Here is a 144179-nt window from a genome sequence, read left to right as displayed (position 1 = left end):
CCATGATCCAACGAATTAACAGCTTGTATCACTTACATGCGACCTATTTATGGAGATATATAGTACTTATCATCTAACATAGATATAAGTGATAGTACAGGTTCTTTTCACAAACAGAAATCTAAAATGAGTTTGTATCTTCCACTCAGCACAAGGAATGTGCAAGCAATGTACTATGCAAATAACATATTGATGCATGCACCCAAAGCCATCAATGACTTGCATTTTCATTCAAATCCCCTAGTGTAGACCATGAATCTTCCCTCCCACATAAGGACCATCAATTGGAAATCATTCATTAAATGATGTGCCATCGAGTCATCAAGACCATGGTTTTCACAGCTCACAAATGTGCCAATAGCTCCTAGAAATCCGTCATGGCGCAAAAACATTGTTTGGGCCTGATCTTTAGACCTAAAAGTAAATGAAACATCGAGTTGAAGTTCGTCGACAGAAAAAATTGTAGTGATGAAAAGAAACTGAAACAAAGAACCCTAAGGACTCCAACTAACATCGGCATTCCTCAAAATGTAATGTCGAATGCTACAGTGGCATGCGTGGTTCATTGAGTTACATGAAGTGCACAACAAAACATCTCTTTTGCAAGCGGCGCTTCTCTATGGTGATCAAAACCATTGATTTAGTAGGCCACCATGCATACAGATTCTCTCCCAAAAGCAAGGTAATTGGATAATGGTAGACACCCAACCAATGCCTAGAAAATGGACTCTTAACTCAAGAAATGGCAAACATCTGCACTTAATGGGCACAACCCACACAGTTGGATGATCAGAACTGTCCCATGGCACATGCCATGTGAATGGTGAGGATAGCACTACAAAAATTCTATGAAAGCTCGACATAATAGCATTCTCAAATGTTAATAAAACGATAAGGATATTTCAAAAAACAAACTTAAACAAACCCTCTTAGCCCACCGACAGTACCGAAATGAGGAAATTTTAAATGAGAACGACTAGTTTTCAGAGATATAATGTCGAACTATGACATTTTGGAGTGTCCCTTGATATACAGTGATATGCCATCCTCTAACTGCTCCACCTTTTAGATTAAGTGGTGATTTATATGGTATCAAAGTGGAAGGTAATTCGGCAAATATGCCTCAGTTAGTATATTCTCACACGGGGACAAGCCCGGCTTGTTTATGGTGTGAATGCCCCTCCACCCTTGCCCAATCTATTCCAGTGTGGAGTTGCACCCTGCATGTGTCCTTTGATATACATTGATACGCCATCCTCTGACAGCTCAAGCTTTTCGATTGAGTGGTAATTTACATGACATAAATCTCAACTTTCATTGCGTCACTATCAACTTTCATGTGCGGGGGAGTATTGGAGTGTCCTTTGATATACATTGATACACCATCCTCTAACTGCTCCAGCTTTTAGATTAAGTGGTGATTTATATGGTATCAAAGTGGAAGGTAAGTTGGCAAATATGCCTCAGTTAATATATTCTCGCATAGGGACAAGCGCGGCCTGTTTATGGCGTGAGTGCCCCTCCACCCTTGCCCAATCTATTCCCGTGTGGAGTTCCACCCTGCATGTGCAGGGGAGTATTGGAGTGTCCTTCGATATACATTGATACGCCATCCTCTAACGGTTCAAGCTTTTCGATTGAGTGGTAATTTACATGACATAATTCATTGCGTCACTATCGACATTATCCGATCATCGTGAGTTGTAATAGGTTCTAAAGTCAAATTTTTGTTGGTTTCACTATCTTGATCAGCTTCAACAAGTAAACCACAACAAGTATAGCTTAACCAGACGATCAGACCTCTCATTCACCCATCCATATAGATGTGATGAGCAGGAATGATGGCAGGCAGCCCAGAGCATGACATTTACAAAAAATGAGTGGAGAAGGAAATGGTGTCCATGTATGAAGAATCCTCCAAAAAAGATCCGCTTGAGGCCATAGCAAAGTAGCGCTTTATGGTATTGGATCTAGCACGTGGAAATACAATTAGAAAAATGCAATAATTAAAACATAAATAATGTTATTCAAGTTAATTTCAGTTAGTTTACTTTCCTAGTATAGATTAAATATCTAAAAAAAAAAAAAAGGAAAAAAATCGTCATTGCATGTTAGCTTAATTAATTTAGAAAATTAAGATGTAATAACCATCTAATGAGTAGATACTGCCATGAAAATTAAAATAACAAAAGATCAAATACAAAACCTGAATTAAATACCAAAGACATTAAGGATTACAACACACTAAAAGATCTAATATTCCGATAAATTCATTATTTTATTTATTGATTTTGTTTTTTCTTGGATGGGGCCTTAAAATAAAATATGAAGAAAACAAAATTTTCATTTAACAATTTTGCTAGAAAATAAGGATCAATATAGAGACATCAGTTGCATCCCGTTTAAAGAAAACACAAAGGGAATTGACATCTACAACCATAATGATTGATAGAAACATCATTTTGCCTTGCTTTTGGTAACACAATAGTGTAACTTTGTACTTTTGTATTTACCAAAAGCAGAAAGAAAGGGTGCCACTGTCAATAACAGCAGGAATATATAAATTGGACCCTAAACACAAATTATTTTAAGTATGTTCATTTTTTATTTAAAAGATTTTTCGAGATTATTCAATAACGGTAACGGTGGCTGCAACTGCTGTCAGAGTCCTATAATGGTCAAAATTCTTTTAAAGGGAAAAAAAAATGTATCAGCCCTATATCAGACTGTTATGCCCTATAACGGCCTGTTATGACCCCGTATCGGGCTGTTATGGGCCCGTAACGGCCATTACAGTTGTTGCAAGTGTATGGATTGAACTGTAGATAGGCTTCGCTGGCGGCTTTTGGGCCTGGTCGGCTTCCGGATGAGCTTGGGCCAAAATATTAAGCCTGTGGCCCGGGATGGGCCGGAGCTTAAATCATGTTCGTTGATTGGGCTGGGTCTAAGATCCGGCACACTCAACTAAGCCAATTTAGTGTTTTGAGGGTGTTTTTTCGTGGATCATGCATGGTGGGGCACACAAAATGAACGCACAGATCTCACACAAAAAGTGGGTGGCAAGGCCTGGGCTTGAATTGTGTATAATTGTTATTGGAAGGGCTTGGATGTCTCTCTTTTGGCTCATCACAGGCCCAGGCTAGGCTCAGGCCTACGTTTTACTCCTGAGACCGGCCCATGCCCTGCCAGTTAATAGCCATAATGGGCCCTCATGGTTAGTGGGCCCTACTTGCTTTGACCTATTTGAAGTGGATATGCAAGCGATATTGAATCTGGCCACTGTTTGGATGGAATATATATATCACAGTACTGGCCCAGGAAGGTTTCCACGATGGGCATTTCCATCCCTCCCATTCCCATGATGTGATCCACTTGAGTTTTGGTTTAGCCTCATTTTGGTTTCAACATTTAGATAGGTCTCAAAACTTAATCCTGGCTTGGATGAGTTCCATCAGCCGACAGGTTCGGCCTGAGGTTGGCTTGGGCCTGGATTTTTAACTGGTCGGGCTGGCCCTATTCAAAATTTTGATTTTGCTTGTATCCTTGAGGAAGACGGTGATCGTCCTCATCACGTTCATCCCTGCGTCACCAATGATACTATGGCCATCCCAACCCATTACAACCCTAAAAACAAATCCAATTGAAAGGCCCATAAAGGAATTTCACGCCCATTCAACATTAAAATGCGATGAAAAGTGACCTTACCACTTCAAATAGGCGAAAGCAAGTGGGGCTCACTAACCATGAGGGCCCATTACTTGGGCGTGTAAATAATGTTGAACGATCCGGACCAAAGACTCTGCTACTAAGCATTTCTCGTCTTTCAATCGGGCCGGAATTGAGCCCACCAAGCAAGTTGATGGCTCTAGTGTTTGATGATTAAGACATCTAATACCAGCAAAAAGCAAACAGTAATCGCTAGATTCACATTGAATTGTAGCAGTATATCATACATGTGTTTTCATGTGTGATTGTTTATGTGGGTTGGGGTTTGGCTATAACAAATCCACTGAAAGGCCATCATGGCCTTTGATTCATAGAAGGATTTTTCATTAGGCTGGGAGCCCAATTGTTAGTGTGGCCCACCTATAACTGGCTGTATTTGGGCCTAAACCCACAGCCTATGGGCTCAAAAATTCCCAGTTCTAGAGGTCCACAGAGAAATGGGCCTGCCTTTAATAGCTAATGTCAGGTTATGTAAGGGAACAAGCAATATAACTTTCGATGGCTATAACTCTGCGACCAGATACAAAATCGTAGGTATGATGTGTCTTTGGAAAGCTATCAAAGAGATCTACAACCTACTATTACACGTTACCGTCTCTAGAAAGATCCGACAAAATCAATCTTTTCAGGGTCAAAATTAAGTTTAAGGTTAAAATTTATTATTTTTCTACTAAATTATGACTATTCCTATTTCGGGGTTGCCCTAGAGTTTAGAGGGCCGGTCTATAATAGCTTAAAGTCATCTTTGTGAGTAATTTGGAAGAGTTTCAGTTAGTTTTAAATGTCCTTTATTATTTTTAGTTAATGTGTTATTTTTGAGAAGTTTATTATTTTGGAAAGTTACAAACTCTTTAAAAAAATAAATAAATTTACACACACTCACACCACATGGGAGCTTGATCCCATGATCTCAGTGTTGAAATAGATTTTAGCTATATTAAGCCATGAAGCTAACCTTAACTTAAGATTAAGTATATTATAAACATTCATTTACTTTCATTCACACGTATTCTTAACAACATGAACTTAAGCTTGCTCTTATGGATTTGCCCAGTTAAAAGAATGAAGAGAGAAAAACCTATAAAAAAAAAATAGAGAAGAGTAATAAGGATAGATTTATTTATTTATTTATTTATTTTAATTGGAATAAAAGAATGAGAAGCCTTTATAAAGAAAATAATTGTATCCGCTGGGCTCAAGGTGCATGCAGGCAGCCAGCAATCACATGTCGGTGTATGTTGGCTCATTTATTGTTGTGTTAGTGCTGCTGGCTCTCTACCTATGCAAACACATATGAGATATCATTAATGTAGAAAAAACAAAAAACAAAATAAGACAACTTAAAGACACCACATCACACCGCACTGTAGCCTGTGCATGCATGCAAGTGGGTTACTTATACCCTTTGTTCCCAATATAAATAATAGTTAAAAATTCTAATATAAATGTTTAATTTTCTCATCTTTTAAAATATAAGACTAAACCTAATATAAAAATCACAAGACAAAAACAAGTTTTTTCTTATTTTTAAATCTAATTTTTTAAACATATTTTATTTTATTTTATTTTACAACATTTCCACAGCTGCGTTGTGGCAATCATGTAACTTATCCAGCAGCCAAACCCATATACAGCTAGCCTCAATTGATCAAACCAGCTCTACAACTCACCCAAGAATGGTTCATGTGCCAAATATGCTTTAACTGACCTCGCCCACACCAAACATTGTTTTCTTCTCTTCTTTTATGAAAAATCAACATCAACTATTATATGGATTTCAGTAAACTTTCGTGGTTTTCATAGCCTAATTAATCTTGAATTTTGATAAAACAATCTAAAAAGTAGTTTTAATTTTTGAAAGACAACAAGGGTTACTATTCAAAAATTGCAGCCCAACACTGAGGTGTGTGGGCCACGGTCGATTTCTTTAAAAGTTCAAAAAAAAAAACGCCATTTATCTGTTATGATGATGGATATAAGCGAGATGATATTGTTTGATCAACCCAGCAATGATACCAGTGTGGTAATTCAAGCCATTCATATGGTGGGCCCTCCCCTACAGTTGATCCCAGCCATCCAATCAGTGGCTTGCAAAAGACGGTTACATCCAATGTCAACATTTGATAGGGATATCATTCGACTGAAAAATACTTCAATGACATGGAAACCCAAAAAATCTTTCACATCATTAGCGTTACATGTCGCGTATTTGGTGGGCCACCAAGGCCGGATCCTACGGTCTCCATTGAAATCCTATAATATTTCCCAGAATATCAAAATCATCGAAGGAAACCGTCCAATGGGATTAAAAAAAGAGATGATGCAACCCCATCCATGCTACACGGGACGCATGGATTTTTTTTGCACGCCTCATGGTTCAAAAAATCTCAGTAATAGAACAATTAGCTGGAATTTTAAATGGGCCGCGCCCAGGATTTCCTGACACTTGATGACCAGGGCTCAAGCCCAGCCCAAGACCCTCCATTTGTACGGTGGAATGTTACTCTTTAAACTATCAGTTCCAAGTGCCGTGACTCACGATAGAGCGTGCATCGCCAACTACTTGGAGCCCACATGATGAGATGGTCTGATGATTTGAAACGTCCATGTTCTCCTTATTTCAATAGATAATTGATTTTCCCACTACAACCCTTCAGTGATGAATCTAAACTTTTGATTTTTAGAGTTGAATGTGAGCCATTGAAAGATTTCTTTTTATTGTTCCAAATTCACCTACACACATTGACGGTCAAAATCATCCATTCACGCTAAGTTTTGTCCCAGTGGCTCTTATGGCATAAAATCGACAATGTGGACGGTTCTGATCAGGGACAACTCAATATGTGGCCCCCAGTGTACAGCGACACACGCCGGATCCTCATTCAGGACAACAAAATGATCTCCGGGCTAAAAAATCTCACTAACAGGACAATCCCAACCGTCAATTTCTCATCGTTTCCCCTTTGAATGCGGGTATTTCTATCATGAGCTCGTTTTGTCTTAAGTTGGGCTAAGGATCACCATCATGTGTTGCCATCAAGGCCCACATGTTCCAATGATCTGAACCATCCAAGTTCTGGTAACCATCCTAAACGGACCAAAGCAAGAAACCCACTCTGAACTCATCATCCTAACCGTTGATATCTACATCCGAATGTTAATTTCTGAAAGAAAATTGCCCCCTTTTTTGGGGCAGGAATTAAACCACATGCCCTTCCACAATATGCCAAGAACATGTACGGTTCAGATCATAAGAAAAGTCTCTACAGGTGGGCCCAAACAGATGGATGCAAGTGGGCCCACTGCTACATGGCCAACTATACTCTTCTATCGTACCAACGTGCCATATAGCTTCCTTGCCGACTCTTCTCATGCCTCTCTCTCTCTTTTCTTCACGTGTGCAAAATGTCCCTCCTTTCTTTTTGTACTTAAAAGGCCCTTTCATTCCTCCTTGCCATAAAAGCTTTGATCTTTTGATACTCTGGCAGACTGTCATGGATGATACTCAGGCACTTATAAAACACTTAGCAAGTGAATAACTAGCATACAAGTAATTCAAATTAAACAGTCTAAATTATGAATCCCTGATTAGTTGTATCATGAACCAAAAGCTAAGATTACTCAATTGTCCAGCTGTCCGATTGATGGGCATTCAATGGACGGTTGAAGATGAAAGATATCAAATGGTCTTATTTCAACGAAAAAGTGTCCACGAATCAGAGCTTATTGATTATGGGTCCTACAGTTTAGTTGGTTTAAGTTGAGTTGTGGGTGCCTGTGCATTAAGTATGATCATGCGCTGCAAGAGTAACAAAGAAGATCACGTTTCATGAGTTTCCGTCGTGTGATTTTGGCATCCACAGGTGCAAGTGACCAAAGGCGTTTTTTTTCCATATAAGGCATACAAATCCAAAGAGAACATGAAAAACCAACGTGTGTTATTCACCCATTTATGCGTGTGGTGGCCCACCTTGTCCTGAATATGTGGGAGGTGACTAACGACCCTTTAATGCATTTAACACGTTTTTCTCTCAGGAGGCATTATTGGGTCCTGAAGAGATTAGGCCGGGATAGTGTCCTAGTGGCCCAGTTCGTTTAGGTGGGGTCCACCGGTCGATGATCCGAATTGTTTGATCTGATGAGCCCCACCATAGATGAAGGGTTGTCCAAAATTCATCCAAATTGAATCATTCATGTAAAATACAATAATCTAGAAAACGATACAAGATAGATCGTATAGGATTTTAGGGTCTAGATGATTTTGTTGGAATGTGTCATCCATCCGACGTGGGGTCCACCGGATCAACATCTGGATCACTAAGTCCGTGGACCCCACTTGGGCGATCATCAGGAAATATTTCACATCTGATTCTGTGGGACTCCTCTATCTTAAACTGAGACAATGCTTTTCACGTGGAAGGTTTTTGCTGAAATACATCCATAACGTATTGACATGGATTGGTAGGGACTAGCCTTTGGATTTAGAGTCATCTTTCAATGATCCATACTGTTTATATGGTGGACCTCACCTTTGATGAGGGATAGTCAAAAGATCACAACCCTTAAATTGGATAATATAACCCTCTAATCATTCAACTTTTGAAAATAATCGATTTACCTAACCTTCGACTATCGAAGGGATGAACCATTTCAACGTGGGAATTTTATTGGGTTACTCCTACAACGTGAGACCCACAATATGAAAGGTTTGGATCTTTGAAAAAGACTCCTATCCAATGGCTAAGGTCCCAACAACTCGTGATGTAGTCATGCAAACCTTTTACTTGGGTTTTGCTCAACTCCCACGGCCAACCCGAACACCATGCATGCAAACCTAGTCCACGTCAATGGCCTAACTTCTCTACGAACGAGAGATAACCACGTGGCAATATGATCCAAATGTAGTTTTAATGCAACCATGTCGAAAGACAAACATGTGCTGGGATTCGTGCCCATAACCCTTTTGCTTGGGGCAGAAGAAAAAGATCACAAAAGGCTACCATGTGATCACATGTTATTTTCAGTGTCTATTTGGACCCTCTTCCACTAGTATATGTGTGTTAGGATCATGTCAATATCTAAGTGACACGTCCATCTACATAAAAAGAATGCAATGGAAAGAAGGGCTATTCATTACCAGAAAGATCATTTTAATTGGCACATGTCCATTTGTCTGGACCTTTTGGTTGGCTGTGAGACATGCATGAGTGCGTGCATGTGCTTGTGTGTGGCGCAGATGCATGCCTGTGGGCTAATCTCTTTAGCCATGGTCATGCTCATATATGTATGGAAGGCTGGCATTGAATCTCATTGCTGAAAAGGATATTGCATTGATCTTTGATTGGATTTGATGCTAGAAACGGTTGAATTTTAAATCAACTACTAACCGTTAAGGAACCCATCGTTGCTTAATTATATGATTTTTTTTTTTTTTTTTTGGGTTAGCTTGTTAGTACACACACTCCATGTTAGCCACCCCCGCTAGGGATCGATGCCAAGACCTCAAGTGTTGAAACGAGGTATCTCCACTCAGTCTGCCAGTTGGGCTATGGATCTGGGTGTTGCTTATTTATGATTCGATTATGTAAATCAGGTAAGCCTAGCTACAACAATTGGAGAGAAACGTTTAAGACTAACAAACCTTTAATTGTTATATTACATCCAATACCATGTGCATATCCAAAGGGGTCCAATCAAAGCTCTTGTTCATTTCATATATATGCATGTAAACATGCATGCATGTGCATGTAAGTTTTCTATGTCTACACTATTATACGTAAGAAAAACCGTGCAATCAATTGGTTGGATGATAAGATCACCGGATGTATTGTTAATGTATTATTATTATTATTACTACTACGATTATTATTATAACATGATTTTGCTGGAAATGAATAGGTACTGCGAGAAAACCTCTTGCATGTACGTACGTATGCATGTTTAATGATATCTGTACCTATATATACTGATTAATCCGTGTACACACCCACATTGCATTTTGGCTTCCCTAGATCGAGAATGGATTTGTATGCAAATCAATGATGGTGGTTGTAGATAATGGGTATATCTGTTGTAGATATAGGTATGTATGCATGTATGTATGTACGGATATATGTATGTATGTGATTGGAAGCACTTGGTCTAGCAGCATGGTGCAACCGTGGTTCTGTATTCTTCATGAACATGTGGCATACTTATCGAGATTTAGGCCGTGGATTTGCTAGATGGGTCCTTTAGTGAATGGACCACAAACAAGTCATCACATTCTAGGGACAAACCCAAGCCTTTATCATGTGGCCCACAAATGATCACTAGGAGACAAAAGTAAAGCCATGACTCATATGTAATGAGAAAAGTTTAATTTATTTTATGGTTAGGATTTTCTCATCAAGATGATTCTTAGCTCTAGGCCAAGCCATGGAGGAGCTATGGACATGGTGTTCAAAACAGCTACAACCGCAGGCATGATATATAGCTAGTGTGTAACCCCATCTTTCCCACCAAAGAATCACATGCATGTGCAAGCCCATACAAAAGGTGCGTCCCACAATGATGATTGCATGCCCAGTGCTAAAATCAGGTTAGTCCACTCATCAGGTGGCCACACCATCAAGATCGATGGACTGCAAATGATCTCACTCAAATCATAGGTTTGACATGTACCACCTCAAGACATGATTATTCTACCACCAAACCATGAATTGATAAAAAATTCCTTTAATGTACAATCATTTAAGCTATTTTATATGAAGCTAATGACACTCCATAGACATGAGATTAAGTACAAATAATTCTACTTATATTTATGGCATAGTTTTGTGATAAAGCAAAAGAGCGCTGACACCATTCTTTCACTTGAAAGTGTCCACCATCACATCATGATCATTGAATAACATGCTTGAATCATAGAAGCACAATGTACTTAATTAAGTAAAAATCATCGGCTTTATATGACGTATCACTAGGACTAGATTCGGGTTTTACCTAAATTAGTTGTTCGTCTGTGACTGAGGATTTGAAGTATCGATTTCCAATCTTTTCAAATAGCTTGCAATCGCACTCATATGTGGTTTCTCTGAGCAATATTAAGGTGGAATGTAAATAAGTAAAACATCTTCATTTATAACAAATCTATACTTAATTAAGCGTTCTTCTGTAGTACCACACACCACAATTACTAGGTTATACAGCTAAAATCATTATGGAGAACAATCCCACGAGAATAGAAAAGCCAATTTTATTTAATCTCCATTAAACAGCTGGGGGAACCAGAGATCCTCCATGCTCCAGAAGCAATCGTTGGATTCAGTGGGCAAAGGAGTTGCAAACGGCTCAGGATTGCTCATAGCGTATGCTGGCGAATATGGATCGACTTCGTCTTTGGCACCACAAGCATGACTTGTGCTTGCATCGTGCGCGAGCGTGCAATTCTGGTTGGCGAAAGGTTCGGCCTGCTTAATTTGCTTCTGGATCCTTGTTCTCCAGTAATTCTTTATTTCATTATCGGTTCTTCCCGGAAGATGCCTCGCAATTTTCGACCATCTAAAAAAATCAAACGAGTGTAAGCACAAAGCAAACACTAAGTTAATAAATATATGCTTATTCATATTATTAAGAAATGTAACTACTAATTATCTGTGGACGATAAAATAAAAAATTTTCTATAGAGTGCAACATAATTAGTAGGAATAAGTGAAGGGTTGAAGTTCTAGTTAAAATTGATGGGTTGGAGACTTTAAACTATGCATTTTATTACCTTGGCTTCATAATTCAGAAGAAGTAGAAATTGATGGTGATGTTTCAGATAGAATTAGAGTTAGGTGGAGGAAGTAGAGATAATCCTTTTTTAGGTTTGCTAAGATTTTTGGAAGTTTTAGTTATCTTGGTAGGAATCTGATATTCTTATTCCTTTGCAATAAATCATTTTTTTAATATCCCTTTGCAATAAATCATTTTTTTCCTTTCCCAAGGGAGTATGATGTCTTTTCATGGATTGCTAAGTCTGGTCATTAGTTTCGCATTTATGGTACACAATTTCATTGAATGTAGGTAGTGGTTATGATCTTTTGGATAGAAAAGAAAGAATAGTAAGTACTTTTTATTGGAAATTTTCTGAAATAAATCATCACATCTTCCTTTGCTTCCTTAGAAGAGGCATAACTTATGAAGTACTTTAGGATTGTTGTATTCTAATAAAATTAGTAGAATATCTAACCAGCAATTCTAAATGGAGAAGAAGATTGGTCAAGTAAGAAGTGACCCATGTAGATAATTAATATTGTAGGAATGAGGATGTTGAGATGGATGTAAAAGATTAGAAAGGATATAACCAAGAAAGAGATCATTCAAAGCTGATTACAATTAATCCAAAATAAAGATAAATTGATGGACTTTAATAATTAGTTTTGAAGGATATGAAAGGAGAATGAGAGGAAGGTCCTAAAAGTTCACAAATTAGTTGTCCATCAAATGTTTCATTATTATTTAATTTACAAATCCACTCCTTAAAGTACTCATGATTGTTGAAGTGAAATGATAATTATATCATTTATAATTACATATAGTGAAAATGATAATGTTGGTCATTTTGTTAAAACTGTCCCTTAAAAAAAAAAAAAACCATTGATTTGAAGGGTTAGCATCATCTGAACAAAGTGGGGCCTGTTGATGTTGGCAATCTTGCCAAAGCTCCTAAATGATACATTTATGATCAGCAATCTGCATCGTCCATTCATCCCATACTACTTGGTGCCATTATGCAAGAATCACACTGATGGGATGATCCTAACAAAGTGGGTACATTGCTAATGTTCATTTCCACTCATCATGTGGGCCATACCAGAAAAATCAGTGGTCATCTGTTGATGTACTCTAAAGTATGAGTGTGGCCTTAATGAGTGCATCAGGCTGCTGATTTTTGTACCAGATGTCTTTATGGTGGGGCCAACCTTTTTGATCGGTTAGATGTCATATAAACATCACACGTTTGTTTGATGTCATGCAAACATACACGTTTGTATGTATCCACCAGCCGGTTGGTAACTTAGCTGTCCAACTAATTAGTATCAGAGGCTTTTTTTTTCTCCCCTTTAAAGATAGATAGAGGTTTAAATTCTGCATGAATGATAATGATAGAATTTTTTTTAAAAAAAAGATAAAGGAGTTAATAAATGTTACCTGTAATGTATATGTTCTATCAGTTCCATGTAACCTATCTGGACCGTCCATTAGGTCTGGTCCATGCTTCTTCCATTATTGTGCAAAAATGACAGCAATCAGATGGTCCTAAACATCTGTGACTGGATCCATCTTCTACGAATCATATATCCTGTCCATCCATTTTTGCATGCCACTGACTGGACAGTTTACCCGATCAGTATGATATTTATTCAAAAAAGGTATCCCATGAAGAGTTGGTCGGGCCAAATGGACGGTCCCGATTGGTGACATGGATTGTACATATGTCCAAATGCAACTAGGTGCATGGGAAGGAAAACATGATGAAAGAAAAACATGCTTGAAAGCGGCTATTGATATAAATTATCTATTATTTTATCTATAATTATACTTAGAGAACAACCATTTGCATGATCTACACCCACAGTGATTCGTGGTGGGCACCTTTTTCTTTGCACTTCTGGTTCTATGGTTGGATAATCTGGATCGTCCAACTCGTGGGTCCTATCTTGGAAGGCACGTGGTGCAAAAATCACATTGAACACATAATCCTAGCTGTCCGATTTGTGGCATATGGATGGATGGTGAAAAAAAAAAAGAAAAAAAAAGCACCTTCATAGGTAAAATTTCTGAGAACCGAATGGCTGAGATTCCTCAGTTGGATTGCTTTCTGTACAGCGGCTCGCCATTGATGGGCCCCACCACCAATTGGATAACCATGTGTGCCTTGGACTCCAATACCGGGGAGGAGGAACTGTACAACTCTCCACGAAAGCCACATATGGTATTCAGGTTTCTATTTGTACAAATAGGCCGACAGTCCAGTGATCTAGACCAATGGTTCTGTTGAGCCCCACCTTGGATCGAACACAAACCAAAATTCTATGAGATGACTCTTTGATCAGGCCTCAAAATGAACGGCCATGAAGAAGATACAGCAACTCCACGTTCAACTGGAAGAAGGGTCAATATTAGTGGCTGGGGGCATGGGCCATCTTGGCGGATCTCATTAGACCAACGATCTAGATGACTGGAACGTGGGCCCAGTTACATGTACAAACTGAAAACCCGAGGATACTGTGTATTGCGACCAATCATGCATTCCATGCACGCAAGGCTAGTAACTAACCTTGCATGGAGGTCACGTGGCTTTCAACTAAAACGTAGAGCTTTGCTGCTTCCACACGCTTGGACAAGGCAGTTCATCTACACGCTACCACTTGTGCCTGCATGGCATATAGTTATATGATCCAGCCCGTCCATCAAGATTGTGCTTCCTTATAGATGAATTGGCCGAAGAATCAGGTGGTTTCACTAAGTAGATGGGCCACAGTTTGCAAAAGATACACGGCTGAAGAAAACTTAGCCGAATTTTTGTACGCTGTTGGCTTTCTTAAACATCATGGCCCGAGCGGACTAAACATCTTTGAGATCCTATCACCAGATGGACGGCTTGGATATTGCACCTATTTGCAAAGCTGTCACATATGTGGCGTGTAGATGGTATGCCTGTATGTACATATATACCTCCTAATATACATTGGGATTTTATCGCGAAATTTATAATTTTTTAAAGTTCCATAAATAAAAAAGAAATAAAAATAAATGCTTTGAAGGGAAGAAAAATATATTAAATTGGAAAAAATGAAGTGAAATATTTTTAAAATGAAAAAAAATTAAAAAGATAGGGAAAAAGAAGAAAATGAAATGAAACAAAACAGGTACAGGAAATGGACGCGTACCGAACTCAAACAACAAGGGCCAAGTCTGAAATCCAAAGGTTGAAATATTTAAGAGTGGAAAATGCGTACACGTGTGCCAATCAGTCACGTGGTCTGAGGCTGGCCTAACCACATGTAAACACTACATGTGATATATTTCTATAAGAATATGCACTGTCCAAATTGTGGACACCAATGAGGATGGAGCATACATGGAAACTAACATCGGTTAGGATGATCTTAGCCATTGATCTTGTCTGTTGAATTGGGACCACCAGATATTTTATTTTAACCGTGATACGTACATGGTTAGAGTCATTCCAACAGTGCACTTTGGTCTATCCAAGATCTGGACGGCCAGGGTTAATGTCCAAGTATGCCACCTGTAAGCTGGATGAGTCACCACCATCTAGAATATGGTGGTGCAACTATCAGAGTAGTCATGTGCACGTGTAACTATCAAGAAGAAGAGAAATTCTAATGTGTTATACAGGAGAATGGTTTCAGAAATAGGGATAAACCATCTCAAACACGTTTCTTATCTACGAGATCTGGACCGTCCATCAGGTAGGCCCAACAAGAACATCCACTCATCAGCTAGGCCACACGCATGCGCATGCATTAGATAAGGATCATCAGACAATTTTCTAACCATCCATATTTCACACATGCATGTGGTGATGAGTGGACGGCCTAATTTTTTGGGTCACCGTATCTTAGCCATGGGCCTCACCTGAAAACAGCCCAGATCTCACAAACGTGTGCAACGCTGGCACACGTGCCGTAAGCTCTCCCTTCCAATCCACGCTAGCAAGCACAGGTAACATTCCTCAAGCATGTAGGAAATGAGAATCTCTTCAGATAGAGAAGCTTCTTCTATAAAAAGTGCAAGAGAGAGAAAGAAAAGTACGAAAATTAAGGTCACAGGCTCAAGACATGTAGATCAAGTGGCCTGCAGATATAGAGATGCACCCATGTACATTTTATGCCAGTCAGTTTGAGATGCATGGGAATTCAATGGCATGGCTCAATGCAATTTCTTTCCACATAGGCTTGAATTTGATGCACCATCTACCCAACAAGCAGCATACATGTAGATGAATCTAGACCGTCCAGATTGTGGGCCTCATCATGGACGGAGCACCACCCAAAATTCATGCTGATATGGTGATCTTAGCGTCTGATTGTGCCTGCTGATTTTGGATGGTGGATAATTTTCTTTTTAACGGCTGATTTGATGGTGACCAATTGGATGGTTAAGATCATCCCATCAGAGTGATTGCCGATGCTTTCCAATAGGTCCCACAACACAGATTGCCTGGATTAACCTACACGCACGCACGCACGTATATAGCCAATGAGTTGCTACAATTTAACAAAATTGCAACCAACTCACACTGTAAGTGTTATTTCTTAACAAAATACAAACACGCTTCACAGAGGTTTGCTAAAATACATCCAGATGTATTTCTATTATAGACTCGTTGGAAGTTTAGCCTCTGAATCTGGGATCATCTTTCAATGATCCAATCCGTTTATTTGATGGGCCTCATCATAGATGGGGATGACTAAACAAAAAAAAAATCTAAAGTTGTGAACTTTTTCCTTTTGAATATGACCGTTGGACATACTCTCCAATAATAAGAAGGCTAAAATATTTCAATTCGAATATATATATATATATATATATATATATTTCTTTTTCTTATCTACCATCAATGGTGAGAGCCAAATCCGACCCATTTGTAAGAAGGGTCTCACCTGTTTCCCCACCTAGCATGAAGCTCCATGATCAAGAGCTGTTCTTCTGGTGTGATGTTCCCCCGCCTGACGTCAGGCCTAAGGTAGTTGAGCCAACGGAGCCGGCAGCTCTTCCCGGTGCGTTTAAGGCCTATGAAAGAACAAAGAAATAAAAAAAGAAAAAAAGAAAAAGAAAATTATGTTCAGATCAGTAACTAAATGATCTTCCAACGATGAAGAGAATCGCCATGAAGAAGTCACCTGCAGATCGAGCCAGTGAGTTCCAGACGCCTTCACCATGGTTAGCTATGTAGTTTATCAGTATCAGATCTTCTTCCATTGTCCATGGCCCTTTCCTCACCTCAACTTCTTGGGTGTTGCTGGTATTCTTATCCATGAACGTTTGTGTGAGAGATAGATATATGAAGAAAAAGAGCAAGAGCTGTCGGATTTATAGAGAGAGACTCCCATCTCAATCTAGTTTCGATGGTAGTATACATACACACGTGAGACATATACACGTACTATTGATAGTTACGTGAAACTCACGTGACAATTAAGGCTTATAGATAGGATTAAGGTCACGAATTTTAGATTTTTGGAAATTAAAAAATTCTAAATAATTAGGAGTTACTTTAGTTTTGCATGTGGCCTGCAGATCTTGTATGTGTCGCGGCTTAGTTGGGCCCACATGCTGATATTTCCGATTATCAGAACTGTCCATGCTGATAATGGTGGGTATTTAATCATCCCTATTTCTTATGGTATGGTCCACTTAAGATTTTTATCTGCTTAATGCCCTAAAATGATATCGCAAAATTAATGGATGGACAATGGATATAAAACGTACAAATTATGGTGGGCCCACAGTCATGGATCCAACAGCCTGGAAACTTGCAACTGAATGCATGGTTATATGAAGGGGACTAGGTCCAACAGGAGTTCTTCAGATTTGTTTAATTTACTTTGTCTATTCATTTTGATAAATCATTTTTGAAAGGATACGAGTTGTTTATTTATTTATTTATTATTATTATATTTTTTTAAAAGGATATGAGCTAAAAACTGAAGTAAATACAAGGCGCTTAAAAATGAGGCAGATCCAATGTTCAAGTGGACCACACCAAATGGTGCAAAGCATTAAATGCAAGTTACAGGTTACATTTAATGCAGCAGTCATTTTTGGTGTGGTCCACTTGACCGTTAGATCTTCCCCATGTTTTTGCACATATCTTAAAATTACGTGAGAGAAGGGATGGAGGGTAGTATGCAATCCGCGTCCGTTGGATGAGGAGGCGGATTCATGCGTGCCACAATGAGCCATCGGATGAGGGCTCCTGTGGGGTCACCTTGATATATTTATTTATCCACGCCATCCATCAATTTTCTCATATTATTTTAAGACATGAGCACAAAAATGAGGTAGATCCAATACTCAAGTGGACCACACCAGAGATAATTCTTGCATTTAATGTAACTTGCATTTAATGCTTAGTCCATTTAATGCAATCCAACCTCACTATTTGTTGTGGTCCACTCTACCATTGGATCTGCGTCATTTTTAGCTCATGTCTCAAAATGATTTGAGAAAAATAAATGCATGGCATGGATAAACGGATACATCACAGTGGTCCACACAAGGGCCCGAGTTTGACTGCTCATTGTCTGAGCAGGGGTCAAACGTAATCCTGCTTCCATGGATGAGGCTAGGAAAACATTAAGTTAGGCCTTGATGTGGTAGACTCTAGCTCATTGTGATGTCGGTCCAGTAACCCTTTTCAACTTTGTTTCGCGGATTAGGTGGTGGTACCAACACCATTCCTACCGGTGGTGTGTTGAGGTGTTGGCATTGCCAGGTCCAACGTAATGTATGTGTTTTATGTTCAGGTGGTCCATTTGTTTTTCCAGCCCATTATACATCATAAACTCAAAAATGAAGTAGATCCAAAACTCAAGTAAACCACTACAAGAAATAGTTCAAAACCTTTTTAATTAGAGCTCACTCTGATATTGATTTGTCATAGTCATTCCGACCCAACAGAAGGAAAAACACAAACATTATGTTAAGCCAAAACTTTTATGTCCCCATAAAGTTTTTAATGATGACTGTCTAATCACCTGTGTCTCTTATGATGTGGTCCACTTGAGTTTTGAATATAATCTTTCAATTTTATTATCATGCCTAAAATGAGCTGGGAAAATGGATAGAGGGTGTGGTTGCAAAACACATCGTTTTAGCCCCATACAGCCTCTGATCCACCTTCATGTGTCTGCGTGGTTCAAGTCCAATTTCTAACAGCAGCACATGCATAATCAAATCATAAATGCTTCCACGGTTGCTGATTTTCAGCTACCGACATAAAAGTTAATAAAATCGGTGGTGGATTAGGTGAGTCGTGGATCCACCACGTTGGGTGGGAACCTTGAATGTGGGGCTCACAGTGATGTATATGACTTAAATCCATACTCTCTAACCATTCTGAAATCTCGTTTTAGGGTTGAAACCAAAAAAATGAAGCTGACTTAAATCTTAGGTGGACCACACCACAAGAAATAGTCAGAATCGAACCTCCACCATTAAAAACTCAATGGATTCCATCGGAATGTTTATTTGACATCAAACCTGTTGATAAGGTGACAAACACCTGGATGAAGAGAACACACAAATATCATTTTGATCCAAAGCTTTTGTGGCCCAAAAAAGCTTTTAATGATCAATTACCATTGTTTCATGTAGTATCGGTCCATCTGGGATTTGGAACTGCTTAATTTTTTAGATCCTCCCCTAAAATGAGGTTTGAATACAGTGTGCCCTAAAGCATTCATGAGGATAATCTGGCACAAGAATTATCTGCTCCGCTAATCCGGTAGGCCACGCATCTGCCTTCAATCTTGACCGTTGGCAAGTTATTTTGAACTGTCCATTGTTTAATAGGGGTGGCTTCCCTGACGAGTGGACATGCTATTTTTATTGCCACGTCATCTTAACAGCGGGACCCATCTCATGCACATCCCAGGTGATGCAGCTTGTGCCAGGTTGGCACATCTGCCACGTGCAGTGGTGCATTTGGGGGACCCGAGTTGCCTTGCGACCCTGCTAGAAGCTGTCTTTGTGGGGCCCACCGACATGTCGGTTAGAATCAATCCTGTCCATCGGTTTCTCCAGCTCATGTTAAGGACATGATTCCAGAAAATGAGCTGGATACAAAAGTTAAGTGGACCACACTACAAGAAGGCTATGGAAATGTCGCCGTTGAAACCGCCCTTGAGCCAACATGATGTTTACGTGTCAGTTTATAGGATCATTTTAATAGGGATGAGCTGAAAACGCAAATATTTGCTTGATTCGTAACTTCTGGATTTTCCATAAGGGCGTGTTTGGGCGGTGGGATTTGGTGGGATAGGATTCCGAAAACATAATTATTACCCGTGGCAGGGATTGTCCCCTGTTGTCATGAGATAAGATTAATGCCTTGCTTTGTTGGTAATACAGTGGTATATTGAATGGATATACCCACCATCATTTAAAGTTACTGAGAATAACACACGTGTTATATCTAAACGATTCATTTGTTTGTATCTAAACGATTCATTTGTTTTGTAATATCATTTTATGGCATGGGCCTAAAAATGAGGTTGATTCAAAACTTATGTGGCCCCAAAGAAGTTTTCAACAATAAGTATTTAATACACATTGCTTTCTATGGTGGGGTCCACTTGAGCTTTAGATTTACCTGATTTTTTGGCCCATGCTCTAAAATAATCTTGAAAAATGGGTGGACGGTGTGGATATAGCCCACACATCATAATGAGACTTACACAACTTGCTAACATTGAGTAAAATTGGCATGGGAACCAATGCAAATCCATCTAATCTAATTCCAAGCTTTTCCATTCTTCCCAAACATGGAGGGGAATTGGCACAAGACTTGATGAATCCCATCCCACCTAATCCCTTCTAATCCCACGGCCCTTGGACCGATCCCCATAGGGTTAGGAGGGATGGGATCAGTTTTAAGGTAATGATGGTGGTGTCAGTGGACGGTTGAACATCCCATGGGATCCTTATATCCTGGACCGATGACGTCCGCTTGTTTAGATACTGAATTGCATCCTGGACGAGTAAAGTGAACCTATTTGGATGCACGCAGGATTGGACTAAACCCATTCACGTACTCCACCCTGTGCTCACCATGATGTACGTGTTTCATCCATTCCATTCATCCATTTTTAAAGATCATTTTAGGGCTTGATACAAAAAATGATAGGGATATAAGTCTTAGGTGGGCCACACCATAGGACAAAAATAATGAAAGGATATTCACCATTAAAATCCTCCTAAGGCCCACTGTATTGTTTATTTGACATCCAATCTGTTGATTTGGTCATAAAGACCTAGATGAAGGGAAAATTCAAATATCAGCTTGATCCAAAACTTTTATGGCCCCCAAAACATTCTTGGTGGTCAAAATTCATTTAACACCGTTTCCTCCTGTAATGTGGTATACTTGAGATTGAGATTTACTTCATTTTTTTTCCCATAACATAAAATGATCGAAAACAATAGATGGACGGCATGGATGAAACACATACATCATGGTGAGGCTCATAGAGCACCGGCCATAGCCAATCCGTTTCCCGAGTCATCCCATGCGGAACCACCTTTGTCAGTGGACTGTACGGATTTGACTGGTCCAAAATGTGTTTGGCTATCCCTCTCAAATCAGCCCCCCTAACTGGGATGAGATAACCCTTCATTTCCAAACAGGCGATGAGATGGGTCCTCCTTCCGTAGCTGACCTAATACACCTACTCTCATCCAGCGTGACTCTCCAAACACGCCCTAAAGGTTTTGATGGTGGGCGTTCCATCCTCAGTATTTCCATCATGTAATCCACTTGAATTTTCGATTTACTTAATTTTGGGATTATTTGATCTGAACTGAAGAAACTGACGGACGGAATGGATTTCTCATAGATATTTTGATGACCTTACGTAGCTCCCAATGAGGTTGGAGGCAATTGTCCCATACAAACTTAGGCAAATGTGACTATGGCATGATTTGATTGAGTTATGTGTCACTATTAGAAATAAAGCACACACATTACATTTTTAAAACGGACGCTGATTTAGTGGATCCACTAGTTCTCTTATTATGAGAGGATTTGATTTTGGCCTTGTGTCGTGACTTGAGATGATTCCGTGGATCCCCGTGGTACTTTTACCTGATGGATTTAATTTAGCCACGTGCTATAGGCTGAGATGGCAGATTGAGTGGATCCTAGTAGTTCTCTTACTTGAGGGATTTGATTTGGTCAAGTGCCATGGTCCAGAAGGTATCAATAAGGCATGATTGAAAGTATTCATATATGGGTCAGTTGGTTTATCTTTAAGAGTGGCACATGGTCCAATTAATTCTCACTATGTTTCACTCAATTTGTATCTATTTGAAAATTGTTTGGTTGTAGCACTCCATCAACCCCAATTAAATGCTGCCACATACGGGCACCAAAATATACTCGGTGATTCGGTCACCTAGACAATTCAAGCAAACTATAGAGATAAAATTACATGTTTAGAGTAGGCTTCCAGACCAAGTTGATCCAGTGTAAAATGTTGTAAAAAAATGCTCGCTTGTGATCAATATAAGCTAGAGAAGCCAAAACATAAAACAAAAAGGGTCAAATAGAATATAAAAAGGTCAAACTATAACAAGAGATAAGAGGAACAATAATTTATGTGGTTCACCAATATGCCTACTCCCATAGATAGTAATATAAAATTTTTCTTTTTTCTTCATTATAAATAAGAGAAATGGAAATACAATACTTACCTCTCTCCTACCCATATAAGGAATTCCATACAAAGGAATACCCTGGAGGATGAATTAATTAACCCTCACTTTTTATGTACTACCACACGAGAGAGCCAGTGGTAAAACTTAGAGAAACTAGCCCTTCACCCACCGTACGCATATGCAAGAGGTAGAGAGAAAATGACAGAGAGAGAGAGAGAGAGAGAGAGAGAGAGATCGTCTCTCACCAGGAGACTCTTCATATCTCCACTGCCATAACATTCTCTTACTTAAAAAATAATTTTTCTAATAATACGAAAAATACTCTAAACAACAACTATCTAAACGTCACTAATTGCTAGGTAATAGCAAGTCGAAGAGAAGTCTTACACTAAACAACCTTCTCCATTACGATAGGCTTCATCAGCACATCCGCTATGTTGTCATCGGTATGATTAGTCTTCTGCAATGAGATTTGGCCGTCTTCTACGATGTCACAAACGAAGTGATGCTGAACATTGATATGCTTGTTCCAAGCATGAAATATTGAATTCTTAGCTATGTGTAATGCACTATTGCTATTATAATAAATCACCACCATTTTTTACTTAAATTTCAATTATTCTAATAATCTCTTTAGCCAAATAGCTTCCTTCTATGCTTGTGTTGATGGCATGTATTCCACGATCTGTGGTAGACAATGTCACCACTAATTGTGGTCTTATCATCAAACTAACTACATTGCCAACTAAAGAGAAAATATAACATGTAGTAGATTTTCTTTTATCACAATCTCCTATATAATATGCATCCACAAACCCAATCAATTTTAAATTTTGGTCATTGTAACAAATAGCTGGCTTAGAAGTACTCTTCAAGTAACAAAGGATCTACTTCACTGCAATCCAATGATCTTGATATGAGTTTGTCATTTATTTACTAACTGCTCCCACTGCTTGAGAAATGTTTGGTTTGATGCATACTATGGAAAACATAAGGCTCCTTACTGCCAATGAATATGATACTTATATACCTTCTCCACTCCTGTGCTAGGACACTGATCTAAAGACAACTTGTAACCAATAGGAGATTGAGTACTGTATGGATTAGAATTCTATATATTGAAGCGGCACAGAACCCTTTCAACGTAACCTTTTTGGGTTATGTAGATTTTCATGTTCTTCTTATATCTAAGTACAATTATTTTTAAAATATGATTAACGACACTCAAATCTTTCATATCAAATTCTCTAGTCAAATGAACTTTTAATGTCACAATAATATCTCTACTAGTATTTGCAACCAACATGACATCCACACATAATAACAAGATAATAAAGTCACTATTATCATAGTTACAAACATAGGTACAATGGTCTGCCTCATATATCTGGAATCCCAAGTTCACAATAAAAGAATCAAATTTCTCATACCAACACATTGTCACTTATTTTAAACCGTAAAGTGATTTATTCAGCCATCAAACTAGATTCTTCTTGTTTTCTTAAATAAGGCTTTCAAGTTGAGTTATATAAATTTCTTCATCAAGATTCCTATACAGAAAAACAGTTTTTATATCCAACTGCTCAAACTCCAAGTCAAGAACTACTGTCATATTCAACACAATATGAATAGTACTTAAATGAACATATGGAGAGAAAATTTCATTAAATTCAATACCTGATTTCTGAGCATATCATTTTACAATTGATCGGGCTTTGTATATTTTAACATTCCTATTACTATCATTTTTCTACTTGTAAACCCAATTGCAAACAATAGCTTTTTTCCCTTTGGATAATTTAATTAATCTCCAACTCTTGTTCTTATGTAGAGCTTCTATTTCCTCCTCCATGGATAAGCTCCAATATTGGCTAGCATCCACAAATTTATATACGTCTCAGTATGAATAAGGCCTGCACTCTTTTATCATATTAGTGTTAGAGGTGTACATGAACCGAGCTAGCTTGGTTAGCTCGCTCAACTCGACTTGAAAAAGCTCAATTCGACTCGAACGGAACTTGAGTTCGAGTCGAGTTGATCTGATTTTTTGAGCTCGAAAATGAGTTCGAGTCGAGTTTAAGTTGGACTCGACTTAGATCGAATCTAGCTCGAATCAAACTTAAATTGAACTAGTTTGGTGACTCGGTTACTTTGTTATTGATGTTGCTCACCAAGTGTTTGATGAAATGACTCAACGAAGTGTGACTGGTGGCAAGGAAGGTATGTACATGAAACAAATATCCTTTTTTCCTTGGTTTTTTATGTTGCTTAGAAGGTATTTGATAAAATACATGTAAAACCATTACTTCTGTTTTGCATACAGTGGGATTTTGAAGATGTAGTCTAGGTGTTTGCGGAAATGCTGCATAGGGGAACTCGGCTCGATCTTGGCTCAAACTCGACTCGAACTGGCCTGAGCTGCTGACTGAATCGAGCTAAGCTGGCCAGTCAGGCTTGAGGAGCAAGCCAAGTCGAGCCGAGTTTGAGTTGAGGTCAGTTCGACTCGACGTACACCCCTAGCTAGTGTAAGCTGTAACATAATCTTTGAGTCAAACATAATGTTTTATGACTCTATTCAGTCAGCCTTGATCACTTTGAGTTTCAGCACTTGATATTTCTTCTCAATATTCTTGAATAGCTTCATCTTTAACAATATTATAAGCTTGTTGACCTTTTGAATTAACAGATCGAACCTGATTATCATTTGAAGATTCGAATTCAATTATCTTTCATGAATTTGGGCTTGGCAATTATATGTCTTTCTGTTACAAATTTTCATTCAAAACCATATATCGGCTAATCACAATTTATGGGCAATAGGGTCTCACAATTTGTATTCCTTTGTTACATTTGCATAATAATAAAAAAATATGCTTTCTAGACTTCGCATCCAGCTTAGTCATGTATTCTTTAGGAATCCATACATAAGCATCACAATCAAAATTATGAAAGAACAAATAACTAATACATAAGAATCCACTTGTGCGATAGATCAGCCTCATTTTTTTGTATATACCTCAAAATAATTTAAGAGAAGGGATGGACAATGTGGATAAACAAAAACATCATGGTGGGCCCACCCATAGAATTGCCCATTCATGGCAAGAGAGAGACGGGGGTAGGATGCAATATGCGTGTGCATCCTACCCCACCCGTCTCTAGCCACAAATGAATAGTTCTATGGGCGGGGCTAGCATGATGTATCTGGTTATCCATGTTGTCCATCACTTTTCTCGGATCATTTTAGTGTATTAGTAAGCGACAGATCTAATTATCAAGTGGAACACACCGAATAATCTAAGAAAAGGGATGGAAGGCACGGATACACATATACATTACTGTGGGCTTACCCACATGATTGTCCGTTCGTGACTAGAGACCGGCGGGGTATGACGCAAGGTGCAAGCCTTTGCTTTGCGGTGATCAGAAACAGTACGGAATCACTATCTGAGGAATTATTTAATACTCTGGCTGTGTAGTGCATATGATACTTGATACGCATGCACCTAGAAATGCTACCGTGGCCTATATTAACTCAACTCAAACAGACTAAAATGTGGACACTGCCGTCGGAAAGTTACACTCCAAAAATCACATTGGTTGAATGCATCTGACCTTTGATTTGACTTGTGGACACTTGTTTCTTGAAATAAGACGACAGATATTTCTCATTTCTAACCGTGGAATAAATGCGGACCAATCTGATAGTCAGATAATCCAATAATCGTAACTTTTATTTCATAATACATCTAAACGGGTACCCATAATTTGGACGGTTTAACTTGACCCTAATTATATGTTACGTATACAATTTCAATAAATTTCTTAGTTCATGTGTATCATTCAACCCACTCTGCCAGAGTATCAAAGTCATTCTCTCGCTATCTCCACCCACCCTGATTGCTCAATATACCCATTGTTTCCACTTTTGGGTGTCCAGACATACAAGCTATTCCATTTGCAAGACCGAATGTGACAAGTCAAAGTCGGTGCGGGACATGTGCACTCGCCTCACATGGAGAAAATAGGCACACGTGTGCGATATCTCATCCACTCATCAGGAGATTCCACATGCTTGGATGTCATCTATGGAAAACCGGGCCAATTTGATCATCAGCTGTGGCCATATTTGTACTTAAATGGAGATGTTGGTAGGTTTATCTTAACCGTTCATTTGTTACGTGTTTGTGTGGCTTGTCTGATCTTAAGAACGTGATTTCTCATACGTGTGATCTTCGGGGAGGAGCGTACTGGTATCATACATCTGAGCTCACTTCCACATGAGCATATGTACTTCGGGCCCGGTAACACCTTAGTGGGTGTTATCCTTACCATGGGGCCCACCTTGATTATGTGTTGTATATCCACGCCGTCCATCTGTTTCTTCAGCCTACTTTAGAATGTGGTCCCAAAAATTAACCAGATCCAAATCTCAATTGGACCACACCACAGGAAACAGTGGTGATTGAGGGCTTCACCCCTAAAAATTCCAAAAGGCCCATTAAAAAGCAAGGTTCTCGTGTAATGTTTATTTTCCATCTAACCTGTTGATAATGTCAAGATACCTGGATGAAGAGAAAATAAAAATGTCAGCTTGATCCAAAACTTTCGTGGCCCACAAAAAAATCTTTTGTTAGTCATTCACCACTGTTTATAATGGTGTGGTTCACTTGATATTTGGATCTTCTTAAGGATTGATATTTAGTCTAAAATGAGATGAAAAAAACAGATGAACGGCGTGGATATACAATAAATACGTCATGCTGGGCCCCATATGGTTAGGGTAACACCCACTAATATGTAACAGCTAATCCGCTTCTACTCCAAACCTGAACCATTCCTAGTCTCCTGTGAAAAAAAAATGATGGGGTGCTCTCAAACCTTACTAGTACAACTGCTAATAATCACTTATCCAGCTACTGCAGGGCCATGTGGTGTATGCATGATATCTAACCCGTCCAACAGGTGTGCCCCATCAAGAGGTGTGGGCCACACCATTGGAAATAATGAACTTCTCTTGGGAAACCTTAAGATTCAAGTGGTAGGGCTTACCACAACACTGCCTCCACGACTTGAATTTGGAAGTTCTGGGGGCTGTTGGTACATTATTTTCTGTAGAGCAACCCACCTAACTTTTGGTTTGGCCTTTGTTTTGTTGAGTGTACTTCGTTTGGGGTCCCACATATTGGATGGCTTGGATGTCAAGCACATACCACATAAAACCTATAATAACTAGCTATCACCACACTAAAGATATAGAACCGTGTTTCTAGCTTATTAAAATGCATGGGACCCTAACGTTGGTTGCTAACCTAATACAAAAGGAATATAGATCAGTCCAGTGGTTAATCTAAGAGAGAGAGAGAGAGAGAGATACTCTAACAAGAGAAATGCTCCGTGAGAGAATTATAAGTTACAGTGCTCTTGGTTGCATCAGTTCACTTGAGAAATCTAATGGATCGATCTAAACTCTCCATTAAGTCCTGAACATATTTCCTTGATATGATGCAAACATCACACTGATTAGGTGATCCAACCTACAAATGATTTTGGCCTTATTTTATATACCCATCCTTTTTTCCAACTCAAAGGTATGATGGTACGGTTACAATTACCTAACAAAAGCGATCCTTTAGAATCAAAACCAATCTATGATAGGTCCTAACAAATAATGGATTAAATTGTTGATTAATTGTTTTTGTGTAAATGATCTTGACCATCAATATTAAAGGCCATTGATCAAATGGTTAATTTTTATCAGATCGGTGAGATGTTTGCATGGTAGCTCATGGAATGCGCATGACCTAATGAACAGTGTAAATCAATGGATTGGACTAAGTGTCCCAAATAAAACCACTTTTCAAATCTAGCCACCAATCAGCAAGGGCCAAGTGGCATATGAAATCACATTTCAAATATTTTTCTTCCTTTTACCGAATTTTAAGATATGACATGGAATATTGTGATTGGTGCCTTACCATATTACAATAAAGCATGATTTATATCATCATCTCCCATCCGTTTAGAATCAGAGGACCAACTGTTAATAACTAGGAAATTTACCAAATTGGAAGATCCTAGCTGCCCAATCTTTGGCCTTGATCGTTGTCTTATTTCTTCTTAGCCATCTATTTTCATGTGAACAATCAAATATGGTTGGAGCTGTCTGATTGAGGAGATTTTGCGCATAGTCTATCCTCGATAGGAGTTCAACAGTTTTGATCCCCAAACCATGGGCCCCACATGTACAAATTATATACACAATAGGGGAGCTCTAACCTCGGAAAAAAAACATTATTTGCAATATGGTGAAATGGATACATATATATAAATGGATTCCTAGTAAAATACTTTAATCATATAAAGCGTTTACATATGTAAATATTGTACAGACAAACAGGTCCTATAAGTTGAATTTGATGTGCTTAAACTCAAAATGGAGAATGTCTTTTAGCCCTAATTAGTGAGAAGTTATATGTCACATAAAGCCACACCTTATTTAAATATCTGTTATTTAGCAATGATTTTGACAAGACAATGCTATCTTTATCCATCTTTACCAGTTTTGAAGTAGCTTTGTTTTTTGCCCTAAGAAGTCATTAGGGCATGCATCAGCTACTAGAAGTGATATATATTAGATGATAATGCTATTTATCTACATTTCCTTAGCTATAATAAGGTTAATTTGTCACATTATTCAACAGTTATGCATCACTTCACCACTCTTAGAAAACATAACGTGGCTTAAATATAAAAATAAAAATATGGGTTATGGTGCTGATGATGAATTATGGGGTACACGGGCTTTTCAGTTTGTACAAGTGGCGTCCATGTTTCATTGATTGGGGCTGTTGGTTTATTGTGGCCCATCGTAGATTGACTATCCACCAAAAATCTCATGGATCACAAAATCCTAGCCACTGACTTGGGCTATTTTTATTTTTTTTTAAAATAAATTTGTTTGATTGCAAACTATTGTTGTATACCCCTTCTTGGCTATCTATTTGTTGGCTGCAAATTAAAGGTTAGGATTTCCACTTGGTGAGTGTTTTGGGGCATGGTCCATACATGGAGGGTTCTAAAAGACCAATGATTTAGAACACTGGAAACCCAAGTACACTATGCATTTTGTGGGGTTGATGATCATAGAATTCCTCATTTCCAATTCTCTCATGCTTGATTATCATTTGTTCTCTTCGAGAGCATCCAATGTCCTCTCACTATCACAATCCTTCTCCATTTCTTAAATTGAGGACGTTTGGAGAGGAAATCTAGATTTGTGCACTCACCAATAACTAGCAAAAAACCATTCAAAGCTCAACAAAAGGGATTCAAGGACAATTGTCTTTTTCCTTTCCATGTATGTTAGGTTGGGAATCATGTACTCAAAGTTGTGGCATTTGGGCCACAATCTCTACATCACATGGTTTTAATCCAACCATTAGATTGTATTGATGAAGGCTTTGATTAGTCTTCTGTAAATAGATGTCATGAGTACAAACTAATTTTAAATGGATAATGATAGCGGGTCACATGATGACTCCTTCGACAGTCCAGGGACATGTTGGTATAGGAAAAATCATGCGTTGGCATGTGCATATGCTTGCACACATGAACATGTTTTATAACCCAATGTTCGAGGTGGTTTTAAATGGACATTGATAGCATGTTGGATGGTGACTATTTATTCGGTGCAGGGGCATTTTGAGATGGAGAAAATTGTATATATGCTCATACGGGCAAACGCATGCACGTGTGTGTGTGTGAATTACCATCACTCATTATTCTGTAATTGTACAAAAAGAAATTATGTTATAGAAATCAGCATTTAAAATGGTATATAAGCAATAGTAGATATGGCACCTATGCATATGGAGAGAGAGAAAGTGGTTTGCAAGAGATATAATTAGAAAGGAGAGTTGTTTCATACTCTGGCAAATGGAATGGTTGCTAATGAGGAATTTTGAAATTTTATAGTCTAAATATTAAGCATCCAAAATTCAAATTGATTTAACATTAATTTCTAACCAATGATTAATAAGAAATTGCCTGTTGAATTGGACCATTGACTGTTTACATTTGAAAGTTTCAATTGTCCAAACGTGATGGGAAAGGAAGAGTTTTTCTTCTATTGCCAAATCTGTAATCCTCCAAAATAGAATTTTGCATGAAAATTTTACTTGAAATTGGAAAGCGGTGCATGCCTTGTTGTAGATGGATTCTAAAATGTGTCTCATTAATTTAGGGCTGTACACAAATTGGGTTAGCTTGGTTAGCTCGCTTGACTCAACTCGAAAAAGCTCAATTCGACTCGGTTTGAAACTAAGTTCAAGCTGAATTGAGCTAATTTTTTGAGCTCGAAAATTTTTTGAACCGAGTTCGACTTGACTCAGATTGAACCCCAACTCGAATCAAACTCGGATCGAACCAGTTCGGTGACTCAGTTACTTTGATATTGATCTTGCTCACCAAGTGTTTGATGAAATGACTCAATGAAGTGTCAGAAGGTACGTGTATAAAACAAATATCATTTTGTCTTGATTTTGATGTTGCCTACAAGGTGTTTGATGAAATACCTATAAAGAGTTGCTGTTGTTTTACATACAATGAGAAATCGAAAGTACACTCCATGTGTTTGTGAAAATGCCATACATATTCGATCTTGGCTCGAATTGGCCTAAGTTGCTAACCAAACCAAGCCGAGCTAGCGAGTCAGGCTCGAGAACCGAGCCAAGCCAAGTTCGAGTTGGGGTCAACTAGTGGCAGAGCCAAGTCAAGTCAAGTTGTGCCAAGCTCGACTCAATTTGACTCGTACACCTCTAGCCTCATTATTGAGGGCGACAATTGTGCATATGTAAACATTAGCATGTGTGGTGTTTTAAAATGGTTGGTTGGATGTGCATGTCCATCTACACATATAAAGCTCTTGTAGATGAATTGTGGCACATGTGCACATGTTTTACGTACATGCAAGTGCTTGAAAATGGACAATGGCACATGTAGTAGATGTTGAATATTGACACTAGTAAATGTGAGATGGTTGAAGATGATAGTGGCAAATGTTCCACATGTGCTATATCAGTGCATGCGTGATGCTTGAAGATGATCGATGGGACAATATGCCTAACATGCATGTGGTGCACTTTATAGAGATGAGTTGTTTCCTCTCTTTTTACTTAATTTGGAAATTATATTTTTAAGCATGAGAAAGGAAATTAAAAATTTCAGAGTCTATTTCTCAGTTACAATTTTGAAAATTAACAAGCACATGCCACAGTGGAAGCTAGATGTGTGAGCATCCTTGGTGAAAATGTTCAATCCGACCGAAGATGTATGTCCAATGAGTGTTGTCAGGCCAACATCCCTTTATGAGTCAGGGTAAGTATCCGAGTGATGAGTGGATTAGATGATCCCACCACAATTTTTTTTTTATCCACTTTGTCCATCTGTTTTTTATTGGCTTATTTTTAGGACATGATTTCAAACACTAGAAAGATCCAAAACTTAAGTAGGCCACGCTATAGGAAATGGGGATAGAAATGCTCACCATTTAAAACTTCCTTGAGGACCCACTGTGATGTTCATATATATAGGGGTGTACATGAACTGAGCTAGTTCGGTTAGCTCGCTCGACTCGACTCGAAAAAGCTCGATTCAACTCGGTATGAAGTTGAGTTCGAGCCAAGTTGAGCTGATTTTTTAGCTCGAAAATGAGTTCGAGCTAGCCCCTCTCAACTCAACTCAGCTCGAACCCAACTTGAATTCAAACTCGGATTGAATTAGTTTGGACTTGGTTACTTTGATATTGATGTTGCTCACCAAGTATTTGATGAAATGACTCAATGAAGTGTGGCTGGTGGCAAGGAAGATATGTATATGAAACAAATACCATTTTTTTTCTTGATTTTTATATTGCTTAAAAGGTGTTTTGATAAAATACAGGTAAAACTACTGCTGCTGTCTTACATATAGTGAGATTTTAAAGGTGCAGTTTATGTGTTTGTGAATATGCTCCACAGGCGAACTCTGTTGGAATTGGACCGAGCTGCTGACCAAATCGAGCCGAGCTGGCCAATCAGGCTCGAGGACCAAGCCGAGTCGAATTCGAGTTGGGGTCAGCTAGTGGTCGAGCCGAGTCGAGTTGAGGCCAGCTCGACTTGGTTCGACTCGATGTACACTCCTACATATATATGTCATTTGATCCATGTATAAGATGATGCCCATGATGAAGTGAAAACATAAATATTAGCTTGATTCATAACTTCCTAGGCCCAAATAAGGCTTCCTAGGTGAGTATTCAATTCTTACTTTTTTTAATGGCGTGGCCCACTTAAGTTTTAAAGGAGATTTTAAACATGAAGGAGATCATCTAAAACTTAAGTGGGCCGCACCAAAAAAGAATGAGAATGGAGACACCCACCATTTTTGAGATATGATTTCAAACTTGAGGAAAATCCAAAGCTTAAGTTGGTTACACAAAGAACCAGCGAGCATAGAAATATTGATGGTTTGAAACCTTCTTAAGGCCACTATAATGTTTACATAGGGCTATACACAAGTCAAGCTAGCTCGAAAAGCTCACTTGACTCGACTCGATCTATCTCAACTTGAATCGGCTCAAGCGACGACTTGAAGCAAACTAAGCCTCATATGACCCAGCTCGTTTTGAAAACAAGCCAACTTCGATTATAGTAGATCTTGAGTTGACTTGACTTGAGCTCGGCTCGACTCGGCTCGACTATATATATATATATATATAAATAATAATAATAATAATAATAATAATTATTATTATTATTATTAAGTGAATATTTGATTTGGGATTTGGGTCGTGTTTGGGTTGGATCAATTGGGTCGGGTGGCTAGGTTGAGTCATGTGTTGATTGGGTCAGGTGGTTAGGTTGAGTCGGGTGTCGATTGGGTCGAGTTGCTAGTTTGAATCGAGTGTTAAGCTAAGCTTGAACCACCTTGACTTAACTCAGCTCGATGTACAACCCTATATTTACATCCCATATAACCCTTCGTATAAGGTGATGACCACCTTATGAAGGGAAAACATGAATATCAATTTGATCCAAAACATACTTAAGGTTTTAAGGGTGAGTGTTCAAGTCTTATTATTTCTTGTGACGCGGCCTACTTAAATTATAAATTTTAAGATGATTTACTTACATTAGGGCAATTCCCTAATTGATGGACGGTGTGGATATAAAGACATTACAGTCGAATGCAGTACACCTTACATGTATTAACTAAAAGAAACCGACTAGATTATACAGCTCAATGTCTTCAAGGCACAATCAAAAGATCAGACTGCTTTAATAATCCAAACTTCTGATTATTGAAGACTTATTTGTGGAAATATAACAGTCGGATCTCTTTCGTTTTTAACCGTCCAATAAATGTCCACCAATTCCGATAGTTATAATGAAATAACATTTATTTTTGGTACAAGACACAACTACATTCTTAGTATATATTGGACCGTTTAACTTGACTATTTACATTCCACGTGTGCAATTCTCATGTAATTTCTAAGAGCCTGCGTATCGTCCCAGTGCCAGACTAACAAAGTTTTCTGTTTGTCATTTTTTTTGAGTACAGGGGTATTTTCGTACTTCCACTAATCTAATTTAAAAAAAGGAGGGAGAACTCATTTTCCAAAGGAATTTTCTCCCGCGAAGAAGGGAAGAAATAGAAAATTTCAATGGAAATTTCTTCCACTCGAAAGCTCTGTCGAAGTGTAAGTAATTTCAAAAACGATTTTCACCTACCATTAATTTCTTCCACTCGAAAGCTCTATCGAGTAAATATCTGATTTTATAAGGGCATTTTCGGTAATTTATTTCAGCTAATCGCTTGTGCAATTCGAAGATGCCGGATCTCGGAAAATCCCTGCAGATTATCCGTTCTTCTAAAGATCTCTCCCGATTCCGATCCCCCGCTCGCTCGAATCGCAAGTAAGGATCCGAAATTTCTCTCTTTCTTTTTTTTTTTCTTTTTCTTTTCTCGAATTTTATTTTATTTTTATGTTTTTTGAAATTGATTTTTCATACGATTTGGGCAGAGTTTTCTTTCCCTGTTTTTCCAGAAAATCGTGGTTCATATTTTTGAAAATCATATATTCGATAGAAATGGGAGCTTTGAAATTTTGGATTTTTAAGAAAAAAATCCCCAAAAAACCTGGAAAATAAAAAAAAAAAAACGATCGAGGCCATTTGGTCATTGTGCATGATTCGTACGGTCAGAGTATTTTTTTGAAAATTCGAAATGGTTCATGGCCTTTTTCTATAATTTCAGATTTTTTTGGGATTTTCCGATAAAAATCCTTTGAAATTTTCTATTCTTCTCCTACACAACCTAATTGTTCTGTTGACGAAAATGCCCTTGAGGGCCATGGATGGTTTCTATGCGTGGTTTGGAGAATTGCATGGCATTTTCGTCATTCAGAGCACTCTTTTCCCGCCAATAAGAGTCTATATAGTCACTTACACGTGGCACGCGTGTACCTCAATCCAAACGTTCGAAATCGGGAATGAAAGGGGAACTAACCTAAAATTCATACAGAAGAGATCATCCTAGCCGTCTATTCAGTCGCCATTTGAAGAAAAATAAAATAAAATCGTCAACAGTGAAATTCAGCAATGAAATGTACATTATTTGGACGGTTAGGATCGTCCATTCAGAGGAATTATATGATTGGGGTCCACCTCTTTAAACAACATGAGCATACACAAGTCCACAGATCTAAGCCCGTGGTTCGGTAATCCGGACCCCACTTTCTGTAGCGTCCGAACTACGATGCACCATGCTCCGAAAACATCTCAGATTGGAGGATCCTAACGACAAATCTTGGGATTTTCTTCTGCTGCATGTGCTCCGCTACTGTATTTCTCCTATTAACCGTCTGCCTGTGGGTCCCATCCACGGAATGATGCAATAGACGGTCTCGATTGCCGGACCATGGCTCCCACTCGTCAGAACTTAAAACCTGGGTATACAGTACAAAGATGCGGACCACTATCATATAATTCCTCCATCTGTTCGGTTGTTGCCTAAACACAGTGGCCCCCATGATTTGTACGGTCTGGATTGAGTCACTTGCGTGCCACGTGTGCAGCGGATGTGCGCATGCGTATCATATGCTATACTCTGGCGGAGATACTTTTCAGATCCTAGAGCGGACAGAAATCGGAGTAAAATTACGAAAATGCCCCTGTTATCAGTTTCAGATACGGGCGTTGGAAGCAGCTTGGCGGAGTTCCAAGACGTTGAGCATGGAAGGAAACAGATTTCTGTCGAAAATTGGGGTAAGGCCTGCGGATTTGTAGTATTATACACAGTAAAATGGTGTATGCACTTGCAACGATTGATGACTCGTCCGAGTTGACTCGCACAACTCGGCCGAGTGTCGGCTCAACTCAGGACCGGACGAGTCGGTTGTAGTTACTGTCCAAGAACCATGGTTTGCAGGTACAAATGAGACGTGTGGATGACACTAATAAGTGTAGGAGTGGAAATCTCATTCTGTTTTCTTAATTGAGTTTAGAGATAGGGCTAGCCCAGCGGACTTGGGAACTGGACCCCACTTGGGTTCTAGACTTTAGGCCCGTCGATCAGGCCTAGGGTTTCAGGAGTGCCTGGTCCCACGTTTTGACTACATTTACTACTGAGGCCCAGCTAGAGCGTGGGACCGAGACCATTTATGAATGATTTGGGTTGGACCCAGGCATGTATTTGAAGGCTCAGTTGATAAACTGACCACTTGTCGGACACAACATGATATCTATATCTGAGGATTGTCATTGCACCCTTTAGAGTTGAATAAGTGGAATGACAAGTCAACCGTAATCTTTAAGATAGTAATTGCACCCTCTTGATTTGAATAAGTGTTTTAAATAGTGGTAGCATGTTACGCAGCATTCATGCCTCTGTCGCATAAAGCTTAAGCTACATGATATTTATATTTTTAAATTTAAAATTAGAAAAAATATGATAACTAGTTTTTTTTTTAAAAAAAACAAAAAATATAAAAATGCCTAAGAGATAATTCATTTTTTCAAGTATCATATTCAAACAAATTATTAATTAACATTTATCAAAAGCTAATTTCATATATAAAGTTATAAAACAAATCAAATAATTATCGTATCAACAACTGTTTAAGAAAACCACTTTATTTAACAACTTCTAATTAAAACCACAGGTTACAACTCACAAGCATAAAAGAAATAAAAATCCCACAGCTTAAAGAGTATTAAGTACGATATAGATGTCACACACACACACACACACACACACACACTAAGAGGGGTTTTCGAAAACCCTCTTTTGAATCCCTTTTTATTTTTAGTTTAAAATGTTTTTAGTGTGTGAGTTTCACACCAATTTTAACGAAGGATCACGCCATTTTAAGTGAAAGTAAATATAAAAAGGGTTGGTTTTAACTTTACTTTTTAAGGTTTTTTATTATTTTTATTTTTTTATTTTTATGATGTGAATTTTACACCATTTTTAAAAAACAAAACTTAAAAAAGAAAAAAGAAAAAAATTGTAGTGTCCGTAGCTGTAGCTGTAGCGTAACCCATGACCCCTGTAATGTATGCTACAGGAGATTTACATTATTTAGCTATGCTAGGTAGCGCAACGCTACATAGTGTAAGTTACCTCTACGCTACAAACGCTGTTTGAAACACTGATTTGAATTTGTAGAGGGAAATGATACAAGAAACTAATGTATATATACCACAACAGGTAAGCAACCAATCAGCAATGACCAAGTGGCAGATAAAGTCACTTTTTTGTTTTTTATTTCCTAAAAGTGACTTTAAGATGTCACACGGCATACTGTGATTGGTGCCTTACCTATTATGGTTCACCATGGCTCATTGTATCATTTCTCATAAGTAGATTACAAATGGATTGTAGTGATTCTGTCTCCAGGATAAGTCAAAGCGACAATGTTGCCCAATAACTCCACCCGGAGTTCTTTGTAGTTGTATTCTCGAGTGTATAGTCTCACCAATGAGAATGAAGGAGATGGTCTCCAGAATGAGTTAAAGAATGAGGGAGAAGTCTACGAAAGATTGTCTCCTTTATTGGTAAGGAAGACAATGTCTTATTAAGACACTTTTTTTTTTTAATCCAAGAGGCACTTCATCACACCGAGCCTCTAGTCTCATAGATGAAAACCAACCAACCAAACCACCTGAGCAACCGGCCCATTTATGATAGGTAAAAGTCTGTTTCATATATATATATATATAAAGAGCTTTGCTAAGTCCACACGCGTGTACAAGTCATCTAATGCACACACCACTACAAATGCCCATGTAGCAAACGTGAAATATCCAAGCCATCCATCAGGTGGATTTCACTGTGTAGACATTACCGCCCAAAATAAAGGTTGTACGTTGAGTAGGTGAGCCATGATATTGGAAATAAGTTGAAGGGATATGAATTTTCAGCTGATTTTCTTTCACCACTGTACATTTATTTAGTTAATTATGGCCCACCTGACTAGTGGATTGGCCTGATTCTTGGGATAGGGAATCTAAATAGCAGTAGCCTTTTGATGGATGGCTTGGATATTGCACCTATCTGCCATGCTGGTACATGTAGTGGCATGCGCATTTGCTAACATGTACACGTGTGTGGGGCTTAGCAAAGGTCAGATAATAATATTCTGCAAATTTATTTATTTTGAAGACCTTTTCGAAATTGAACACATCTCATCACTTTCGATCAACATTCGATCATGTTATGTGACTTGCACACTGGTTAGGTGTTTGGACTGCAGAGGCAAAGACTAAGATCTTTGATGAGGACATTATCTGGATGCTAGATTGCCTTTTCTTTTTTTATTTTTTTTGCTAATAGTCTCAGTTCCTTTATTTAACATTCTTTAGATAATGCTTACCAAAGGCTTGTTTATGTATTGGATGCAGATGGAGTGCTTTTCATCACAACCACAAGTAAACCTCTCCTTTGGAATTGTTACTAATGCTCTAATATGGTAAGAAGTGAAACATTTCACTTCTACAAAAAGGATAAAAGGTAGTCCTTGGACTACTGTTGTGAAATCTTAATCTGTTAGCTGGGCCATGTGTAAGACCCACTTCAGAAGGTAGGGCCCACCATGGATAGCCTATGGGCAGTCCTCTTTCTCTGTAAAAAAAAAAAAAAACCATTAAAAATTGGACTTGACCATAAACTGTTGACCATTGTGTGATTTTCTGTTTATAAGATCAAATGGCTAGGATTTTTGCAGAAAATAATTCCTTCCCGATCGTGTGTTCATGGAGGGAGCTGCACCTTGAACAGTTGGGATCATCCATACGCATGGCCCAACTAGCGGACTTCGAATCATTTTAGTAGTCTACTACTACAAGACCGGGCCGGTTTCATAAAAAGAAGACTGAACTCTTGTTAGTGAGTTGAACTGTCAGATCATGGTTTCTATGAATAATATGAATTATGAATTGAATTATCTTCTTTCAATCGGGTGCTATATATAGATACAATTACATCTTATATAAAAGAAAAAAATCTTATCCTAAAGGAAACTAAATATTTTTATATTTACAAGGACTAATGATAGAATCAATCACATCCCATAGAATCAATCACACCTCATATACAGCTCATGCAGACACTCCCCTTCAAGTTGGAGCATAGATATCTATCATGCCCAACTTGTCAATTATACCGTGAAACACCTTTCCGGAAACTGCTTTCGTGAGTATATCTGCTAACTGGCTTTTGGACTGAACAAATGGAAACCGTATAATCTTTTGATCGAGTTTCTCTTTGATGAAATGACGATCAACTTCAACATGTTTGGTGCGGTCATGTTGTATAGGATTCTGTGAAATCTCAATGGCTGCCTTATTATCACAATGGAGATTCATAGGTTTTGCATATTCAATTCCCAAATCTTTTAGTACACTTTTAAGCCACAACAATTCGCATACACCATGAGCCATACCTCGGAATTCGGCTTCTGCACTTGATCTTGCCACAACCTTCTGCTTCTTGCTTCTCCAAGTGACAAGATTACCTTCCACAAAGGTAAAATAGCCAGACGTGGACCTTCTGTTGGTTTGATCACCTGCCCAATCAGAATCTGTGTATCCTTCAATGTTAGAGACACTGTTTTTGGAGAACAACAAATATCTTAAGATTCGATATACCACATTTATATGCTCTTCACTTGGTGCATGCATGAACTGGCTTATGACGCTCACTGCATAAGTTATATCCGGCCTCGTGTGAGACAAATAGATTAATCTCCCAACCAACCGCCAATAACGACCCTTGTCTATTGGAGCTTGATCTGGAAAAACTCCAAGCTTATGATTCATTTCTATGGGCGTTTCTGCTGGTTTGCAAGCAAGCATTCCAGTTTCGGTTAAAAGATCTAGCACATATTTCTGTTGTGAAAGGAAAATCCCGTGTTTCGATTTTGCAACCTCAATCCCCAAGAAATATTTAAGTTGCCCAAGATCCTTCATTTCGAATTTAACAGCCAAATACTCCTGTAATGCTTTCATTTCACATGGGTCATTTCCTATCAAGACCATATCATCGACATACACGATTAAATTGTTATCTATCCTTCTTTGTGTTTTGTAAACAAAGTATGGTCTAAATTACTTTGTTTATAACCGAATGCCTTCATTGTAGAAGAGAACCTCCCAAACCAAGCTCTAGGTGACTGTTTCAACCCATACAATGATTTCTTCAATTTACAAACTTCACTTCTATACGAAGAAATATGTTTGACTCCGGGTGGCAACCCCATGCAGACCTCTTCCTCTAAATTTCCATTGAGGAAAGAATTTTTGACATCAAATTGTTGCAAGGGCCAATCCCGATTTGCCGCTATAGATATAAGAATGCGAATTGTATTGATCTTGGCTACCGGTGCAAAAGTCTCTTGATAATCCACCCCATACCTTTGCGTATACCCCTTTGCAACTAACCTTGCTTTATATCTATCAATACTGCCATCCGCTTTAAGTTTCACCGTGAACACCCATCTACATCTAATTGTCTTCTTTCCTTTGGGTAACGGAATAAGTTCCCAAGTCGCATTCTTTTGTAGAGCCTCCATCTCTTCGTTCATCGCCTTTGTCCATTTCAGATCAGTCAACGCATCCTGCACACTATTAGGAATAGATACAGTGGATAATTGATTAACAGTAAATGCATATGATGTAGACAATCTATGGGAGGACACATGGTTACTAATTGGGTATTTGGTCTTGGCTTTAGGATCAGGTTCATATTGTTTCTTTGGAACTCCCTTTGTTGATCTTTGTGGATATTTAGGAGCTATATCTTCTGTAGGAACATGTGTTTCATTAGACTCATCAAATATGGGATTCGAGATTACCTGAGGAAGAACATTTTGGGTTGATTCTTCAGTTAATGGTGTGGACATGGGCAACTCTGAGGGCATCGGTGATTCTGACATGTCGGGAGTACCTGAATTGTTTTGAGGAAGAACTATCAACTCACTCTCAACTTCAGAAATACTATCATAGCTTTGATGAACACTTTTCTCAAAACTTTCATTCACTTTTTCTAACTCCATAAACTCATCTCTTCCGCTACCTTCCACATTCTCTTCACTAGAGCTTTCCCCCTGAAAAGTAGGGCTAGAGACTTCCCCTGTGTAATAAGGTTCTACTTCACGAAAAGAAGCATCCAAAGTCACATGTAATTTTCTGGTTTGAGGGTCATAACACATATACCCTTTCTGAAACTCAGAATAGCCAACAAAGACACCGTTTTGCACATGGATCAAGTTTGTTTCGCAGACTTTTGGGGATGTGAACATATACCGTACAACCAAAGACTCGTGGTTCAAGATTTGGCAGATGAGGAACTGAAAATAAGGATTGCATCTTTTGTTGGAGAGTTTGAAAATCTATGACTCGAGAAGGTGTTCGATTAATGAGGTAAGTAGCGGATTTTACAGCCTCTCCCCAATAGAATTGAGGCATATTCATGCCAAAGAGAGAGGCACGAACCACCTCCAATAGTTGTCTATTCTTCCTCTCTGCCAATCCATTTTGCTGCGGAGTATAGGTGCAAGAGATCTGATGACGAATCCCATGCTGGCTCAGAAGCTTGCCAAAGGATGTATTTGTATGCTCAGTACCATTGTCGGATTGCAGAACACAAATCCGTTTTTGGTATTGAGTGCCCACCATATTATGAAATTCCTGAAATGCTGTACATACATCACTCTTTTTGTTAAGTAGAGACACCCAAGTCATTCTAGTGCATTCATCAATAAATGTAACAAAGTAGCGAGCTTTTGAAATAGAAGGGATTTTTGCAGGACCCCAAACATCAAAGTGAATAACCACAAAAGGTTTTGAACTTTTATTCAAACTTGATAAATAAGAAATACGATGACTCTTAGCCAATTCACAAATGTCACAATGAAAATCCAAATCATTCAGAGCTGAAAAAAGATGTGGTTGTAATTTTCTAAGATAACCAAAGAACAGATGTCCTAGTCTCTGGTGCCATAACCATATAGTTGCTCGAGATTTATCTTTGCTACTAGTTTAATTTGCCTGACTGAATTTCAGTCCCCCATTTTCTGTCAACTCTAAGTAGTAGAGTTTGCCCCTTCTAACACCATAACCAAGAATCTTCCAAGTTAGAATGTCCTGAAAAACATAAAATGAGGGCCAAAAAGTCACAGTGCAAGCAAGAGTGGAGGTAATTTGGCTAACAGACAAAAGATTATACTCAAGGGATGGAACAACAAGGACAGTATCTATCTAATGTGAGAGTATTGGATAAGATGACAAATTCCTCTCCAGTAATAGGAGAGGTACTACCATTAGATGTGGAGATAACAGATGAAGAAGGGAGAATGGAATGCAACTGACCGGAGTCCCTTGTCATATGATTGGATGCACCTGTATCAATGATCCAAGTACTGTTCTTAGAAGTTGTAGAGAATACAGATGTCTAGTCGACAATACCTGGATAGACAACGTTTGCTGTGGGTTGCGATTGGTCTTCTTCCGTAGATGTCATCATAGCTTTCCCTATAATCTTCTTTCGAGGTTTCTTTGTGAAGCCCCACCACTCAGGATAGCCAATGACTTCATAACATCGTTGTTTCGAATGACCTGTTTCACCACAATGAGTACATACCAGGCCACTAGACTTTCCAGTTGATTGATTGTTTCGGTTTTTCGATGAGCCAGACGACGATCTTTGTCGAGTTTGGTTAGCCAGCATAGCCGAACTCTCAGAGATTGGACGAGAGCCTCCCATCGTCTGTCTCTGTTGATATTCTCTCCTGACATATGCATACGAGCTCTCCAAATCGAGTTTTGGGTCTTTTCGTAAGATTTCTCCACGGACCTGATCAAATTCGGAGTCGAGTCCACTTAGAAAAATATGAACTCGAAGCCTAGCCATCGCGGAATGCAACTGGACTACCCCTTCAACTGTTCCTTCCCGAGAAATAGTCCTGTGATCGATTTCCTGAAAAATAGCAACAAGTTCATTATAGTAGGTTGATAATGGTTAACCATTTTGCGTAGTAGAAAAGGATCTCTGATTTAATTCAAAGATACAAGTTTCGTCCGATCCATCATAGAAGGTTTTCGATACGGCTTCCCATATCTCCTTGGCTGTGGGGAGACGAATAAATCGTTGCATCAGCGACGGACTCATTGAGTTAATAAGCCAACTCTTCATTTTGTGATTTTCGGTAATCCATGTTCCAAGATTGGGATCTCCGGGTGCAGGTTTTTGCGCTTCTCCAGTGAGATATCCTGCTTTGTTACGAGCGCCAATACGCATTTCTATGAGTTGAAACCATAATGAGTAATTGGTCTCATCCAGTGTGATGCCGGTAGGAAACACAGAATTGTCTTGGTGGACAATAATCTGTGGTGCTGGTGTTGGAGCTGGTTCAGTTGTTGCGCCTGTGGTGATTGCCATCGCACTCACAACAGATTTACGGTGGTGACTCCGGTGTCGTACGCTCTCATTGTCACGGCCTTCGTCGAGGACTGTCAGATGAAGAAGATGACCGGCGTAAAAAGTAAGGAGAGCTTGATCGTCTTGTCGATGGAGAAAGCAACGGATACAACGTCCTTGGAGTGGTCGACGAAGCGATCGGAATACGAGCTCCTTAGAATCGAACCCCCTTTGATACCATGTCAGATCATGGTTTCTATGAATAATATGAATTATGAATTGAATTATCTTCTCCCAATCGGGTGCTATATATAGATACAATTACATCTTATATAAAAGAAAAAAAAAAAATCTTATTCTAAAGGAAACTAAATATTCTTATATTTATAAGGACTAATTATAGAATCAATCACACCCCTTAGAATCAATCACACCTCATATACAGCTCATGCAGACATGAACTTTTGTAAGATTGGAGACATAGCTTCTTCACCAATTTGTTCCCGTATTGCCGTTGCATAGAAAATATGCATTGGTGTTCTTTCTTCAATATGCTGATATTTATGTTATTATCATTGAGGACAAGCCTATGATGAGAATGGTGACTGTTGGTGATAAGGAACTAAACAAGTCAAAATTCACTCCAATTTGGCAGATACATAGTGCAGATCAGCCGAGACATGCCAATACTCATCAGTTTTGGAGTCTGCTGATATGTGCTTCAATGCTGACGTTTTGAAATTTGGCTGCACTGGATCACAGCATACTATGAGCTGTATTCTGATTATTTGGTAGCATGAGATTTTGGTTCGACAGCAATACTGTAGAGGTCTTTTTGCAGGACCCACCTAAACTCCCCATCACAGCATCATCTGATCTGATTGCTCAGTTTTGCAGTAACTGTAGCACTGGATCTCAGCCCTCTTGCAATTAAGCCTCTCTGTGTTTTTCTCACGTTTGCCCATTTGGGGCATTTCAGGCATATGTGACAAAGAAGTATATCATTACCGCTTAAATTTGAAAGAAACCGTTGCTAAGAAAAAGCTGGCAAGGTTGCCTTCAACACCCAAGAAGGATGGGAAGTTCAGGCATGCGTTTCACTACATTTTCTTCAGTTTCTCAAATGGGCTTTGTCTCTGCTTATCAAATCGCCAACTGACTAGTCATCTCTTTTCAGTGGCACTGAAGTATCGTTTTCGACTCATGAAAGCATCCCTGACTTTGTGGCATGGATCACTCGCTTATGCCGAGAGGTTTGGCCTACTTCGACAGCTTCTTTTAGTTTTTTCCCTATTGGGTCTATCTAAATTGGATCAAGAGTGGTGGTCAGTAACTAACTGAAACCATCTCATCCTTTCCATTCATTTAGTTGGTTAATTGATAATGGGGCAACAAAAAGTCATGGATAGGAATTAGAGAGGAAAAGTTGTTTGGTTTATAAAAATTCGTGGGATGCTGCATTTTATTTTAAAGTTTTAATTTGTCTTTTCCTTTTTGCAGATAGTCATCATAAAAGTTCCGGTGAGTTCGACTCTCTGCACTAGTACTGCTTTTTATGGTTACAATCGCTAAGTTTTCCTGCAGAAGTCCTGCTTAAGAAGATAAATTTGTTGGTGGCTTCAATGTTTCGCTAGCCTGTTTGAGATATGGAAAGAACTGTTTTCTGCTGTTGCTGCTTTTAATTTCCAAGACACCCATAACCCTGTTGTGGCTAAGAAACAGGATGGCAATACATTTCTATTGTGGACATGCAATTCTTTATTTCTTTATGTAGAAGTGCAACATGCCCCCGGGGCACGTGTTAGAGATGTATGCCATTCATCACTTGGGCTCCACTGTTAATGTTCTCTAGCCCAAAAGTCAGGCAAGTCTTCTTATAAAGAGTCCACACATGTATGTGGAATGTGTACTGTAGTTGTCCATTTTCTAGACATGTTTTGGGTGCTTCTGTTGGTGCTTGCAGACGGATGTCTGGAACTAGCTTTCCTCTTTCTGTTCTGCAGCTGTGCAGAAACCTATTCTTGGCCTACCTAATTTCTATTCATAATGATGACTAGCTATATTATTGACCAATTTTTAGTTCTTGGACTTCCTCCAGAAAGTTGTGGTTGAGTTGGTAGTTGAACATATGAACAATTCTGGATCAAGATGCGAACAGCTTCTTCAGGCAAACGAGGGAATTATTCTACCTTCTTCGATGCCAAATATTGAACGTCTAACTTCGGGCCTTGAAGATTTTGTTCTTAGGCATGGAAATGCCCTCGATAAAGAGTGTCAGGGTTGCTTCTTAAGTAGGTAAGTATCTCAAGTCTATACCATCATTGTTGTTGTCGTCGTCATCCTCCTCATCATAATAGCTTTGTCCCAACAATTAGGGGTCAGCTTGATGAATCTTGTTTCACCAATCAATCCTAAGTGAAGAAACCTTCATCTCCCTTCTCACCACTTCAATCCAAGTCCTTTTAGGCTTTCCTCTCATTCTCATTTCAGTCCTTTTAACTCTTAGCAATGCTCGCCACCTTAGCAGAGCTGCCTCTTGTCATCATTGCACATGACCAAACTGTTTCAATGTGGTCTCCATCCTTTTATCTCTCAGCAGGGCTACTTCTATGTTTCTTTAGATGACCTCATTCTCAATTCTATCATTCATAGCCTTCCCGTGCATCTTAGCAGCACTTGATCTCTGCTCATGCTGCCCTCGTCATACACTTATGCACTATCAGGCTATTGAAGCTGTAAAATGTGCGCCTATCTGGTTGCTGAATATTCCTCAATCGTCATGAAGCCTATTGTTTCTATATTCCATAAAATCTTCTTAATGACCCAATTCTAGTTGCTATTTTCCCTCATGGCAGAGAACATTTAAAGGTTGGAAGTGGAGTGGCAGATGGTGGGGATAGTGTCAAAAGTACAGGACAGATTATGGAAGTTGTGATTGTAATAACAGAAGTACCCAAATCATTGAATCCTCCATGCTTGACGGCATGCGGTAAATCAACAGAGGTTAGACTCCTTTGGCTGATATTGTCTTCATTACAGGCTTGGTTATTGTTTCCTTTATGTATTGTTTGTACTATATAATGTTATGCTATGTCATCATTTTATGCTTGTATAAAGTGGAATCTGATATGTATGTCATGGTAAGATACCTGATTTCACTGTTTCATTAGATTACTTCTTTGAACTTTTTGTTAGTTATTTCAACGGCTTCCGGTGAAAAGACTCGTGATTCTCAAGGCTTAGGATCTAGCATGCTCCAGTACTCTTTAGTAAATGTTTCAACCTTTTTTTTACACACTCACTCACACCCCACACACACCCACGCACTCACACCACAGTGGGATTTCACCACAATGGGTACTTGACTACCTCGTGTTGAAACTCTAGTGAGTCTACCACTGAGGCATGAGTAAGGACCCAGTTAATGTTGCAACCTTAGAAACCATAGATTGGTGCATGTTGACACTGGATCCATACCATTCAATTAGCAGACCACTTGGATGAGCCATAGTTCAAAGATCGTGCCAATTGGAAATTCATAACTAACCAGACTTTACCCATTCTTGGACAATTAGGAGTTCAGAACAATGGTCCAGAAAAAAAGGAAAAAGAAAAAGAAAAGCAGCCGAGAGATACTATGGTTAGAAGCTGCTAAGTGCTGCAACTTTTGACCGTTGCCCCCTCCATGAGTGGCTTATGTATTGGTCAATACAGATCGGCATGCCCCATATCGGAACTGTTACGGGGCCAATACAGCCATAAGGGTCAATTATGGAAGTTCTTATTTTCAAAATTCTCTCGTTTTTCCACTTCTTTATTCATTCCAACTATGAAGAAAGCTTAGAAACTAATTTTAAACTAGATCTAAGCATATTTTGATGATCAAAACACAAAATTTAAGTGGAATTTTATCAACCATAGTGGAGTGGACTATTTTTGGGAAATATTTTAAGAAGGGGTAAACCATCACTTTCATTTTTCATTTTATTGTTTGTTGTATTTGTATGTAAAGGGCCCTAAGCCACCACATCATGCTCGATTTGGGTTTGATTAGTGCTTATCTGATCAATTTTTAGCAGGTCAAGCTGACATTGCCTAACATACAACATTCTTACCAAAGAATGGACCATTACCATCAAATACATTTCCAAACCAAAAAAATAATATGTGGGATCTTTACTTCTTCTTCTTTAGAATTTTACCAAAAAAAAAGAAAAAAAAAACAGAGCTTTATCGGCCAATATGGGGGCTATATCAGCCAATACTGTTATGTACTACCTTGATTATGGCAGTAGGCAAAGAGTGTTGATTTATCTAATTTCTTGAATGCTTGTTATGTTTCCAGGTTTTTCAATTTATTTGGTACAGTCGCCTCCTAGAATGCTTCTTGTCACTCAAATTCTTTTTCATTGTAACGAAGACAAAAATGGAGAACAAACATGGAGAAGATTTTTGAAGTGTGATATTTATCATTTGTGCAACTCCATGCTCGTATTCAAAATTGATGAAACCATTTTGATCCCTACTATTTAACTTATTTGAATGATCTGACATAATTTCCTTTTCCAGGTTCTATTTTTTCAAGACTTTTCACCTTGTTCGATCCCGCAGTCATCTTTGACCGCATTGGCAAGCATTGACTGGCAAAACTATGGCTTGGCATTGAGAACCCATTTTGTGGATGGAGATGGCCATGCAGTGCTACAGTGGGAGGAATTGCCACCATTTGCCCATATTGACATTGCCCTGCACAGTTACCATATAAAATATCCGCAGTTTCATTATTCAAATCTTTATTTATTTATTTTTATCGGAGTACTTTTTCTTTTTGCCAAGCTATTATCTAAAACTCAAACGAAATGGAATTCCTTGTTTGGCCTAGGAATGAAATAGATGAGGCCCACCTTTCGGTAGTATACGCCATTGACTTGGTGGTCCCCATCATGGCAGGTGATCCATGGTATCTCCCCTATCAGATAGGATCACCCTGTGGGGGAGATTCTTGGGGTATCTCCCATCCAGCCACGGGGCTTATCATATGAATGATTCTGATGGGCGGAATGTGGGACCCTTTGCTTACAGGTTGTTGGATCAAGCAAATGCTCAATCGAAAAATGTGTACTTCATTGCACCACTTGCATCATGTTTTTTTATTCTCAGGCACTTTTCTCTTTGAAATGTGCTATACTGTTCAGCAATTCCTTAACTTGTCGATGAGTTTACGCCACCACAAACACAACAAAGAAATCATGAATACAAAAACCTTGTAAAGAAAGCTGTTAAGCTTGCATTGGATGATTTGAAGGCAAAGTACCCAGGAATTCTTCTCAGCCCAAATGCTCTCAAGGTAAATATCACTCTCCCTCTAAGGCGTCTTTAAGGTTTCGGGCTATGTTGAATTGTTTTCTGGTTCTTGTTTATCTGGATCATGTGGCTCCAAATCAAGACAGTACAATCACGGTGATCCAAATAAAATAAAATAAAATAAAATAAATCAGATCTCTGCAGATGTAATTGATTTTGAGAGACATGTATCTTGCCTCTACACAGATGCAGGTTTTCATTTCGAGCAAGTCAGGCACATGCTTCAGTAATCCAGACCACTGGTCCAGTGTTTCCCACCATTGATGGACCATGCGTAGATTATCCTCTCAACAAGACAACTATAGCCTTTATGTTTGTGCCCTACAAATGGACGGTTAAGAAGAGAAATGCAGTAATGGTCCACATTCAACTGAACAGAAGTGCAAAGATTGGTCAGCTATGCCCTTCCAATCTGGAATATTTGTGGGCATGGTCCATCCACAATGGGATGCAACAGAACAATGAGTAGAATTGTCCAGAAGCTTTGTAGAGGATTCATGATCCTTGGATGAATGCCACATGACACCATTCTAACCATTGATTTATGCTTCTTGGAGATTTCCTAGGCCCACATATATGGATTTCCTCATCTAGGATTCACTCTTCAGTGTTGTAATCTTCTCTTCATAGTGCAATACAAGCTTTCCCATTCACTCTCTTGCGTTCTCACCAAATCCTTGGGTTCTAGTACTCGGTGGTGCAAGTATGGATTCACTGTGACTAGAATAGCATCGGGGCATTGTGTGTGCTGCACGGACATACGTGCTAGGGACTGAGCAAGTCTGTGAAATGGGGCCCACCTGTATACTATGCAAATCACTGGGTCACATATCCTATAATCTTTCTTGAACTGAAATCAATTGATGCAAACTCTCTCTACATTTATTCATCAGGTCACATTTGGGTGAATCAATTGCATGCATGTGTCTTATATGTAATGTATTATCTGATTTGTGGGCCCATTGATACACAAACCCGATTGGCGGGTCCCGAGAATGTGAGTGGCATTTCAGTATATTTTCCTGTCTATTAGGATTCTTTGTTTGGTTTTTTACTTCTCAATTTGTGATTGCAATCTATCTCACAAATTGCATTGGCTTCACTTGCAGTAAACCATATTAGCATTTCCGAAGTGCATTGATCATCCTTTCTCTTGATCTTTTTCATTGATTCTGATCTTTCCACAGATTCGGAGATATGCTCCTGATCTTTCAAGAGCAATCGCTGGGCTAATATCATCGTCCAATGATTTGGAGTTCCGAGCAGAATGTGTCTCTCTTCTTGGGTTGGACCCTCTAGGCACCATCGAACAAGGGAAAATTGAATCTTGTATCACGGAAAAGATTGGTGAGATCATTGCGATGAATGATTGTAAGCCGAATAGAGGTAGGGGTCATGGGCCTCTTCTTTTCAGAGAGGATGGGGTCCACACAGAAGACTACCAAGACGAAGGAGATGAGGAATGTGAAGATATTAATATTTTGGATCTATAAAGCTTTAGCTTATCATGGAGTTCCTGTAAAATCAGACTAAGTACTCTCAGTGGCATGTCATGTACATATCCATAGGTAGACAGTTGTGGACACTAGCCTCACAAGCCGTCCATCATGAGACAGTTGATCATGTTGGATTGTAAATTCATCGTACTGCTCTTACAGGAAGAAAAGGATAGCAAATTAGTTAACTTCTCTCACTCATTTATCAGTTGGTATTGAGACTTGAATGTGATCATACCATCATGCATGTGTTGATGCATGATTACTGGTGGCAACTTGGGTGGGGTGAACGGCCCAGCTTTGGATTGGGTTTTTTTTTTTTTTTTTGTTAGCTTGTTAGTACACCCACTGTCAGTTCACACTCACTGTTAGCCACCCCCACTAGGGAATTGACCTATTAGCCTGGCCCATGGTCCGGGCTTGGCCCTGGCATGTATGGCCTGATCAATTTTTGGGCCTGGCTTTGGCTCAAGTCATTTTAGCTTGAGCCAGCCTGCGCAGCCCCAGTGTTCAAATTATCGGTATTGCCACAAGTTTTGCTGGCTAGGGATGTGGAAATAGTATCGATGCCGATAATATCGTTGATAACCGGAAATGCAAGAAAATATGGGGAAAATGATGGAATTTTTAGCGAAACTTCAGGAGATGTTAAAATTTACATATTTGTATATTTAGAAATAAAAAAATTGTAAAAAGAATGTATACATAACAAGTTTCCATTTAATTAAGCCTTAAAAGCATATGTTGTTGTAGGAAATCAGTCCATTCATCCCGTCCTAATTTAACCATTCAAACTCTCATTCAAACATCCATCGATATTACAAAATATCAACAATACATAATATTTTATCAAAAAATCATTAACAATTGGAAAAAAAACGAAAGATTGTGATATCAATATCACGCATGTTGTGATATCGATAATATCGAGATATTATTAATATTATCAATGACAAATTAAATACTACATATAATCATGTGACGATGAAAAAAAATAAAAAATATATATATATTTTTCTAATAAACAAAGTTCTGATGATATCAATAAATTGGTGATATTATTGAAATATCGTTAATAAACTTATGATACAAGCATTATTTAAAATTTACGTAGTAAAAAATATTGGCAATACATTGGCGATATTGATGCATTGACAATACAAGCAACACTTAGAATTTACATAGTTGAAAATATTGACGATTACATTACAGATATTAATACGTTGGCGATACTTAGCAATACATTACTACTACTTGGAATTTCTGATACTACCTATATTATTGGTATCGCTACCAGTGTTATCAGTATTGCTAAGTTGGAGATAGAGATAATATCGGAGATAATTCGAACACTGATCATATCCAAAGCTCAAGTGGATCACACCACAGGAAATATTATGCATACAATTTACGAGCCAAATCAAACTGAGCTTAATCAAGTTGAGCTTCGAGTCGAGTCGAGCGGTATTGCCCTAATTTCAGCTGGTTTTTTTATTTTTATTTTTATTTTATTTTAAATGAGCTTGACTCAATGGCTTGTTTTAATTTGAACTTTTATTCGAACCAATCTAAGCCTTCAAACTAAACCAAGCCGAGCTTTTTCAAACCAATCCGAGCTAAGGCTTCAAGCTAGCTTGGTTTATCTCCAGCTCTAGGTATCATCTCATGGTGGGTTCTGTCCTTAGCTAATGGAGGGCCATGGATTGCCACACAACACCTCTTAGCATGGAAAGAACGTGATAATCAAGAAAGAATAAATTACTGTTTGGACAAGATCAAAATCGTTCATTTGCTAGGGCCATGGTAAATGGACCACAGGTCAAAACTTGCACTATTTAGGCAATCCTAGCCTTTAATCAATGGAATACAAAGGGACCATAAAACATAAGAATAAATGGACGTTCACATTCACTTGAACATGAGACCTCTTGCTCTAATACCACTTTCATACAAGATAATTAATCACTTACTCAAAAAGCTCGAACTAATAAAGTAGAGCATGGCAAATCAGTCCTTTTATCTCATAGTGTTAGACCTATATCTCATAGGTTAGGATTGGGCCGAACCCCCTTACAGGCCTTACTTTACATGAGTTCTGCTTCACATGAGCCGCCCATCCGCCTCATACGGGCTGCCTGCCTCGAGTGTGCCCCTGCATATCACAGGCAACCCCACTCGAGCCCAGTGTGAAAATGCCCATGCATTAATCACCTCCGGTGAAGAGTCCCGAACACAAGACATTCCACTCTGATACCACTTTAATGCAGGACAATTAACAACTTTCTCTAAAAGCTCAAATTCAAAAAAAAAAAATTTAATTAAATAAATAAGCTATCGAACTGATATAACATGGCGAAGCAATCCATTTATCTCATAGCCCAAGCCACATATCCCATGGGTTAGGACCTCGGTTGAACCCCCATTGTGGGCCCCACTTCACATGGATTATGCTTCACGCGAGCCACCCGCCTCACATGGGTGGAGCCTGGCTTCGCCTCACACAGGCCGCTCACCCTGAGTGTACCCCTGCATCCCACAGGCCACCCAACTTGAGCTCGGTGTGAAAATGACCCTGCATTATACAGTTGACCTCAATTAGTTGCGATAAGCCTAAGATGATTATGACAGTGATTTATGATACACCACTAAAATCTCATCCAAATGACTCATATGTTAAACAAACCTTCCAATGAAAAGGTCATGCTCATGCAAAAGCCTCATTTAAAAAACCCACATGCACCTTTTCATGCTCATGGAAAATCATCATTTAAAAATCCCACATGCACTTTTTTTAAATCTTAAACGAGTTCTTTAGAGGACATTAACAGATTCCAAGCACTAATCTCCATATATTCCAACAGCGATATCATAATCACCATGGATGGCTTCATAGACTTGTTCAAGATTTTTGGGTCGGCCAATGGCCTTACTGTGTCGAATGCCTACCTGCTAAATTTCAACGGCATGATAAAACTAATAATGAAATCAATAATATATATATATATATATATATATAATTTAAGATGTATTAATTTATATTTTTCTTAATAAACAATTGAAGATTGAGACAAGGATTGATGCTCAATTCGAGAGTGACAGATGCTACACAGGCACTTAAGAGTTACAAAGAAATTGTATTTTCAGAATATAAGTAAAATTTTAGGATGTCTAAATTAGATCCTAATTCAAATGTATCATGAACTAAAACTTAGGGCCTATTTGGTTGCAGGGAAAATTCCCTTATTGGAAAAAGTTTGATGTTAAAGCAAGTGTGATGAATGTTGCACAGGGCACAGGTCTAGCTCTATGGCTTAGTGATAGACTCTATTTCAACATTGAGATCATTGAATACCCATGTAGTGTGTGGGTGTGTGAGAGTGTGTGGTGTGAGCCTCTGTGTAAAAGAAATTGCTGCATAAGCACTTTGAAGTTACTTAGAAATAACCTATTTAGAAGATAAACTACGACACATTGATCCATATATAGCTTAAATGGTAGACTAAGTGAAGATAACTTCCTTTCAACACTACGGTCTTTGTATCGATTCTCACCCAAAAATAATAATAATAATAACTGAATTGTGGGGGAATTTATTCTTTGATTGTGGAAACCTTTAAATTTTCTTGATTTTTATTCTCAAGTAAATACTAGAGCAGGTTTTCTAAGAAAAGCTGAGGAAATTGCTTAAAAATTAAAAACTAACAAAAAGGCATGAACCAAACATGCTTCTTGTGAAAAATCAAGAAATTGCAAAGTTACTCTACTTCATTCTTTTTTCTTTTTTTTAAAAGAGGAGAATTACTAAGTTGAAGAATATAAAAGACCAACAATCACACACCCACTAAAATTATTTGATTACCTGAGTGTCTTATCGATGTGAATTTATTGGATGGTTGGAAAAAAAGAAAAAAATAAATAAATATCCAATGGTTTTAGTTCAAAAAGCAAGCCTTCACAGGTTAGAGGTTAGAATTGTTCAACATCATTTAATACATGCCACGTGTACTATTTCTTAGGGCCTGAGTATCGAAGGGTCTGCTCTGCCAGCGTATCAAATAACTCCCTTGAAGATTTGGAAAGATTCAATAACATAACTTATTCTTTTAATGTAATCTTAAAATGTGCAGAAAAATTACATTAATATTAACATCTTATGCTAATGGTTGGATTAGTTGAGGAAATGCTACAAGAGATTACCTTAATAACTAATAATGAGAAAATATCCATTCCTCCATAGCTTTATAAGTTATAGTGCTACTAGTTGCATTGGGACACTTGGACACCCAAATCTGGACCGTCTATTGGCTTTATCACAAATTTCATGTACTACCGTGTGAAAATCACATTGATCGGAAGATCTGATCCATTCGTAAGTTAGCCTTCTCTTTTATAGCCATTGGCTTTCCAAATCATGGATAGGGATGTTTAAGGTTCTCTGATAAAAGTGACTCTGCAGAAGGAAAGATAGATGGCTCAATGGTTGACCAGGCCTATTTTCTCTTGAATGATATTGACCTTCAATTTTATAGGCTTTTGATCAGATGGTTAGGATCATTCTAGAAGTATGATTTTTATAATGTAGCCCATGAAATATGTGCTGTACCTAATGGACGGTACAGATATGTGGATTGGACTGTCCAAGTGCCCTGATGCAACTAAGAGCACTATAATTTACAGTACTCCAACACTGTGCATGTAAGATTTTTTTTTTTGTTTTTTTTTAAACACACGCACACACACTGACGCCTTAGTGGGATTTCACCACCTATGGATGCTCGACCCTTGACCGGGTGTTGAAACTCCTAAGAGTCTACCACCGGACCGGGTGTTAAAACCTAGTGGGTGGGGTTTTAACAACTTCAAGCTTAAAAGATTTTCTTTCTCTAAATAAAATTGCGGTCACAAAGCATTATTTAAGAACTGAGCTTCCATCTGAGACGTGGATTGAAAATGACTGCATTTTCGTCCTTAAGTCTACGGTCAAGAAATCAAGATCCCTCAACTATTGATCCAATGGATAGATCTCATTAGGATTTTTTTTCCCCTCTTTTTCAGTAGGACATGGTGCACCCAGTTAGAGAAGCTAATCAAGCTGTGGTTCCTCATGATGGTGGACCGGATCTGGCTCGTCTTCGATTTTGATAGTGGCCTGGTTAGCGGGACTTCAGACCAACAAGTTGCAATTTGCATTTGGTGGGCCACACTATCAAAATCAACGGATTGCCGATGATCTGACCTGATAATGTAAAGATGCTGCGTACCTGAAAGTGGTAGTCCTCTTTCTTTTCTTTTTTAATGCCAGGTGCTCATCATGATGGGGCCCACCACGTTTAGGGCATGCACATCTGACATGCAGCAGGATAATTTCAGTTTGGTGATATTGGCAGACCATGGTTGCATGTAATCCTTCTCCGGCTAGGGTTGAAATATTTCAATATGTGTTTTTTTTTTTTTTGATCACCCTCCATTCATAATAAGGCCCATCATATATACGGTTTGTGTTGATAAAAAGGACACATATCCAATGGCTAAAATTCCAAGATACAATACAGTGGGATTTTCTAGCAAATCTCTGTCCTAAATACACATGCAACTTGCACACAGGTACACAGGTAGGCATTTGAAAAAGCATGCCTACACACATATATTCTATGGGAATCCGGATCCTTCGTTTGTCTCAAACAGAGATTTCTTATTTTCCTGCATCGTGATTGGTCCACATTGTTATTGCCGTTGTCAAGACTACTATATTAAGTGCACATTACAATAAGCAGATATTTTCTGTTTGCAGCAAGAAGAGAATCCATATTCATTCAAAAGAGATTCATATTCAATGAAATGCAGTTCACCCAGCAGATAACTTTCAGCATGTCATGTACATGCGACATCCAATCCATCCAACCCAGCTATTCTCAAACTTGGTTGGGCCCAGATCAAATCAATGGTGAGCGTCCCCTTCCAACTGTTCCTGCTCATGTGGCTCACCAGAGTCATGGATTGGCCTGATTTTTTGTCCCATGGCCAAACAAGACTTGGCGTGCAAGATGGTCATAGTGGATGTCATCAAAACGATATTTTCACTAGATAATATCCCATATATATATATACATGGAGAGAGAGAGAGAGAGAGAGAGAGAGAGAGAGAGAGAGAGAGAGAGAGAGAGAGAGAGAGAGAGAGAGAGAGAGAGAGAGAGAGAGAGTTGTGGACACATAAGAACAAACACCACTTATGAATTTTATATAGACCTGTTAAAAGAGTAACACAACAAACAAACATTCTCGCATAAAAATCTATGTATGTACTTGTGAAATGAGTCTCACAATAGACTTAATTAGGCTATCTCTCCTTTAGCCTATGAGAGTGTCCCAAGAAAGATGGGAAGTTGTATCCACACACTCTATTTTCTCAATTAGGGTTTCACACCAAACTTTAAACTAAACCCTTAATCAGACCACTCTCTTTGGACTCCCTTAAGCAGCTGAGGGTGCAGGAATGAAGGAGATGGCTGGTTCCGGCATGGTTGCCTTGATCAACGGCCTTGAGAAGGTCTCGCCCTCCGGTGTGGGGTCCTCAGCCTTGAAATCTAGCGATTCATCGTTGTAAATGTTCCACCATTTAGACACTAGAATCTTGATGTCCTCCCTGTCCATGTTCACTTCTTGTCCTGTATACCTCCATGGCTTAGACCCCTGCATGTGAATGTATCACATGAGAAAATGGATTAGTAAGGATTTCCACCTAAATATGGGATAGTAAAGATTAATTATTCTTTTTGGGTCCTTTGTTTGTAAAAGTGGGACCCATTGTTTGATGATCCAGACCCTTGATCTGATTCACCCCATAGCAGATAGACCATGGACCATGGACCAAAATGGGCCTTGATGGAACAATCCTAACCCTTCCATCAATAGACTTCAGATAGAAGGTTTAAGGAAAGAAATACGGTATAGCAGGTGATGCTCAACTAAATTAAGCCCTAAAAATTGGATGCATAGGATCTTCCATTCTGAGAGATAGATACATAGGATCTTCCATTCTGAGAGATATTTAGAGGGAATGGTCTAATTGCAATGGGGTCCATCATATCAAAGAACCGTAGGGCCCCACTTGAAAATGATGGACCAACGAATATCTAAAGGTAGAGAAGGGAGGGATATGAGAAGGAGTAGAGGACTTACAGCAGCACAGTAGTGGACCACCTTTACTTTGTCAAGCTCAACGTTCTCAGGGTGGCGCCAGAGCATGGCCAACACCAGGTTGTATATCAGAGGAATGGGCTTGTACATGTGTTGGAAGAACATGTTCAAGAAATCCTACCAAAAAAATAAAAAAAAAACTATGGTAAGATTCATTATCATCATCACCATTTTCGGGGTGGACCATGGGCGTGCTGGGCCAGGCTAGGCCTGGCTTGACCCAAGATATCCATGTGCAGGCTGAATTAGGCTAATCCTGGTCTGGCTCAACATATAACGTCCAAGGCATTAGCCCAGAAATGGCCTAGCACGGCTGTCCAAGCCCGGCTCAAGAATTTGGTTGGGCATGGTCCTGACCTGGCCCAGCCAGAAAATTTATCAAGACCATTGATTAGGTGGGCAGCATATGCAGAAATTAATAGACATTTCAAAGATGAAAACCAATGTCATAGTTTAAGTTGCATGTGTTGCTTAACATGTACATATTGAGTTGGGCACGGCCATGTTCGGGCTAAAAGGACCTGAGCCCAAGCCAGCGGATGGGCAAGCTAATAGGTCCAAGTACGACACAAAGCCAGGCTAGGTTCACCAAGTTGGCCAGGCGACCCTGCCCATTGCCTCCCTAATTCTTCTTCTTCTTCTTCTTCTTTTCACCATTTCTTAAATGGTGGTGAGACATCCCTCCACCAATTGCATGATCTATGTCAATTGATGTAGAGCGGGTCCATACACTTTCTTGAAAAAGATGGACCAAAGAAGGCCCGATCGGAGACAGAAGTGATCAGGACTGTCAAAACCCTAAAACAAGCATATCTTGCAATCTGAAATGAGTTATTCAACATATGATATATAATTTTTGAGTAGGAGAAGCTACTTTAACTAGCCAACCCCGCAACGCCGGATTGCTCACACTAGATTTGCATTCGATTATAACTTTTGATTTGTTAAATTTTAGGAGTCATGCCATCATGAAAAGAGTTTAGAAAAATTAGGCGCATAACATGGTTAGGACAAATCAGACACTATTTTTTGCCAAAAACCATGAAATCTAGTAGAAATGATAGTATACAAATAATAAGTTTACTATTTATAATAAGTTACGTTTTTAGGGAGTTCGATTATGAAACTTCTTTCTAAGTTTGATATTATTATTTAAAGGATTGTAAAATTATTTTGATCATCAATCAATTTATTTTGAAATTTATTAGAATTTATTTTTTTCTATTTTCCTTCATGATTTCTAGGAATCTCTCTAAGGAGTTCAAAGAAGCTCCATTGATTACGAATAATTATCCCATGAGAAGGTGAACTACCTCATCACGTCGATCCCTGCGTCAACAATCCAGACCATTCAATTTTCGGCCCATTTTGGTGGGAAGATATCCCCAAAATCACACCAATTAGAAGAATCTTAACCATCCAATTGGCAGCCACAGAATGGACAATTCAAAGGAAATGGTCAGCATCCCTATTCAATGGCTGGCAATTGGCACCAGATGGTTAAGATGATCCGACCCATATGATTCTTGGGCTTTCTCCATCGTCAATGGGGCCCATGATTTCAACTGTCTACAACCCTGCATTGATCGATGCACATGCATGCTAGCTATGGGTGCACGGCAGGTGATTCACCACCACTTAAACGTACGGATGGTGGGAAATCAAGAATAGTAGCGCAGGCCATTAGTTACCACATGCTTTCCCACTCTTCTCGTTATTTAAGTGGTGGCGGTGGCGGTGCTTGATGTGATGTGATTTAAGCATCACCACATCCACCGTCTTCAACAATCTCTGTCTTCATCATCGGAATATTTTTGCATGATATAGTAGGAGTAGACTAATATATTAGTTTTGCACCATTCAAAATGGTGGTGACTCGTCATCACTTGTGGCACTAACTTTTCATACCATTCAAATTGTAGGTCACATCGTGGATGGAACATATCTCTAAAATCACTCTTATCAAGCCATCCTAACCATCTAATCGGAGGCTATCAAATGGGCGGTTAAAGGCAAAAGAGTGAGTGGTCCACATTCAAAGGAAAAATGAGAAGGTTTATATTATCTTTCCAGTGCAATTTTTATGTAACGGTCCATCCGAAGTTGGGCCAACGATTTCAACCGTCTAGATTGGCTTAAAGAGTGACCACCATTTAGTAAATGGTGCAAAACTAACATATGAATCTACCCTTAAATGGGAGTCATCTAAAAGGCCATCTAAATGCCACTGCAAGTGCCAACATGGTACACGGGCTTGAGATCCAAGCTATCTGTCATGTGGGTGGGTCCCACATCTTAGATACATGAGATACAAACTGAGGCTAGCCGACTCCTTATGTGGCCAACAGTATACAAAATGAACAGACGGATGAACAAAAGAACCAAGTTTTGATGTGAGGCCAGCCGACTCCTTTTGATGTGATTTAAGCATCACCACATCCACCGTCTTCAACAATCTTTGCCTTCATCCTCGCAATATTTTTGCATGATACAGCAGGACTAGACTAATATATTAGTTTTGCATCATTCAAAATGGTGGCGACTCCTCATCACTTGTGGCACTAACTTTCCAGACCAATCAAATTGTGGGTCACATCGTGGATGGAACATATCTCTAAAATCACTCTGATCAAGCCATCCTAACCATCTAATCGAAGCCTATCAAATGGGCAGTTAAAGGTAAAATAGTGAGTGGTCCACATTCAAAGGGAAAAATAAGATGGTTAATATTATCTTTTCAGTGCAATTTTTATGTAACGTTCCATCCGTAGTTGGGTCAACAATTTCAACCGTCTATATTGGCCTAAAGAGTGACCACCATTTAGTAAATGGTGCAAAACTAACATATGAATCTATCCTTAAATGGGAGTCATCTAGAAGGCCATCTACATGCCACTGCAAGCGCCAACATGGCCATGGCACACGGATTTGAGATCCAAGCTATCTAACATGTGGGTGGGTCCCATATATTAGGGATACAAACTGAGGCCAGTCGACTCCTTATGTGGCCAACAGTATACAAAACGAATAGGTGGATGAACAAAAGAGCCGAGTTTTTCTAAGCTGTCCACGTGTTTCTAATATTGTGGCCCATTCGATTGGACCATCCTGATTTTATTTTATTTTATTTTATAGGAAAGGTGGGAGCACACCACCTGAATGAACGTATCTGATGTATGGCTTGGAGATCAAACACATGTGCCACGCTGGCATGTGTAGGCACGTGCATGGGCTTAGAAGATGTGTTACCAATAGACATGTACAAGTTCGTTATAGTACTGAAAATTGTCTGGAAGAGTAACAGAGGTTCGCTATTATACATCGCGATGTATTGCAAATTTACAATAGGAAACATGCATGGGCTCTTTAGCTGTTGGATCTGGTTAGTTATCAATGACCCAAACCGTTTATATTATGGGTCGTGATGGACGCGACAACAATTAAAAAACATTAAAAAAATAAAAATAAAACCCGGATTGAGATATTTCAACCCTTTGATTATTCAAAGCTAAGGAGACTGTTCATATCTCAAAAGTGAGAGTTAAGTGATCCAAGGGTTGAAATATTCTGAAATAAGAGCTAAGTCTAGCCAACCCACATTAAAGGTGAGGCCCATTATATAAACGGTTTGGATACAAAGTCTAAGGTCCGACGTATCCGAGAGCATTACCTTTTCGATGTCCTCTCTCTCTAACCTATTCCAACAGTCTCTTATACCTAGCTTAATACATACTACTTGAAGAAAATGAATGTAGAATAAATAAAAGAGAAACAACTTCATTTTTCTTCTTGTTATAAAGGGTCCGTTTGGTTGCATCAAATCATGATATTTCATAATTAATCATTCTAATTTAGTGCAAAACACCATGAAATTTCATGATCTTTGGTGCAACCAAACGCACCCTAAGCCATTAATATGTTGCATGAAATAAATATATATAGCCCACATTAATAAAAGAAAACGTAGAAAATAAAATAAAATAAGCACGGCTATAATTCACCTGCTCGGCAAAGGGTGTTGGAGGAGTGATCTTTAGAGTCTCAAGGAGACTGTCGTAAGTTAAACGGCTCGGCTCGAATACAAACATCCCTGCATTGAAGTAAAGAGGAGGAGGAACGCCCATCTCGGTGGGCCATGTCACCTTGTCTGGGCACTGCTGGCAGTAGCCGATCGAGTACTGGCGCGAGTGGCTCCATGTCTTCTCACAGAAGCAGTCCATTACAGCGTAGAAGTACCCGTCTGCCGCGTCGAACAGATGGTCGATGTTCTCAAACACTTGAATATCAGCATCCAGATACATCATCTTGCTGTACTCCTCAAACTACCATAACAAAAACCCAACTGATCAATCAGTTAACTGGATAATCATTAACATAAATGACCCATGTGTGAGGAATGATGCTATGCAACCAGTTGCATTGGATTATGGTGCAAATGATTTGTATTGAACATATATTAATCTTGGCGACTTCCATTAGGTTAATCCATCGAACATCGCGCTAATCTGATTATCCTAACCATCCAATCAATGCCTTGAGAAAGTGGACAGTCCACAGAGCTATACATGAACTGAGTTAGCTCGGTTAACTCGCTCGACTCAACTCGAAAAAGCTCGATTTGACTCTGTTCGAAACTAAGTCCGAGCCAAGCCGAGCTGTTTTTTGGAGCTTGAAAAATTTTCAAGCCGAGTTCGAGGTTGTCCAAGCTTGAATCGACTCAGATCGAACCCCAACTTGAATCAAACCAGTTCGGTGACTCGGTTATTTTGATATTAATGTTGCTCACCAAGTGTTTGATGAAATGACTTAACGAAGTGTTAGCCGGTGGCAAGAAAGGAATGGATATGAAACAAATACCTTTGTATCTTGATTTTGATGTTGGCTACTGAGTGTTTGATGAAATACCTGTAAACTATTGTTGTTGTTTTACATACCGTGAGAAATTGAAGGTGCACTCCATGTGTTTGAGAAAATGTTGCACAGGCTCGATCTTAGCTCAAACTTGGCTTGAGCTGGCTTAAGTTGTTGATTGAACTAAGCCGAGCTGGTGAGTCAAGCTCGAAGACCAAGCCGAGCCGAGTTGGGGTCAGCTCGTGGCTGAGCTAAGTCAAGCTACACCAAGCTCGACTCGGTTTGACTGGTGTACAACTCTAACAGTCCAAATGAGTTAAATCAAAATTTCTAGTGATCGAGGTACACAATCCATGTGATGGACCCCACTTCAATGGGTTATGCCTTTTCTTTGATCCAATGATTTGAACCATGATCAATGGTCAGAAAACATACCATCATAATAAAATTGGACATTGAAATGGATGGAAGGTCCAGATTAATCTTATGGACTGCTAGTTTCCTGTACATCTCATTTGCACCCTTAGTCACTTATTAGTTATAGTAACTAGTATTGTAAAGTTCACTTGTAAGACTTTTATGAGGTGGGCCACACGTGATTATTGGTTTAGATCTAACCATTGAATTATTCAGATTGACCGAATCAATAGGCCCACTACAGTTGTGATAATTGAATATAGGTTTGGGGTTGGATACTTGAACCGTGGTCCAGTACACACTTATTAAGCTGGATACATACATATGGTCTTAAAATTCTAAAAGAAAGAAGTGTGATGGTAAACTTATTTAATGCTCTTTTCTATAAATGCATGTCTTGTTATCTTTAATTACTAGTTATAGTAACTAATATTGTAAAGTTCACTTACATCCCAAATACGCAGCTTAGAGTAGTTGATGACATAGTAAGCCATGGCGAATTGGATTTGGTTTTCAGGTGGGTAGATTGGCTGGATCTCTCGCACGATGCAGCCCTGGGACCGTAGGATCTGGCGGTGGTCCTCGGGCACATCGGGAAGGATGGCGACTACCAGCGGGTACGCGCTCTTCACCTTGCGCAGCCCCTTTGCCAATCCAACAACCCCTTTAACGTAGTCGCCGGTGCCGGCAAGGAATGTCACGTAGGCCCGCTTGGAGTAGCCGGCGTTAAGCGTCGCAACCTTGGCATTGCCAGCAAAGGTGCCGACAGGGACTTCTGGGGCCATGGCTAGTCTCTCTCTGGATGATCCTGGCCTCAGATCACGAACACTCGTCGAGGTGGGCCGGTGTGATTTGGAGAGATTAGGGTTTTTTGAGGAGGGTTAGGGAAGCAAAACAGCAACAGTAAGCTGCCACTCTACCTGCCTTTGTTCCTGAGCTCTAACATGGGACTCTTTCAGTCCTTAAATAGACATCAAATGATGATCACATGCATGCCAAATGACACCCAAATGAAATGCAAATGAGCCCAGGGTCATTTTCGTCTTTATGTTCTTTGTTTGTTTGTGTTGCTTGAGCGTGTGTACGTCGTTCGAACGAATGAATATCGTTCAATGCAACGTGGATGGAGCCTTATCATCAGAAGGGACGGCTGAGATTGGAAGCGAAGGGAGCGTCGTTGTAGTAATTTCATGCGAGGCTGGAAAGCAGCAAGTTGGCCGTCATTTTCCCGCGCGCAAAGGTTAAGAAAAACATACGTGGGGGGAATAATACGCTGACGTGTCGTTGAGATGATACGGTAGAGTCGGAAGAGAACAGGAGTACGGTGGACCCGTTTCTCTGCACTACACGTAGCAGCATGGTGAGGTGGAAGCCACGTCCACCCTATCATGGATGATTTGCTTGAAAATCACTCCCATTAGACAATCTCATCCATCTGATCTCTGGCCATTAGAGTTTATAGTGGGGTATGTTATGGCGGTGGAGACTCTCCCTTCCCCTCTCGGGTGGGTACCTACGCATGTAGGTGCGTGAAATCGACTTGGGGTAGATCACAAGCATTACTCTTCTAGTTGGGGTAAATCTTGTCTTTAATTTATACATTGCCCATTTGATTTTTTTTTTAAAATTTTATTATTATTATTATTATTATTATTATTATTATTTGGCTCTTTTTTATGGTTTTACATTGAATTTATGGATCATGTATGAGAGATTGAGATTGAGAAGTCATTTAGTATAAGATTGTTCTACATGTAAAGCGACTTCATCATGAGGTGAGATGCTTCTTTTTTTTAAAAAACCATATGTTATAGGTAAAATAGAACTGACCTAATTGCAAGGACATAGCGAAGCCGTTTTCAAAGAATGCCCCCTAAGAAAGGCCATGTACGTACCAACCCGACCTCAGGTACCGACCCGACTTCGGGGATCGACTCAGTCTCAACCACTGACATTGGAGTTCAGCCTCGACCGCTGACCTTGGAGGTCGGCTGCAATCTCGGGATAGGAGCAGCGAGAGAGGATTTCCACCATATATGGGTAGGATTGCCTAACAAGATCTCAGTCGAGGATCATGCCGATCAAGGTGTGATCAGAAGAATATCCGAGAGCGGATTTATTCTATCCGCCCTAACATACAAGTGACCTAAAAGTCTTATAAATAGATCCCCCACCATGGAACAAGGTATGCACAATAACCCCGATTCTTCTACGCCTACAATGAGCCTACCCTAACTAAGGCATCAGAGGGCCATAACCGACGTCCTTAATGTCTTCTTATCTTCACTCACTTGCAAGTACCCAACAAGCACACAAAATAACGAAACAAGATTGACAAGATTTCAGCATCGACACCAAATAATAGATGATATTGATAAAACTTTGATGAGACACCCAATGGTAAAAATGTAAAACTACTCGTAAATCCTCTCATTTTACTCGGTGTGGCTCGCATGATACTTGGATATAACTAATATTTGTATTTTTACTTGGTCTTAGCAAGTTAAGACTGATTAATGAGTTTGCTGAAAGATAAAAACTATGGTGACCCACGCACAAATCTATCTCATGTACACATCTATTGCTAGCATACCATCCCTAAGAGTTGTGGCCTACTTGAGTTTTTAATCTCTCCCTAATTTCGTGGACTAGGTCATGGAATGGAGGATAAAAACCTGATATATAGAGTGAATTTTACGAACATATATTGTGTACTAAGTTAGTCAGTACGCAAAGAATAAACTCTATGAGTCCACATGTGGTGTGTGTGTCTTATTCAGGCCATCCTTCTATTTTTTCCAAATCATTTTAGGGCATGAGCTCAAAATTGAAGCATATCCAAAGCTCCACTTAGCCCTACTATATGTTGGAAACAATAAAGATAATGAAGTCCACCATTGAAACCCTTTCTAAGGTCCATGTAATGGTTATTCGTCACCCAACCTATTGACACAGACTTCGATGGAGCGAAGACACAACTAGGAGCTAGATCCAAAATTTCTTGGTCCTTGAGAAGGTTTCAATGGTAGGCTTTGATTTCTACTATTTCATGTAGTGTGGTCGGCTTGAGCTTTTGATGTGCTTCAATGCCTTAAAATAAAGTGAAATTGACGGCATAGAAAAGACACATACATCACGGTGGGCCCCACAGTTTACGGCGTCGGGATTTTACATATACAACATGATGGGCCCCACAAAGGGTGTTTTAGTTGTTGGGTAACACAGGTTGTACAGATTCCGGTCTCCCTTGTAGGGGAATAAAAGAGATTAGCTAATTCTACGCGCGTGTGGAGCGGTACCCATCCACGTACAAGCACTTTCGCCGTATCTGAGCTTTCATCCCGGTTGGAAACAATGCTTATCTCTCATCACTCAAACATCAGGCCGTTTCACTCTTAGGGTGGGCCACATTGAAAATACAGAAATGATGGTTTAAACAACCTTTTAGAAGCTGTCCATTTGTTTTTCATGTTGGACCCAGATGAGATTTGAAATGTCCTGATTTACAGGAAGTAATGTGTAAAAGGTGTAGCTCATCTAATGGAAAGATCAGATCTTAAACACGTGTTCCATTTTCGCGTATGTGTTTGCGTGTGCATGGGCATGGGTTTCGCACGCGTGTGAAATTAGCAACCTCTTGCCAATGATAGCGAGATTTTTCTCTTTCCGAAGCCAGCGTGATACCATTTGAGTCGTGTGCGCATGTTCTCGCAAGGTAGACGTGTTTAAGATCAAGACCGTCCATCAGCATAGTCTGACCATGTATGTATGTGCCCTGGGCCAGAATTAGTCCGGTCCTACCATCAGGTGTGCTGCAGATCCGAAAAGAATGGATGATTTAAAATGTGGACCCACGGTTCAAATTCATCGTACAATTACGGTCTATCTAATATATATTGAGGGGCCAAGATTAGATTATTTTGAGATAGGAATGCAGGTTGCTGCCACAGGATGAATATCTTGAATTCCACTTGTGTGTTTCCGGTCCATCCCAGGCGCACTCAATTTGTTTATTGGACCATCTACACCATGCATGAAGCTTGGCCTTGGAGATCCAAACCATTCAACCCACTGGGTCCCTCGGTGGAGGAAGTGGTGCAAAAATCACATACATGAGATGTTCTGATGACTGTTCATGTGTCTAGGTACAATTGGACGGTGAAGAATGAGAAGCTTGGTTGGTTGAGGGCATGTGAAACAATGATAAGGAGATTATTGTCCTGCTCGAGCAGACAACCTTGAATAAAAGAAAAAATTGAAATTCATGTATCGTCTCAAATAAATAATAATAATATTGTATTGAGAAATGATCCTAAAACTTTTCACTTACATCATTTATATAAAAATTAAAAAAAAAATAAAAATAAAAAATAAAAAATCTCCAATTCATTTAGAAGTTATTCAAAATAGTAAAAAAAATTTAGAACCTAGCTAATTCACCAAAAATAATGACGTTAAGATAACTTTGTCAGAGAATTCCTAGCATTACTATAAGCAATTTCTAAATATGGGACAATCCTAAAACTCTGTGTGTGTGTGTGTGTGTGTGTGTGTGTGTGTGTGTGTATAGTGTTGAATTGAAGGTATAAAGAAATGGATGAATTCAGTCAGTATACCTAGCAAGTTGCTCTGAAAGTATATTTTTATATTACAGCTGATTTGCAATTCACACTTCAAACAACCTTATTCAAAATAAGTTTCTTCTTGACACGCAACACTTCAAACAACCTTATTACAGCTATTTGGACTCGATGGACTACTTTCACCTCCATTCAAGCTTCTTTTGGTCCAACCATGCTAAAAATGCATCTGCGCGCTGCTCACTCTACATCAACCAAGATCTTGGTGGGTCCACCCTAAACTTCATACACAGCTGTCAGATCACCGGATCTGCAGAATGACTGTTGGGTGCTTGACGAATCAAAATTTTAACAACTATGACCCCTTGGTTTTAAGAGTCAGACAATTTGGAGTGATGTCTGAGTCGATTCAGACTGGTCTGAGTCGACTTAGACCGAGCAGAACCGAACGGGTTCAACACAACGGAAGTCAGAACTCAACTCAGAAGTATATGAGTCAGCACGAGTTGCTGAGTCTTTTAACCATGACACTAGTAAAATCTCAGTCACTAAGCAACACTAACAATGATTTGAAAATTGGACCACTGAGCAAGTACAAGTCACTTGATATTTGTGTCACTCCAAAAATGATTTGAAAATCAGACCACTGACCAACACTACAATCCATGTGTGAGTGTGACCGTTGAAGAATAAGATGGAAAAGCAAATTAATTAAACACTGCAGAATAGAGTGGACCGACCCCCACTGATGGATGGATGGTTATCAAATGGTTGAGGCCCACCATTAGAGTAACTGATGATGATAGACAAGAAGATGGAGGCTTTCATAACACACCACCCCACTGGGGGGCATAACGTTGTAAGATCCAATCCATCAGATTGGTGTATTTCTAAATTTGTGGCAGACATGATAAGTAGACCGGACTGAATTTTAGTATGAGGAATTTACATGACTGGACTCACCTGATGCATGGCTTGGATCCCATCCCCAACTAACACATGCATCTTAACTGTGATTCTGACTATCACTATCTTTAGATGAATTTAAAACTCGGACCTCAGGATCATCGATGAATATTATTTATGGTAATAAAAAGATTATTGACGGTTCAAATGAAGGGACCATCTCAGCATGTGGGGTCCAGTGGGCGGCGACACAAGCTGCTTCTTCAGTTGCGACAAAGACAGAAGGAAATCGTTAACCAAAGTATCTGCCGTAATTCCACATTCTCGAGGCTGCTCACAACCAATCATCAGGAAATGGCAGGCGCTTTTCGGCCAATAACATATAGACACGTCACATACCAAAAATAGAAATTCGGGATAACTCGTGGCCTTTCCTTATTTGGCAGTGTCATCAGCTCGAGGCAAGAAGAATGCTATTCGCATCTGCACGCGCAAACCCAACTACCACACGTGCCAAGTGGCACACGAGGACTCGATCCTGGATGTTCAAGCTCCAAAGGATGAAGATATCATATCATAAAAAGGAGCTGGTCCATTCATCTGGGGAGGCGTGCCTGTACATTGAATGCGAGAGAGCAGATTCGGTGAGGCCATGACCATGGGGCCCACCTTGATATATGAGTTGTATATCCACGCCTTCTATCCGTCTTGAAAACTCATTTTAGAATATTATCGCATAAATGAAGAAGATCCAAATCTCAGGTGTACCACACCACATGAAACAGTAGAGATTGAACGCCGGCCATTAAAAACTTCTTGTGGGCCACGAAAGTATCAAGCTGATATTTTTTATTTCAGGTTGGATGACAAGTAACATTACGGTGGGCCCTATAAGAAGTTTTTAATGGTAAGCATTCAATCACCACCATTTAGTGACCACTGCTTCGTTCCTGTGGTGCACCTTAGATTTCGATCAGCTTCATTTTTTTGGATCATACCTGCAACAAATAAATTAAGGTGGGACCACAATCACGGCCTCACCAAAAGTATGCGTTTCCCATCCTTACCGAATGCAGACCATTGATTATAGACCGCCGTCCATTTTTCATGCACGTGGTCCAAAAAATGAATTGACCAGACATGTTTTTAGGTTTCGGAAGATGGGAGACGATGGCATGAGGCATCTATTAAAACTACACTTGTACATTGGATTGATGCATCCATCTCGTGGGCCCCACTGTTAGTGGCAGGTTTTTCAAAAGGCCCATAGATCCGAGTACCTTTAGATCCTACAGGCGTCTACCATGTCATCACATGAAGGGTTCGGATGTGAGCATCTCTCCAGTTTAAAGGCAATTGAAGGGAGAAACGTGTCACATACAACAGCAGCTGTAAATCTAGGTGGGTGTTTTGACTATGCCATCTAACCTATTCAACCAGGTTACCAACTAAACTCTAAAAATCTAGCAATTCAACCATTAAGTGGGTCACCACATCAATTTTGCAGTTTTCAAGAAAGTGTTTGAAGTGCGGCCCACTTGATGATTGGATCAACCTAATTTTTTATTGACCATTTGATGGGGGTGATTCTGTTTGTGGGATTAGATGTCATGTTCACAACATTGTTGGCCTACACCTGCCTTGTTGAACCATTTTTTTCATCAACCGCTAGTTACCGATGAGACATTCTCATGAATAAACTGGGAAATGTTTCACCTATTAGTCATGGATGCAGTTAGTTGGAATGTAAGGCCTACAACGATGTGTGTATGCATGACATCCCAATGGGTCTAATATAGTTGTCCTATGATGAAAATGGATGCCTCAAAAACCATGTCAATCCAATTGTCAAATGGTCCACCACTTGAATTTTAAGGTTTTTGGATCCTTGTCCATTGTTTTCTGTAATGCGGCCCATATGATGCTTGGACCGGCATGATCCTTGGGCCATCCTATTTTCATGAAGAGCAACTCTATTGAATTGATTGATGTTATGCATTAGTCATGGTGAGCCTCACATGCATTAGTCAAGTTGTTCGGTGGGTTGCCCCACTATGCATGTACGTCTTTGCATAAATCAAGATGCTCTATTATTATATATGTGACTTGATGATAGTTGTACAATTCATTATTCATAGTATCATTTAAATAAATAAAACTTATGCAAGATGCATGACAATTTAATTTAGGAAAAAAAAATTATTCAATTAAAAAAAAAAAAAATTATGAGACAAAAGGTAGGATGGCCACAGAGGCGGTCATAAGGTCTCTAGCTTTCTCGATACTCCTCTCATGTCAGGTCCAAAAGGAGAAAAAGACAGTCCCACCTATTTTCATTTTTGTTTGATGTCTGCTAGAATATATAGTTGGCATATTGAAATAAGAAGTGTCGGTGTCGTAGCCATTAAATCTAGGATCATATTCCATGATCCAATTGACCCGGCAAAATACAATGCAAGGTGGCTTCCTCAGGGGCCTTGCTCTTGCTCCGGTGATAGACTCTCAGGAGTTTCAACACCTGGTCAAAGGTCAAGTACCCAGAGGTGGTGAAATCCCACTAAGGCCTACCTGTAGGTGGTGAAATCCCACTACGGTGTGTAAAAAATAATTTTTAAAAAATAATAATTAAAAAGGTGGCTTCCTCAACATCTTCACGGTTCAAGATACACTTTAGGAACAATGGTCCATAAACAACATTCAAGATGATGGTCCATTATTCTATGCAAAAATGTTAAATAATCCAAGGCACTCCAATAGGAGAGTTTAACCATTATGTGTCCTCCATTGATGGATTTCACACCGTCAGATCATTCTTCCCTTCACATTCACATTTTAAAAATCAGAACCTTGCTAACTGCATTGTTACTCTTGTGATATCCAAGCCATGTGTTGAAGGCTCAACGACTGGAACGATTCGGCATGTCCAAGATCCAAGCTGCTTCTCTAATATGTACGATAACATATTTGTGTGGCCCACTAGATGATTGAATCCGCTTAATATTGGGTTCGGAAAAACTATCAATGGTCCCACCTAATATCCTCTCTCTTTATATGCGGTGCACACTGACATTGGTAAACCCGATTGCACCAAGACCTTCTAATGGTACGAACTGAATATAGTGGAAACGGATTGGCTACTCCCCCTGCCACCAACTCCGTGGCTGATGGTCGGTGCTCTGTGGGCCCCACCATGATGTATGTGTTTCATCCATTATGTTCATCCATTTTTAAAGATTATGTTATGTCTTGATTCCAAAAATGAGAGGAATATAAATCTCAGATGGACCACACCACATGAAAATAATAGCGATTGGATATCCACCATTAAAATCCTCCTAAGGCCCACTATACTGTTTATTTGACATCCAACCTGTTGATTAGGTCATACAGTCCCAGATGAAGAGAAACAACAAAGATCAGATTGATCCGAAACTTTTATGACCCCCGAAATGTTTTTAATGATCGACCCTCATTCAACACTGTTTCCTGTAATGTGGTCCAATTAAGATTTGGATATATCTAATTTTTTGACTCATACCGTAAAATGATCTTTAAAACTAGATGTACGTCATGGATGAAACACATACATCATGTTGGGGTCCAAATAGCACCGAACACCAGCCATTGGGTGGTGTCCGGGGGAGTAGTCAATCCGTTTCCGAATATAGTATCCACCGAGTTCAGCCGTACCTTAAATTTTGGCAAAGCAAATGCACGATTTTTTAGGAGATTGCGTACTCTGCCTATCCTATGATACTCTGGCAGAGTATGGTACTTCATACACAGGCACCCAATTGTACACGTGGCGTATATTACCGGTCCCAAAATAAGATGGTCCAATAATTCTGATGTCTGATTCATGGGAAGCCCGGTGCATGATATTAATTTGATCAGCTGAATTTTAGAAATGAAGCTAATGTGTTGGAAAGTTATTAAATATTTATATTGAATGATCCATTTAAGATGATGGACCAGGTATTCGTGCGGTTATTTGGTGTAAGATTATTGAATTTTTTTTATTATTATTTTTAACTGTTTAATAAATATTCGCTATTTGAATAGCTAGGTGATCTGATCTGTTCATATTTTGGTTCACGATGCATCTAAACTAAGAACCGTAATTATAATCTTTTTAATTTGACTTGCATGTATACTTCGTAAGTACTTTTTAAGTTATTTCTATGTATATGAGTATCATCTGTCCTGCTCTACCAGAGTATCAAACTTTTCTCAAGAAACAAAAATACAGTAGTTTTCATGAGCGGTGTAGAATATTCTCCGCACATTCATGAATGAACGGTTGCTATTTTCGAGGAAGATAGACTCAGTGGGCCATTAGGCCATGTTAATGTGTACCATCCCTCACCTCCAATCCAAACACGTGGCACAACCACGGGCGGTCCATGATCAGTGGTACTGATACACATAAATGTGCCAATGGATCATTCCCACTGTTGATAGATGCACACGTGTATGGTGGAGATCAGAGAGGGCATGATGACGTGTGTGGTGGGGGCACCGTTCGTTTTCGTGGGCATAAATAATTAGTGGAGTATATGGTACCCAAAAGGGTGGGCCCCACCGTGGCCAGCTCTTTCCCTTGTTTTCTTTCAGAATGCATGGAATCATTTAAAAGATGGGAAAAAGCCACAGCCACACCCCATGCACATACAACGCCCTTATCCGCACGAGCACGATATTTTAGACGGCCCAACCTCGAATGTCCGTAAGCATGAACCCAACTGACACGTGGCAGGATTTCCACCAACCCACACCCTCCACGTCAGCCAGCTCATGCCAGCTAGACGGTTCCGGAACTTTCAGAGCCCCTTGGAATTTTGTTGCAAGATTACTCTCAGATAGGCTATGGGTACTCGCAAGTTCGTTCATCACGTGGGTACTGGTCTGTGTGAGATCCAATCCGTTCATCACGTGGGTCCTTCCATATATTTCCCATGAGGAAAAATTCTGCCCTGCCGGTTGATCGGGTACACAACTTACATGTGTTGCATCTAGATCGTCAGTCGTCCATCTTTCCAACTCTTTACGGTTAAACGGATGCATCTAATCCATCCACCAACCTGCGATGGGATGATCGGCTATGAGGTCCTTGTGAAACTCTAACACACGGCTAGGATAAGCTGCATTACTCGCCAACTTGCCAGCCTGGCAAGAAAAATAAAATGTAGAAGATAGAAAGCAGTGGGAAATGCAAGTACGTACACATGGATTTCTAGTGACACAGTTCATGTGGACCAAAATGCTGTGGATGTCTCTTCATCATGCTTTGTTGGTTTCTCTTCTTCAAAAGCTTGGAAAATGATCTTTAAGAAAGGTATTCGCAGGAGTAGCCATTAAGTAACATGTTTGGATGAGATCCAAGCCGTTCATCTTGTGGGACCTGTTGTGTATGTGACGTGGCCCACGAAATTAGTTCATCCATCCATCAGGTGGGCCAGATGGACGTAAACGAAATCGATGGTTCTAAAATGTTTGGCCAACGGTCAACACTTGACGAACACATCTGGGTCACTTGATGACTGGAATGGCCCAATTTTCAGACCACAAGACATAAGACTGTTGGATCCACCCAATGAAATGATCTGATCACACGGCGTGCACACAATGGCACGTGTGGACGAATTGTATTTGCGTGTTTGTTGTTTCGTGTACTTTAGAAATGCGACGCGGATTGAGTACTGCAATGCATGTAGCTACGTCAATAGTTGCACCACGTGGCAGAATTTGATTCAATAGCAGGTCACAATCAAAGATTGAGTACTGCCCTGCCCTACCCTATATATACCTAAGTTAATAAGCGCAACACGTGGCAAAATTTGATTCAATAACTGGTCACTATCAAAGATGAGGCTCAACCAGAGTACCTATGCAACTTTTAAATATGCTAATCGTGACTTATTCACGGCAGCAGCCTACGGTTCAATCTAAGAGAATACTATGCTGTATTCAGCACCTTTCATCTTGGGCATGACTTTATGAAGCCCACCATCATATGCCTTTTATCCAAGCTATCCATCATAATTTTTTTCGGTCACAATGTATGAACGAAAAAAATAGGTAGATCTTACGTTTAAGTGGGCCACATCATAGGAAACATTGGGATAATTGCACCCCCGTTAAAATCTTCTTAGGGCTTGCCCTGATGTATATTTACCATCCAATCTATTCATAACGTAACGTGAAGAAAAATATTTAAAAATAATGTGAGCTCTGAAAACTTTTGTGCTCCCTATAATTTTTCCATAGTAAATCTTCAGTCCCCACCCTTCTTTGTGGTATGGTTCAGTGCTTAAGATCTACCCACACTTTAAAATGAGCTGAAAAAATGGATGGACAATGCGGATAAAACACATACCCCACAGTGGGGCTGCAGCAAGCAATCAGCTTCCCCAGTTGTCATATACTCTTGTATATCGCTTTCAAGTTGGTGCGATGGTTTTTGGCCAGTAGGATGAGAATAAGATAAGTTGCGAGTACGCAACCAACGAAGCTCAGCCTCTCATCTTCCATTGGTGGGCCACCCTAGGAATCTCCTATAGCTGTCTGAGTTTGACCATTTTGAGGAATTTTTCTAGGGTCCTTTTAAATTGAAAGTCTCTCTAGGCACGTTTGTTTTTTATGGTACACGTGGGAGGGATTTTTTTAATGAATTGAAATAATCTGCACACCCAATTGATAGATACACCCTTTTTGTTACATTTTTCTGTAACTGACTAGTACAAATTTACACTATTGTACTGTAAATGTGGACAAAAAGGTTGCAAGTAGTTGATCCCTTTGAGCTCTATCAAAGAAACAACACCTTACAGAAAAGGATACTTAAAAAAGGTGCGCATGGCTGAAATCACACGCCTTTACTAGTGGAATGGTGACCATATGCCATGCTTGGATGGTGTCCACATGTACCAGGCCGCAATGCATCCGTGGCAGAACCGATATCAGAAAATCGGCAGTTCCACATAAATCCAGGACATGTGCATGCGCAATCATATGATGCAAGGATTAGACCACAGGTATAAGAGAATGAATGAAAATTCCATGGTAGATTGGACTACTAAGAAGAAGAAAGAACAAGGCAAGAAAGTTGCATGGCGTATCAATTGGCCGGACACGTTCATCAAGCGGGCCAGTTAGAAAGATTCGGGGAACATGGGATTTTAGATAACTCTATATCAAGGACTTGTCCAGCACAACAAGCAGCTGATGATTATACAATACATGTAGTATATGCCAGCATACAATACCAAGGTAGCGAGATACCTAGTACCTAGTTAGCTGATGGTGATCTGTTGATTGATGCAACATCAGAGATGGTGATCTGTTTATCGGGCCATGAGGTCCACCAATCTGATATGGGGTCTATTGGATTTCAAAATGAATCCCAAGACCTTCTGATGATCTCTGTTACCACTTCAAGGTGAACATCCATTAATCACCAAGTGTCTCGATTACCACTGCCGACCTACGGACATGTTGTCGGCATAAATGGACATGAACCCAAAATCATAGTAGCAAGCTCATGATCAGTCAATGACAAAAAAATGTCTTAAACAAAGCCAATGGTCTTGGTTTGGGCATCAAAACCAACTTTTAATCCTACTGCAGAGTATTACTACTTCACTATCATCCCCTTCAATCAATTTCAAATCATGGGTATCTAAAGATTCTAAAATTGGATAGACGTGCTTGCTGAGCTCTTGTTTGGATGCACAAATGAATTGAATTGTGAAAATTTTGTTTAATCAGATAGGAAATAACAGCAGCTAATGATTCTCCCTAGTGTTATCATGTGTAAGTTGCCCACAAATTACCGTTACATTCCTTTCACGTCCAATGTGAGAGTAACCCAAATGCAGTTAGAGCCAACGCACACCCATATAATATTTACCCAAATTACAATTTGGTTATTTCCTCTTCAATTTGAAAGTGCTGCCAAACGCACCCTAAATAATGACTTCTTTTTTTCTTTTTGGGTGCTTCTAGAGAGATGCAACCCAAAGCACTCCCAGAATCACAATTTTTGAGGACAAACGGTTCTCACTCAAATAGTCATCTTTATACACAATCATCCGTTCAACAAATGTTTCTTAGCATGGCATAGGTAGCAAAATAGAATCTGCAACATGAACAGTTCATATCTACGTTTAAAATGCAATCCAAGGTGAAAACCATCGGCCACCACACGGCCACAATACCATACCTTAATGAAACCCCATCTCAATGGTGCTTTTAGATATTAACAACCTTGCTATGATATTAAACTCCATGCTTTCAGATATTAACAACCTTGCTATGATATTAAACTCCATTAAAATTACCCGTAGATCAACCAGGATGAATTTGCCTTGTTTGGTAGAATTTTCATGATAGGTTCATGAAGGGCGCGGGAGATATCCAAAGATTAGAACCATTCATTTGATGCTTTCCAATAGCAAATGGACCAGGGTCCAAAAACCACAATGTTTGGATGATCCCAATCTTTTAATTGGCTACATACAAATGAACACTAGAAAGATAAAAATAGTAACTGCTCCACTCATCAGCCTGTGGGTAGGCAATACATGGATAAAAGAAATGGACAGTAAAAAGATCAACCAGCTGTCCACATTCAACGAATTTGTGAGGCCCACCAAATGTGTGGAGCTGCCTGATTGTACCAGGGCACCTACACACAGCTGAGGCACGCCAGATTGAGAATCTTTGATCCCAAGATGGAAAACCTAAAAACTCAACTAGCATAGGAATTGCCTGATTCGACCTAACAGCCTCTCCACGGCACCACCCCTAATTTCTCATTTAGGGATCTTGGTGTGTAAAACTTATTCAAGAAATAGAATCAGTGGTCCCCCCCTAACAGACAGGATTCCGTGCGTGTGGGTAACCATGCTTTGGCGATCCATGCTGGAATGCTGCACGATGGACCCATTGGATGTGGATATGCCCAAGAGATCTCCACAACAGAGATCCCAACTCTTAGACCTTTGGCCTATTTTCCATTGAATGTAGGCACTGATGTATTTCTCTCTAAATACTAGATTTTGCAGGTTATATTCTTCCAATCTGGGAGATTCTTAGGGCATTCCCAATCCATGGCGGAGCCCATCAGATCAGCAGTATGGATCACTGAACCAGGGACCATATGTATGGGATCTTGTCCCTCTGTAATAAATGAGAAGCCGAGAGGAAACAGTCAACTGGATTGCAAATATGGTCCATTATTAGAACTAGTAAATGAACAAGCTGTTCTTCCAAACGTATGCTACATACATGGTAATCCAACGGCAGCTTTGTCCACTGGAGTAGACTCGACATTAAGCATTGGCAGCTTTGTCAGCTGGAGCAGACTCAACGTTTCCTCCCAACCTGGCCTTCTTTGCTTCGTAGTCTTTTATGGCCGCCTTGATCGCATCCTCTGCGAGCATGCTGCAGTGGAGCTTCACTGGGGGGAGTGAAAGATGTTTTGCAATCTCCCTGCAGTATTGAGAAAGATATGAGAAAGAAGAGGATGCAAAAAAAAAAAAAAAACAAATGACCGGAAGTTTCTTGTTCTAAACCTTGCATATTTCTGCTACACGATCCACAAATGCTTTTATACGCAACAAATACCAGAAATAATAATAATAACAACAACACATGCACTGGATTTTATATGAAACACCCAACATCTGCAAACCATATGCTGGGATGTCTGTTGTGGAGGTATGCCCAACCCATCTGCATGCCTGCACACGTGACAAGATGATGTCCATCAGGTAGGACCCACCATGTACAAAAATCAGGGCAATCCATTAATTAGATGGACCACAGTTTACAGAACAAATGGACAGCTCAAAAACTTGACTTAATTGTTCATTTGTTCCGTAGATTATGGATTACCTCGTGAATGGATTAGCCCAATTTTGGATTGAGGCATCTAAATGGCAGGGCACGCCAGATGGATGGTTTAGATATTTGCCACACCACGTGTGTGCCAGCATGAAGATGGGCTGGGGATTATCAAACCTAGGCAGTTGTGTTAACAACTCATGAATTAAACATCTTATAGACAGAAATTATGTTCAAACAGTTAAAATGCTTGATAGCTTTTCGCATTTTTATGCTTTTCCCAAATATCTTTCTGCTTTCTCGTCAACAAATAATTCACAAGATATGATCCAATACCCTTCGATAGGGCACCTTATCTTATTGCTTTTTAGCCCAGTCAATATGTCGTCAGATACAGATATTCAAAGCCTTGGCAAGGAGCATGCTGACATATGCTTACTAAACAATGCTCACATGCCAAGATGATCATGCCCAATAGTGCACTTTAGCCTAACCAATGTTCTATGTATCAATAGTATCAGCTGATATTATCGGTATAACAAGACAATGATATTTAAGGAAAAATGCATTGCATGGTCAGAAATTCCACCATTTTGGTCAGTATTTGGTTGTAACTTTATGCTCTATTGCTTGCATTGTATGCCATTTGAATAATATGAATTAATTGTTATAATTGCATCACTTGTGGTCGACAACACATAGTTTTGTCCCCTAAACAATGGAAGACTATTATGCGTAGCTTTTTATATTGTTTTGAGTTCGAAGTGTAATCGTACTTTTAACATCTCCTGAAGTTTTGGTGAGAAATTCCACCATTTTCCTAATGTTCCCCTCACACTGCATTACGCAATACATGTGATATTTCCCAGTGTTTCCCGCAATATTTTAGTATCCCAAAGGGGAGTTTGGTTGCTGGTTTTTATATTTCTCAGCTTAGAAATTTCCTGATTTTTGTGATAACACATTTGCTTCACACTTTTTGATAGGTTTTAGATTATCCAGGAATTCCATTCACCAATTTTTTGCTCAAAGAACTTGTCCCAAATGAAAAACCTGGGGAATTAAAACAGAATTTAGACTTTTCCCAGGTTTCCCCAAAAAACCCAATGTATCAACCAAACAAAATTTAATCATTCCCCAGGAAACAATAGGTCAACTCTTAACATTCCCCAGGAAACATAAAAACCAAGTAGTGAATTCCCCAAAAACCAAACACGCCCCAAGTGTGCGATGCATGGTGCGATATCCATACTTCAAACATTGAACCTATCTATTGCATGTTAGAACTTTTTTTTCAACACACACCCTCACACCCACACACACCACAATGGGTGCTTGAACCCATGACCTTAGTATTGAAACTCTTGTGAGTCTACCACTAAACCATGAGTAGGGACCCCCCAATGGGGAACTTGCTTTTGTCTAGAGCATGCAATGTCAAATAGGCTTGCAAAGCGCAATAAAACCATAGCCAACAAAACAGTGTGTTTTCCTATTCTACCTTCTCTCTTAAATTTAATATATATATATATATATATATATATATATATATATATATATATATATATATATATATATATATATATATAAAGCAGCAACTTAATTCCTTTTGGTAGAAGCCTAAAAGCTAAATTTTAGTTAACAGTAATTATGTAATAGAGATCCTGATCTATAACACATAACAAGTTCAAGTTAACAGTAGTTATGTATTACAGATCAAGACCTCTAATGCAAAGTTACCGCTAACTAAAATGAGATGAACTCAAATTTTAGTCACCAGCCAAAAAGGCCCTTAGTTTTTTGCCTAAGGTCGCTTGCTTAACATTTGGAAGACACCTTCCACACGGACACATCCTTAATTGGTTCCTATCTAACAACGATATAGCAGGTTTAGATGTAATGAAACCTCTTGTATACCCATTAAAAAATAAAAAATAAAATAAAAAAATAAAAAAATCAAATGCTATCTCATATCAATAAAAATGTCTAGAGGATTCAAGAAATATTTGAACCAAGTAGCAAGTAAATGCTTCGTAGTATTGGATGCCAGATAAGTAGCACATGAAATGTGATGTTAGACAAGGTTGGTATAGAGCATTGGATGCTTGAACCCTTAGTGGCACATTTGCACCTCTATTTGAAGAGAACCTTTCTCTTCTTGCTTACCAACAAGTGGCAGGGTTGTACTTTGGAGGGCATGGAACCTCCATGTAGTGCTATCTTCTTCAAAAATGCTTTCCCATCATCACATGGATGGCCTGTCATCCATCAGTTTGCAATCCACCCTTATGATGTTCTTTCGGTCTTACCTTTATTTAAGGGAATTCATCAAGGACAAGCATGGCATGTCACAGCCAGAAATGTAACATTGACACCAAATTTCGTAAAACATCCCAGAGAAGGATCAGGCACTTGTTTGCGTAAACCTCACATTTCTGTTGCAAATGATTAAATCACTGCTAGAAAAAGAAGAAGGAAAAGGGACAACTCACGTGTTCTTGATGGATAATACTTCCTCCATTTGTTTTCCCTTCACCCATTCAGTAGCTAAAAAAGAGTATTCAATGATAACAATATCAGTTTCTTTCCTATCATGAGCACAATGGTTCAATTTATCAAAATTGAAAAACCCATTGAAGTAGTAAAAACAAAAAAAAAGTTGGTTACTCTGATACGAAAATCAAACAGCAGTTGACAGTACTGGAAGATGCACAGAAGCAACATGATAGTTGATATTCTTTTTTCTTTTTTTTTTGAAAGATGAATTCATTAAGAAGAGAAAAAAAGGAAACACAAGGGAAAACAGCCTGCTGAGAGGGCAGGCAGCAACTACACTCCTAAGAAGATAAAATCACAACCAAAAAGACCCTTAACATTTGTAGCCCACTCGATCATGAAACGAGTTGAAACAAGGGAAAACAGCCTGCTGATGGTTGATATTCTTTAACGTCGATGATTTAAAAAATAAAGTATATTTACTTACAAACTCATGGAATCGAGTTTGACTGGTTAGCGTTCATTTTGTAAGCCAATAAAGAAGTAATCAGTTTGCTAAGGCCCTGTTTGGTAGACGCCCGAAAATGAGTTCATCTACCAAACAGGGCATAATTTCTTCTTCTTCTTCTTCTTTTTTCTTTTTTGTTGGGGGGGGGGGGGGGGGGGGGGGTGTAATGCAGGGGCATTTTCACACCAGGCTCAAGTGGGGTCGCCTGTGGGATACAGGGGCACACATGGGGTGGGCGAGGCCCACGGGGGAGGTCTCGTGTTCGAGACTCCTCACCGGGAGTGATTAATGCGCATTTCACACCGGGCTCGAGTGGGGTAGCCTGTGGGATGCGGGGACACACTCGGGGTGGGTGGCCCATGTGAGGCAGTACCAATGTGATTTGGGGCCCACGAAGGGGGTTCGGCCAAGGTCCTAACCCATGAAATGTGAGGCCTGGGCTATGAGATAAAGGGATTAATTCGCCATGCTCTAATAGTTCGAGCTTTTAGAGCAAGTGGTTAATTGTCCTGCATCAAATTGGTATCAAAGCGGGAGGTCTTGTATTCGAGACTCCTCAGCGGGGGTGATTAATGCAGGGGCATTTTCACACCGGGCTCGAGTAGGGTTGCCTGTGGGATGCAGGGGCACACTCAGGGTGGGTGAGGCCCACGGGAGAGGTCTCATGTACGAGACTCTTCGCCGGGGGTGATTAATGCGCATTTCACACCGGGCTTGAGTGGGGTAGCCTATGGGATGCGGGGACACACTCGGGGTGGGCCGAGGTCCTAACCCATGAGATGTGGGGCCTGGGCTATGAGATAAAGGGATTAATTCGTCATACTCTAGCAGTTTGAGCTTTTAGAGAAAGTGGTTAATTGTCCTGCATCGGGGGGGAATAAGCTGTAGGGATGAGACACAGGCAGGTTGTGTCGGGTTGAGGGTCAACATGACCTCAAGAGGACCCAACCTACAAATTGATCCAACCCGAATTCCAACCTGAAGTCCACTAAAATCGACCTGCAAACTGACCCAACCTGAATTCCTCTATACTCAACACGACCCAACCCAAATGCATGTGATTATTCCCCACCCAATCTAAACTGAACCAAATTTGCTCAACCCAAAACCAAGCCAAATTGAAATCGGGTTGGGTCAGTTGGGTTCTGGTTGACCTGAACCCACGTAATAAGCATTCCTAAAGTGAAACAATCCACTGAAATCGAATTCTTTGAAACTATCCATAGAAACCAGCTTACAAAAGGTCCACGATCATGTTAGATATCAGCAATTGACAACGGAAAGGTGCATGATTTGGATGGTTCTCGAGGAGGGCCCAGGATGACAAGACATTGTACAGAAACATCACAGCGGATAATCCAATGGTCCAATTTGTGGTGTACAAATGGTTGGTAGAAAAACAATAAAAGATTGGAAATAAGTCAGCACTGAATGCCGCAAAATCCATCAGTCCGATTAAAATTAGGATCGTACAATGAATGCAATCTCCTTATCATCACAAATCCATTGTGGGACACAACTATAGACGATCTGGATCATCAGCGCTTTGACGTATGCCCAAATTGAGTACGCCCCACTTAGGCAGATATCCCCCTAAATCAAAAGCACAAATTCCTTTTTTATATATAAAAATACTAGAAATACGACATTCAAAAAACAAAAAGAAAAATCGAGATTAGGGGAAATTACGACCTACGGAGGAAGATGCAATGGCGGAGCCGCATCCGAAGGTCTTGAAGCAGGCATCGACGATCTTCCCCGACTCCTCGTCGACCTTGATCTGGAGCTTCATGACGTCGCCGCAGGCAGGGGCCCCCACCAGGCCCGTCCCAACTGTCGGATCGCTCTTGTCGAAGGATCCGACATTCCTTGGGTTGTTGTAGTGGTCAACCACCCGCTCGTGGTAGAGACGGGCGAGAGTCAAAGGGCATTGAGGGCTTGGATTTTGATGCCCTAACCCTAGAAACCTCTTCCCAAAAACCCTAAGCATTTTCCTTTTCCTCCGTTTGTCTTCTTCTTTCTTCTTCGGGAAATACCTGAGGTTAGTTGAGACTCCGGACTCACCCAAGACGGTGCGGCCCTTACGTCGGGCCTACCTTGATGTATGTATTAAGTATCCACGCCGTCCATCCGCTTTTCCATATCATTTTAGGGCGCTATCCCAAAAATGAAGCAGATCCAATTATTACGTGGATCATACCGTAGGGAACAGTGGTGATTGACCATTAATGGGCCACACAAGTTTTGGATTAGGCGCAGCCTTACAGTGGGGCCCACATTGATATGTCTATTTTATATCCACGCCGTCCATCCGTTTTCCAAGATCATTTTAGAAAATCAGCCAAAAACAAAAGCAGATCCAAACCTCAGGTGCTCTGTATACACGCCGTCCATCGTTTTCTCCGTACAATTTATAGGCGATGGCCATTTGCCGTCTGTCTGGTCGGTATTTGGATGGTCTGAAATGCATGTAACTGTCATAGTTGTCGGAATGAATTGCCCATTTACAGTGGGGGTGTTTTGGGGGAACATTTGCTTGCTAATCCACATGTATGTGGGCCCGCATGGTTGTGTCTATCCCATTAGAACCATCTAAGCATGATAGCCAGTCATGAAAGCTGGACTCTCCAAAAATCGGGCCAAAATTCACAACGTGATTTTGAAGGTATTAGGAGGACTGTCGATTGTTTTCAATAGTGGGGTTCACCATGTTGAGTATGACATCCAACAATGCATTATGATGGAATATCTCAAAAATCAGTGTATGGGTCAACAAAGCACAACAATGGACAACCGTCCAAATATCTCTAAATTATGGTCCACACGGTGGTTGGCGCAGACTGGCTTTTGAGATTTGCATCTTTCTGCTGGATAGGTTGGGTTCTGTACAAACAACACGGTGGACCACGCATTTCCCTTGTTGTTGAGTAAGCTTAGAGATTAGAGGATCTTTTTTTATACTCTGGCAGAGTTAACTCTTGTTTGGCAGGCACTCACAATTTGTACACGTGGTATTCATCTACTCAAATCAAACTGATTAAGTATGCGGGTAACAGGGTCCCAAAATCAAACTCAAACTGGCTGAACAACCCTAAGCTTTGATTCTTTCTTTTCTTTTCTTTTCCTTTTTTTTTCTTTTTTTTTTGTATGTGTTGACCCTAACATTGATTTGTGGACTTTTTTTTTTTTTTTTTTTGAAATAAGACCATTAGTTATTTTCCCATCAGGTAGATCTCATGCACAAACTCCATTTTAAAGATTAAAAAGTGGGCGACAAGGTGAATTTAATTTACGGGATTCAAATTGTAATTTAAAAAATTTGGAGAAAGAATAATTCACTTATGGTCAATATATAATCGAGCTGATAGCTTATGCCATCACATAAGTGATCAGCCATAAGTTTGGGCTGTGTGCTTATGCCATCACGTAATCGCACAAGTAATTAATCATTGAGGCTAATGGCTTTCCTTTTCTTTTTCTTTTTCTTTATCTTTTTCAAATTTAAAAGAAAATAAGTTTTTTTTTTTTTTTAAATTGTCTTATTATTACAAAATATTAAGTTATATATATAGAGAAATGGTATTATAAGGTCGAGCGCAAAGAACTATAACATTCGATTGAGTCGTGTCTTAGTGTGAGTCGTTGGATGATAAATTTTCAAAATATGTAGTGGAGATGTCATCTTTAAAATAAAAAAAAATTAAAATTAAAAAAAAAGGGCAAAACTGGAATTATCGAAGTTATACAATCTTGGGGTGCGCTACTATCACCAATTATGTGTGGTCCTTCATGATATATGTGTTATATCCATACCGTCTATCCATTTTGAGATATCATTTTAAGGCTTTACGATAAAACTCAAGTAGATCCAAACCTGAAGTGGACCACAACACATAAAGTGGGGACAATGATGCCCACTGTTAAAACCTTTCTACGGCCCATCATAATGTTTATTTTACATCCAACCTGTCCATAACATCACAAAGAACTAGATGAAGGGACCAAACAAATATCATCTTGATCCAAAACTTTTGTGGCCCCAAGAAGTTTTCAATGGTAGGCGTTCAATCCCTACTACTTTCTATGTTATGGTCCACTTGAGCTTTGGATCTGCTTTATTTTTGTGCTAATGTCCTAAAATGATTTTTCTAAATGGATGGACAATGTGAATATAATACTTATATCATAGTGGGGCCACGGAAATTAGGGATGGCAACACGGTAGATTAGTTACTGGTAGGTTGAGTAGGAGTCGGCTAGTGAAGTGACGTCACCGAGTTATGTGGGTTCCAGATGTATGTGTTATATCCACACCAATCCATCCATTTTTAGATATCATTTTAGGGCATGGGCCAAAGAAAGAGACAATTAAAAAGTTGTAGTGGACCCCACCACAGAAAAAAGTGGGGAGAGTGATTCCCACAGTTGAAACTATCCTAAGGCCCACCATAATGTTTATTTGAAATCCAACCTCTTCAAAAGTTTTTTTTTTTTTTTTTTTAAAGACATGAAATAATGGAAAACACAAATATCAGCTTGATCTGAAACTTTTGTGGCCTTTAGAAGTTTTTAATGGTGGGTGTCACTGTCGCACTGTTTTCGATGCTGAGATCCACTGGAGCTTTGGATTTAACTCGTTCTTTGGATATTGCCCTAAATTGATCTCTCCATATGGATGGAAGGTGTGGATACAAAACATCATAGTGGGCCCTTGAGGTCACTTCAGTAGCTAATCTCGCTACTCAGCCTGTCAGTAGCTAATTCGCACCCTGTGGAAGGGAGCAGATTAGGTGCGGCCTCCGCCTAACCTAGGACAGTGCGTCCCTCATCATGGGACCCAACTTGATCTACATATTGTGTACCCACATGGCCCATCTATTTTGGAAGACAATTTTAGGCCCTGATTCCAAAAATAAAGAAAATCCAATTCTAAGGTGAACCATACTATTGGAAACAGTGGTGATTGAATAATCACCTCGTAGACAACCTATCCTCTAGAATGCGTGGGAAGGAATTTTATCTACATAGATAGGTGGGCCCATTATAATGTTTATGAGAAATCCACCACGTTCATTCATTTTTTCTGGTCGTGTTAGGACGTAGGAAAAATAATGAGATATATATATAATTCAATTGGGTCACACAACAAGAAAATGTAGTAGTTAAATGCCTACCATTGAAACCTTCCTAAAGTCTACTATTATTCTTATATGCCATCTATATTGTTCACAGGGTCATTCTTACTAGGATGAACTGAAAATACAAAAATATTAGCTCAATCCAAAACTACTATAACCCACCAATGTTCACCAGCAGACATCCATTCCTCACTATTTCCAGTCATGAAGCCTACGCGATTTTCGGATCTGCCCCACTTTTTGTCTCATGCCCTAACTTGAAATAAATTAAAAAAACAGATGGACGGTGTAGAGTTCTCACAACATGATGGTGGGCCCTAATAACTACCTATCACATTAAGCTTCTCCGAGAGGTTGTCGCATCTTCCCACGCATTTTGAATATTTATCATCCAACAGCTCGCACTAAGACACGACTCGACCATATGTTATGGTTCCATGCTCGACCTTATAGTACCATTTCCCATATATATATATATATATATATATATATATATATATATATATATATATATATATATAACAAAATAAATTTAAACAACTAACAAATTACACTAAGAAAGAATTAATTATTGAAAGTTACAAACATAAAATTTGTTTTCATTACTCGAACCGCATACAATACAAGTTACAACTTATTACAATCTATAAGAAAATTTACCTTTGGCCATTATTGCACACTAAAGCATGCCATGGTTAAATACTTTAACATGCCATGGCATACTTCTTGTATGGCATATGCGGCTATGGTATATGCATTTTGAGCCAATGTAATTGTCTTATAGTATAGATATCCGTAGGCAGTTGAAGAAATGAGAATAGCAACTCCCTTCCAGGGAAAGGATAAGGTATTTAGAAATTGAACACGTGGCATAATGTTCTCTATTTTGACCTTGTTAATTGGAGAACAAGCTGGATCGAAAATTCACATTTGCTTACCTATCCTGACCTCTTACTAGTGGTCACATATTTCGTAAATTTAAACCTTTTCATTGATTAATTTTCATTTGGACCATCCTTTTTAAATTTTCACCAGCCGAGCTATTTAGATAACTTGAATCCATGTGGTTTTCGGCCGATGGTCCATCCAAACTGTGGCTCACAAGTTGAATGGTTTTTAAGTTGTATGCAACTTGAACAATAATATCTCATCACAGCAAAAATAACCCAAAAATCTCCTTCACCTGATGATCCTAACCATTTGAATAGGATCGTTTACATGTGAACCACCGCTTGCAGCTGTCCATATTCATCGGATGGCAGGGATAACACTGAATGGGGGTAGATTATGAAAAGGGTCCATGTGGTGCACCCTTACCGTTGTTGGGATGAGCAGATAAATAGTTTTACCAGTAATACACAATGCTTGGTGGGCCCCAACTTTCAGTAACGTAGGTCATTCATATGACGGATGCCGTTGCCGAGCCATGCCACAAATTTCACCTATCAGATGATCCCAGCCATCCACTGGCCGCTGTAAATTGGTAATTGCAGCCAATGGTCTTCATTTAATCAATCAGAAAGATCATCCCATGTACCCAGTGTGAAACATCAGAGCTTTGTGCATAGCTGACGAAGAATCAGCCCATCAACTCCGAGACAATGTCACCCATGCAGGAGGAAACACAATGTACAACTCAAAAACAAAAAGGGGGGGGGTTATAAAAAAAAAAAAAAAAGGAAAGAAGAAAAATGCTCACAGCCTACGTGCAATGCCACCCGCCTAGCGATCAAACTAGCCTCAAGCTTGGGGCAGGTCGTCTAGGCGAGGCCCACTCCTAGAAGTGAGCCCAGCTTCCAACTAAGCAGTGGACGTCATGGAAAACAAAAAAACATGTGAACGGGTAGGTGCTCTCTCACGAAGCGCTACAAAACAGCCAACATTTACACGATTTGGAGTGAAGGGTGCCAAAAGATTTTTCTGCAGTACATAAAAACTGGGCCTTAAGACTATCAATGGGCAGGCAGAAGCCTAACAAAGCTTAGGGTAGAGGACCAATTAAATAGGACCATGCTAAGCCCAATATACATTTTGGTATAATTAGTACTGTGCCTAGCATGAGCCACTGGTGGTGCAGGCCAACACATGACCAGCCTAATGATACAGGTGAAGTTTATGACACAAAAATGGTTGGGTAAAAAGGCTCAACCAATGGCCCACCCTATAGCTAGACTAGCCTGATTTTCATGTCATAGTAGGGATGCTGAATCAGCGGATACAAGCAGAAAGAGAAATGCATCTTTGAGACTCTACACTTAAAAAGAGGGGAATGATCACATTATCCATAAAGAGAAATACCAGTTTCATTTGCAGAGTAAAGGTTTAGTTAAACAAATATCAAACACCATATGGAACGTAAAGATGCTAATGTAGTAAGCAGTGAGTCTTCTATTACAATATGCCACGGGCAGTTAAAAGAAAAAGAAAAAGAAAAAGAAAAAAAGGAAAATGAAGAGGTCCTCTAATTTCATCACAGCCACCTTACCTCAGGAAAAAAGCTTAGATAACATTCACCCCTGCATCCAGAAAATCCCAAAGGAACCGCACCCTCAACATCTCAGGCCTACCCAAAACCAGACAGCAAGACAAGCTCAGGATCAGATGTACCAAAAGATAATCAAATACATAAAGAGGACCAATATGGTCGTAGAGCAATCCTATAGCTACAGCAGAGAGCACCCATCAACATCCCACACTCCCAGCACATGCCAATGCAGTATGGTTGCAAGATCCAGGAGATTTGACAAGTGAGTCTCACTCAACACAACACATATCACAAGAAATAGGCATGCAAAATGCATACTTTGAAATGTAAACTGTTAATATTTTCTTTTAGCCATTCTTTTCTTTTTCTTTGGTATCTGTGTGGGACCCACATGACGATTGGACCAGTAAAGGAATCATATGTGGGCGAGCAGGGAGAGCATGACCATGATTCCATGTTCATTGGAAAAGAAAGGTAGATCATAAGGAATCTATAGTGCTTGCCTTGTTAGCGATGTTGTTGGATAGCCAATCCAACCCTTCATACAGGCCCTCCCCAGAAGTCGCGCACGTGCTCTGAATGTACCTGGAAAAGCCACCGAAAGAATATCTCATGCTTGAACCTTCAATGAATAGACACTTGAATGGATTGGGCAAATGTGAGATGAGGAAGCTTACCAATGGCGCTGGCGGAGAGAATGAAGTCCAAGCTTATCAGTAATCTCTGCTGCATTCATTGCATTTGGAAGATCTTGCTTGTTTGCGAATACAAGCAACACAGCATCACGCAGTTCATCCTGTGTCCATGCATATGAGACTCAATCCTTTTTCTTTTTCTTTTCCGAAAGATAAGAAACTCGGTAACCATTCCTTTTCTGTATTAGGCTATGTATTGGTGTGCTACTTAATGCAATATCTATAATTTGTGTCATGATGGCTGAATTGCAATTAGTTAGTATCCATGTTGAATATGCTTACTTTGAAGTTGGACTTGAAAGGAATGTAACTGCAATTTGTTCAATATAAATAGTTAGAAAAATTGCGAGTTACAGGAGCTAAGATTAGAAAGAGATATGACCCAGTGCTCTCAGACCACTAAAACTTACAGTGCTCCTTATTGCATTGGGAGTCTAACCGATCAATCTGGGTTGCCCATTGGCTCCAAAACATATTGTCGGGTACCATGTAACATTCACACCGATTAGATGATTCTAACCATCCAATCATTTTCCTATAAATGAATGGTCAAGATCATTTATGAAAAAATAGGCCTCATCAAAAAATTGGGTCATCTAATTGTTAGATGAAATAATGAATCGCTTATGGTTCCAAAGAGGCACTTTTATCAAAGAATCATAACCATCTCATCCGCATATTGGAAAACAGATGACTACAGAAGAGTTAATGCAGGGGCATTTTCACACCGGGATCAAGTGGGTAGCCCGTGGGATGCGGGGACACACTCGGGATGGGTGACCCATGTGATTTGGGGCCCCACGGGGGAAGTCTCACGTTCGAGACTCCTCACCGGGGGTGATTAATGCGCATTTCACACCGGGCTCAAGTGGGGTAGCCCGTGGGCTGCGGGGACACACTCAAGGTGGGCGGCCCATGTGATCTGGGGCCCAGAAGCCCACGAGGGGGGTTTAGCCGAGGTCCTAACACATGAGATGTGAGGCCTGGGCTATGAGATAAGGGGATTAATTCGCCATACTCTAATAGTTCGAGCTTTTAGAACAAGTGGTTAATTGTCCTGCATCAAGAGTAGTTGCAACTTATGGCTGGATCAGCTCATCTGATCAATGTCGTTTCCACCCTATAGACTATCAAATCTACGCTGAACCTACCAGACACTCTGCATCAATCATTTGAGTGCCTATGCAACTAGAAGCACTGCAAGTCATTGTTACTAGTACCATCATTGTCACATGAATCAATTGTTTGGGATGCAGAAATGATATCATAGATACCAGAGAATGTATCGTTGACCAAGGGAAACCTTGGGGAAAAGGCAGACTGTTTTGGTGAAAACTTCAGGAGATGTTAAAGGGGATGTTTGCACACTTAGGACTAAAAATATTACAATAAATAATAACAGCGCATAATATATTCTCATTATATAGGGGCCCCAACCATGCACTATTAGACAAAAATGCTTAATTAATAAATATGATCTTAATGCAACAATTTCTAAGAATAGTGCAATAATTCAACACACACAAAGCAATAATTTTAAACACCCCTAGGAAGAGATCCCCAAAAAAATTGGAAAAAGTTTTTTTTCTCATTTTTTAAAAATTTATAGAATTTTGCAAGTATTAACATTGGCATCAATGATATTATCGATTATATGGGCGATATCATCACATGTATACCATACACTGTATTTATTTAAAGAGAGGTCGCCAATATCAATAATATGGGTGATATCATCACATGTATCCACGATACACTATTTATTTCAAAGAGATGCTGTTGATATCTCATGATGTCAAAAATATTGCACTATATCAATGATTTCATTGATAATATCTATATAACGCCCTGTATTTGTATCGCTGACCAGAGAAACAAATAATATTAGCCGAGATTATCAATAATATTGGCAGATTCTGGGAACACTACTATAAGTTAATTGTGCTCAAGAGCATTGGATCATTTCTCTATTAGAAAAGCACAGTTTATGGAAGTAGTTTGTTTGGGCTTTGGAAAGTTTCAGTTATTTGGCTATTTTTGGAGATCTCTACGGGATCATTTCTATAGATATAAAATCCATAGTTGTAAAGGGTTTACAGGTAAACACTTCACATGTAGGTGTTTGGATGGTAAAATTTGCATCTAAAGGGTGGTAACTTTTGCCTGGAAACACTTTACAAGTAAACTCTCTCTTTTTTCCCATGCAAAACCTATTTTCAGAATACAGGTAAAGCCAGACATGATACATAGCATAACACGATGGTTGATACACACGCATGCTATATGGGACCTTTGGAAAGGTGACCTCCCTTGTTCCCCTTTATTACTGAACAATTTGTTATTACATTCCTTCCAAAAAGACCAAAGACCGCAAGCAAAGCAAGGCCTGGACTTTCATCTACTACCCGTCCAGACCCTGTCAGATGCTTAGAAAAGACTCTTGAATCTGCCTTGTCACTTCCCACTTAGCTCAAAATAGTTGAACCTTCACACCACCTCTCCTGAGAAGACAATGCAAGGGTAATGCTCTACTGTGACTTGAAAATTGCATGTACAGACAATTGACAACAACTCATACATTACAACTTCTTTTCGGACAAGACTTTGCTGCCAGAGAGTAAACTCCATGTAGAAGATAAAAAATAAAATAAAAAAGATCAGATCAACCCTTTATGACAAATACTACTGGTTTGGTGCAGTCTTTATAATTGGAAATATCGCTTATCCAAAAATATCCAGTTGTTGGACACTTGGTATTTTTTCTGCATTTAGTAAATTCTCTTACAAGAGATGAGATATAGAATCTTGAGCGCTCCCAGGTGCAATATATGTCATGTAGATGCCTCATTAGCCAGAGTGGGATCAACAAGTAAAATGACCCTAGAGGTTGAGAAACTACTAACTTACTGTGTGGAATCCTAGACAAGAGGCCACCATTAGCCCAAGAGGCACCATATTTCAAAGCATGCCAGGTACTTTTCAATTCAATCCCAAATTATGACAAAGAAAAAAAAATCCTACTACCAAATCAGGATTACATATTACACTTATGGCAATAAGCTTGTGGAGCAAATTAACCAGCAAAACGGTTTGCAGTATTCAAAGAACTGCATAATTGAATTCATATCAAACTAGCATTATTCAGTATGAGACTATGAAATCAAGTTTCAGGAAAATATCCATTGATCTTACCAAAACTATTAGAAGTAAAAGATAGCAGCTACCATCACACAAAATCAAAGTATTAAAATTCCTCAAAAAAATGTGTATGCAGCTTCCAAACCATACCAAAATAAATACCAACTCAAGCCTACATGGAAAGAATCCCCCCTAACATTTGACATTGGAAATAACACAACTTCCAACCTTCATGATTTAGAACACAAGTTTTCCCTACAGTTTAAGTGTCTGGCACAACAAGGAACCTTCCATAGGTGAGATGGTGGAGACATCTCCCTGTGAGGGATGGCCAGCGATCCAGTCATGCAGATGCCTGCCTTTGGTATTCAAAGGCGCTACCCAAAAGAATAAAACCAGCATGATAATTATGTGATGAGAAGGAAAAAAAAAATTTGCAGGAGGACAGCTGAATCTGTAATCAGTTTCCAGCAATAAGCAGGTAGTATATGATGTCCATACAACAAGGATGCCTCAGTTTAAAAGGGTAAAATGAAGCATCCATTGATTTAAGAGAGTTGATGTTTGTATATTTCAGGCAATGTAATTGAATTTACTCAAATAAATAAATAAATCTGAGTGAACAATGAACTTTATCGATCAAAAATTAAACTTCAATCAATGTGGTACCTCATTCAACATTCTATGCAACTCATCTCTAGCCTCAACAACACGGTCCCTGTCATTACTATCAACCACGAATATAAGACCCTGAGTATTTTGGAAGTAGTGCCTCCACAATGGACGGATCTGTAGAAGAAGCACAAAAACAACCATTAGGTATATCATATAGAAGTAAAGTTCTGCATAGGCCTGACCATAAAGATGATAAAATGTAAAGGAAAATTATTAACTTAAACTCGAAATTTGTTTCACCTATTAGGTTGACCATAATGCAACGGCTCAATATTTTTGATAAGGGTAATGGTGGATTGTGTCATATGTAAGTGATATTAATGAGAAATTCTGAATATGATCAAGCAGCATGACCAACATTTAGGCATTAGGTTCAGTAACTGCTAGAACATGCATGAAACTAAATAACGGGTCAAATATCCAGATCCTTTCATGGTGGGGAACAATAGAAGAATCCCATACCTTGTCCTGACCACCAACATCCCATACGGTGAAGCTTATGTTCTTATATTCCACAGTCTCCACATTAAATCCTGAAAGTAATAACTTGCAACACTTAAGAACATTCACAAAGGCATTTCTTATCAAGTGAAAATGGCATGTATATCAAAATAGGAAGGACCAAAATACTTAGAACTACCAAAAGAAAATACTACAGAGAGTGCAGCCAGAAGGAATAGGACAAGGCTCGTAGATCCTCTAACACAAAATAATAGGGACCACCAAAGAAGCAGAACAACACCAAGGGGATTTGAACTAAGACTACATTAATAAAGCCATAGAATCATATTTAATTGGGAAAATCTTCGAACATCGTACCAAATGTGATGTGACCATAAATAAGTTTCTTGATCCTCAAATATATTTATCACAAACCAGCTAAAGTCATCTGAGGCACTGTAATCATACCACATGTGACCCTTTTTCAGTTGATTGGCTTGCTGTTTTGCAATAAGGTGAGTTATTTACTATACACCCATATCCATAAAGACGCCTAATTCATCAATGCAAGCACACTAACATCAACATATACATCAAAATTTCTCATGGATCAACATACCCGTAGAAAGTCAATACCCCTTGGATAACTCAATCCTCTATTAATGCAATTAGCATTTCTAAAGGAAAATTTTAAAAAACAAATAAATAAAATTTAAATCTACCTTCTAATTTGTACTTACCGATAGTTGGAATTGTGGTAACAATCTCCCCCAGCTTGAGCTTATATAAGATGGTGGTCTTACCAGCAGCATCAAGACCAACCATCAGAATACGCATCTCTTTCTTGGCAAAAAGCCGGCTAAAAAGCTTTGTGAAAGTCAGCCCCATGTCTGGCTAAAGATCCACAGGAGAGAGAAGCAAACTAGATCAGCTCAACCAATAGCAAAACATGAATTTAATCCCCCAACAAACAACATAAAAAGAACCAAAAAAGGCCACGATCAACCAAAACCAGAACTTTTGCAGAAAACATAATCTTAGAAGGATCATATACAGCAAAGAAAAGATTTTGCAAGATCTAAACAGTTTCTAATACCAAGATTAATGCACAACTCAGCAACAATTGCAGCAAAATATTAGCTATGAATCATAGTTTCCTGAGTAACACACACAACAAACAATAAGATTCTTTGGAATCCAAACAGTGTCTACAGATCCATCACATAAAATCAAGACTTGACTCCTGACAATTTTGATAGACCTGGACTTTAGCTACAAATCATAGTAAGTCTCTATCACACCCAAGGCCTAAAATTTGGCATTACAGAAATATAACAGCCACGTCGCTTCACTTTTATAGCTGTATAACAGTAATGGTTGCTACAACAGCTAGATTAGGAACTACCGTTTTATAAAACCTGTTAAACTGATGCACAGCGTAACATTTTAGGGCCATTACCATTAAAATGGTCGTTATAGGTTCTTCTTAAACGAAGATCCCGGCATAAAGAGAACTATAAGGCCAAACAAATTCAGTACTAACTCACTACTGAATTATCCCTGAAACCTAAACGGATCAAATAATTCCAACCAGGTCCACCTGTTCGTATGAACAGGCGTGTAGAGCCGGAAGTTAGGGTTTCAAAAGATGAGGATAGACAGAAATACGTAAAAGAAGCAATATTCCACAAAATGCCATAAGCAGATCAAAACAGATTGAACAGATCTAGAACTCCAATCAAAGTAAATAAAAACTCAGACTTCGGAAAGAACCATTCAGCTCAATCCAAACCTCCAAACCCTACAACGCCTTTTTAAAAAAACACACCTTTTGCAACAAATCAGGATCTACGGTTCAGATCAATAGATAATACACACAAAAAATTAAAATTTCAAAAAAAAAAAAAACTGTAATTACGGCATCAAAAGTAGAGAATTAATTAGTTGAAAATATTTCACCTTTCAATAATTTCAGGAAAAAAAAAAAAAGATCTTCGAACGAATTGAAAGAACTTCCAAAACCAAAGAAAAAAGCCACACAAACCCTCGATTTAAACCGGAAATGTTCAAAAAATTTGCTGTTCTTGAAGGAATTCGAGAGGAACCGAATGCCAGTAGCGTATCGAGATTGTTCTAATGGATCTAGGGATTTAAAAAAGCGAAAATTAGGGTTTCGAGAGAGGATTTTACCTTTCGAGGGAGAAAGTCTCAGAAACCAGAGAGAAGAGGGAGAGCTGCTTTCCACCAGCGCGAAAACGGGGTAACTAATGTCAATGAGAGAGAATAAAAGGGTACTCTAGCTAATTGAAACCCCTGCATTTCAATAAAATAACCAAAATACCATTAAGTGGGGTCTTGTATTTAATGTTAGAGATTTTGTTCATATGGATCCATCTCCATTTCCATATTGTAAATAAACCCCTTTGTTTCCCGTATTTGGTAACAACTCCTGTTATTGATATTATTATATAAAACACCCCATCGTGTTAGCTTTGAATAAAATAGGATAATTTAGACTACAAAGACCATATTACCATACTCAATATGCATTTTTCTATTTCTTTATATTCATTTTTTTCAAAATCTCTTAGTCTTCCTTCCCAAAGTCCTATCTCTCATTCTAGCCCAAGCCTCTCTTAAGGCTTGTTTAAAACACAAGATTAAGTGGTATTGAATTGCATTAGGTGGAATTAACACTTATTATACAACGATTATATGTCTAAAAATATTATGGTATTTTGATCCTCCAATCCCATGTTTGGGATTAAATTCTTCATTTGGAAAAAATATTTTATTAAGTGAAACATACATTTAGTGGACCATAGAATTGTAATCACCATACTAACTTATGTTGGTCAACAATACACACATGCACTTCGATGGTTACATGTAAAAGGTGCACATGATTGAATGGTGTGAATAAAACATATGCATCAGCAAGGAGCCCACAAATGTTGTGGATTTTGAAATCCACTAAAAATCCCGCTATATCTTTTACTGGGACTGGATGGTAGGATGTTTGGATTAATCCAAGCCTTCCTAACTTTTTCAAACATTGGATGAAATTTATATTGAACCAAAAGCATTTCCATATTACCTAATTGCACGTTCCAAACAGGTCCTCAATCTCTCTTGAGCTCTTTATCGTGAACTGTTTATGGCTATGTTCATCTTAAAAGGAAGGAAGAAGAAAAAGATGAAAGAAGGTAGGAAGAAAAGAAGTAGAATATTGAATGAATGGTCTGAATCTCCAAGGGCTTAATTGATGACTCTACACTTTATGCACAAATGTATTTTTATTTTTATTTTTGAAAAGTTGGTTAGGGTTATTACTTTTTCTACTTTAAAAAAAATATAACTTAGGTGTATATGCTAGAAAAATTTTATGAATATGTAAAACATACTATTTTTAGAATATAATGGGAAAAGGAGTTGTATGTTATTGCTAATTAGTAAGGTATAATGTAATGTACTGTGGCCATGTACCATCCAGGTTTTAAGCCCATACAAGTATGATATATAGCGGGTCGTGGACAGTTTCATGGCCAAGATGGCTCAGAAAAGGCCCGGTTGACGACACAAGTGATTCCGACCGTCAAACTTTATATCAGGCATATCTCACAATCCGGAATGAGTTATCGGACGTAAAATATATGATTTTGGAATAGAACGAGCTACTTTAGCCACCCAACCCACTACGTCGGGTTGCGCAAGCCGAATTTGCAAAATACCACCAAATTGATGGTCATTTTCCTATTTTAATTCCGTTTTTACTATAAATAGTAAGTTTTAGTTTGGTTATAATTTTTCATCCGTTGGACTTTAGGAGTTGCGACCAATGCAAAAAATGCTTAGAATAATTAGGAAAGCAGCGTGATGAAGCCAAATAGGATACTTACTATTTTTGGCCGAAAACCTTGCACACTAATAGACATCACGACCATCATAAATAATAAGTTTACTATTTATAGTAAGTTATGAATTCAAGGAATTTTAATTGTAGTATGATTCTGAAATTTCTCTCATTGCTTAGTATCCTTATTTAAAGGGTTGTAAATTCGTTTATTTTATTCATTAATCAAATTACTAATTTATTAGAATTTATTTCTATTTTTCTTGCTTTCTTTCCCAATAGATTCGAGAAGTCTTCGTGAGGAGTCCAGAGAAGGTCCATAGATTCGGAATATTTATCCTTGAGGAAGCCGGTGATCGACCTCATCACATTCACCCTGCATCAAAGTAGGGCCATTTCAGAATATTATTGTTCTCACATTGGTTATGCCATGCACCAACAATCTATAGGATTGCTCTTTGAAAAAAGGTTTTTTTTTTTTTAAATGCTACGTGTAGCTTAGTTTAATAAAGTAATAGGACTTGAAAAAATGCATTTAAACATCACCAGCCATATTTTGAAAAGTCTATTTATTTTATGACTTTTTGCCACAAAAGTAACAACCGTTGATTCAATGAAAGATGAAAATATCCTTAAGGTATGTTTGAATTCATAGAAAGTAAATAAAATAAATATTATTTCACATGAAACTCATTTAAAGTGGTTTGTCCAACTTTTTGTTGTGAAAATTTGTGTGAATTCACTTCTTACATTTGTTAAAAAATAAATAAATTTATTTTTCTTGCCTTCACCTTTAAAAAATATAATTTCTCATGATAAAAAATTAATGAGTTTCCTAATAGTTAAGCTCAAATATGCCACCATCTATCTTCAATAACTTTACACATGCCAAATGTGACAATGTCTAATGAGCCATCGTCCATCTCTAATTACCGCCCAATATGCTACTATGCCACATATGTCAATGTGCCAAATGTGTCATCATTTATTTTTCTTTGGACCTCGCATGTGTAAAGCATCCCACATGCACTAAATGTCACACATATGTTACTGACTATCTCTTCTTGTAACCTGTGTGCTAATATACCATATGTACTACCATTCATCTTCTCTTGCACTCCAACATGTTCAAAGCACAGTACGCCATGCACCAATGTGCCACATGTGCCATCATCCATCTTCAATGGCTCAAAATATGTCACATGCCAATGTGCATGAGTGGTGCAATTTATTTTCAAGTGCCCATGTGTCAAATATGCCAATGCATCTTGTGTCACATGTGCCATAATACAACTTCAAACACCTCATAATACCACATGTGCCATCATTCATCTTCAAACTCCCACTTATGCCCCCCACATGCCACGTTTACCACAATTCAATTTCAAACACCCATATATGCCACATGTGCTTCTATCGATCCATCTTCTCTCCTTACAAATATGTTTTCCAATAACTACCTAAATCATATTGATCCTCATTACCTATTTTACCAATTTGAGATTCCAGTTCGATCCTATCACATGATGGCCGGAAACAACTCAGACCTGCCTCCAACCAGGCTTCCGCAGAGTAGTCAAAGTGGGGAATTGGCTAGCCTTTAATTCCCAGGCCAAGCCTGGCCTAGGCCATAGGCCTATGATTGAGACATGTTCAGCTCATGGAATAACCCAACTCTAGCAACGGCATATCTGTTGAGGTCCACTAGACAGGCAGTCCAGATATAGTACTCATATTTGACACGGGCACGTGAAAACATAAAGCCTGATAAATGCATTCGTCCCAAACACAGTAGAAAATGTACAACCAACCTCCATTTTTGCCTGTACTTCCAAATGGGCCCCTTACAACAGTTCCCTATCGAACTTCCACATGGGCAAAATCAAGGCCATCCATCATTACTGAAGAGGTTGAAAAAGAAAATTGCAATAAAAATAAAGAAGCCATGCATGATGTATTTGATGCAAATCAATTTCCAACCAGAATGCATGGGCAATCACATGCATATGCTGGCATGCGATCCCGGGCATGGGAGAACGCATGGCCACATGCCCCCATATTGATAATTGAGAATATGCAACTCCCATGTTGGACATGAAACTATGTTCGAATAATAATTGAGCAAGAACATGATCGAATCTTATTGTATTTAGGATCCCTTTCTGCTCAAGAGCATCAAAAAATAAAAATCTGCGGCCACACCGGAACTGTATATGTGGTTCCACAGCAAAAGCGATCCAAACCGTAAACTGGTAGCCACATTGGGGAAGGGATGGCAGGAGAATCTCAACCATTTTGATCTTTGTACTATTTTAAACCATCTGATCACCTGCCAGATAACAGGATCACCACTTCTGGCACCCTACTGTCTAGGTCACAAGTGGTTCTTCTGCCCCACCCTGTGATGATCTAGACTGTTCAATTTAGATCATGTAAATATCTGGCGCATCACTGATTGCAGATCCTCACAGCCCATATGATGCTTGAGTTAGAAACTGCTTTTCCTGACCTATGTTTCTGAGACAGCATGCCGAAGGTGAAACCTCTGGTGGATGGGTTTTTTTATTATTATTATTATTATTTTTATTATTTTTTTTATTTTTTTTTAACATCTGGACCACAGTTCTAAAACTACTGGGTCGACTCGGCCGAGTCAACTTGACCATGCAGGATTTCAAGCAGAGCCATTGGGGTATGCAGTTTTGGGCCTTCTCAACCGTCCACGACTTGCCTGTTACTCCTCAACTCAAGCACAACTGGCATCGACAAGAAACAAATCACTTAGGCTCGTTTGGATGCTACCATATAAGTAGCTTTTTAATTTACGTGAGTTAATAAGTTACTTTTCTTAAATAAGCTGCTTGCTTCATTTCCATTGCTGACACACCAACTTGGTAAATTATTCAAGAAAATATGCTCTCTAGCCACTAACCCCTTCTAAGTTCATGAGATTGGAAAATCATCTAATGAATGGGTAGATGACCTAGTGGTCCCCACAAGATGATGGCACATATCAAGGTGGCCCCACATGATGGACAATCAACATCAACGGTCTGCCCCTAATGATGAATGGCCCACATCCAAGCGGAGCCCTACATGGTGGACAACCCACATTGATGGTGGGACCCACATGATGGACAGTCCACATCAAGGTCAGCCTAATATGAGTGGACCATATCTAAGGCGGGTCCCACATGACGGACAGCCCACATTGGAGGTGGTCTCCACATGATGGGCTGTGGATATTGAATATGGGCCCCACATGATGACAATAACATTAGCGGCCCCACATGATGGATAACTAATATCAAAGGTGGGCCCTATCTAATGAATTGTGCACATTAAAGGTCAGCCCCTAATGGCCAACAACCAAGGTGGGCCCTGCATGATGGACAACCCACATCAAAAGTAGGGCCCACACAATGAACGATCCAAATCAAAGGTTGGCCCCACATGATGGATGTGTGAACATTAATAAAATTGTAACTGGGGGAGGGTCAGCATGGATCACCCCTACATCTGTATTTTATATTTACTTCAACTACCCATTACTTTTTTAATTATAATTATTAAGTATCCGGTCAGGTCAGGTCAAGTCTTCGAGTCAACCCAACCCGCGTTTAAATCAAGCCAAAATCAGTTTTGGGGTTTTCGAACGATGGCAAACCATATATTATGAGACCTAATGACTGATCTGAATCATCACACGATGGATTAAAGGAGCAAAGTGATAGAGCTTGGCTATAAGTTATTTTATTTGCTATCTAACTATCAAACTACCTATTAAAGAAAAATAATTATCCTTCTTGCTTTTCAATCAAACAAATATATATATATATATATATATATATATATATATATATATATATATATATATATATATATATATAGGACTTATCCAACGACTCTCCTAATATAGTTTGGACTCCATATACGGAATCTCTCCATACTTCAAGATCATTATCGACAACTAAGCAAATCTAAGAAAACTTGACATCTATCATTGGGTATCGTAACACAGCCTATACCCACCAGCAAACCTCAGGACTCAAAAAGGTGATAGAGAGTAGAAATTCATGTGTCAAGCAAGTTAAAATCATCAGCCACAAGAGGAGGTTTATACCCGGATAGCACCTTGTTGACCCGAACAACTGTCCGCAATAGTTAGACAAACACAACACCTAACGGTTTCCAACCCTCGGGACTCAAAAGGTGATAGAGAGTAGAAACTCATGTGTCATGCATGTTAAAATCATCAACCACAACAGAAGGTTTATACCTGGATAGCACCTTGTTGACCCGAATAACTGTCGGCAATAGTTAGACAAACACAACACTTGCCGGTTTCCAACCTGAAAAATTGATAGAAAAGATTGTGCAAGCACCATGTGAACAGACAATCGGTGCATGTATCACCCACCCTCCAAGAATGGTGGATGGGAATCTTAACATGCATTTAAAAATGGATATAGTAAAATCTGTATTTTGAAATGTGCTTGGTTGATTGCCATTGACTGTCCCTTAATGGGAGGAATGATGTTGCACACCAACTCCAGTTGTTCATTATTGTCCTTTCAGCTTTATGGGGTTTGGTTCCAATTAGGCTTCTAAGAATAGTTAAAACCCAATTAGGAGAAACGGACACCCATGGTCATGAGGTTGCAAGCTCGAGTCTTCCTGGACTAAGCGGCAACTGAATCAGGCATGCCTAATTACTGCTTAATGCTTAGTATGCATTTGGTTCCACCAAATATCATGATATTTCATTATTAATCAATCTAATTAGGTGCAAAATTTCATGTTATTTCTTACATTTTGGTGCAACCAAACACACCATTACCAACAACTGAAGGAGATTGCCATGAAACTTAAAACAGATGTGTGATATTTGATTATGAAACGATGATATTGTTATAACAGACCATAAATTATATTTTATCTAATTATATACAAACCATTGTACAGATGCATGCATCTTGATGCCGAGGGGGTGACTTGGTCCTCCAACTGACTTCTTTATCTGATAAAAACAGTGAAAGAGGCGCAAATATAATCAGCTATTGATCAAAATAAGCCCCAACCTTCCAAAGGTGGCAAAACCAGCAATAAAACTTGTATAACTGATGGTGCAACATTAGGTTGTCAAAAGCGGTGATTAATTCATCAAACCATCTCACAACGACAAAAAGAAATGCAGTTTCAAATGGCAATAAAAACAAGAGGTTGGGTTCCCTATTCATTCCGTACAGGGAAGACTGCCTGGGACTTAGTTTGTATATGTGGGGCCCATGGTTGCTCTATTCAAGCCATTGATCTAATGGCTCCCATAATGGATGGACCATTCCCCCAAAATCTCCCAAATTGGAAGATCCTAGCCATCAAATCTCTGGTCTTTCATCCATCGAATGTGATTTTTTCATGCCTTTCTTTTTAACCACATATTTTAACCACATATTTTCATGCCAACAAAAGGAAGGTTAGAGTTAACTAATTGAGAGGATATTTTTGGAATGGTCCATCCATGATGAAGGCTGTCAGATCAATGGCTAGGGTAAACCAACCATGGGCCCCACATCTAAGTTCCAAACAGGGAAGTTCCCTAATCCGAACAAATAGGAAACTCTTATGTTATCAAATTTCATGGTATAGCTCTTATGTTGCAAGGGTGTTCCTATCACAACTCAAAATGATTGAAATTTTCCATGGTTCTATCAAGATACAGTTTCAATCTGAAATAGGAACTAGAATACAACAAGATTGAAAATATCAGGTAGTTATCTGCTATATCCCAATGTTAAAAATGGAGAGCAAACTTGCACAATCAGCTTTTGCAGAACATCAGAAACAAATATAAAAGATAGAGCAAAGCAATTGACAATGAGAATCATCACCAGTGTTCTACAACAAGCCCCACTTATATGTAATGAGCCACTGTACACAGCCGGTGATGTCTCATGCAGGAAGATAAGTGGCAATGGGCTAGGCTCGGAGCTACTAGCTTGGCCGTAGGCTGGGCTTGGCTTTGCATGAATGGCCCGATCAATTTTCAGGTTGGGCTTGGGCTCGAGTCATTTTAGCCTGACCTGGACCAGCTTGACCTAACACATGCATGCATTATATCCTACAAATATGCCACATACCAATCTTTGGTTAGGCAACCATCCATCTTGAATGTGACCATTAGTTTGACTACTTTAAAATGACTTTCTTTGCGTGCGTGTGGCCCACTTCATCAACTGAAAGATTAGAAACAGTCAAGTGGGAAATTGGGATTTTCTCAATTTTTGGACCAGTTGGGGCGCCCAACTTAATTTTTCGGGCCAGGGCTTGGACATGTGCTAGGCCCATGCTGGGCTCAGGCCTTGAGTCTTAATTGTAAGGCTGGGCCTGGGCCTAGCCTAGCCTGGCCAAAACTTGGCCCATTGCCACCCCTACAGGAAGATGCTGCCAATCCCGTTCACCTACAACATATTTGCACAAAGTGCAAAGCTAAGCAGCAACAGATGCAGGTGCAGGATCCGAGCATCAATTTCAAAATGTTAGCTAGTACAAACAGCTAGGAAGTGGGAGCTGGAGCATGACTATGCAGTATGATTCAATTTCAAAGCAAAAATGACACCTAGTTAGAAGGATGGTGCTACTAAGCCCTAAACCAAAAGGATCACAAAAATATCGCAGAAGACCACAACAAGCTTACCATGCCGGATGGATATGCAAGGCCACCGAAGGCCTCAGGGAGATTCTGCAGTCAGCGCCAGTATTGAGCCCACCGATGAATGGTCTCAACCATTTGAGGGAACAAAGCGCTAACACTGTCATTAATGAGGTCCTGGAAAAAATGTACGGAGTCCTCGTCGTCCAGGTCCAGCCGGAATTTCTCTTGAAGCTAAGGAACAAAAAAAGGATAGTCATGGTGATAATTAAGACAATGGAGCTCTTGTGGAGGGAAAAAAACTCCCGTTACGAAAGAAGCTATGCAGAAACTCCCCTAGAAATATTATCACTACCTCATTGGCCCAATACAATGAAGACAGAGCAATCAAGCCAATGCAAATATTAAATACACTTTCAGTTGAAAAATGTTACATGAAAATTTCAAAGAAAATACTAGTCACCTTGAGAATGCCTTTTTCAGGGTCAGAAGCTATGTCGGGAATGTTGGAGCCAGCCATCAAATGGAACAAATTTAAGATAAGATTGCTGGATTTTCGGAGAATATTGTATGCTTCGCAACAGTAGGATTTGAACCTGGTATAGTATTGGCTGCAAGGGAGAGGAGAATAAATCATGACACAAGAAGGAGCTATAAAGCATGTTAGACATAATGAGAATCCATGAATCCAGCATCCACGAATCCAGCATGAGCTTCCTAAATTACTTATCCACATAAAAAAGAAATGCAAAAACGGTACCTTTCTGCTCCACCCATGGCCTCAACCATTTCTTTGCAAAGTTTCATAGGTGGTGGAAATGGCTTGGGATCTCGGCCAAGAATAAAACCAAAGTCAACATGGAAGAGTCGCCCATCATCCCTCAGAAGAAGGTTATCTAGATGCCTATAAGCCAAGAAGATCAATGTAGTCAATAAATCACTTCAAAAAATCCCCACAAGTGCAACAGAATTCACTAGAATGTCCTCAACAGGATCTCGTATCATCGAAGAGTTCCAACAAATCATTTATATTGTGCATCAGGTGATATAGATGCAAAGCTAGCGATGCACAAACAGCTCCATCACCTATCGACTGGCCAGAGCGACCATAAAAGCTTAATGGCATTTAGCTTTATGGATGCATAGACCAGGTCATGCTGCACTCATATAATGTACAGCCAACATGTATGGGAAAAAATCACATATGCATGAATGGTTGACCAAATTTGAATTACAACAATTATTGACAAGATGTATAAAGTGAACAGATATGGCAATAAAAATACAGCAGACCTTACAAGCCACCAAAAAACAATAAGATTTCATAAAAATAAAGAAAAGGATAGCCCGACTTGATGAACGGTGAAGATGACATATGGCTATCCCAGGCACCCAGCATCATTCTGAGTTGTTTGGAATATCATATGTACAACATTATCATTTCCATCAAAATTTTAGTGGTAAATTTTACTCTCTTTTTTCTTTTTCTTTTTTTGATGGATAGTAAATTTAGTCAGCATGCCTATGTAAAATGGTACCCGCAAAAATGAACTCATGAGAACTTTTATCCTTAGCATTGAGATGTTTTTCTCTGTATAGTGCATGCAATGATGGATTTGATCAATAGATATCAACCCAGCACAGAAACTCAGGAAGGTGAACAAGGTGGGCTACCTGTCTCCTATCCCCAAAATATAAGTGATAACAGAGTAACCAGCACAGCTTTTGATAAATGTTTCAAGACATGTGGCCGTTATCCCAAATGGCCCATCTTCATCAGGGTGAAACTTCTGTAGATAGTTCACAATACTACGGTGCTCTGATAGAATCTGAACAAAAAAGAAAGAAATTTGTCAAGCCACTGCAACATGATGGTAATGTGATGAAAAGTGGTAAAATAATGTCAGAGAAGTAAATATCTGAAGTTATTTAAGTTCAACAGTGAGACGTGTATCAGTGTCAGACAGTCACAAGATCCAAGATGTGGACGTGTGGTGACCTTTGAAACAGACATGATACTTCTAGACACTCTTATAGTGACAAGAAAGATGTGTTATCACAAACTAGTTTGTACAAGTACACATATAGCAAAACGTACCCAGATGAACAGCACAGCAGAATCATGTAAATAATACATAAATAATATGCCAGAAGCAAGAAAATAATATTAAAATAATAATAATAATAATAATAAAGAGAGACAAACTAATGCTCTCCTAAAATCTATGTTGAAGTGTGTTTGACATGCATGTCGACAAGTCAGATAACAGTCTTTTAGGGTTAGAGTGTTCTTGTTACATCACTGGAAGTTGGTTGTGTTACATAACCTTTAAGGAGGTTTTGTTTAAGCAATGTTAGATAATAAGTTATTGATGGAAGTCTACGTGAGAATCACATAATTTTAAGCAAAAGGACACACATGCAGAAGTTATAGATGCTTGGAACTAATCACAAGACCCATCTCAGGGGGAACTAAGTACCTGGGTCCTTACTCTTGCTCGGGTGGTAGACTCTCAGGAGTTTCAACTCCCGGTCTAAGTACCTAAGAGGCAACTTGTTTGATTTACATATCAGTAAATTTTATTTTATTTTGAAAGATACTGAATTTATTTGAGCCAAAGGCAAGAAAAACAAAAGCACCATATCGGTAAAATAAACTAGATTAAAAAGAAAAGGAAAAAAAGAAGCTGATGAAACCATCAGAGTTTTGTAAGGGGTTATCTTAAAGAACATATTTGTGGATTTTGAGTTTAAAATGTGTGAGTTATGGATTTGCACTTGTTCTAACTTCTAATCAACATTCCCATTTTTACATAATAAAATGTAACCTTTTCTGATAAGAAAACTTGACCATATCAGGCTAGCATACCACTCAACATGGCATTTACAAAAACAGATCCCGTGGTGTATATTGTTTGCAAATGACATAGTTTTGACTTTTGATTAAGGAGACGAGGGAGGGGGTAAAAGCAAAGCTAGAACTGTGAGGGATGCTTTAGAATTTATAGGTTATTAAATTAGTTAGACAAAAATAGAGAATATGGATTGCAATTTTAGTGACAATAGGAATGAAAACAAGGAATTAGTTAAGATTGCTGACAAAGGGGGACACCAAAACAACCATTTTTGTTATCTTGGGTCAATAATTCAGGAGCGCAGAGAGATTGAAAAGGATGTTGCTTATAAATTTAGAGGTGGGTGGCTAAAGTGGAGATAGGGTTGTATACGAGTCCAGCTAGCTTGAAAAGCTCGCTCGACTCGACTCGAGTCAGCTCGGATTGACTTGGCTTGAATGGCCGACTCGAGACGAGTCAAGCTAATTTTCTGAAGCTCGAGTTGAGTTTGAGCCGAGTTCGAGTAGGGTGCATTTGAACTCAACTCGAGCTCGACTCGGCTCGAGTAAAATTTTTAAAATTTTTAATATTATATATATATATATATATATATATATATATATATATTATTGCTATTATTATTATTATTATTATTATTATTATTATTATATATGTATATAACATGTACTTAAAAGTTTTTAAAATAAAAAAAATTTAAAAAAAAAAAACAAAAAAAAAAAAAAACAAACAAACAAACCCTATATGACCGCCCATACCCCTTACCCTCCCTCTCTTTTTATTTTCCCTAACCCAACCCAGCCGCTGCGAGCACAGCCCCACCCAACAAGCTTCATGCCGCTGCCCGCCTGCCGATCGCCACCGGCTTGCCCCTCTCTACTCTCTAGTCTCTATCTCTCTCTTTCTCTCATTCTCCGACTCAGCCCGCTCAGCAGTCAGCTCATTCGGCCACCATCCAAGCATCCACAAACAAAGGTAGGTTTGTTTTTTATTTAATACAATAATTATATGATTTTAGTTGTATATTTTTTTTTTTTTAATTTTCAAATAAGAATCAGATTGGGTCGGGTTAGCCGGTTGGGCAATGGGCGATGGGTCGGGCCGGGGGGGCTGGGTCGAACAAGCTCGACTCGACTCGAGGTAAACTCGACTCGAGGTAAACTCGACTCGACTCGAACCACTAGCTCGACTCGAACTCGACTCAACAGCTTTAGCAAACAAGCCAAGCTTCAATGTTGAGCTCGAGGGCGAGCTCCCTCAAGCTCGAGCTCAAACTTGAGTATAGCATGGACGAGTCAAGCCGAGCTCGGCCCACCTCGACTCGACTCAGCTCGATGTATAGCCCTAAGTAGAGATGTGCCTCTGGAGTTTTATGTGACAACCCGCATACCAATGAAACTTAAGGGGAAATTTTCTAGGATACCTATAAGACCAGCCATGCTTTAATGGACAAAATGTTGGGCAATTGAGAAGCAGTATGTTCATAGGATGAGCATAGTGGAAATGAGGATGTTAAGATGGATGAGTGGCAAGACAACGAAAGATAAGAATGAATGCATTCGAGAGAACCAGGAGTAGCATCAATAGGTAATAAGATGAGGTAAAGTAGACTTAGTTGGTTTGGCCATGTGCAACGGAGACCAAGAACTACACCAGTTAGCAGTGAGTTGGTTCAAGTTGAAAGCTCTACGGGCAAGGAGAAGAACTAAAAGGATGTGGGAAGAGGTGGTAAGAAAAGACTTAACCTGTGGTTTAACTGAGGCTATGGCCTTTTGTAGAGTGGAATGGCGTAACAGGATTCGTGTAGCTAGCCCCAATTAGTTGGGATAAGGCTTTGATGATGATGAAGTTTTAGTGAGGCATATACTTGCTGCAATTTTCATTGATGGCCTTCTATGATACCCACTTATTCCAAATTGGCACCTTGTCGTATGGTTGTCCAATAGTTCCATGTTAGAAGTAAAAGCCACAATAACGCCATATCCGGATCTGATGGCTGATGTGAAAAGTAGTCAAGCAAGTATTTCAAGAATTCGATTTTGAAATTAGATTGAACATTCATTTATACCCTTACAACAATCAAGTCTCGACATTTAAATCAATTTCAGCAAATTAAAAATTAAGTCAGTCTGCAGCTGTAACAGAGTAAAACCTAAGAAAGTCGACTGTCTTTCATCACTACCAAGCCAACTTGTTTCAAAACCAAGTTCAATGAAGGCTGGGATTAACAATTTATGATCTGAGAACCCACAATGAGTTTGTGTTCTAGACATAACCAATTTGTTTCAAAACTAAGTTATATTCATCAACCCAAGTTTCTTTTCATTTTGCAGCATTTTCAGTTAACAGATTCAGCCAAGAAAACTTTGAAGAATGAGCTTAAAATCCACAATTTGAGCATTGCTTACCAATGCCAAAGAACTGGACGGTATAAATTCCAGCATTCCTTCTTCTTGTCCTGTGGCGAGCACTCTATAGGGCGTTAAATGCAAGTCAAGATTCTCCAATTTAAGCAATCGATCCATGAGAGAAACCATTTGAATAACCTAAGTGGAGCCACAGAGCAGTTGTTAAAACTCATGGCACATGCCTGCTTCAGGAGTGCTGTCTTACAAACCATTTTACCAGCAGGAATTTAAATATTAAAAAAAATGACTTGATAATTGCTAGAAGAAAAGATTGATCAGTAAAAAACGAGCTGAATAACTTGGATTCCAAGATTTCCACATGATAAAATGACAGCAGTGCAGAAGCCCACAAAAAGGGTATTTGGATACAGCTTGAAATTATGTCTACTAGGCAATTTTGTCAAAATCGTTATTGTATGCAAATCATAGTGGGGGTTGAATCGCATTGAATAGCAAATCGTATTGTAAATCATAAGATTTTTTATAATTTTCTTAAAAAAATTGATACATATGAAAAATATAAATTATCAGATTTTTTTTTAACTCATCAATCTTCCATTTGCCATCAATGTGCACCAAGTAATACTAGGTCATGATAGTGTTAAAGGATCTTATTCCCTTTTTTTTAATCTTTCAAGAAATTTCCCTTAAAAAAATACAAGGGTCCTTTAATAATTTATGTTCTTGTTGCCTTTGTTGAATGTACATCATGGTGGGAAAGCAACCTTTGATATTGTAGACGGACGAAAAAGGATATTTTGATTTCTAAACATCATTCCATTATACATACAAGTCAGCATGATCGTAACCATCCATAAATACATTATAGGTAAGTCATACATCAATTTGGTGTTTCGACCGATTAAGAAGTAAGAAATTGCTATAAAAAAATAAATAAATAATAAAAAGAAGAAAAGAAAAGAAAAGAAAAGAAAAGAAGCAAGCCACATGGTTTAACATTGAAGAGAATATATATCATTTAATCTCTTATAAAGAACAAATAAAATAATTTACTTTTTCTAAACAATTCTTAAAGCCCCGACCAATTTAAAAACATAAAATGAAAGCCAAGTAAAGCTTAAATAGAAGAGAACAAGTATAATTTGAATTGTAAATCGTACGATTCATATAAAAAGGGATTCAAAGTTGGGATTCAAATCGTTTTGCTTAAGATTCAACTAAAATCATATATCGTAAATAGTAAATCATAAGATTTTGACAACACTACTACTGGGGTACAGCACGTAAAGACACGCATGGAGCGAGGAGGGGATAGAGAGGGATAAGGGAGGGCGAAAAAGGAGAGAGAGGAAAAGGGAACGGTGGGGCTACATGCAAGTGCGTTTTACACAAAGAGAGAGAAGGGAATGTGAGCAACCCATCTCATTGTTTCCCTTGTCGTAGCCTTGAGTCCCCGATCTGCCTAATTTTTTGGATGACATCCTAACATGACCGGACACAACAGATGGACGGAGTGGATGGGGATGTCACACAGTCATTAGGGTGGGCCACACAGAGCCTTTGTCTCACGGTCTCCCTAATTAGATGCTTCGTGCTTCAAATTAGGGAGAGGAGATCGGCGTGCACTTCATGAATTAAAAGAAATGAAAGGAGCAGGTGCAATCTATATCATCCCTTGTATTTGTGTGGGTCAAGGGCATTGACTATGAAGATGATGGCGACAAACTAACGAAGATGATGGCGACAAAATGCGACCCTCCCCAGCGCTGGGGTGATTCCTCCACAAACAACTCGAGCCGGAGCAACGATAGTGCAAATCCTCGTGGTGATAGAGTCTTGACGAATGATCAGCCCGAAGGATCTATGCCGGTTGAGGAGTGGATTGACAAGGGCGAGGAGCCAATCATCGGAAAGCATCCCACAACGCTTCTTCATTAAGGAATCGTACTCCTTACCCTACTTTGTTTGTTAAAGGCTTCCCTAAGGGGTGGTTCCCCCTCAATATTGAACGCATTTTTGGGCGAGCTGGCGCAGTCATGGACGTCGTGATGCCATGAGATCGTTATTCCGGGGAGTACAGAGGCTTCGCTCTGGTGCGAATGTCATCCGAGGAGGAGTTAGCTCGAGTTGTAGGTATGCTCCATGGCGTCAAGTTCGCTGGCTGCCCGATGCTGGTGCAACGAGTGAGGTTTGGTCCTGCATTCGCCAACAGTCAGAAACCTCGCCCTGCAGCCTCTAAGGTATATCGCCCCAAACCTCCCATCCCCCCCCCCCTCTCAGTTGCCGGAAGCTCCCACGTTTTAGGATGCCCTCCTACATCAAAACCCCAACCGGCCTTCATCAAGCCACCCTCCTCGGAATTCACCTAGCCATCCTACATCGACCACCGCCCCTCCCCACCCCACATCCCAACCGGACCTCCTCAACCCACCCTTTTCCAAAATCGACGTTCCCATTGCCGTCGACAAGGAACATTTTCGTAGGGCCTGTGATAATCTCAAGGAGTCCATTGTCATCCTCTGCAAGGATGGTGCCTCCATTTCTCAGGTGCGAGATTGGATATCAGAGACAACGGGCTTCCAACCGGGTAACCATCAAGTTAAACCATTGGGTTTCAACGAGTTGTGGGTGAAAGTCTATCAACCAGGAAATGCTGCTAATGGCTGGACACCTCCATTCTGGTGGTCCGGTGGCCCGTGTCATGAAGTGGGAGGACTTCTCCATTTTCAGGATGGAGAACATCTGGTTTCAGATCTGGGGGATCTGATTGGAGCTTTGGTATGACGAGTTTTTCATTTCTGTGGTGGCTTATCTCGGGAATTACCTCGAGCTGGATCCAAAGACGAAGTTGGGGGAGGAGATCGGTGTCATCCGAATCAGAGTCAGACAGAATAAAGGTACGGAGCCACCTTCATCGCTGAAAGTGATTGTCGACGATCGGACCCTTGAATTTCCGGTGTTTAAGGAGTTGCCGGACGATTTGATTCCTAGGTGGGGCGATCTGTGGCGCATGAGAGAAGGCCCTTCGCCACCAGCGGGGTCGGAGTCCCGCCGTCCTCCATTGAGGAGCAAGCACAAGCGCAATGCTCCCGCGGAACTCCTCTGTGCGATCCTGTCAGCGATGTAGTCAAAGCCCATCATCATGCTGGCAGTTCTGTGCCACGTGGTACACCTCAGTTATCGCAGTCGTCTTCTCCTGCTGACGCGGTGCATCGAGCTGCACGCGCGCAGATCTCTACTGACCTCGAGGAGACGTGTGGCGAGCGGGCTCGGAACTCGGGGTCGAAAAACAGGGAGGGGCTTCTTTACTTGGGGGTCCATACGGCGGATCCATCAGTCCAGGCGTCTCTCAGTTGTACCCTGTTAGAGGGTCTTAATTCACATCAGACGTCTCCCTCCCCCACACGCTTTGCTGGAGGCGTGTCTCCTCATCCTGTCCGTCTGACATCTCCCTCTCGCTACTCTCGATGTGTGTCGCCCTCTGCTACTTATCAGGTGGGACATGTGGCTGACCTGCTGCCTTCCCTTACTCCCTCTCACCAAATGTGCGATCCTGCTTTAGGTATGGTCCCGCCTCCTGCGCTTATAACCTCATCCTTTCCGCTCCCCCACCCTTCCCTCCCTGCTCTATCCTAACCTCACACCTAGACTCCCCCGCCCTCAACTGGAAAACCCTGAACCTCGCGCTATCTCCCCCTTTGCCCTCTCCTTTCTCGGATCCCGAAGACGAGTTGGGAGGGAGAGATTCGTCCAACTGCAACCTCTCAAAGTGTCAGTCTCGCTCGCCTTCCTTTAACTCGCCTCCCACCTCTTGCCCTCCCTCCATCGACGCTATGGATCTTGGACCGCTTACCATTTTCGATGAAAACTTATCCGACGAAGTCTCTTCAGATGATCGTCGATCCCCAGTTATCGGCCTCGCCCTCGAGTCGGGTAAGAGAGGATTTAATTACCAAGCTTCAGAACAAGAGATGGATTAAGAAGGCCATTGGGAAGGTTGGCAGGTCCCTGGGCTTGTCCTTTAGTGATCAGCTGGAAGACTACGTAGCCTTATTCCAGTGTATTGAAAACAGAGGTAGACCGATTGAAAGGTGTAGATCGCCAGCTAAACAGTTATCAAGACAGTCAAGCAACCGCGAGCTCCAGCGCCTTGAAGCTAGTCCGAGGTACATCACAGCTTCTAAAGAGTCCTCTAGGAGGCAGGGTATCCAAGGAAGCATGGTTATCCAATGAAGATAGTCTCTTGGAATGTTAGGGGGGTCGACTCCAAGCATAAAAGGAGTCTGATCAAAGCCACGATTTCGACAAGAAATCTGGACGTAGTGTGCTTTCAAGAGACCAAGGTCACTACTTTCAAGAACACCTTGCTGGCTTCCTTATGGGGTGTGGCCGATGCGAAGTGGTTTGCCTTGGACGCGGATGGGCCTTCGGGAGGGATTCTGATTGCTTGGAAGTCCTCTTCCTGGGACCTCCTTGACTCATCTCGTGGGCATTATTCGGTGTCTGTTAAACTCAAAGATAAGTGCTCTTCCTTCCAATGCCTTATTTTAGTGGTTTACGGTCCCAATTCTGACTCTGACTAGCCTTTCTTCTGGGAAGAGTTAACCTTGGCTAGACTATCCTTTGCAGGGCCTTATTGTGTGGTGGGCGATTTCAATGCCACTTGCTCCGCGGACGATCATTCCAGAAGAAGACGCCCGCCCCCCGTAATGTCGCAGTTCTCGGATTGGATCCACCTCCATTAGCTCATTAATCTTCCTCTATCGAGAGCTAGGTACACCTGGACCAATGGTCGTGCAAGCCCAGTCCTATCTCGCTTCGACAGATTTCTTGTCTCCCTGGACTGGTTCGACACTTTCTCGAATGTTCAACAAATCGCCCTACCGAGAACAACCTCCAACCACTGCCCGATCATCCTTTCGGTGGAGGAGGAGAATTGGGGCCCGAAACCTTTCAGGTTCAACTCCTCCTAGCTCCACTTAGAGGTTCTACGGCAGAACATTAAAGATTGGTGGGCCGAATTCAAGGCAGAGGGGTTCGCTAGCCATAAGCTTATATGTAAACTCAGATTTCTTAAATCCAAATAAAAGGAGTGGCATCAGCAGGAGGTGAAGAAGAAAGAAGCCGAGGTGGTAGCTCTTCAAGAGGAACTCTAGCTAGAGCTGAGCATTTCATACTCGATCCGGTGGATCCGACCAGATCAGACCCGATCCGACCCGATTCGAACAGAACCGATGGTCAAGATCGGGTAGCATAATCCAGATCCGAAATATTTTCAAGTCGAATCCGAATAGGCCCAGTTCTGAACTGACCCGATCCGGACCGTGTGTGTGTGTGTGTGTGTGTGTGTGTGTACTTTTACTTACCCAACTATTTGTTTACCCTACCCTAACCGCACCTCTTGCCGCCACGCCGAACCCTAAAAATCCCTAAATCGTATTCGTCTTCTCCAATTTCCAGCAGGAGAAGGTCAAGATTGTCTTCAAATTGGGCCGGCGGTTTCTCTGTAGCCATCGTTTCCCCTGCCGCATCTGAAATGAGTTGCCCAACATTCTGAGGCATCTGCTTGTCTACATTATCGAGGATCACAATTGCTGTGGCTGAATCCGATGAGGATCCTGCCAATCTCTCTTCAGGAGCCAGTGACGAGAGGAAATGTGGATGAAAATTGTCAATCATTGGTGAGAGAGAGAGGTCTAAAAGCCCTAATGAATGAGACTCGGAGTCTTGATTTGCACGTGCCACACGTATGGACACTTTAAGTGGTTGGCATGCGAGAGCTCCATCACACGTGAGAGAAATTCTTCGAAAGTCTCCTGAAATACACCTATGTGCCATAACCTCATTTCCTTGATTAGGTCCCTCGCATGTGTGTGAGATAGCATCCGTACAATTGAGGAAATGTTGTCGCTTGATGCTACATGTCAAGACAGTGTGATGGAAATCTCTCTTCGAGCCAGAAGAGAGACAGGTGTCGACATCAACTTCTTCCGAGTCACTATCGGTGCCACCTGACTAGACGCGTCTCGCTTTTGAGAGGGTTTTTGCCACCTACCCTCTGAGTGCATTTAAGGTGGGAAGAGAATGCATTTTGGGCTGCGGGAGTATTCTAGCCTTACTCCTTCAGTTGCCATTATTTCTGGCAAAAACGACCGTTCTTCTGCTTGGAACCTCGCTTCGTCTTGCTCCTTTCCTTGCTTGGAATCATCTTCATTTGCCTGATAGATTCCGACCCACTGATTTCTTCTTTAAACACCTAGTCTGTGGTATACTTTGGTTTGAAATTCATTCGATCAGCCAAACATCTGCATCTTCATTACCACTGTATATAATGTGATACTTTGGTTTGCTTGCATTATAAAAAGTACAGTGTTACGACAACTTTACAGAAGAAACAAAAACAAAACAAAAAAAAACGATCCGAACCTGGGCCAATCCGATCCGACTCGGTTTTCCTGACCGAGTCGGACTCAGATCAGTCCAAGTCAGCATGGGTTAGGATCGGATCGGGTCAGAGGACCCGGACTCAATCCCGGATCGGACCGAGTTCGGGTCAGGCCATGCAGAACTCGGACCTGGTCGAGTTGGGCCCAATCTAATTCGACTCAGTCTAATGCCCAGCTCTAACTCCAGCGCATCGATTCTGAGGCGGAAACCACTCCTTTGTCGCCTGATTCTCTTTCAAGGCGAGTTGCTATTATTCAGTTGCTTTTGAACAGAGCCCTGGAAGATGAAGCCTCGTGGAGGATTAAGTCCAGAGCCAAATGGATTGTTGAGGGTGATAAGAACACTAAGTTCTTCCACAACTTGGCTAATATGCATGCTCGCTCGAAGGCAATCCTCAGCATCTTCGACAAAGGAAGCAGAGTTGATGATAGAAAGGAAATTGAAGATCTCGCAATAGCCCATTTCAAGGATCTTCTGGCGACTAAGAAGTGGGTTAGACCGCATCTGGACAACGCCCCTCTCCCCTCCCTGAATGCCACCGACGCTGACCTGTTGGAAGCCCAATTCTCTGAGGAGGAACTGAAAGCAGCGGTTGATGCTTTGGGCAGGGATAAGTCGCTAGGCCCTAATGGCTTCCCGCTCAATTTTTTTCAGACCTTCTGGGACTCTGTCCACCTTGACCTTCTCTTGTTCGTCCAAGAGTTTCATGATCGGGGCAAGCTATCTAGAGGGCTTGGAGCGTCATTCATCTCGCTCATCCCCAAGGTGGCTGGAGCCAATTCTTTTTCATCGGACCTATCGGTCTGATCGGGAGCCCCCTATAAGATTCTTGCCAAAATTCTATCTACTAGGCTATCCAAAGTTATTGACCAATTGATCTCTCCCAACCAGAACACCTTCATTAAAGGAAGACAAAATACTAATGGAGCGTTGATTACCAATGAAGTCCTCCATTTGTGTCATAGGTCTAAATCGATGGGGATTTTCTGCAAATTAGACGTGGCTAAGGTTTATGATCATGTTGACTGGAGTTTCCTGCAATATATGATGCTCCGAATGGGCTTTGGGGCGAAGTGGAGACAGTGGATTGCTGCTTGCATTGGATCCACTCACTTCTCAAACCTCCTCAATGGATCCCCCAAAGGATTCTTCAAGAGCTCCAGAGGCCTGTGCCAGGGCGACCCCCTTTCTCCCCTTCTTTTTCTGATAATCGCTGAGGCGCTCTCGGTCTTACTATCTCGAGGTCAGGAACACGGTCTTCTGAGTGGAATTGCAGTTCCTGGTCTGCCCGATCCCCTCATGCACATCCAGTTTGCCGATGACACTCTTATCTTCTCGGAAGCTTCTGTGGAGTGCATCGACAATCTCCTCATTACCCTGCATTGCTTTGAAGCTATCTCTGGTCTGCACATCAACATGTCCAAATCAAAATTGCTAGGTATTAATGTTTCAGCCCCTTCGCTTCAGACCTTCACTGACTCTCTCGGGTGTCAGCTCGGGTCCTTCCCCACCCTCTTTGTGGGCCTTCCTCTATCGGTGCGACGACCGCCCCTCTCTATGTAGGATAAGATCATAGCCAAATTCCACAAGTTCCTCGCCTCCTAGAAAAGTCGATATTTGTCCCTGGGTGGTCGCCTAACGCTCATTAAAGCCACTCTGTCCAGCCTCCCTTTTTATTTTATGTCGCTATTCAGGTGCCCCAGGAAGGTGCTCAACATGATCGACAAAATCAGAAGAGACTTCCTTTGGTTTGGTTCTGATAGCCATAAGAAATTCCACCTACTTGACTGGAATGAAGTCTGCCAGGATTTTAGGGAAGGAGAAGCGAATGTGAAGAACTTGAAAGCGATGAATTACACCTTGTTAGGGAAATGGACATGGAGACTAGCTACTAAGAAAGACGCGCTATGGGCTAAGATCATCGAAGGAAAGTATGGGCCTTCTATTAGGGACCGGTGGCCTAAAACCTCCTCCTATTACAAGGCCTCCCACATTTGGAAAGGGTTCCTCAAGTTCTTTCGAGCTGGGAAATGGTGCCTCAATCTGTTTTTGGGAAGACCCGTGGATTGGAAATAGGCCTCTGATGTCTCAATTCCCACACATTTACCGCCTTTCCCCCAAGAAAGATATCTTCATCAGCGACTGCTATTCCGTCTCATCGACCCAAATCGTCTAGGACATCAGAACCTTAGAAATCTCTTGGACAATGAAACCGAGGAGTTTCAAGCTCTCATGGTGTGCGTCCTAAGATCTGCCCCCAAGCCCCAACAGCAATCACCCTGATGGTCTCGTCTGGCAGCTTGAGAAGTCGGGCCGCTTCTCCATTAAATCCCTCTACTGCGCTACGTATTTTAGACAACAGCAGCTGCAACAGGCTTTGCCTTTTATCTGGAAGTTCCCGGCGCCTCCAAAATTTATTTGTTTTGCCTAGCTAGCAGGGCGGAACAGAATTTTGACAATTGATAATCTAATCAAGCGTGGTATGCATCTTGTGAACATCTGCTTGTGCTGTATGAGTGACACGGAATCGGCAAATCACCTGCTGATCCATTGCTCCTTCACGTCAAAAATTATGGCCGATTTCTATCAGATTTTTTCAGTGCCTTGGTGTAATCCTAAGTCGACTTCTAGTTTGATACAGGCTTGGAATGGGCTCAACATGGGAAGGATCTGGCTATTATCGCAATCTGGTGGGCCGTCTGGGAGGAAAGGAACGATCGATGCTTTAATGACGTCTCTTCGTTTGTCTCAGTGGTGGGGTCCAGGGCTAAAAGATTAGTCATCGAATGGGTTTCTAATGTAAACGATCTTAAGTCTTTCGATTTTAGTTCCCTAGGCTTTTAGGGCCTGTCTGCTACCTCAGCAGCTGTGTCCCCTTTTCCCTTTGCCTTGTTGTTTTCTTGTGTTGCTCTTTTCTCATTTCAATGAATTTCCTAGTTGCTTCTAAAAAAAATATCATCCCTTGTATTGTAAAATATCAACTGTCCCTATCAAGCAGCAACATTTTTAGGACGTATTTACCCTCTCTTAACCAATGTTTTAAAGATTAATTGTGAAGGAAAAAAAAAAATGTCCGAAGCTATTAGCATTGTATATTAGTAAAGATTAATTTCCTAGTATGGTCATATGGGAAAGTCATAGATTTGACAGCCTGAAGTTTTGTTAAAAGAAAACAAATTACCCAAAAACAGACCGAGCAGCTGGGTTATTTCTACCAATACAGCTTACAAGTTACAACAGAAGCAGAATAGTTCAGGTAAGGTTCGTTCAACTGCAAAGTGCCTACCAATTGGTCTTGCCGAAGGTCATCCCCCTTCTTAAATATCACTTTGCAGCTTCCACCATTTGCTGTACGAAATGTCAGACGAAGAGGATGCAGCGCACTTTTAAAAATCGATGATTCTGATGGCACGATGCCAGTGATGAGTACATCAGGTGCCAAAGGTGATCGTATTGGCTGAAAATATATAAACAGAATAATACATTCACATGTATAAGCAGAATGGGAAATTTTCATAAGATGATAGTCAATACTGGTCGAAGTTGCATTGGAAGATCAATAGATGATAAACTTGAAATCAGAAGAATGCCTCTTCAAATGGCTATAAAAAATAACAAAAATAAAAGATTACCTCTTCAAAATAAGTAAGCTCGCTAAGAAGACCAGAAAGTAGCTGCCTTAGCTTTTCAATTTTCTTCTGGGTCCCACCACGTACATTTCTCACATCTCTCATTATAGAACATAACTGGGCAGTCAGTTCTGTCTGACGCATCAAATTCTGCCACAAGGTGAACCCATCTTCTTCACCATTGACACCAGCTGGTAACTGTTTCAAATTGAGATATTACTGACTTTTTTGAAAGGCAAAATTGAGATACTACTGACTGTCAGATTTCTTATGGAAAGGAGGTAAATATTTACTTAGATATTTTCAGTTTACTTCAATGCGCATGTTCTGATCATTTTGCAATATCAATTTCGATGCACATGAATTCAATTGATATGATAATCTAATAGAAAACCCACTTCAATACTGAGTGTATATAACCACCTGCCTAAGACAAGGACATTGATTGTCTAGGCCAAAAAGATGGGAAAGCGGTATCGAAGAACAATAAACGAAAAACTTTATTAAAAACCATGAATACAATCTATTTCCTACATATGAATGCAAACAAAATGTTTTTTGCCTTTTACGCTTCACAATTTTATTTTATTTTTTTGAACATTTCATTTCACAAATATAACGGCTGTGAAACTGCAGGAATACATGGCAGATGTCAAATTACACAGTGAGGTACTACTTTCTACTGTTCAGGTTAAAAGACATGTTTGCTTCATATTGAGACAACCACAATAGAACACTATGAAACTTTTAGCAAAAGCAACCAGCGGAAGAGCATTGCTCTTAAGCTCAAATATAATGGCCGTGAAACTGCAGGAATACATAGCAGATGTCAAATTACACGGTACTACTTTCTCTACTCTTCAGGTTAAAAGACATGCTTGCTTCATATTGAGACAACCACAATAGAACACTATGAAACTTTTACCAAAAGCAACCTAAGGGAGAGCCTTTCTCTTAAGCTCGAGTAAAGAAGATGAGATGACATACTTTCAGCATATTTTCTTCTAGGATTTCATAGGTGCAGTAAAAACGTTTCGCATAGGCAGGGTCTTGAAGTTCCACGGTCACATACCAGCGAAGAAAGCTAGCCAGCTCAATATTGCATAATGCTGTCAGAGAGAGAGAGAGAGGGGACAGCAACACAATGTTATCCATAATAATAATAATATCATAAATCAAGGTATGGTAAGTCCATCGGTTTCAAAGCAAAAATGTCAATCTGCAGTATCAAGATCTTCATTCCGACCCAAGAATTGTAATGTGCGACAGAGTATCACATTCTATAAAACCAAATATCATGCAGAGAACACGAAGAGATGAAAAGTACTAGGATTTCTACATGTGTAATTGTGTAGTCTTCCTATTAAACAACAAACAGTCTGGGTGCCTGCTATTCATTCATGACTTTTTTCCAGTTGAACAACAGCAACAGTCGAGAAGATGATCTGAAAGCCATCATACAGGCAGTGACAGTTCTCTATTTAATTAGTATAGGAGTAGACAGTATTTGTGGCTGAGTTGTAGTTAAACTAGTAATATCCACAGCAGCATAGTAATTGCTCTCTGAAACTGAATATGCCAATATCAACTTCAAATGTCATGAAGCTTGGCACTCAGTGCTTTAAATATCATTGATATCAGATCATGTATCAGTAATCGCAGTGGGGAAGTGAAACCCCAGTGGATTCACTATTTTACAAAATATCCTATATTTCGAGATATATAGACATGCCTTTTTTTTCTGAAAGATTATCCAGACATGCCTTTCGTCCTGAGGTTAAAGAATATCAATTCCTATCCATGTAATTCACAGAATTTTTTTTTCTTTTATAGAATTGTAATTCACTTAATTGGAAAAAAAAAAAAAAAAGGTTTTTTGCCAAATTCTTTTACGGATTCCCTTTGTAGATGTGTTCCTCACCTTTGGACTGGAACCCCAAAGGTGAGAAAAATGCACTTTTCTTTTCAACAGATGGGTAATATTTGAAATCCATGTCTACGCATGACTTTGATACATTGAAATGGACTTCAGTGAAGAAAATTTGGATTCCATGGTGAAAAATGGTAGAATTTCAGGAATCTGAATTTGTTTGGTCTTACCCTTTTAAATTGCCACATGAGGGTAGAAAAAATATATGTTGATAACCACAGGCTTCCACATGTTGCTCAGAGTCTTCCATTTTGATGGAAAAATAAAAAATGATTAAAGATACACACACACACACACACACACACACACACACACACACACACACACACACATTACAGTAGAGGGTGCAATGCTTGACCCTTTGCATATGCATATTTCTGTTAAAGAACTAAACATTATTATTAATATAGTTCATAAAATTTCACAAACAATTCTTTCAAAAAAGAATTTAAAAATAAATAATAATAATAATAATAATAATTGACCAGTATCATGGTTTTAAGACTTGGATGACTCAAGTCACAATTTGGACTCAGTTGGGGACGATCTAGTTGATACAAGTTGGCTCGGCCATGAAAGTTGGATGAGGCAGATAGACACCCTTATCCCATGACGTCACCTTCCTTAGAGCCATTCACTGTTTGGTCGAGTGGGCTGTCTATTCTGTTAAACCTCTGGACTGTAATTTTGAGTTTTTATTGGCCTAACTGCACTGCTCCCTCAGCAGTTCAGTCTCCTCTGTACCTTTTCTTCCTTTTTTAATACATTTTCTCACGTTATCTTTCAAAAAAAAAAAAGTTGGATGAGGCAGATAGACACCCTTATCCCATGATAACTAGAGCTACAAAAGAAATGAACATTCACATTAACAAAGTTATGGCTACAAAAGTGAGGTTCCAAGAAAACTCATTTGACACATTGATGAATAGCCCCACGAGCATTGGATTTGGAGTGACATGTAGCACAGAGGGTTGTGTGAGTTGAGCCAAGTGATAATGAGACTTTGTCCCCATCTGGCAGCAATGATAGTGAAGATGACAAAGGCGGCAACAACAATGACATAGGTGGTAGTGGCCATTCATAGGGATGGTTAGAGTCAGAGGCCTCTTAGCCCACTCACTAAGAAAGCACAGTTCGACCACACCACCCAAGACCTAGACCATAGTGGCTCAAGCTACAGTTGCACATACACATGTGGGAGAGCAGAGTTAGCACTTCTCATGCAGTAAGAAACAGTTGGCACATGATAAGGAGGCTATTGGACAGAGCCTTGGATCCGTAGACATATGAGCTCCACTTCCATGCAACCTTAAGGATGTGGCTCATATGGCCATGAGATGAGCGTCTCCAACAGCTATAAGACACATTCACAAACATCTGACTATGTTATGGTCTTTAGTGATATGGAAAAAGGATTTGGCGATGGACAGATGTATCCATGATACAAATATGGGTATGGATGTGTCCTACGATGGTGATTGGTCAGTATCCATAGATGGGCATGTTGGTAGACATCGTTAAGGGCAAGTACCATCAATATGTTTGAGAGTACATGTCCTGATGTTATAACCTCATGAGCTGCGCATAGTACTCCAGTAGGGATGAGAACAGCAACTTATGCTGCATTCTAACTCCATGTGGATCTAAGACCAAGTTATATTATTTGTTATATTTAGTTTTTTTCTTTCGTATAGGTTATGTTTTATTACTTGAATTGCATGACATATGAATTATATGAACTCATTTTGGATATAATTGCATCATTATGGCCAACGGCGCCAATTTTTGTCCCCTAAACAATGGAAAACTCTCGGCTGGGAAGCACAAGCACCTTTCCTTGGGGGAAGACTTACCTTAATCAAAGTTGTGCTCTCGAATCTTTCGCGTTACTTCTCATCCCTATTCAAATGCCCAAAAAGTGTTTTGAAGAAGTTGGAGAGCCCCAAACACAATTTCCTATATTGAGGGGCGGAGGAGAAGAAATTTCATCTCATGAGATGGGAAGTGGTGTGTAGACAAATAAAGGAAGGGGGAGAAGGTATTAGGAAGTTAGAAGTTATGAATTTGGCACTCCTGGGCAAACGGCATTAGAGGTTCAGTTTAGAGGATGGGAGCCTTTGGAAGTAAGTGGTAGCGAGAAAGCAAGGATTGAAAGAAAGGGGATGGTGGACTAAGAAGTCTTCCTTATATAGGGTGACGTGGGTGTGGAAGGTTATCTTGAGTGTGTAGGAAAGATTCAATGAGGTGGTGGGGTTCTTTGTAGGGGAGAAGGGTTAGGTTTTGGAAGGATGTTTGGTTGGGAGAGATAAGTCTATGTGAAGAATTCCTAAGGTTAGCAAACTTTTCCTTAGATTTGGAAGTCTCTATTGATCTTTGCTATTCGACCTCGAGATCCGGGGTGGGGCGTCTTGGACTTCCTCATGCCATAGGAATTTGCTAGAGGAAGAGGAGTAAGAGTTCATCACCTTATCCAACAGGCTATCGGGTATCTCATTCTATTCGGATCCATACTCATTGGTGTGGCTTAAAGAAAAATCTATGAAATTCTTCATTCAATCCTTTCACAAGATGCTCATTGAACATTCGTCGCGTGGGGAAAGCTTGCACACCTTTGCCCTCTAGTCCTATGGGACCCTCCCAATGTTGCGGCTCTAGCGTGGTTAGTGGAATGGAAAAAGGTGTTAACAATCAATAACCTCTGGAAGAGGGGGAAGAGGGGAATGGTGCTTGTCAATATACGCTTGCTATGCTGGCAGGATGGGGAATTGGTTGACCATCTCTTCATTGCGCATTCGCTGAGGTGTGGTAAAGAGTCATGAGTCTCTTCAGGGTAGCATGGGTGTTGACAAAGTCTATCTAGCAATTCCTATCATCGTGGCTTGGGAGTGGGGTTGGCAAGAGAGGAAAGGGGTTGTGGACAATGGCTCTTTTGGCCAACTTGTGGGCCTCATGGGGGGAAATAAACAACCATTGCTTCCACAATCTTTGCAAGAATGCAAAGGAAATTTTTAGGAGGGTTGAGGCAAGATGTTATGGAATGGGCTTCGTTCTCAGTTGACTTTGGCGACTGTGATCTTTCTTGTATTTCTTAGGTAGTGGTGTAATTTTTTGTCTCTTCTCAATAAAATCATCTTTTTAAGAGAGAGAGAGAGAGAGAGAGAGAGAGAGAGAGAGAGAGAGAGAGAGGGAAGAAAACTATTATCTCATTTCTCTCTTTTTTTCTTTTTTCTTTTTTCTTTTTTTCTTTCTTTGTAATGTTTCGAGTTCCAAGTGTCCAATCATGTGTCTTTCAACATCTCCTGAAGTTTCACTGAAAAGTTCCACCATTTTCATAAAGTTTCCCTTAGACTGTGAAAGATATTTTCCAATACCCCACGATATTTTCCCATTCACAGAAGTCTGATATCATGTGCCATATGATATTAAAACATTGGGACTTGAACCATATTGTATTAAAAAAAATCAGAGGTATGACAAACATACAGCGTTGCACAAGGAAATGTGATAGGCGAGACTTATCGGATCGCTCGAACCGAAGAGCTTGCACCAGTTGAAGTAAATAACATTGGAGCTCTTCATCATCAGCTCGTTCAAGAACACTTACAGCATATGCACGAACCTGCTAAGGGGGTATTGGAATTAGAAAAACATGAAGTCGGAATTACATGCACCATGTGTCCAAAACAAAGGGTGTGAATATTACTTTTCCATGCAATGCAAATCAATCCCCTAGAGTCCACCGCAAATTCTCCACATATGAAAACTTTAAATAGTTACCAGTTTGGGGAAAAATGAAGCACAGCTGCACAATTGTCACTTTCATGAAGCTAAAAAAAAAAGAAGACATTCCTCCACGTTGTTTAAAATGGTAGAAATACGTAATAGGCCCCTAAAACCTAATTAAGATGTCTTCTAGGCATTCTTTGAGGAAAATTAAGATGATGGCACTATTATTTAGGAAATCTTGACTTGTACTCTTCTTAAGATTCACCAAAGTATTCTGGTCTTAGAGAAATGATGAGGATGCCTGCATGCATAGCAGTCATTTTTTTACTACATGGATGGCTAGGTAGTAGCTTTAAAATTAGTCCTAGGAAAACTCAAGAGGCATAATCATCTCTTTTACAAAAGAATGTGCTAAAGGTAGTCGTGGCTGATTCCAAAAATAAGTTGGATCATTTTACAAGAGCTGGCAATATTTTCAACTCAATTGAAGTCATGGATACATTTCTCATGCTCTTAAAACTTATGAAAAGATGGACAAAGTGAATATATGTGGATATGGAAAGATGGTAGCATCAACTCAAGTGAGCTGATCCTTAGAAGTGATTAAATAGTCTATTGGACATACAAAGTGATTAAATAGTCTATTGGACATACAAAGTTACTATATGGTTGGCAACCCCTTGTTTATATTTAAAAAGGATTTGTTTTGCATCAATTTTCCAGAGCATATTTTCATCTTCATAAATATGTGTAGGCAAATAAATGATTTGTGGTAATGTAAAACAAATACTTTGCTGATAATGGATTTCACACACGTGATACTCGACACATTTCTTATTTTCTTTGAGCAGCACATAATTAATAGCAAATATCGTGTTCTGGAAACACCCAGGAATCCCTCGTCAACATATGAATGGTAGTTAAAGGATATAGCATTTAGTTCATGCAAAAAAGGGTTAATAGAACATACAAATCACACTAGATATTAAATGCCTAGTTATACTAAAACAAACCACTAGATAACGAATGCTAGTACTCACTTCTTCACTCTCAAAAACAGGAGAAAGAAGCTCCAGTGCATCGGTTACATCAATGGTTTCCCACCTCCCCATCAGATCTAATGCCTGCTTTGCTTCCTGTAAATAAATTGGCACATAAATCTTCCTACACAAACAATGGATACTGCATTCCCAACAATGACAACAAACACAACAAAGAATAACAAAATCACCAAAACAGGGATATTATCCTCCCTACGAAGTAAAGAATCCCTGACCAATTTAAAACTTGGTTTAAGACAATATTAATCCTAAATTCACAAAGCTCCATATGGAAAGAAAGGAATAATAGATCATCCAATAACAGATCCGTCTGGAGAGATGCTCTTCATTATGGTGCAACGTAGAACAATATCCTTGGCATTGGGTACTGGGTGATTTAAAAACTGTAATGAGGAAGAGCTAAGGGATCTTGAGTTACATATTCTTAATCAGGTTTGTGGAGCATGCAATGATCTCCCATTATTCCCTCCCCTTCTGTAAATAAATAAATCATAAAGCTCCTACCAGTCACAAGTGACACCTTAATCACATAATCTACTGATAACTTGTAAGTAACATGATTCTAAACATCGTCCAATACTGAGTTAATGACTTGGGTACCAGTGGAGAACGGAACTTCTCACCCATCTGAGACGTTCAGTGATTCCAACTAAGAACGATTCTGAAGATCTGAATGGGTGAGTCACACTCCAAAATTGTTATTTAAAACCACGGTAATTACATCTACAGTACTAAAAGAGCAGAGTGTCTACTAAGAGAATTTAAGAAAAAGGGGTTAAGTTTCTCAAGGGAAAAGAAAAGATATATCATGACCTGAACATCACTCCATTCGACGCAACGAAGAAACTTTGTGAGGGCCTTCTTCTCTGACATCAAGGAGAAACGGAACTTCCACAATAATTGCCTTTCATCTCCACTGAGTGTGCGTGTTGGAGGATACTTTAGTATTCTTTGAATCAATCTAATAACACACAGAGAGAGAGATGCATAGTCAGTCTTCCACCCCTAACAACCACAGATGAACAAATGATGCATTAGCACCCATCAACACAAAGATTCAAACTAGGACTGTAGCTCTGCTACTTAAAAACAGGAAACACATCTTTTGTAAAATCGCCTACATCCTACAAGTACACTTTGCACGAGGGCTTTACATGGTTACAATGCTCGGAGACCTGGATCGACACATTCAGTCCTTAGTCAAGTTGACATGGACAGTTGGGGCTGTGTCACAACTCCAAAAGTTCAGTGGTCCACCAAGATGACTGTGTTATATCTCCTCCATCCAGTCATTGTGCCAAATCATGTTAGGACGTGAGCTCAAAAATCAGGCAGATTCAAAACTCGAATGGGCCATAGCACGAGAAACTATTGGAAACCCATCAATGGAACTTTAGTAGGGCCCGTATAAGTTTCAGAGCTGATAGTTCTGTTTTCCCTTCATCTTGGTGTTCATCTAGGTGGGAATGATCTTATGAAGAGGTTGGATGGCATAAAAACACCACGGTGGGGCCCATGAAGATTTCAGTGGTGGCCATTACCAATCCACTATTTCCTGTGCCATGGCCAATTGGAGTTTTGAATCTGCCTCATCTTTGGGCTCATACCCTAAAATGAGCTTGTGAAACAGATGGATGGAGTGGATGTCCCACAGACATCGTGGTTGTGCTCACAGAGTTTTGGTTTTTAGGTTCCCTGCATAGGTGTTACGGGAAATTGGCCTACTGCAACAGCTGTTCAGGCCATAGAGAGTATGCGACAGTTGTCCAGGAGGGAGAGGATGGGAATCATCTACAACATCTATCTTATGCAGCTACATAAAAAAACTAGGTAGGGCCCACCATGTTGTTCTATATGTAAAATACACTCTGTCCATTAGGTGGGAACCCTTATTTGTATCGTAAATACAAAAGATCGGCCCAAAAAAAAACTTCCATGGCCCTTTTCATGGGAAAAATATGTAATTGTTCCTGAACGGTGCAGCCCGCCTGAGTTTTGGATCATTCTGATTTTTGAATTTCACTTCATCCCAATGAGCTACACCTGACTAATGGCCTTAGCAAAAGCTAAACACCATGGTGGCCCCCCGTACAAACCTACTGTAGGCATCCTGTCCACATTTCCCCCTCGGTGGGCCCGCCATGTTGTATATGTAAATACACTCCATCCCTCAAATTCTATCCTTGATTCTAGGCCTTGGGGATGAGAACCATCCAAATCCACAACTCTCCCAAACAGACCCTTAGTGTAAGGACAGATCAATGAATATAATCATGGTGTGCCGTAAAGGCCGTTATGTAAAGGTAACGATGGCAACCGTTATACGTTACAGGGTCGTAACGGCCATAACAACTGTTATGGAAAAAAATTACCCGTAATTGCTGTTAAAGGCACGTTACGTCCCCTATAAAGGCCATAATAGCCCCGTAATGGTCTATTTCGGCTTACGGGACAAACACAGGTTTTTCATACACTACGAGGCAGATACAGGTTTTTCGGGGGTTTTCAATAAATTAAAAAAATAAATAAATAAGAGAGACTGTAACGACTATTACGGGGCCGTAACAAACGTTATGCCCCGTATCGTAAAGGTAACAGTGGTGGCCATTACAACCACGTTACCGTTACGGAACGCCTTGACTATAATTGCCCATTGCGCAACTGAAATCAACAAAGTTGATTCCTGCACGTGACATGCATTATGTGCCACACCCTAGTAATTGAAAAGGGACGACACTTAAAGTTGATATAAACACAAAAATAGAGCAAACAACGCTTGAAATTTTTCATCTTCCTAGTACATGAGAGCAAGCTTTTAAGTCGCTAGATTTCCAAAAAAAAAAAACAAAGATCATCAGTTAGGTTCTCAATGAAGTATCAAGGTTCACCTTCCTCTGAAAGTTTAATTGCTCAAGCATGGATATCGCCAGTGAAGCTTGACCAAGACCTCAACAAGCCAGGGAAACAAAACCAATGCAAAAACTTAGTGATGCTAAAAGGCTAGCCAAAAGATACACGACCAGGGGCCCAAGTTGCAATTAAAAAATAAAAAGAAAAAGAAGAAGAAGAAGAAGATTAATTATGTTTTTTTGTTGGTATTAAGAGATGGTGGACGATTAGAACCTTTATTTCCTCAGCGGATTATTTCAAAAGTAGTAACCTCACACTACAAAAGGAAGCTCCTTCAACTAAGAAAATAACCAATCCCATGGTTTAGGGCTATAGCCTTTTGCAACAGTACTAGAAAAACACCTTCCAGCATGATAAAGCATTTGATTCAAGGAATAGAACCCAAAAACCTAAGACTGATAACATCAAAATATATTATCAAAGATGGAAAACAGAAAACTATGAGTCAGGGTCCATTGAGGCCCTTGTAAACTATAAAAGCAAAAGACCAGTGGATGATGATGTACCTCGAGAAGTAGAAAGAATTACAATCCCCATTCCACCTAAAATCCTAGGAATTCATTGAATAGATTCGTGGGCCAGGTCGGCAGATATGCCTTAAAATATTTTTTATATGTTCCTTTCCTAATTCTCCTATGTTGCAGGGTTGAAACCAATAAATATTGTTTTGTTTTTCCAATGTTTCCTAACGTTTTCAATAAAACCTTCTCGAAGAAGTATTTTAACAGCATTTTCAGTCATATTAGCATATGCTACTCGACCGTTCCTTTTTTATCCATGCCGGCATTGCTTATAAATGAACTCTTATTCTACATACCACAACAGCCAGCTCAGTTCTACTTCCATCTCATATAGATGAGTTCAAAACATTTACTTAATGCGAATTATTCATCTGATAAATCATCCAATTCATCGAGTCATGTTGATTCGGATTATTCCAAGGCTTTATTATTTGTTTGCCGCACTAAAAAATAAAGAATAAAAATAAAAATTTGAATGCCCAGTAGAAATAGAATTAGCTAAAGACTTTCTTTGTCAATAAATAACACTGAAAGAACACTCCAGGTGCAAATAATAACTCCAACAAAGAAAATAACCAAATCCCAGTTCTTCGGCCTACTCCCAGTCTCCCACTACAAGAGTAACAAAGGAACACCTAACTCTAGAATACAAAGTATAATCACTTCCTAGCAGCAAACACGCATCCTAGAGCCCTAAGGTCCTAGGTTTCCCCACTGCCAAGATCAAATCTAAAATTTTTGAAATATTAAGGAAAGAACTGCTAATGAGAGGTCTTTTGTACTCAGTATAACCACCAAATGCCCTGGAAATAGATTAATATAAATAATGTGGAAAAAAAAAAAAAAAAAAAAGACGACAATTCAAATTATATGAAATAAAGAATGAAACATTTATGACTAATTTTAAATGAAGAGCGTCAGGCCGGTGCTTACTTCCTTTCATTTGAGCTCGGTTTTAGATCCCTATCAATGATTCCACGAGTCAAACTCCTTGCTAGTTTGAGTTGCTTATGCTCAGAAGGATTTATTCTTCCCACCTCCGGATCCCATACAGTGACAAGCTCATTTGTGGAAGATATTGGAGATGGGGAAAAGAAGTTTGCTCCTGACTCCTACATTTTCAAAATACCAAAGTCACTGTTACCAAAATGCAACAAAACGCCTTCACCATGGTTTCTATAACAGCGTAAAAAAGTCACAAGTAGTAAAACTAACGGGGCACTCCCGTAACATTAAGGGGTTGCAATAACGGCCTGCAATATAACGACCATTATGCTTTATAACAGACTGATATATCCATTCTAACAGCATCAAGCTTAATTTATATAATAGTTACATTTAATAGTAAAATAAATATGCCTACAATATTACTATGGTATTACATGTATATGCCATGTTTTTTCAAATTCATCGGTTTTTTTTTTTTTTCTAATCAGGGGCCGCGCGAACGCATACCCCCTCTACCACAAATTATGGTGTCCACTCTCCCGCTTGGGGAGATGGTAAGACAGCACACCTCCTAAGTGCAATGGAAGCAGCTGCCCAAGGCCATCCGCCTTCCTGGTAGGTTGATAAACGACCAGAACAGCCATTATATCACCCGAGATCTTGATTTGCAACACATGCTATCTATCCTTTTATTTCATAAATAAATTAAATTACTTAAAAAACGAAAGGCAACATGCCAAGGTGTCCACAAACATTGCATTGTTGATAGTCTAGTAGATCCATCATCCAGGTTTTTTCTTTTTTTGTTCTTTTTGTGTGTGTGTGTTTTGTTGGGAGTTTGTCGTTTAAAAACTAACAGATATCAGCCATTATGGCTTTAACCCCTGGACTTTTTCTTATCTGTTTTCAGACGCTGGCAGTTATGAACTGTCATAGCAGGAATTTAAATCATCACTTTCACATAACATTATGGGCACAATTAAATAGAACAAGAGTTTGATCAACCAAGAGGGTAAGAAAATGATTTTAAAATATTTTAACTATAAAATATATATAATAAAATTACTAAAAGACGAAAAACATAAAACATAAAATAACATGTTTTTTAAAGGTCATAAATAACTTTTTTTTTTTTTTTGAGAGAGAGAGAGAGAGTAACAAATGTATTTCTCCTCCTGTATAAAAATACTAAAGTCATCAAAAAATGCCTCTGAATTCCTCCATCTTACATTGGAAGAAAGTGAGAACGAGAGAAACATTTAACCAAATTAGCCCTCAAATGAGTTAGTGGACTTGTGGCCAAGTTGAAACAATACCAAGCCAACCTGAGAAATTTAGGCCAAGCCACACTAAAACTAGGGCGAGCCTGGACTTCCCAACTTAGTCACCTAATGAATGAACCGACCTAATCGACTTTGGGAAGTCCCGGGCTGACCGACCTAGTTTGCAAACTACTAATAAAAGCATGGTGTTTTGGTCATAGGGCTAAAGTTTTCAACCCATTTATGCTCATGTGGTGACTCAACACACGCCCAAGCCAAAGCAACCCCACGGCAACGATAGGTTCATTTAACCTTGCCCATATGCACATCTTTGTGCCAATATCCCGAACAAATTGACCTGCCCATCAAGAGCCAACTCATTACAAGCATCCGCCATGCTATGCACCTCCATCTGACATCAAAGACCCACAACGCTCCATGAGTACTACAACACTATAACTCTCGCTGTTGTCCAAAAGTTCAAAAACACAAATCAAGTAGTCCACTTACCTTGAACCATACATGCACATTCATGCACCACAAGCCAACCAAATGAAGCCTACCTCATGGGGGACAACCATCCATCGCAAGCAGAAAAGAAAGCTCTGCCTCATTGGCGTGCGATAGAGCCAAACCAATAACTAGGCAACTCCTTGGTTCTTTTCTATTCCACTAAAACCAATCATGTGCAAAGCTCATAGCCAGACCTAAACCACCTTGTTCACCTCAACCACTTTACCCTGGGCAGACCTTTGTGCAGAAATGTCTGTGCAAGTCTCCCACCTTGCCAAGCCAAACCTTTATCACCCACATGACCATACATCCACCAACCCCCCTAGTCATGACCATCCAAACATGGCTTGAGGACCCAACCCATGTGCTGAACCTCAACGCCAACCTGCAATACAAACATATGCTAAACAAAACATCCGTGCAAGACCACTATCAAATGGAGAACCCAAAGCCAAACACATCACACCCAGCTGTGTACATGGTGGCTCAAATGAGTCCCAACCTTGCATACCATCTCTTTTAACCCCTTGTTGGCATGATATCTTGCTTCACCATACCAGCACAATATCCATCTAATGCAACCCCAGGCTCCTCAATGGGGGGCATCCACATGATGAGCCAGACCAAAAGACACCGCCATGCCAAAATCAAGTTTTTCGGACTTCCATACTGTGTAAAGCATAATTGTACTATACCAGATATGACTTCAAAATTTGAACTCGTAGTGCTGCTTATCTGACAACTCAAAGTCATTGGCTACAGATATCAGCAAATAAACCACAAGGGAGCAACGTGGCGCTTCAAGATATTCTCTAAGCAAAAATATCGTTGTTGCCTTTTTCCTTTTCAATAAAATTTTGTTGTCACTGATCCAAAAAAAAAAAAAAATTGATACTCTCCGCACTGCAGCCCACCACATGCAATCAGCCTTATATATATATATATATAGAGAGAAAGAGAGAGAGAGAAAGAGGAATGCTCACCTGTGCACCAGTTCTCACGAGAACTTGTGAGAAAATTTTCAAAACTCATCACACGTGATGTGGGCCCAAAATCTGAACCGTCCATGTGATGCAGCACCTCATAAAACCCCTGGGGCCCGACTTTCACTCTGATCCAAAACTTGGGTGGGCCATGGCAAATGAGAGAGACAAATCAAGGAAGGAAACTATTTCCTTTTTCCATGGCCCACCCAAGTTTTGGATCAGAGCGAAAGTCAGCCCCTGGAGGTTTCATGGGGTGCTGCATCACATGGACGGTTCAAATTTGGGGCCCACATCACATCTCTCTCTCTCGTACAAGCACTAGCCAGGCATCTCTCTCACACACTATCCAAGCATCTCTCTCTCTCTCTCTCTCTCTCTCTCTCTCTCTCTCTCACACACACACACACACATATCGTTAAGAATCCTTTCTAATGCAAATACTAACCTGAAAAACAACTCTATGTTCAAAACTGCAGAAGTCAACTATCAGGCTTATGTGAGAATCCCCACTTCTAGAGCTTTCCCTTTCCTTGATCTTGTCCAGAGCTTTAAATGTGAGATGGTCCAGCCAATCAATCTGTTGAATTTGTCCCCTTTCATACTTGTTAAAAAGCTTCTCCAAACGTTCCAACTCTCCACGCTCATGCCTAGGAACCTGTTAAGCACATGGGGGAACAAAATGATCTGCAAATGAGATCAATATTATGAAATTTTAAGGAAAAACAATCTAATAAGTTGAAGCATGTGAATGCAGTTGCTTATTAGCTGAGAACTAAATAAAAGGTCCATATACACCATTTGACAATTATTCGGAAACCTTTCCAGGAGTTGTTGAAGGATATGATCCATCAGCCTCTTTCCTTGGCCAGAGTCTAAGTGTCTGCTTCCCCATTTTAAGTTGCTTTTTACGATTAAAGAGAAGAATGGTTGCCCCACCAATTAATCCATCATCCTTCCCACAAGATACATCCCGGACCTGCATATCCAGCAAGGACATCGGTAAATGGACGACTATAGATGCAAGTATAGAGAGAGATGGAGAGAGATGAAGTGCCTATAACAAGATCTCTACATAGGTAACACTATCAACTATGATAAATTAAAATATCAATAAGACGTTGGCATGTTTCGCTAAGATATGTGTTTGACAGTTCAAGTTACATTCTTTAATAAGTAAAATAAATTTATTTAAAAAAAAAAAAAAACACTAGAATGAAAAAATTCCTCCTGTACTCTCCAATTACAAAGATCATCTAATAATAAAGTATTATGATGTTAGTATACAGTGTGAAATGAGTCATATTTACAAACAAGCTAAGGTATTAGCCTATTAGGTTGAGCTGGAACTCCCATTTTTCCAACTTGGTGAGCTTTGCTACCTTTTTTTTTTTTTTTTTTTTGAATGGGAGCTTTGCTATTTTTTATGAGAGGCAAAACTCCATTTCTAAAACAGAACTGGAGTATTTAAATGCCCAGAGCCATTTTTTATGGGTGAACAACTGTGAAACTTAAGCGCCAATTTCCAAACTATATAGACAAGACTCTTCTCTCTTCTTCTTTTTTTCTTTTTCTTTTGATAGGTAAGTTGGGCTCGAACCCAAGTCTTTAATGTTGAAACACAAGATAATATAATTATCACCCATCAATAAGAATAGTCTGATTTATATAAATAGCACAGATGAGCTGTGAAAGTTTTGGTGGATCTGCAATCCCTATCTATAAATTAGTGGGCATAAGTCCTCATGGGATCTTGTCATACAAAAGTTCCTATACAAGCATAGCATATGGGACCACGCAATCTACAAGATTGATGAAGCAAACAACCATAAGGCCAACCACTACAGTGTAGATGGAAGCATTTGATTCCAATGCATGACACATTTAAGAAACCTCCTTAACTATAACAGCACCTTGTAAGTTGTAAGTTTCAAAGTTTAAATTAATCTGGCTTCTGCTAAATAAACAATTTCCTACCAAAACCCATATCAGTGACTTTCATGTAACAGTCATCAGACATACCCTATAAAATGGTTAGATTTGAAATCTCCATATTACTACAAGATATCATAAGGCAAGCACGTCAGTTAAACCCAAAGACGAGTAGATGACATCTCAGCCAGATCATATCAGGTGCCCAGAAATGTGCAAGCATACAACTGTTTATAAGATGGCCCTTATTACTTACAGTTAGTGCAAGTTGTGCATGAGCAGTTAAGTCCCGATACTTTGCACTCAGTGTGATCATTTCATTCCAGCAATATGGTCGTCCAGCAGATTCCAAGCTGACATGTATACAAGTTAAAGAAATCAAAGATGTTAATCTGCTAAAAAAAAAAAAATTTAAAACAAATGCATAATCTATCTCTGGAACTATCATATCATCTAAAGATCATAGTAAAAGTTTGCAATTAACCTTGTTCTCATTGGAAGCCCAAAAGGGGCACCATCAATGAACAAAATACACTCTACATATAGCTCTGCACTCCTGTTCTCAATTGAAGAATCAAATTCTGCACAATAAAAACTAGTAATTGTTAACGTGTAATAGCGTAGGAGAAATTATTTCAACTGGTTTGAGTTTCAGACATTTTCACCAAAAACTGGCCTGGTACTGAACGTGAAGATATTACATATCAAGAAATCAATCTTTGTATATGTGGCTCAGGCATACAAGATCAGGATTGTTATTCTCTCAGGTCCTGCTATGGATGGGTCATACACCAAAAATCACACTGGTCAGCGGTCAGAAAATCATAGCACCACTCGAATTTTATCCACTGAATGTTGACCATTTTGGACTTTTTTAACAGCCCAAAAGTAATCCTTGAGACTTTTTTTTTTTAAAGTTGTAATCCTTGAAACTTGTGACCAATCAGTGCCTAGAATCAGCCAGCAGGTGTGAATTTTTGTGCTATGTCCATCATCGATACATCCAAACTGATGAACAGTCCAGATTTTGTTGCCATACAGTATCACATGTCCGGCACGTAATTCCATGCCTGATTCCCATTGTCAGACCCGAGAGTGTTCTTAAAAGAGTGCACTTCTAATCAAACTCCTTGCAATCAAAATCGCAATTTTGACCAGAAAGCAACTAAATTACCCAAGACTCTTCACAGGTAAGACGCAATTGCCGTTACTGTCCAAATTTCACTAACATTATTTGCAAGAAACCCTAATTCCCTCCAACACAGCAGACTGGAACTGAGAAAAAAACCCTAATTTGATGATACGGTTGGAAGAAGATAGGAAAATTACCAGTGTCGGATGCAGTCGCTGCTGGAAGATTCCCTTCCAATCGTTCGATGCGGAAGGTGACGGGCAGATTGATGTCGCAAGACAGGAAGAATCGGAACTCGTTTCCGCTCATCTTGTGTCCGATTTCCTGTTCCAATTCTTATTACGGGAGAAAGATTCTCATTTCTAGTTTGGAAGATAGGGAGGATTTGAGATTGTGATTGGAAGGTATTTTGATGGCGGGGGAAACTGAGAGGAGAGGACGCGGATTTCTTTCGCAGGAAGTTCTTGCGCAAGGATGCTGGGTGGGCCCCACTGATATTTTTGTGAGAAATCCACCCCGTTCATCCGTTTTGAGATCTCATTTTAGAACAACGGTCGAAAAATGATGCGTATCCAAAACTTAAGTGGGTCACACGAGAGGAAACAGTGGAGATTCAGTGTGAATCGTTGAAACATTATTGTGCCCTTAAAATTTCTGTGTCGAGCAAGTTTTTTTTGTATTTTCACTTCATCCCAGGGGTAATAAACGGTTTGTATGGAAGCGGATCTGACCGGCCAAACATGCCCTTAGGGCCTGTTTGGGCATTTGGCTTACAGTGGATTAGGAGGGGTAGGATTGTAAAATCCTCCCCTATTCCATCCCACATCTGTTTGGGCAACCGAGCCACCGTCTCTGCTTAAACTTCCAATATCCTTAAACTGAGGCGCGGGATTGGGGGAGGGATTTGGCGATCCGGCGGGCGGGATTCGAAGGGATTTCAGAAGACTTCTCGAGGCCATCGTCTCCCAGTGATAGGTCTTCAAAGTATGGCTGCAGCAGGACGTGAATGTAACGCCCTGAAATTCAAGTGAAGTAATGGCAGAAATGGCGGGAATCCTTCGTCGATTTATAGCCCTCCAGGCAATGGTTATGTGGACAGGGAGAAGAGGTCTCTTTGTGCGGAAACCAGGATCAGTGAAACCAAAGGTAAGCCCCTTCATCCGTTACCACTAATTTGGGGTTTCTTGTTATTTTTTCTTTTTTCTTCCCACCATTCATTTGCGAGCCAAAAACTAGATGTCAATGATTGGCTGCTGGGGAACTTCTTAGTTTCAACAGATGAATGAAAGATTTGGAATTGTAAAAGGTGGGTGTTGCTTTTGTGGAATGTGCCAGATGGGGCATTTTGCTGTTTGCAACCCTGCCTGTCATGGCCCATATGAGAAACAATCTCGTTTCTTTCATATAAATAGGAATTTCCACTTCTTTCCAGATCATTTCACGGAAAAGCCAAAAGCAAAATTATATATATATAGGAAGAGAAGTTGAAACCGAGGCAGATTGAAAACCACCTTTCCTTTTAATTCCCTTTCAATAATGATGTCTATGTGCTAAATGCAATTGAAGTTACTCTCCTCTCTCTGCATATCCACACTCTCATGGTAAAAATCCAAACCTTAATTTATTTCTTAATTTAATTTTATTATTATTATTCTTTTTTAACTTTCCACCGTAGGTTTTGTTGGTAAATCAGGACTGAAATTAGTAGTGCAAACGGGTCCAGGTGACTCAATGGGTCTTTATCAGGTTGGGTCCCAGGCAAATAAATGAGTTGACAAAAAAATCTGATCTGCTGTGTATCATTTTAGGTATTTGTTTTCTTTTACAAGGGCTAGGGCATCTGTGAGAGAGAGAGAGAGAGAGAGAGAGAGGTGGGAAACCATCCTTACTATGGGCCATTCAAAGATAATTTGACTAGGGCCTCATTTGAGTTTGGATGACTATTAACCATCCATTTCTATGCTATAATTGGATCACTAGGATTATCTGATGAGGGGTTCTATGCACCTTTGCCCAGCCAAGGTTGACAACTATATGAATGGTTTGGATTAGATTAGGTTGGCCTACCCATATGGAAGGGGAGTTATTTAATACTCTGGCAGTCTGTAACATCTGATAGGCAGTCACTTAGAAGTTATGGACATGGCATAGATTAACTAAAACTAGACCCACTTGATTGTGGAACCTGCTGTTTTAACAATCTACCCTTGAACCAGATTATTTGAACATCAACAACCCAACTAATAGTTGACGGAATGAAATAAAATTCAACATTTTCACTTGGTAGAGGATTCTTTTTATGAGAAAGTACTGTAGTGTTGTTGTTTTTTTTTTTTAATTTAATCAGTTGGTAACAACCATGTAATATTTTTTTTAAACAATTATAGAAAGATAAGGTGGCCCTTCTAACCCCTCTTAAAAAGCCATGTTAGTGTTTATTAACATGTGGTATTTGTGTTGTAGTATCTGCTGATTGGTGCTTTAGGATTGCTAGCCATAACCTCCAAGGACTAATGGTGAGCCTAACTTGTGAAGTAAGCTCAGTTTTCAATAATAGGTGAAATATGGATTTTGTTAATGTTGTTGTGCATTGCCTACACCACTGCTTTTGTTTTTGCTAATGAATTGTGTCACCTCTAATATTTGATTAGCACATCGTGCTTGGTGAGTTTGTCTGACATGCATGCTAGAGACCTTAACCGTGTGCAAATTTTCCCATTGGAATAATGCACAACATATGGATTCAAGTGTAGTGTTGGGATTTCTTTTATGAATCCATTGAAAGGTTAGGATCATCCTGTAAATGATATTTTTGAGGCATGGTCCATACAAGGTGGGACACAACAGAAATGGTGTAAATCACCAAACCATAGGTCTGTTGAGTTCAACAATCACTCCATTAGTCTCTTCACTTCACCTTAGATGGAGAATGCTCAAAATTGCCAAGATTGGAATATCTCAGGGACCAATTTAGGACCTTTATCAGTTGACTATAGACCATTGACATATTTCTCATCTTAAATATCTACCTATATATCATAAATTGAAAGGTTGAGATCATCGTATCAAGATATTTTTGAGGTATGGTCCATCAAAGGTGGAATATCTCAGGTGAAGAAACACTTTGCTTTTGGCTTTTTTTTTTTTTGAAATATCCAAACAATCTTCCTTCTAATATCCATTTTCTCTATGCACCTTCGTCCAGCCAAGGTTGACAGCTATATGAATGGTCTGGATCAGATTAGTTAGGCCTACCCACATGGAAGCGGAATTATTTAATACTCTGGCAGTCTGTAACATCTGATAGGCAGTCACTTAGAAGTTATGGACATGGCATAGATTAACTAAAACTAAACCCACTTGATTGTGGAACCTGTTGTTTTAACAATCTACCCTTGAACCAGATTATTTGAACATCAACAACCCAACTAATAGCTGACGGAATGAAATAAAATTCAACATTTTCACTTGGTAGAGGATTCTTTTTATGAGAAAGTACTGTAGTGTTGTTTTTTTTTTTTAAAAAAAAAAAATCAGTTGGTAACAACCATGTAATATTTTTTTTTAACAATTATAGAAAGATAAGGTGGCCCTTCTAACCCCTCTTAAAAAGCCATGTTAGTGTTTATTAACATGTGGTATTTGTGTTGTAGTATCTGCTGATTGGTGCTTTAGGATTGCTAGCCATAACCTTCAAGGACTAATGGTGAGCCTAACTTGTGAAGTAAGCTCAGTTTTCAATAATAGGTGAAATATGGATTTTGTTAATGTTGTTGTGCATTGCCTACACCACTGCTTTTGTTTTTGCTAATGAATTGTGTCACCTCTATTATTTGATTAGCACATCGTGCTTGGTGAGTTTGTCTGACATGCATGCTAGAGACCTTAACCGTGTGCAAATTTTCCCATTGGAATAATGCACAACAGATGGATTCAAGTGTAGTGTTGGGATTTCTTTTATGAATCCATTGAAAGGTTAGGATCATCCTGTAAATGATATTTTTGAGGCATGGTCCATACAAGGTGGGACACAATAGAAATGGTGTAAATCACCAAACCATAGGTCTGTTGAGTTCAACAATCACTCCATTAGTCTCTTCACTTCACCTTAGATGGAGAATGCTCAAAATTGCCAAGATTGGAATATCTCAGGGACCAATTTAGGACCTTTATTAGTTGACTCCATTAGGTGCTTAGGCCTCTTTTGCTATCTCAGCAGTTGGGCTTTTGTTTTGTTCAGCCTCGTCTTTCCTTTCCTTTTCTTTCTTGTTGTCTATTGTTTTCTTTTTTTCCTTTTAATGCTTTTTCAGTTTCATTGCTTTTTAAAAAAAATGCCATAGGCAGCTATGAGGATTAACACTTGCAATATCTAGTGATTGTCTATTCCATTGATTTGGATTGTCCATCATGAGGGAATTATCTTTGTTTACACTTTCTTCTTAATAATCACTCAAATTTTGAAGATCCTACCATCAAATCTTTCTTCTTCTTCTTCTGAGGTGGGAGCACACCACCTGCAATTTTATTAATGACAACAAAAATTACATACAACAGGGGAGGGGAATATGTCTAACGACTATCAAAACACCATACAAGATAGAAGCCTCTGCCAAAAATAGCAAGGCTCCACATATGTATGCATTAAAAGTAAAGCTATGTTTAGCCAAAGGTAAGCTTGAAAATCGGTTATCATGAAACATACTCCTAACAGGACAGCAGCTTGTCATAGTACTAACTGCTGCTGAGAACTGAAATCAAAGCTGTATTGTTAATATAGAGCAAAAGGAAGACACTGCTGTAGAAAGGGCTACTCTGGGTGAAAATTCTGTAGGACAACTACCAACTCAAGAACTCTACCATCCAATCACCAAATAAGAAATAGATGGTCCATATTTATTATAATAGAAAAGGTCTGATCTTTGATCTGGATCATCTATCATGATGGGCTCACGTTCGAATGTCCATCCCTCTTAGTTGCTCTAATTTGATGATCCTAATCATCCAATCAATGTATACTTGTTGTCTATTGTTTTCTTTTTTCCCTTTTAATGCTTTTTCAGTTTCATTGCTTTTTTAAAAAAATGTCATAGGCAGCTATGAGGACTAACACTTGCAATATCTAGTGATTTTAACTTGTAGAAAATATAGGCAGGGCTGTTGACATAGTTTTATGGTTGTACGTTATCATGGCTTTGTATATGATGTAACATACTTTGAACACTTGTAAAGATAGTGGGCTGTTTTTATTTAATGAAATACATGAAATCAGTTTTTTAGTTCTATTTCAGGGCTGGTGACTTCAATCCAATGGTACTCTTCTTGCAAGGAAAGACTCCATCTTTGACACCACCTCTGCATTAGGGAGTTGTTGTAGGAGTTAGTGCTGTTTTTATTTCTGTTATTGATATAGTCTGATTAGGATTGCATTCTAATTCATCTATGTTGAAGGCCTGTTGAGGGCCTAGGCTCCAAATTGCAATTCAATTGGCTCGTGCGTCCAAACACAATCTGAGTCTCTCCAAGGTGTTTAATGCCTATGTCTAGGCAGGCTTGAGCTTTTAAACCGGCCCATAGTGGTTTTTTGGGTTTTATTTGCTGGTTATGATAATATCTTCTATATGAGATTGTCGAACTTCCATGTAGTAAAGGTTTGTAAACTCATTTTCCATGAATTGCATGCAGCTCCTACTCTTCACATAATCGGGCGGAAAGTCTTACCTTTTATATTTATTTCAGTCATATTCAATATTCAACAGGTATGTCCTAACTCATTTGCCATTTGTGGTGTCCTTTTCATTTTCCACATTTATCCAATAACAATTTTTTCACCAAATGATCATGTACATCTGCTATGTGGACATGTGCATACATAGTTGTCCTATAGATCACTATTCATCTAGAAACAGTATTTTGGATGAGCTACAACTATTTTCTACTAGTCATAGTGAAAAAAATCAAATATGGTGAGTTGATCAAACACCTTATCAATCCGTTGGTTTATATTTCTTACATCATGGCAGTCGAAAGGGAGATTTCAAATGCATTGGGGAACTGTGTTAATGTAATATTTATTTTGACAAACTCTCTTGCTGGTTTTCAAAACCACCTAGAGAAGTACATTCTTAACCCGAAGATTCAAGTATGGTTTTCAGAGGTGATTTTATAGTATGTTGTATCCATAAGTGTAGGTGAGCTTTAGATCATGGATAGCGACGATGACAACACTTTGGCCGATTCTGTTGTGGTTCTTGCGGTGGCCGCATGTGTTGATGCTGTTGGAAAATATTGTCGTCACTATATGTTTAGACAACCGACGCGTCAAGGGCATGACGAGCGGACAAGATTTATCAACTCTATCGTTCGTGTAAATGACAGGGACTGTCTTACTTAATTGAGGATGAGACGAGAAAGTTTCTTCCGATTATGTACCATATTGCGTGAGAGGACGCACCTTCGCGATACTGGTAATGTTAGTCTTGAGGAACAACTAGTCATCTTCCTACATACAATTGGATATAACGTGCGTAATCGTGTGATAGGCCACAGATTCATACGTTCAGGTGAAACCGTAAGTCGTCACTTTCACCGTGTGCTAGATGCGATAGTGTCTTTATACCCTGAATTTGTTAAGCAGGTCGGTATTGACACCCCCGCTGAGATCCAATCAAATCCCTACTGGGCCACTTATTTTCAGGTACTATTTTTCATGTAGGACTCTTTCGTTGTTAATATGGAATAAGTTAACATGTTACATATTGTCTTATGAATGAAATTCGACATAATGCCGGATAGGATTGTGTTGGTGCAATTGATGGGACGCATATTCCCGCTCATGTGGAAGCATTTCAGCACCCAAGCTTTCGAAACAGGAAGGTATCGTGTCTCAAAATGTACTTGCTGCTTGTTCCTTTGATATGACATTTATATACGTGCTAGCTGGGTGGGAGGGTTCTGCTTCAGTTGCAAGGGTCCTACATAACGCTTTGACTCGAAGTGATGATCCACTACTCGTCCCACAAGGTAATCGATTTTCACCAATAGTTGGCAATGTTTTCCACCGTAACATCATTCTCAACACACTAATACCAAAACCACAACTTTAACATAATGTAGGAAAATATTTCGTCGTCGACGCGGGATACGCTCACTCACCTGGCTTCATGGCGCCTTATCGCGGCGTTCGATACCATCTGCAAGAGTATCGAACTGGGAGAGCACCTATGAATATGAATTAGTTATTTAACTACCGACATGCGCAATTGCGTAATGCAATTGAGCGTTGTTTCGGTGTAATGAAGGGCAAATTTTCTATTTTGAAGACGGCCGCACAATATCCATTTGAAACACAAGTCAAGATTGTAGTAGCATGTTGTGTGCTACATAATTTCATTCGTCGGGAAGACGAAACGGACCAAGATTTACAGGATGTTGGTATATCTGTGGGCGACTCTGAGAGTAATCCTACACCAAATGAGGTATCAACAATGGATGAGCGGCAATGGCTAGTTCAGGTGACCCAGCGGGAGAAAGATGCCTGGATGAGAGCTCGTGATCAAATTGCAGAGCGCATATGGGCGGACGCCCAACTAAATAGTAGGAATAGATAAGAGAATTTTATTTCATAAATACTTTGACTGATGAGAGAGTCATTTAAAACACTTTGTATACATGTATAAATTATATTCGAGTTGGCACCTTGTCATTTTAATATAACATATTTTCTTAATACGATTGTTTAATCTTCATGTCGAATATATTTGGTAGTAGAATTGTACATATTAACTTATTTTCTGTTAATAACCAATTGTCCATGTATAATTAGGTGGAATGTCTGACAATTGGGTAAGTAATACACCAACACCGACGCCGTCCCCAGTGAGAACTCCGGTTTGTCCGACGCGTTCTTCTCTGCGTGCGAAGTCTGTGAAATCGCTTGCTGAGCCTCTATTGTGAGCCGCAAAAATTAAGTGGACTAGAACAATGGATCAGATAATGTTCGATATCTTGATTGAGCAAATAGCTTTAGGCCGAAAGGCAGATAATGGATTTAAGAGAGAAGCATATCATGCGGTCACTGAGGAGGCTTCTAAGAGGACCGAAATTTC

At 39.6% G+C, this 144179-nt stretch overlaps 7 protein-coding genes and 1 pseudogene across 17 annotated transcripts in view; 2 read left to right on the top strand and 6 right to left on the bottom strand.

Moving 5' to 3' along the window:
- Window positions 1-10817: 10817 nt before the first annotated feature.
- LOC131235409 (MYB-like transcription factor EOBI) lies at window positions 10818-16803 on the bottom strand. Its single transcript, XM_058232587.1, has 3 exons — window positions 16626-16803; window positions 16386-16515; window positions 10818-11268 (listed from the first exon to the last, which is right to left on the bottom strand). The coding sequence occupies exons 1-3, from the start codon at window positions 16759-16761 to the stop codon at window positions 10968-10970; spliced, it is 567 nt and encodes a 188-aa protein (XP_058088570.1). The 5' UTR covers window positions 16762-16803; the 3' UTR covers window positions 10818-10967.
- Window positions 16804-33775: 16972 nt separating this feature from the next.
- On the top strand, window positions 33776-50183 carry LOC131235195 (type 2 DNA topoisomerase 6 subunit B-like). Of its 6 annotated transcripts, none has more exons than XM_058232337.1 (12): window positions 33776-33904; window positions 34013-34121; window positions 35388-35471; window positions 38109-38135; window positions 44102-44210; window positions 44300-44375; window positions 44623-44643; window positions 45221-45417; window positions 45978-46125; window positions 47692-47888; window positions 48346-48469; window positions 49674-50183. In XM_058232337.1, the coding sequence occupies exons 1-12, from the start codon at window positions 33869-33871 to the stop codon at window positions 49977-49979; spliced, it is 1434 nt and encodes a 477-aa protein (XP_058088320.1). In that variant the 5' UTR covers window positions 33776-33868; the 3' UTR covers window positions 49980-50183. The 6 variants fall into 6 exon arrangements, with proteins under 6 accessions (XP_058088320.1, XP_058088319.1, XP_058088322.1 ...); XM_058232336.1 differs by having other exon boundaries at window positions 45203-45417; XM_058232339.1 differs by lacking the exon at window positions 35388-35471 and having other exon boundaries at window positions 45203-45417.
- A 6012-nt stretch (window positions 50184-56195) lies between these two features.
- On the bottom strand, window positions 56196-63393 carry LOC131234828 (galactinol synthase 1). The gene is made up of 4 exons (XM_058231808.1): window positions 62897-63393; window positions 61181-61501; window positions 57162-57296; window positions 56196-56672 (listed from the first exon to the last, which is right to left on the bottom strand). Exons 1-4 carry the CDS (start codon window positions 63230-63232, stop codon window positions 56454-56456), a joined length of 1011 nt encoding a protein of 336 aa, XP_058087791.1. The 5' UTR covers window positions 63233-63393; the 3' UTR covers window positions 56196-56453.
- A 13756-nt stretch (window positions 63394-77149) lies between these two features.
- Window positions 77150-82853, bottom strand: LOC131235565 (iron-sulfur cluster assembly protein 1-like). The gene is made up of 3 exons (XM_058232770.1): window positions 82476-82853; window positions 80272-80326; window positions 77150-77425 (listed from the first exon to the last, which is right to left on the bottom strand). Exons 1-3 carry the CDS (start codon window positions 82771-82773, stop codon window positions 77266-77268), a joined length of 513 nt encoding a protein of 170 aa, XP_058088753.1. The 5' UTR covers window positions 82774-82853; the 3' UTR covers window positions 77150-77265.
- A 5352-nt stretch (window positions 82854-88205) lies between these two features.
- On the bottom strand, window positions 88206-95703 carry LOC131235564 (ADP-ribosylation factor 2). Of its 2 annotated transcripts, none has more exons than XM_058232768.1 (7): window positions 95545-95703; window positions 94095-94248; window positions 93376-93446; window positions 92908-93027; window positions 89083-89201; window positions 88909-88990; window positions 88206-88483 (listed from the first exon to the last, which is right to left on the bottom strand). In XM_058232768.1, exons 2-7 carry the CDS (start codon window positions 94240-94242, stop codon window positions 88478-88480), a joined length of 546 nt encoding a protein of 181 aa, XP_058088751.1. In that variant the 5' UTR covers window positions 94243-94248; window positions 95545-95703; the 3' UTR covers window positions 88206-88477. The 2 variants fall into 2 exon arrangements, with proteins under 2 accessions (XP_058088751.1, XP_058088752.1); XM_058232769.1 differs by having other exon boundaries at window positions 94095-94244; window positions 95545-95692.
- Window positions 95704-102069: 6366 nt separating this feature from the next.
- Window positions 102070-136657, bottom strand: LOC131235510 (phosphatidylinositol 3-kinase, root isoform). Of its 5 annotated transcripts, XM_058232701.1 has the most exons (19): window positions 136272-136656; window positions 135427-135523; window positions 135199-135295; window positions 133831-133989; window positions 133459-133668; window positions 130238-130416; window positions 126687-126834; window positions 125853-125948; window positions 124570-124708; window positions 120144-120265; window positions 119160-119354; window positions 118814-118984; window positions 109120-109257; window positions 105534-105688; window positions 104620-104763; window positions 104323-104470; window positions 103905-104093; window positions 103348-103443; window positions 102070-102227 (listed from the first exon to the last, which is right to left on the bottom strand). In XM_058232701.1, exons 1-17 carry the CDS (start codon window positions 136381-136383, stop codon window positions 103956-103958), a joined length of 2448 nt encoding a protein of 815 aa, XP_058088684.1. In that variant the 5' UTR covers window positions 136384-136656; the 3' UTR covers window positions 102070-102227; window positions 103348-103443; window positions 103905-103955. The 5 variants fall into 5 exon arrangements, with proteins under 5 accessions (XP_058088684.1, XP_058088683.1, XP_058088685.1 ...); XM_058232700.1 differs by lacking the exon at window positions 103348-103443 and having other exon boundaries at window positions 136272-136655; XM_058232702.1 differs by lacking the exon at window positions 103348-103443 and having other exon boundaries at window positions 124570-124705; window positions 136272-136654.
- Window positions 130738-130875, bottom strand: LOC131235853 (U1 spliceosomal RNA; annotated as a pseudogene).
- Window positions 136658-144150: 7493 nt separating the features above from the next.
- The window catches only part of LOC131235170 (uncharacterized), a 984-nt gene continuing 955 nt past the window's right edge, over window positions 144151-144179 (top strand). Inside the window, exon 1 of the mRNA XM_058232309.1 lies at window positions 144151-144179. This exon is cut by the window's right edge and continues 151 nt beyond it. The gene's annotated coding sequence lies outside the window, so the exon portion shown is untranslated.

The sequence above is a fragment of the Magnolia sinica genome, chromosome 19, assembly GCF_029962835.1.
Source record: "Magnolia sinica isolate HGM2019 chromosome 19, MsV1, whole genome shotgun sequence".
NCBI classification, from domain to species: Eukaryota; Viridiplantae; Streptophyta; class Magnoliopsida; order Magnoliales; family Magnoliaceae; genus Magnolia; species Magnolia sinica.
This window is presented reverse-complemented; position numbering and strand designations above follow the sequence as displayed.

Coding starts and splice junctions, on each gene's coding strand:
- LOC131235195 (XM_058232336.1), top strand. CDS start 33,869: ATGGAAATTTCTTCCACTCGAAAGCTCTGTCGAAGT. Junction 45,418..45,977: donor CAGGGTTGCTTCTTAAGTAG/GTAAGTATCTCA, acceptor CCCTCATGGCAG/AGAACATTTAAAGGTTGGAA. Junction 47,889..48,345: donor CTGCACAGTTACCATATAAA/ATATCCGCAGTT, acceptor CGATGAGTTTAC/GCCACCACAAACACAACAAA.
- LOC131234828 (XM_058231808.1), bottom strand. CDS start 63,232: ATGGCCCCAGAAGTCCCTGTCGGCACCTTTGCTGGCAATGCCAAGGTT. Junction 61,502..62,896: donor CTAAGCTGCGTATTTGGGAT/GTAAGTGAACTT, acceptor TTGTTATGGTAG/TTTGAGGAGTACAGCAAGAT. Junction 57,297..61,180: donor CAACACCCTTTGCCGAGCAG/GTGAATTATAGC, acceptor TTTTTTTGGTAG/GATTTCTTGAACATGTTCTT.
- LOC131235510 (XM_058232701.1), bottom strand. CDS start 136,383: ATGAGCGGAAACGAGTTCCGATTCTTCCTGTCTTGCGACATCAATCTG. Junction 104,764..105,533: donor ATTTTGGGGATAGGAGACAG/GTAGCCCACCTT, acceptor CTTGGCTTATAG/GCATCTAGATAACCTTCTTC. Junction 104,471..104,619: donor GCCATGGGTGGAGCAGAAAG/GTACCGTTTTTG, acceptor TCTCCCTTGCAG/CCAATACTATACCAGGTTCA.
- LOC131235565 (XM_058232770.1), bottom strand. CDS start 82,773: ATGCTTAGGGTTTTTGGGAAGAGGTTTCTAGGGTTAGGGCATCAAAAT. Junction 80,327..82,475: donor CATTGCATCTTCCTCCGTAG/GTCGTAATTTCC, acceptor ACTCTTTTTTAG/CTACTGAATGGGTGAAGGGA. Junction 77,426..80,271: donor GTATTATCCATCAAGAACAC/GTGAGTTGTCCC, acceptor TCAATACTGCAG/GGAGATTGCAAAACATCTTT.
- LOC131235409 (XM_058232587.1), bottom strand. CDS start 16,761: ATGGATAAGAATACCAGCAACACCCAAGAAGTTGAGGTGAGGAAAGGG. Junction 16,516..16,625: donor CTCACTGGCTCGATCTGCAG/GTGACTTCTTCA, acceptor GTTCTTTCATAG/GCCTTAAACGCACCGGGAAG. Junction 11,269..16,385: donor CATGCTAGGTGGGGAAACAG/GTGAGACCCTTC, acceptor TGATTTTTTTAG/ATGGTCGAAAATTGCGAGGC.
- LOC131235564 (XM_058232768.1), bottom strand. CDS start 94,242: ATGGGGCTGACTTTCACAAAGCTTTTTAGCCGGCTTTTTGCCAAGAAA. Junction 93,447..94,094: donor TACCACAATTCCAACTATCG/GTAAGTACAAAT, acceptor TATTACTTTCAG/GATTTAATGTGGAGACTGTG. Junction 93,028..93,375: donor ATGTTGGTGGTCAGGACAAG/GTATGGGATTCT, acceptor CTTCTTCTACAG/ATCCGTCCATTGTGGAGGCA.